This window comes from Euprymna scolopes, chromosome 17 (assembly GCF_053919585.1).
Source record: "Euprymna scolopes isolate OS-2025 chromosome 17, ASM5391958v1, whole genome shotgun sequence".
In the NCBI taxonomy this organism is placed as follows: domain Eukaryota; kingdom Metazoa; phylum Mollusca; class Cephalopoda; order Sepiida; family Sepiolidae; genus Euprymna; species Euprymna scolopes.
This window is the reverse complement of record NC_136498.1, coordinates 111761585-111905763: the sequence shown is the minus strand read 5'-3', so window position 1 is coordinate 111905763 and position 144179 is coordinate 111761585. Positions and strand designations below refer to the sequence as shown.

The window sequence follows — 144179 nt, the reverse complement described above, 5'->3', positions numbered from 1 at the left end:
TAGACGGCCATCTTTAGCAAAACAAGTGGCTCCAGTCGGCGGAGATGCAAAGAACTAAAATGACAATAACTAGGAAACGTATTACAAGATAACATTATTCTCGGGAATAAATATTTCTTGTAAACATGATAATTAGGAATTCAGATGATAATAGTGATACACGCACACATCTGAACACGTGCATGTTTTTTTTTTCTTTTTTTTTTAACACACACAATGATGCACGTACGTGTAGTATATGTGTTTTGTATTGAGAGGAAAAGCAAGAAAGGGGACGAGAAAAAGGGTGTGTCTAAGATAAAAAGAGAGTAAGTATGTTAGAAAGAGGGGAGAATAAAAGAAAGCAGGTAGGAAAGAAAGGGTGTGTGTAAGTTACAAAGAGAGAGTAAAAGAAAGACTAAGTGTGTAAGAGAGAGATAGAGGGAGGGCGAAAGAAAGAAGGTGAGAGAGAAAGTGTGTGCGTAAATTACAAAGAGAGAGTGAAAGTAAGAGTAAGTGTGTAAAAGAGGGGGTGAAAAAAGAAGACGAGAGAAAAGGATATGTGTAAATAAAAAAGAGAGAGTGAAAGTAAGAGTAAGTGTGTGTGTGAGAGAGAGGGAGGGTGAAAAAAGAAGGCGAGAGAGAAGGATATATGTAAATTACAAAGAGAGAGTGAAAGTAAGAGTAAGTGTGAGAGAGAGAGGGTGAAAGAAAGAAGGCGAAAGAAAAGGATATGTGTAAATTAAAAAAGAGGGAGTGAAAGTAAGAGTAAGTGTGTAAGAGAGATAAAGGGAGGGTGAAAGAAAGGGGTGAGAGAGAAAGGGTGTTTGTAAGTTAAAAAAGAGTGAAAGTAAGAGTAAGTGTGTAAGAGAGAGATAGAGGGAGGGGGAGTGAGTGGAAGAGAGTGAGAAAGAAAGGACGAGAAAGTAAAAGAGACAATTATGAGAGAGGGGTGAAGTGAGAAGAGAAATCGAATAGAAAGAGAGGGTGCGAAAGGGAGAAAGAGAGGACGAAAGAAAGAGAGAAAGACGGAAAGAAAGAAAAGGAAGGAGATGTAGACAACAATAATTCATCAAAAGTTATCAACTGTCGAGTTAAGTAAAATCTTTCCGGTTTCCGGATGTTCATTTTTATTTATTCAATTTGCTAAGTTAGTATTCGAATTTGCAATTGACTGTGTTAGTATCAGTGTTGGCACGACTAATCGGAATCGAGAATCGGAAAAATCGGAATAGTGGAATTGGTATCGGAATCAGAAAAATTTGTGTCGATTTCCCGATGCCAAAAACGATTCTTTTAATTATGTTTTTTTTATTATTATTTTGTTTAAAACAAAAGCTTTTACTTCTGACATAAGAAAATAATAAATACTAGACTATCCGTGACCCGTTGGGTCAGTATGTTATATTAGCTATGGAATTTATGTATGAGCGTGACACTTGTGACGTAAAAAAATAGTTTGTTTTTGTGACATAACAGAAACATTTCTATGAAAGTATATTAAAATGAAAAAAGAATATAGATAGATTTCTATGAATCCTTCTGTTTATTATAATTGATTATTTTTGAAAAAAAAAAATACAGTTACTGAATTATAAGTGGTTGGCCATTAGGTAAATGTGCACTGAACAGATACCATAATACCTATTATAGTTAAATTCAAATTTTGATATATCTGCTTTTTTGCTTTTTTTTTTTTTTACATCGTTCATTATTTTTATTTTTATTTTTTTTACATAGGCGTCACCACTTATCAAGGCCGATAGGCCACTCAAGGATAAGGGTTAAAGAGTGTAGAGTAGTCAAAAGAACAATATAGTAATCGATAGTAATGGAAGTTCGGTAAATTTGTTAACTTGTGGAACGGCTCATCAGAAACTTGCTCACTTTGGACTTGAAGACAACCATATTATATTTTATTTTATTATATTTATTATAGTATTTCGTTTAAGCTATTTTAAACCTCACTCTTCCCATGTTAAATAATAAATTTGAAATAATAACGTAAATATTCAGCGTCCCAATTGTTCTTTTGTTTTTTGTTTATTTTAAACCTCACTCTTCCCATGTTAAATAATAATTTCGAAATAATAACGTAAATATTCAGCGTCCCAATTGTTCTTTTGTTTTTTGTTTATTTTAAACCCCACTCTTCCCATGTTAAATAATAATTTCAAAATAATAACGTTAATATTTCCGTGCGCAGATTATGCGCGCATGTGCAACCGGATGTCGTAACCCGGAAAGTGGCTTACATACATCGTTACAAGGTCGTTTGAGTTTTAGAATTATATAGATTTACTTATTTAAAACTACAAGTAAAGTTAAAAGCCCCACAAGTGCATTTGTTGCGCTTTCAAATCACCGCCTCCATTTTTCTTTCTCCACTCCCGTTGTTTCTCTTCGCTTTCCCTTCCCTTAAACAAGGGACGCGATAGGCTAATGCAAGCTAAAAGTATGAACATATCCGGGTTCAGCGAACACATTCACCTTCCCTTTTTTTTTTTCGTCCTCAACTCCTATGCACGTCGGAATTCAAATATATCAAACAAAACGCCAATAATTCAGGCAATTGATTTTTTACTTTTTAGACGAAATTAATTTAAATGGAATCATCAAACTCCCAATCTACTTTTAATTGCATAAATTTAGTTCTTAAATTAATTAGAGTCGTTTGTTTGTTTTATTGGGAGCGACGCCTCTAACATCACGCTGGCCAAATGAATACAGCCAGCCCCGGCCCACGTCTGGGCCTTGTGGGGGCTGGGCATGAATCACAAAGACCATAGGTGGGGGCAACCCCACATATAGGACTTTGGTGGTCAATGTAGGGACAACCCTTCATACCAATTGTCACTATCCAGCTCCCCTACTCCCTGGGGAGTTGGTCCCTATTTCCCCTTTCACTTCTCACATTAAAAATCACCCTTGTGCCTAATTTGCTCGGTGGGGGAGCAAATAAATACCAACCCCACATATAAGACCATTGCTCTTGTAGCAATTAGTTATTGGTCAATGTAGGGGAAACCCTTCATACCAATTGTCATTATCCAGCTTCCCTACTCCCTGGGGAGCTGGTCCCCATTTCCTCTTCACTCTCCACATTAAAAAACGGCCTTGTGCCTAATTTGCTAAGTGGGGAAGCGAATAAATCCTGGCCAGTCCCCCTCACCCTGCGAGGCACGGGGGGGGGGGACAAGATCAAAGTGTAGTATCTGTTCCGACAGATGCTGCAAGCAAAGACTAGCTATGACTAGCAAAGACCATATGTGGGGGTAACCCCACATATCTGAACTTGGTCAATGTAGGGATCACCCTACAGACCACAGTTACTAATCCAGCTCCCATTTCCCACCTCTCGGCCTTGTGCCTAATTTGCTCAGTGGGGAAGCAAATAAATCCAACAGTCCCCCTCACCCTGCGAGGCTGGGCACCAAAGTTCAAGCAAAGTCCATTGCCCTTGTGGCAATCAGTTATTGGTCAATGTAGGGGGAAACCCTTCATACCAATTGTCACTATCCAGCTTCCCTACTCCCCGGGGAGCTGGTCCCGTTTCCCCTTAACCCTTCACATTAAAAAACGGCCTTGTGCCTAATTGGCTCAGTGGAGAAGCAAATAAATCCGGCCAGTTTCGGCCGGGCGCCAGACCCAGCTGGGGGAATAGTATTGAATCAACAGAAATATCAGAACCGTCCCATCACTAGTTACTACTGATTAATAAAAATAAGTAAGAGCTGAGGTATTCGTTCTAGGTCATCTTTAGATAATAAGAAAACTAAGTCATACACACATATATATATATATATATATATATATATATATATATATATATATATATACACAGTGTATCACAAAAGTGAGTACACCCCTCACATTTCTTCAAATATTTAAGTATATCTTTTCATAGTGCAACACTGAAAAAATGATTTTTTGACTTTTTGACATAGTGAAAAGTAGTCTGCCTGCAGCATATATAACAGAGTTACTTTATTTTCCCCTCAAAATAACTCAAAATATAGCCATTAAAAGCTAAATCTCTGGCAACAAAAGTGAGTACACCCCTTACGAAAAGTTGTCAATATTAACATACAACATGTCAACTCTCAATATTTTGTGTGGCCACCATCATTATCCAAAACTGCCTTTACTCTCCTGGGCATGGAGTTTTCCAGAGCTCTCACATGTAGCCACTGGAATACTCTCCACTCTTCAATTACAACTTTATGGAGCTGGTAGATATTTGAGATTTTACGCACCTCCACCTTCTGCTTGAGGATGCGCCAAAGATGTTTTATTGAGTTTAAGTCTGGAGACATGCTTGGCCAGTCCATCATCTTTACCCTCAGCCTCTTCAGTAAAGCAGTGATTGTCTTGGATGTGTGTTTTGGGTCATTTTCATGCTGGAACACTGCTCCGCGACCCTGTTTCTGGAGGAGGGGTATCATGCTCTGCTGCAGTATGAAGTATGAAATGTAAATCTCCAATACCTGCAGTACTCGTGCAGCCACAGACCATGACATTCCCACCACCATGCTTGACTGTAGTCATGACACGCTTATCTTTGTACTCCTCACCTGGTCGCCGCCACACATGTTTAAGGCCATCAGACCAAACAAATTAAATTTCGTCTCATCGGACCATAGGACATGGTTCCAGTAATCTATGGACTTTGTTTACAAGTCTTCAGCAAACTGTTTGCAGGCTTTCTCGTGTATTGCCTCCAGAAGAGGCTTCCTCCTGAGGTGACAGCCATGCACACCAATTTGATGTAGTGTGCGGCGTACGGTCTGAACACTAACAGACTGAGCCGCAACCTCTTTAATCTCTGCAGCAATGCTAACAGCACTCCTACGCCGATCTTTCATGCACTCAGCTTCTTTGGATGACATACCCGAGGCCTGTTCTGAGTGGACTCTGCTCTTTTAAAATGCTGGATGATCTTAGCCACTGTGCTGCAGCTCAGTTTCAAAGGTTAGCAATCTTCTTGTAGCCTTGACCATCTTTACGTGGCACAACAATACGTTTTTTAAGATCCCCAGAGAGTACTTTGCCATGTAGTGCCATGTTGGAACTTTCAGTGACTGGTAAGAGAGAGTGTGAGAGCCGCATTACAAATTTGAATACACCTGCTCCCTATGAAAACACGGCATAGCTACACTAATGAGTCACATGACATTTTTGAGGGGCAAAAAGCAGAACTCAATTTAGGTATTTAGGGGTGTAGTTTTTTAGAGGTGTAGTTTTTTAGGATTGTACTCACTTTTATTGTCAGGGATTTAGATTTTATGGCTACATTTTGAGTTATTTTGATCGGAAAGTAAATTAATCCTGTTATGTATGCTGCAGGCAGACTACTTTTCACTATGTCAAAAAGTCAATGAAATCATTTTTTCAGTGTTGTCCCATGAAGAGATATTCTTAAATATTTGAAGAAATGTGAAGGGTGTGCTGACAATTTGATTCGCCTTTTATTCCTCTATAATTTTACCAATTCATAAACGGTGATTTAAAAAAAAAAATGTTCCAGGCAGATGAGCTCATTGCACTTATAACCCCTCAACGTACATATCCCCGGACAAATCCACTTAGCAACAAAATCATACCCCTTCACTGTTGAGGTCCCTAAATGCCAAAAAGCTTTCTACTCTAATAGTTTCTTCCCTTGGACAGCTAGACTTTGGAATTCCCTTCCTGCTACCTGCTTCCCTGACTGTACTGATATGCAGAAGTTTAAATCTAACGTAAACTAGCATCATGTTAATCTTTCTGGACAAGTTAATATTAAGCTTGAGACAGTGGTTCACTGCATGCCAATTGGCAGATAGTAGGGCATGCTAGTTTCTGAAATAAATCATAAATTTTTAACGGAAAATTATTCTGTAGTAGGGTCAATATATGAAAAATACCCCCCTCAACCCCAAAAATTGTAACAAAAAATTTCCCAACTGATTCTGGTAGGTTTTAATGTACTTTTTAACATACTAAAAGTTTACTAAAATGTGACCCCCCCCCCCCCCCCCGGAAAAGTTTTTTTTTTTTTTTTTTCAAGATGGTGCCCGGAATCAGTTGAGAAACCTTTTGTTAGAAATGTTTGGGGGTTAAATTGTATTTTTCTCTGACTACTGTGTTTTTCAAACGGTAAATAAAACAGAAAGAAAACCTTTTTTTATTATTATTACAACCAAATTGTCCGTGTTTTTCTGACTTAGGTGTCTTCTGTGTACGAACAACAACTAAATTGCTATTAATGTTGGTTGGTTGGTTGGTTTTGTTTTACGGCATATCAACCCTTTTCGGGTTATTTAATGCCGAATCCAAAGATTTTGAAGAATTTTGTTTTAATAGAATATATTTGTTGTTTTCACGTCAGTTTCTATTTAACCCATAGTTGGGACCCTAACAGGTACTACCACTCCGGATCAGAGTGGACCTGGGAGCAATGGTAATTAAAGGGTGGCTCCACACTTCCCAAAGCCCACAAGCTGGGGCCTCACCACTGGATATAGTTTAAGGTCATATCCAGGACCCCCATTGAGGGACTTTTACCCTCTGCAGGGGGGCAGTCGGCGTATTCTAATGCCCCACCGACAGGGCCGCTATTAATGTTGGAATGATTAATCATCATCGGAATAAGAAAAATTTTAGGCTGATTTCCGATTCCATAAACAATTCTTTAAAGTATTTCCTTTCTTTTTTCTTTTTTTGTTTGTTTCAACGTAATTTTCCATTGTAGATATTAATAATGAAAGGATAAATATTCAATGATTTTTAACAACCAATAAAACTAAATTCTATAGATCACCCCCCCCCCCACACACACATGCACACGTGTATTTTTTTACGTTTGCTAAAATAGATGTACATATTACATGGACTTTATTAAATTAACTAAAACGTAGATAAAAAAAAAAACAACAACAACTCTATGGCTAACTATTTATAGCTTTAAAAAGAATCGGAATTAGAATCGGTAATTGTATTGGAATTGGAAAAAATATTGGATTCGTCTTATTATTCATTGAAATTAAAATCTCTGTATCCAAATAAAAACTATTGGATTCGTTTCATTAAAAGCACTGTGTGGCATCCGTCAGTCGAAACGACTATGGATCAGCGCCGTATTAAGATGTTGCCTGTTTGCATCCTTTTGTGTGACTGTAGAGACCAATTCTTGATTTGCATAGTCTGCCACAGCCTTGACATACGAAGGTTGTTATGCAATTTGCCGCTTCGTCCGGCTGTTCCGCCTGTACACTCGCTCTTCTCCTAGCTCTCTTTGCAGCATTTTCAACATGGAGGGTCCTCTCGCTGATGATAATCCCCTGGCGTATCATTTTCCTCCAGGCAGTTCTGTCAGCTGCAGAGGATCCCATGTATTCCTGTCCACCGAGAGAGCCTTCATGTCACGCTTGCAGACATCCCTGTAGCGAAGATGGGGTCGCCCCCTCTTTCTTGAGCCTTACTAACATAATAAAGAAAGCGATTGACTATGAAACAACGGCAAATCAACAAACAAACAAATCTGAGAGAAGAAACCATGACAGTAGAAGTCTTTTCGGCATCTAAGTAACTTTAACAGTGAAGGGGTGAGATTTTGCTGCATGTTGAGTTAGACAGGAGTATGTACGTCGAGGGGCACAAGTGTTATGGGTTCATTCGGAGCACATTCCATTAAAGTACTTGTAGAACGAGAGATTAGAAATTGGCTGACAGTGCGGGACCTACTAGATTTGAGGGGGTTTTTTTTTTGGACCTTGTCTAAAAATGGGAGACTAGTGATAGATGCATTGCACCAGTTCAGATGTGGCAGCAATACTCCGTGCATGGATGAATGGCGGCTTTGTAATAATATAGGATACATATTACATTTAAATTTCTGCATCTAAGTACAGGCAGGGAAGCAGGAAACAGAAACGGCATTCCAAAATCTTGCACTCAGAGGGAAGAAACTATCAGAGTAAAAGACTTTCCAAAATCTAAGGACCTCAACAGTGAAGGGGTGGCATTTTGCTGCATCTTGGGTTGGTTGGGTGTATGTATGTAGAGAGGGTACATGTTTTATGAGTTCATCAGAGCACATCTCATTAAAATACTTGTAAAACAGGCAAAGAGATGCAACATTGCGGTGATGGGACAGAGGTTGGAGCTTGGCCGATAGTGCAGGACCTATTAGATTTGAAACTTATTTGAGGGGGGGGAGACCCTTGGGGGGGGGAGACCCTGTTTAAGAGTGAGAAATTAGTGGTAGATGCATCGATCCAGATGTGGCAGCGATACTCCGTGCATGGATGAATGGCGGCTTTATAAAGATATAGGGTATTCTTTCATGTGAATAATGTTTTTTTTTTGTTTCACCATGTTGAACCGGTACTATCAGATCAGGCTGTTTGAAGATATTGGCTTCCTCAGAAGAATGCTTTTTGTTTTTCTACTTCCTTTTGCACAAATTAATCATGTCCTGCAAAACCAAAAACAACAACTCACCTTTTCCCCTTTTTTCTTCTTCCCCCCATTTCCCCCTTCTATCTCCCCCACTTTCTGACTTTGTTTCCTAATTTGAAATGTACCAAACATTAATACCGTAACCCTTTCCCCTTTTTGAGAAGATGGTGATGGTGGCGGTGGCTGTGCTGCTGATTGTTGAAAAGATGGTGACAGTGGCGACGGCGCTGCTGCTGATTGTTACAGAGATGTTGACGATGATGACTGCACTCTTCAAGGCCTGGACACACACTGCTGTTGCTGCTGTCAGTACCAGGTTGAATTTATACTTTGTGCAGGGGACACGAGACCCTTGGGTGGTAGAGAATTGTTTTTTATATCTAAAGTTGTGTTAGTGTCTGTGTTTTGACTCACGGTAAGGAGTTATCTGTCTAGAGGGTATGTTTACTTGTCCATTTCGGATTAATGCTGATAAATTTGTTGATATGTTCGAGTAAAAATTATACCCCACATAGTTTCCCTTGAATTAATTATTCGTGCCAATATACGTCCTGGGAGACCCCTGAACTGTGATATTCACACTTCAGACTTGATTGTTTTTAAGCTGGATAGTCCTTTCTTGCTAAAGTGAATTGTGAATTGTACTGATACCGTGGACACAGAAAAAAGTAGTCTTTGGCATCTTCGTATGTATTAAATATGGCCGATTGGTTTATGTCGACGAACAGGGCTCGTTTCTAACGCCACCATTGCCGTCACTATTTCTGTGTCTGCTAATTCTGTGTTTTGTTGGTGCTGCTATTTACGGTTTGCTTTTGTAGATCTGCGGAGGTGTGCAATATAATAAGTTGAAACTGAGAGCCGAAATGTGAACACTTAGCAGTTTTCCTTTTAATGGAAATCACTCGAGCCAAGGCATGAAGCCACTTGGTGTAAGGAGCAAACAAGAACGAGAATGATTATCGCAAAGACAGGAGATGCCTATTGACCTTAGTCTTGAAATAAAAAACAAGGCTGTAGGCAGAAGGAAAACAGTGAGCAGGAAGAGAGTTCCACAACCTTTGCAGTTCTTGAAAAGAAGCAACTAGATTAAGAAGGTGTATTCGAATGCGGTATTAAAACAGTGAATTGATGGCGTCCACATGATCAACGAGTGAAAAAAGAAAGCGAGGAAAAGTGGTAGTGGTGGTGGGGGGGTGAATCAAAACAACAGTAGGCAGTTTTTTTTTTGTTTTTACATGGAGGTCACCACTTATCAAGGCCCAGAAGCCACTCGGGGATAAGGGTTATTGCATGTACAGTAATTAATGGGATAGTATCGTAGTAATCGTTAGTATTGGAGATTTGATAAAGTGCCTTACTTAAGGTGGCGGTTCATCAGGAATTTGTTTATGTTGGACTTGAAGACATCCAGGTTGTAGTCAGGCGGGAAACAGGCAAACCGAAAGAGAGTTCCACAGCCGTGCACTTCTAAGAAAGAAGCTTTGCTCATGGAATCTACGTTTTGATTTAGACACAGATAAAGAGTGGAGAAAATTAATAACAGTGGTTTCAGCTAGACGGGTGTTTATCATGAAAGATTGGCGAGGGGGGGACCAGAGATTGGAGCTCAGACGAGCACTTCCCATAGAAATAACGATGAAACAAAGACAGGCTCGCAACGTCTCTTCTGTGGGAGAGAGGTTGCAGGGAAGAGAAAAGTGCATCCCCCGCTAAGCCACGAAGTCTATTTTGTACTCTGTCAGTATGGGTGGAGAGAGGTCTTTAAAAAAAGTGATAGTAGGCAGGCAAGCTCGGACCCATAATGCGAATGAGAAAAAAAAAGTGAAGAAAAGCCTAACGTCTTACTAACGTGTCCATCATGCAACTCGAAGTCGAGAGCAGTTGAATTAAGGGTAGTCAACCCAACAGAGACGATGAATTGCAAAAATGTTGACAAAAAAAACCCCGACCCCCTCCTTGTAGAAAACTGCCCAGTTGAGGGTGAAAGAATTAATGCTTTGGGACAATTTTTCGATATTTGTCGCCCGGGAGGCTGAACTTTGTAATGATACCAATTTCATCAGGATCCGTTGTGTGTGTCGAAAGTTTTTAGCATACATACGAACATACATACATACACATAAACAGACGTTTGAGATTTATATAATAAAAAGACTAAGACTAGCAACATCACATCTGTGAGAGAGAAGTTATTACTCGACATGGACTTCTATTATTGTCCCTAAGGAAATAAATTTATTCTATATTTTATATCTATGTATTGTTTTCTATTCAACGGTACAACAGTGACACATAATTATAAGAAACATTGTCACGCATAACCAGTTGAAGAAAAATTACAGACTTCTGAATGTTCCCCCTCCCCTCAAAATGTAATATAGTGTGGACGGCTATATGCAAATGCATGAGAAATGATGTCACTGGTAGGGAAAAATAAAATCTTTAAAAAGTGATCACATTAGAGACGTGGGTAACGTTCAAGATCACATGAGAGGCATGTAGAACGTTCAAGATCACATGAGTGACGTCACGGCCGTAACAATGAGAAAATAAATGTTGTTGTACAAAAAAAAGAAGACGAGTTGAATTATCTTTTCTATTTTTTGACGGGGGGGTGGGGCTAGAGGAAATAAATGTTGTTGTATTAAAAATTAAAAAAAAATTAAAAAAGCGAGTTGAAGCACTTTTTTTATTCTTTGTCTACTTTGCCACTGAGGCTACAAAGTGTGGGTTTCTGGACAACGTTACAAAAAGGATTAGTTAGAGTTTTAGTAAGGGGTTACGCTTAACGATGATACAGTATTATACATTAGTTTTTTTTTTTTTTTTTTTTTTTCTACTTGAAGCTTAAAGAAATGTTTAAAATGAAGATAAACATAGTAATGTGAGGTCCAGGGCCTGGAGCAGTTGTACGCGAAGTTCTTCATTCGTCCTCAGGCAATGCTGGGGTGAGTGTGCTAGTTGATTATGAAGATCCTCTCCTGTCTGCAATAGTGTTTTAGTCTTTATGTATAAAATATGTCTTTTCCATTGATTTTCGTTTTCATTCTTGATCAGAAAGTATTTTCCATTGAATAATATCAATAATTACTTTGCCTAACCCCCTCCCCTCCCCTCCTCTCCCTCCTCCCCCCTCCTCTCCCCTCCTCTCCCTTCCCCTCCCCTCCTCTCCCTCCTCCCCCCTCCTCTCCCCTCCTCTCCCCTCCTCCCCCCTCGCCGGACAGTTTATTGTTGTTCATCTTCACAATTTCGTAATTGGGGGGAAAAAATAAATAAAATAAAATAAAATAAAATAAAAAATAAAAAAAAAACTCATCAATTATGAAATTATGTCTTAATTGGATTTCACCAAAGTCTCAACTTGATAAAACAAACTCAGACTTGTGTCTTCGGAAAATATTATGAACTAGAAGATGTACCCGGCGTTGCCCCGTATTAAACGTAGCGTTAAATTCCTTAAAAAAAAAAAAAAAAAATGAAAAAATAAATAAACTGAGACATGTGCATGCGAGTATTATGTTCTTTCTAAACAATTCACTTCTTGTAAGTAAAAAAAAAAAAAAAAAAAATACTCAAACTGAGATCGAAACCGAAACCGGAACACTGAGTCACGTACGATAACCATTAGGCCAGCTTGTCACGGTCCTTAAAAAGTGTTTTCACACCTATTCATACTTAACATAAAGAAGTTGTCATGTTTCACTGCCACCCATTCAAATTGTAACCTCTTAGCAGCCCTTTTTTTCAGGATGAAAACCGATTAAAAAGTTTTTCACATGTCTGAATATCCTATATACCAAATTTCAAGTCTGTAAATCAAAAATTCGTTGAGTATATAGGCTGAGAAGTGTCTTCACACACACACACACACATTCTTATTTTTATAGATGTATAAATAATAACAACGGGGAATAGATGTAAATAGATTTCTGTTGATAGCACTTCGGTTACTCTTTTAGCTCTAACCAGCAGGATCACGGGCGTTGCCTGTTTTTTTGTTTGTTTGTTTTTTTGTTTTTTTTGTTTTTGTTTTTTGTTTTTTTGCATATTTCTTAAATCACAGGCTGCAAAAAAACATCTCAGTTTAATATTAAAGGGCTTTGTAGTGAGTACATTGCTTTTCATATCTATCTTAGAAACATTGTCCAGAGAGTTTCATCTGAAATAGATGCTTTATGCTGGTGCTTTAACACTTGCCTGTGAAGCAATGGAATGTCTGTTTGTTAAGTTAAAGACTTCAAGGAAGACTATAGAACGTAAAGAATTACCGGCCCTTTCTCAACACAATTACACAGACTTTCACGAGAGGGCGTTTTTCAGCATTCAAATTATCTCCTTTTTTTTTTGTGCTCTCTTTGTCATCCACGACTGGCTGCAAAAGAAAACATTAGCGGGAGACTCTCACTATTCCGCCAGTCTAATGACCGCTATGAAAATGTTTCCAACAGCAAAACACACTATTTGATATGTAAGACTTAACTCTCAACTTAAATGCGTATCTATATATTAATACGATAGCGTGTATGCTATTTTCTGTGTCACCCTTACATCCGAGTCGTTTGATTGTTATTGACTTCTATCTCTTGTAATAAATAATTTTACTAAGAATTCTTCATAAGTTTTGTTTCCGTTTCGATTATAGCTGATGGCACTCAAGTTTTATATATATATATATATGTGTGTGTGTGTGTGTGTGTGTGTCAAAACATCATTAATTCATTACCCACACAACATCAGCCGTACTTTTTTTCCCCCCTTTCACATATATCCCACACAAGGGGCATTTCAGGTGGTCACAAATGGTTATATAATAACAGAGAAGAAATGCAACATTTTAACGTAATTATGTTGCCAATCGGTCGTGCTGATATTCCTCCACTTTCAAGTTTCTTGTCACTGCATCTTTGAGTTTTAACCTTGACCTTCTCTTTGCAGAATCAGTAATTGTAATGTTATAAAATGCTTCAGCTCAAGGGTGTCAACAAGAAAATTGAACAGAACAAAGACGAATAATTAACAACAGCACGCTCCCAGAGTAAACTGATTCACACACTTTATATATAAATATATATATATATATATATATATATATATATATATATATATATGTCAAAACATCATTAATTTATTACCCACACAACATCAGCCGTATAGAGCAATGGCGAGAAGCCTTGACTGTCAGGTTTCGATCCTGGCTTGAGGCAGTTGCCTGTCCAGCCGCACTGATGACCTGCGAAACAGTACTGTATGTGGATGACTATATATATATATATAACTACTTCATTTACTCACATAAAATTAATATACGAAAGTATAGATTTATGCGTAAACTTTAAGTATTTACTTCAAAAGTGCTCAATATGTAGGTAGAGCTAGTTAGTAATTTATAAAATATATATGGCGATTAAGCTACACTGAATATTCGGCGTTTCATCCACTCTAGGATTCGTCAGGCTTATATATATGTATATACATATATTTTTTTTTTTTTCATATATTTTTTGTTTCGCTTTCAATTAAAGCTAATGCACCTAAGTCATATGGATATTTTTTTTTTTTTACAAAGGAGTCACCACTTATCAAGGCCCAGAAGCCACTTGAAGATAAGGATTAATGGGTATACATGGATTGATCATAAGTAGTGGAGATTTTGTAAATTGGATTACTTAGGGGGACGGTTCATCAAGAATTTGTTTACATTGGACTTGAAGACAATCAAACTGTAGTCAGCTGGAAAGCAGGCAAACGGAAGAGAGTTCCACAGGCGTGCTGTTCTAAAAAAGGAGCTTTGTTCATGAAATCTACATTTAGGTTTAGGCACAGATAAAAAATGGAGGAAATTATTCATAGTGGTTTTGGCTAGACGAGCATGTTTCGTGAAAGTTTGGCGAGGGGGGGACCGTAGCTTAAAGCTCAGATGAGCGCTTGCCATGAAAATAAAATAAAGCAGAGACGTGCTCGCAAGTCTCTTCTGTGGGAAAGAGGTTGCAGGGAAGAGAAAAGGGAATCCCCCACCAAGCTATGAAGTCTATTATGAACTATGTAAAGGCAGGATAAGTTGCTTCTAATAGCTCCTGCCCAGATGTGGCAACATTACTCCATCGTTGGCCGTACCTGGCTTTTATATAGGTAGAGAATTGTATCAGGAGTGAGATATCCACTGGAGCAGTAGAAGGATCCCACCATTTTTCCAGCAGCCTTGGCAACGGATTTGATGTATGCGTTCCATTTTAGATCAGGAGTAAAGGTCAAGCCCAGACGTTGTCAAAACATGGAGCCTCCCCAAGATGACAGCCATTCATTCCAATTGATGCCAGATGCGGATCAGAGCAGTGATGATGTAAAGATAGGAGCTTGGATATATATTTTTTTGAAAATCACAACTTTATAATGCATAAAAATCGATAGAACATTAACTTTATAATAATATATACGAAATCTGCAAGAATTAAAATATCATATTTAAGCGTACTTTACGACCCCGGCGTCCCTGCTAGCTTAGATAAGTATTTTTGCAGTTTTAACAAAAGAGCTACAATAATATCAGAGCATCTCTATTTACGCTGAACATCTACAGAATGCCAACAGCAATATATTACGTATTAATGAGTCCCACAGGTCCCGCTAGTTAAACATTATTTGCAGACTATCCTGAACACATCGTCATGGATACAATTTCATAGCAAATCCAATCGAGTTCATCAACTGTTCCAATATTTTTTTCTATAAATGAGGGTAGAGATTTAAATGCTGCCCACCTTTCTCTTTGTCTTTTTTTTTTACAAAGGAGTCACCATCAAGGCCTTGAGGCCAGTCGAGGATAAGGGTTAAAGAGTGTACAGTAGTCAATTGGAAAATATTGTAGTAATCGTTAGTAGTGGAAATTTGGTAAATTGGATTACTTAAGGGGAACGGCTCATCAAGAATTTGTTCGCGTTGGACTTGAAGACGACCATATTGTGACACAAGTTTGGTAAAGTGAGAATGTCAAGCATGCTCCCCTAAGGGAGTGCCACTCTTGCCTAGAGAAAATTGTCTGAGCATTCTGTCATCGTTCCCCAGTCGGGGTGCCTCAGGCAACAAGCAATAAACTTACCTCACTCGAACGCTGGGTGGCAAAGTCTGGGAGGGTGGATCTCCTAGGTGTTATCCAGGTAGTGTACCTCAGTCCGACAGGTATAGGGCCAGTTCCTGGCCCCGCACCTGTTGGGCTGATTGTCAAAAATTAATTTTTGACTGATACTTTCTATCCAAGTCTCCAAGCAACTGAAGCAGCAAGGAGACTCATCTTCACAATCCAAAGGTTCTGCTCATAAACACTGGTGATAGGAACTGACTAATCAAATGGAGCCCTGTTCTGCTAGCAACCAATCAGAAACCAGATTTGCTCCATAAAAATATTAAATCTTTTAGAATTCCCATACATAATTTTTCGTGTCCACATGCGAAATTTTTTTCCTCTTTGCCTGCAAAATTTTAAAGTCTAGGACTTATACAGATCAGCTACCCACTGAAAACACCTTTTCATCTACAGGACTTATACAGATTGGCTATGCATCAGAAACTTCCAAAATTAAACATAGCTTTCAATTCAAAATGAACCATAAAAGTTTTTTTTATTATTGATATACTTCATTATTTTTCGAGTTATTACTTTGTTTTCGTTGATACACGCTTGTATTTGGACAGATAAATAAAAAGTGACACTGCCCAACTGTTGACCATATTGTTCCCTAAAACCCCTAAATTACCAAAACCAAAGTGATGATCAGTGTTTGTAGCGTTAGAAATCCCTCAGAAAGAAGAAAGTTCTGCTTAGTTTGTGGAAATGAGATTTTTTTTTGTAAGGGTTCACTACTTATCAAGGCCCAAATGCCACTAGAGCAAAAGAGTTAATGAGTATACAATGGTCCTCAGGACAACGGCATAGTAATCATTAGTCATGGGTATAGTTTGATTATTTAAGGGGATAGCTCAACAAGAACTTGCTTACATTGGACTTGAAGACGACCATATTGTAGTCAGCTGGAAAGCAGTCCAGTGGAACAGAGTTCCACAGGTGAGCAGTTCAAGGAAAGAAACTTTGTTCATGGAATCTGCGTTTAGATTTAGACACAGATAGAGAATGGGAGAAATTGTTGATAGTGGTTGTAGCTAGTTGAGTGTTTTTGTAAAAGTTTGGCAAGGGGGACCATAGATTGGAGCTCAGGCGAGAATTTGCCATGAAAATAACGATAGAGCAGGGACAGGCTCGCAACATTTCTTCTGTGGGAGAGAGACTTCAGGGAAGAGAAAAGCCAATTTTTGAACTCTGATGTGGCAACAGTACTCCATCCTAGAACGTACTTGGCTCTTATATAGGTAGAGAATTGCATCGGCAGTGAGAGATACCATTTTTCCGACGATTTTGACAACGGATTTGATGTACGTGTTCCATTTCAGATTAGGAGTGAAGGTCAGTCCCAGAAGCTTGTCTAAACATGGTGCTTCCCCAAAAGGGGAGCTATTTGTTTCAGTCAGATGGGGGTCAGAGCGTTGATGATGGAAAAATAGAAGCTTGGTTTTAGATGCATTAAAATTAACCAGCCACCCACCCCCTCTATTGCACCACGTACTGAAGATCAAAAGAGAGAGAATCAGAAAGATCTTTTTTCATTGCCAACCTTTGAAGTGTTGCCATAAATTGTGGTGTTGTCTGCATAAATGTCTACGAATGATCTAAGAATGTTATTTGGGAGATTATTGATGAAGATTAGGAAGAGAGTTGAGAGCAATTCAATTTTGGGGGTACTTTTAAGCATTTAGTATACGAAAAATGCAGTGGAGTCGCATGTAGGTTGAGAAAGAATAACCAGCTTATATGCAAAAATTGTAAGAAAATGAAGATGAAGGAGGACTCGGATGCATAGAAAATATATCTGAATGGCAAAGTTAGGTTATTCAGAACTTTTGATTATCTTAGTAATATCATTGAAGCACATGGTATTGGAGGGTTAAGAATAGATGGAGTAAGTTTGGAAAATTGTTGCTATTACTAACCAGCAGAGAATTACCAATGTCGATCAAGGGAAGAGTCTATCAGACGTGTGTGTAGTATGACGATATATTAAAATGACACCTGGCCAGTAAGGGTTGAGTATATATGTTGCATGGAGAGAAATGAAATGAAGATGATATGATGGATGTGTAATGTGAATCTCAAAGACAGATTTAGTTATATCTGATGACTTCGGAAGAAGATTAAATTTGTACATTATTAGGAGATGTGTACGGAACAGGACATCATTGGTTTGGTCACATTGAGAGAAAGAAAGTTTTTGGATTAGTAGATGCATAACAGTCAAAGTGTAACGTTACATTTGTTTACACACATGTACAACCAACACATAACAGAGTACGTCGCAAGGAACATAGCACAAGTAATAACTCAACTTTTTTTTATAACAACGTCATTTATTTCCTCATTCTTCCGCCGCATGTGACTTCTTATTATGGCTGTGACGTCTCTCACATGATCGTCTTCTCTAACGTGCTCGCTCTCCTTTTATATTGTCTCTATATAGTGGCGTCATTTTGTGCTCTGCTACAAAGGTAGCGAGATCAGTTCGCAGTAGAAGACCAAGAAACTAAAGTGGTAAGAATGGAGTTAAGTGAAAGAGGGATAAATAAAGACCTGGCCACAGAGAGGTTTAGTTTGGAAATCAATTTCTAAAAGCCTGGTTAGTAGATGGAGGACAGTTAAAGTAGTAGTGTTAGTATTGCATATTATTCTGGTTGTACACGCACGCATATGGAGATATGTTGACAAATCTTCAAAACAAGAAATGTCATCAGAGATTATAAAATTGGAATGAATGTACAAAAGCTTTGGAATTCAACTGACCAATGTTTCGAAATTGTAAGCAACCACTTGGAATGTGGCTTTGATTTGACAATCGTGAAGATGTGTCAATATAAACAAATGAATGCGGGTTAATCAGATAGAGGGAGACAAAACAGCAGAGGAAGCCAACCGGGTCATCAGTCGTCAACAAACCACCTACCACTTCACCTCTCTCTCTCTCTCTCTCTCTCTCTCTCTCTCTCTCTCTCTCTCTGGAATAATGTGAAAATATTGTTGAGAGAATAAATTGTCACGTTTTTTTTTATATCCAAAAATTCAAAGCGCACTTTGGTACACGATTTATGAAGTAAATAGACGATACGGTAAAAAGAATAGAAGTACTGCATAGCGTAACATTTGGTGACAAAGGAAGGTCAAGGAAAACATGGGAGGAAGTGATAAGGCGTTCAATACATTGCATGTAAACGTGATTTACTATCCTAGTCATGATGATGATGATCATCATCATCAAGTGGTGTCCTGCCGAATACATGCATTGACAGCTATAGCTCTCCATCCATCTATCTTTCTTCTCTCTCAAGGCATTCATGAATTCATTGTTGCTCCTTTGCTTCTTCTACCCACAATCTTTCCCATCAAACCAATCTGTTCAATTCCGCTTTTTCTGTAGACATGGCCCATGAATCTTATTTGTCTTTTTTGTACTGTTTTTATTAGAGACCTTTCTGTGTTTGCCATTTCTAATACCTCCTGGGTTTTTTTTTTGGTTTTTTTTTTGGTTTTGCTTTTTTCTTAAAAAAAAAAAAAAAGAATCAACGGAGTGGAGGGTGGGGGGCTCTGTAACTAAAAAAGAAAGACGAAACAATTTTTTTTTATATATAAATGTATTTTCTTTAATCTTTTGGCGCTACGCATTCTTCAGTTTATTTTAACTTTAAAACATTTTGTGAAAAGCATTTTTTTTTTAACAAGTTGTATCGATAGTTAATTTTTCTCGCAAAGAAATGAATACACAAAGTATTAAACAATTACTTTTGTTATATTCGGTCAAATGTTCAAAAGTTGATTGTTGAATGCCCCCCTCCCTCTCTCCCTCGTGTGTGTGTGTGTGTGTGTGTGTGTGTCCAAATAAAGACTGAATAGTTCTATTTCTATAGTTTTGGTCATTTGCAGCTAAAAATTTGTCTGACATCACTTTCGCCGAATGGCTTTGTAAATAAAGAAGTGGAGAAACTTTAACTAACACCGTATATTTTTACATGCTTTCCACCTTATCCTCATCAAGTGGTGTTCTACCTGGTACATGCGATCCTGGATATGACCTAAAACTATATCCGATGGTGAGGCCCCACCTTGCGGGCCTTGGAGTGTAGAGCCACCCTTTAATTGCCATTGCTTCCAGGTCCACTCTGACCCGGAGTGGTAGTACCTGTTAGGGTCCCAACTATGGGTGTAATAGAATCTGACTTTAAAAAAAATATATATATATATATATATATATATATATATATATACTCTATTAAATATTGTTCCTCAAAATAACTAGATTCGGCATTAAATAACCTGAAAAAGGTTGATATGCCATAAAACAATCAACCAACCAACCTGGTACATGCATTGACGTCTATGGCTCTTCATCTATCTCAAAGCATTCATGAATTCATTGTTGCTCATTTTTGATGTTGCCAAGGTATTCAGATTGTCAATGTATGTTTCTTGCTATCGTCCTGTGCTTCTTCTACCCACGATCTTTCCCGTCAAACCAATCTGTTCAATTCTGCTTTTTCTGTAGACATGGCCCATGAATCTTATTTGTCTTTTTCATACTGTTCTTATTAGAGACCTTTCTGCTAGGAATTCAATTACGCATCTCTGCTTCTGACCCACTGACTGATCTTATCCCAATAAGCACTATATAATCATATTTGCTTTAACGTTCGAGCTCATCACCGTTTAATATTGTAAGTTTTTTTCTTATATTATTCCAAAAGTAATGCCTCCTAGTTTTTTTTTTTTATTCTTTTTTTTTTGTTGTCATATGCTGGTGCATCTGCTTCTAGTCTTTCACTCCTGGATAGGGTTCAAAAGAGAGTCACCAATCTGATAGGTCCTGGACTGTTATCTAAGCTTGAACCTTTGTCCCATTGACGAAAATATTGCATTCCTCTGCCTTTTTTTTTTTTTTGTTGTTGTTTTTTACATAGGCATCACCACTTATCAAGGCCAAGAGACCACTTGAGGATAAGGGTTAAAGAGTGTACAGAGTGGGGGAAACTAGTGATAGCGTTTTCTGCTAGACGGGTGTTTCTTGTGAAAGTTTGGCGAGGGGGAACCATAGAATGGAGCTCAGCCAAGCACCTGCCATCAAAATAACGATAAATAAACTCGCAACATCTCTTCTGTGAGAAAGAGGTTGCAGGGAAGAGAAAAGGACATCCCCCCACAAAGCTACGAAGTCTATTTTTGAACTCTATCAAGGCAGGATAAGACTTTTCTAGCAGCTCCTGCCTAGATGTAGCAACAGTACTCCATCCTTGGACGTTCTTGGCTCTTATATAGATAGAGAATTGCATCAGCAGTGAGATATTTACTGGATCGATAGAAGGATCCCACCATTTTTCCAGCGCCCTTGGCCACGGATTTAATGTATGTGTTCCATTTAAGATCGGGAGTAAAGTTCAAGCCCAGAAGCTTGTCAAAACATGAGACCTCCCCAAGACGAGAGCCATTCATTTCAATTGATGCCAGATGGGGATCAGAGCGTTGATGATGTAAAGATAAAAGCTTGGTTTTAGATGCATTAAAAGTAACAAGCCACCTCTTTCCCCATTGTGCCACTTGCTCAAGATCAGAGGAGAGAGAATCAAAGAGAACTTGGTCGTTTACAGTCTTAGATGTGCTACCATAGATAGTAGTGTCATCAGCATAGATGTCTACGAATGATGTAAGGATGCGATTTAGAAGATCATTAATATAGATCAGGAAGAGAGTTGGGTCCATGATGGACCCCTGAGGGACTCCAGCATTAATACTAAGAGCTTCTGATTTTTGCCCATCAACCACTACTCTTATGAACCTATAAGAGAAATGATTTAATAATTGAGAAGACATTTCCAGTTATACCGTAGCTGGAGATCTTGTGAAGTAAACATTTATGCCATACTCTATCAAAGGCCTTTGATATGTCAAGAGCAATTGCCCTGGAAAGGTAGTCTCCATCGAGAGATTCGCTAATCCTATGAGATATAACTGTAAGCACATCTGCTGTAGATCTAGCGGAACGGAAACCATATTGCGTGTCACTAAGAAGGTTATTTTTGCTAAGATGGTTGATTACTTCTCTATTTAACACAGATTCCAGCAACTTACTCATGACGCACAGGAGACTTATTGGCCTGTACTGTGAAGGAGATGAGCGAACACCTGAATTCTTAAATATGGGGCATACTGATGAGATTTTCCAGAGTGACAGGAAGCAATTCTCTTTAAGACAGCGTTTAAACAGTTTTGTAAGGACGGGCGCAAGTTCTGGTTGAAGTCTTTTGAGTACTATAATTGGAATACCATCAGGGCCGGTTGCTTTACTGGAATCAAGGTTTTTGATTAGCTTGCCAACATCACGTACAGATATTTGTATATCACGTAGCATGCTTTCTGATACAGGAGAAAATATTGGAGGTTGGCAGCCTTGGTCGCAAAGGGTAGAATTAGCTGCAAAGTTCTTGGCAAAGAGTTTGGCTTTGTCTGATGCTGACGAGATTAAGGTCCATTTATGAAAGTTGGGATAGAGCACACGCTTCTGTTCAGGATTCTGTTTGCTATTTGCCAAAACTGATGGGAACCAAGCCGCTGCTCAGCTACTTTGGACTTGACAGACTGAGCATACAACTCTCTTGCTTTCTTTATTACTTTTTTACAGTGGTTGCTGGCAGTTCTAAAAGCGGCTTTAGTCTCAGTACATCTGAAAAATAAATTGTGCAGCATAAAAGGTCGCTCGTTTTAATGGTAACACTTCCGTCTTTGTAGTTCTTCAACTTTCTGAGTTAAAAAAATAGTTTTTACTTTTGGAACGACCCTCGTACTTGTGACACAGAATAGATACTAAACTACATGTTAGTTTTGGGATTGAGTTATGTTGTTTAAAAAAATCCATTTTAATTCTCCTAGTTAGTCATAAATAGTAATTAACTGAACAAGTCATTCATGTCACGATTGAGCTATCTATGTATTACTCTCACCCTCTCTCACCACCACCACCACCACCACCACCACCACTCTAATATTTCTTAATGGCTCTGCGAGCATTTAGAGAAAGAGGGACTCTCTTTTTTTTTTTTTAAATAATTTATATCATGCGTTTGCACATACCATAAACACATATATAAATTAGATAACAAGATAATAGTTTTACTTTTATATTATTGATGCGATGCCTCCATTCAGCCTCAAGAGACAATGAATACCCCTTTGTAAGGTTAATTGCACATGTAATTGTGAGGTAAGGGTTGCGCAATATCCAACCACACCTCTCCTGAATCGGTACTGCTTAAGTCCAGTGGCAAGTAGACGAACTAAATGACTGGAAACAATGCAGAGATAAGCGGAAAGCACATACAGCACCTAGTATTCCCAAATGGTCACCCATCTTAGTACTGGCCAGACTCAAGATTGCTTAACTTCGGTGACCAAATGGGAACCGGTGTACCAAGGTGATTTTGCCGTATATTATTGATAGCGACATTAAATTAATGTTGATGATGATTGTTGTTGCTGTTTTTGGTGTGTTCACCCTACAGATAATAATGAACTGTTCCACTTCTTATTATAAATTTTCCTATTGTGTGTGTGTGTGTGTGTGTGATGTGGTTTATCTCAGCCTACAGGCAACCCACCCAGGCAAGTTAGGTACCTAAATGAAGTTTATGACCCAGTGGATGTTTTAGTGATATTTATATCCATGTTTGGTGTATGGAAATGCAAAAAAAAAAAAAAATGCAAAAGATAACGATTTACTAAACAACGTTTTATTTACTGGATATTTTTCCAGTACAAGAACCCAAGTTTGCCCAGCTGGCCAAACTTGGGTTCTTGTATTATAAATTATTATAAAGGCCAGGAAAATATGTCCCTCGGCGTTAACACAAGGATTATGATCGAGACTTTCACTCATGGCAGTCGGACTGACGTATATCCACGCTCTTCATGTGCTGCATTCTTTCTGTTGAATATATTTTGTTTCCACTAATTCCAGACTCTCATGCGACCATAGCAGTTGTCAGTGAGAAACCAATGGTAAACGGCTGTTGCAATAATGCAAAATGATTAATAATTTTCAAATATATGTCATCTATTTGATATTTATTGTTGCAGTGTGTCCACCCTAAAGATAATAATGAATCCTTCCACTGATGATAAAGATTGGGAGAATATGTCTCTTGCTGTTAAAGTTAGGCATGATTTTTTGCAGTCGGGCTGACGTATACCCACATTCTTCATGTGTTGGATTTGCTTTTCTGTTCAATATATTTTTGTTACTATTCATTACAAACTGTGTTTTTTTTTTCAGATCATTACAGAACTACAACAACAACAACAAGGAGGAGGAGGAGGAGGAGGGGGGTCTATTAAATTCATTATTATTTTGGCTGATACCGGCAGTGAATGAAGCCATTTTTCTTTTCTCCAAAAAAAAAAAAAAAAATTTTAAATCTCTATTTTTGTTTTTATCTTTAGTGATTCCCCGAAGAAGCGATCGTCAATCTTCTGAAATCTTTTCAAAGGAAGAATTAAAAAAAAAAAACTCCCATGATGCTTCATTTGTAAGAAAATTGGAATTATAAACGAATATCAATGTTAATACTTACGTTACTTATGCTAATTGAAATCTGTGCGGCTTCAGCATGATTGGTCGATAAGTGTAATTAGATATTTTTCCCCAATTAAAAATAATTAAATCTTATTAACATCATTTATTTATTTATTTATTTATTTTTGTGTGTGCGCTTCTTCGTTCTTTTTTTGTTTTGTTTTGTTTGTTTTTTTTAGGTTTTAATCTGGACAAGATGGAGGACACGTTCCTATTATTTCATGACAAGATATGTGTCAAGAAATTGTCAGATATTTTTGTCAGGCTAACAATGATTCTTTTTATCTTTTTTCACTCCAAACAAGGCATATTGCCACATTAGGGCAGGTCGGTTTGCAACTTTTTTCAGAAAATCAACATGGCGCTGGTGATGATAGTTGAGATTTGATGTGATAAGAACATATACCAAAAATTAGATTCCTATCTTGAACAGAAAATTGAGCATTTAATTTTAAAAATCGTGTAGAAAAATGCTGAAAAATCCTTCATTTTAATAGCATTTTTCACAACACTGACTTTGAAATTTCACTATTTTTATAAAACATCCAATTAAAATATTTATATGAAATACACTGAAAGAAAAATAAATACATGAATTATAATTTTAATTATGAATCACAATTAGCAAAATATCTAAACTTTTACTGCATTGATTAAACAAAAATTGTAAAAAAAGCTAATTAGCAACTAAGTCTTTTAAATTTCACAATTCAAAAAGATATGTGGAGATGTATTACACAATATAACAACTTGATACAAGTTACAAAACCATGTATTTCAATTTTTTTTATTAGAGGCAATAATATAAACTTATAATAGAACTAAATTGTTCTGTATAATTTCCTTTTGAGGAAAATGAAAGTCCAATTTGCTGACACAATGACTTGTAATGTAATAATGTGTCTATGTCTTGCTTGCTGCCCATATACAACTTTTTGAGAAAAAAATCAATCAAATTTGACCAGTGTGTGGCTGCAAAATTGATAGCAGTAATCTTTTACATTTTTGAGTTGTTCACTATTTCTGGAAAAAACAACACACACACACACACACAAAAAAAAAAACAATTTGAAAACACTTATTTTTTTATATTTTTGCGATGTAAAACTAACTATTGTTTGAGTAAATTAAGTAAACTAATAAAATTTAATGGATAAATATTTATTTACCTAATGGACAGAATGCCCTCTTCTCTCACATCCAATTCAGCTGAGTTTATCATTGATATTATATTTTCCGGAAGTAGTGCAAAAGGACTATATTTTGAACAGTTTAAAACAGTGATTTGGATTTCAGTTAACTGTTTTGTTCTCTGAATCATATTAAAATATACTGTTGTTGGTTAAAAAAAATATTATTGGTTTGGATCTCAACTGCATACACTTGGATGATAAATTTAACCAAAATGTTTAATTTATCATAGTGTTCGAGGATAGACACCTCTGGTCCATAAACACGTTAACCTTGTGACTTATGTTAGCCATCTTTCTTGATTCAATTGCATGTTTAATAATAGAGCCAGATTACATAATAAACACCGATCTATTATTTTATTTTCCACAAAAAAGAAACATAATTGCAGGTGAATCTATAGAATTAATTTTACCTCCTTGTTAGGAGGACAAGTGCAGACTATGTGCCTTATTTGACAATTTTCAGTGCTGCACTTTACTGCAAAGTCATCACATCTCAAGACAGAAAATTTACAGCTACAAGAAGATATATCAAACAGTCTGCCTAACTGTTCCTTCATTTTTTCAGTTTGACTGCAAGAGGAAATAATTAAACTGGACAGCTTGTTGTGAAGTTGGGGTGCTGTTTCATCCAAATGACAAGGTGGACCAGCAAATTTTGTGAACCACAGGTTAAAACTAAACGTTGTGCTTTTACTGACATTCTAATCTGAAAAGTAAAATAAATAAATGGATTATAACTGAAGGAAACTGTATTAGGCTATCTTCCAGTTTCATACGTAAAAAAAGAAGTGCTAGTTATAAGAAATAATGACAGACTTTGTAGAGTTGAATTAGATGTATTGAAGAGAGAGGACCAAACCAAATCAGAGGCATAGTAGTGTTTAGTTTAGACAATTTTAGCAGATTTTAGCTCCTCCTTCGATAACATGAATTTACTCATAAATAGATTCATTCTTGATGTAGCTGTGCCATTTTAAACGAACGTTTAGTGTTTAGAGTTTGAAAAACCAGTGCTTGTCCATCTATGTTACTATGCTATTTTTAATAGTATTTTCAAGTTAAATTTAATTTTTATTAAATTTCTGTTTAAATTTTTAGGTGAAAGTAAATAATAGTTACTATACAACGTCCTCCTCATATTAAGAATGGCTTTCTAAATAACAAAGTTATTTTAACACAATAACATAAATGTTTTTATTTTTCGATGCCAAAACGATTCCTTTAATTATCTCTCTTTTTTTATTTGATTTTGTTTGAAACAAAATCTTCCCCTGCTGGTAGTAATAATAAAATAATACATTTTTATTGATTTTAAACAACCGGTCAAACTAGATCACCCCCCACAAGTATATTTTCACGTTTGAGCAAAATATATGCATACCGACGATGTGTTTTTACGATAATCGGATAAAAATAACAACTTTATAGTAAAATATTTAGAGATTTATAAAGAATCAGAATCGGGGAAAAATATTGGAATCGCCCCATCACTAATAGCAACTGAGATAGCTGACCTACTTACTAGTGGTTTGCCTCCAACTCCATCTGAGACACCCTCAAACCACTCCCCCTAAATTTCCTTTTGTGAATAGAAGTCACATTTGTAAATTTAAAAATCAACCCTTCTCATGTCCATGATATCATAAAAAAAAAAAAAAATGAACACCTGGAAGGCATGTGGGCCTGATCTCATCTCTGCCATACTGTCCTCTCTATACTTTCAGCAAACGTCTAGCAGAGTCTTGCTTTCCTGGTAGCTAGAAAAATTGCCTCCATTGTACCAGTATTCAAGAATTCTGGTGAAAGAACTGACCTGCTCAGTTATCGCCCCATCAGTCTTTGCTCGACAAATGAGTTTATGAACATTTCTATGAAAATAGTGTCCATTGTTTTGGGAGTTGCACACAACAGTGCATATACAGACGTGCTCTTCATGCGCATCAGCGCATCACATGCACTTCTTGTTGCATAAGAGAGGGGACTCATATTGCAGGGACTCAGAACAGCGATAACAACGAAAATGAAAATACTGAGGGAGAGACATTTACATTCTTCGTACATCATAACAACTGTGATAATTCTTTTTATCAAATTACTAGCATTTCAGTCCGGTGTTGCCCGTGTGTTTAGAGGTGTATGTTGAGCAAAAAAAAAAAATGCGGTCAATTTTTTTTAACTTTGATCCCTATTATGACCCCTTAACATTTGTTTGGGGCTCAAATCAAGTTATTAAGTTAGATCCATGTCCAAGGAACCTATATCTAAAATTTCAAGTGTGTAGACCCAAAATTGGCGGAGGAGTTTGGTAGAGTTCTCAAAGGTCAAATCGTTGAACTTTGACCCCTTAATAGCCAAATTTCTAGCCGAAAACCGATTACAAAGATTTTCCCATATGTATATAAAATTTCGAGTCTGTAGACTTAAAATTGACGGAGTTATTGCATAGGGAAATGTACACAGACACACACACAGACAGACAGACACATTCACTTTTATAGAGAATACAGAGCTAAGCCATTTATACAACAGTTTTTATAACACATATAGAGGGAAGGATTACAGCATCATCCCGTTTGACACACCGGTTCCCATCAGATCACCGAAGTTGCTTAACGATAAGCCTGGCCAGTATCAGATGGGTGACCATGTGGGACTTCCAGGTGCTGTATGTGCTTTCCGCTTATCTCGGCATTGTTTCCAGTCGTCCCGGACTTCTCCTTGCAACTGGACTCAAGCAGCGCCGATTCAGGAGAGGTGTGGTTGAGGATTGTGCAAGCTTTGCCTCACAATTACACGCGCAGCTGCCCCTAAAGAGGGTATACTTTGCTTTTCGAGACTGAATAGAGGCATCGATTTATAGAGGGGAGGAGATACATTATTGATGATGGCAGAGACACATTGCTTGGAGGGGGTCACACAATGTTCAGTTTAAGATGTTGATCAAAACACATTTACCTTTCAGTTGATGGAATGATGACACGAAGACAAACAGTTACAAAACATAGACGGTGATTTCTTTATTCAGCAGCCAGCTGATTGATGACGTCAGGGATTCAAGCCTTTATGATTACATGGCCTTCTCTCCTCCTTCGCTTCTAAGGGCATCAGCTCTCTCTCACTCCAACTCCCTCTCTTCTCTAACTTTCTAACTAACTTCGAACCCCATCTCAATATATTGAGAAATCTCCTTTATGACGTCAGAAGTGTGTTGTCAACCAACGTGGATTTTACTTATGTCTGTCCAAACACAGTTTTGGCAAACAAAGAATTCCAAACTTTAATTGTTCAATATCTAACTTATTTTTAATCATTATTTCTAAACTCGTATTGTCCATTCTTTTAACTGACATATTTAATGTCCAGTTATTTCGAAAAGAATGAACAATCGACTGCATTCCTAAGATTTCAATTATCCATCATCTTTAACACTTGCCTACAGGGTTCGATTCTAGCCTTTCTCACTCACAACAGTGCGTCAATCAAAAATCAGTCAATCAAAAAGGAGATGACTTTTGAAAATATTGTGGAAAAAAAGCAATCTCTCCCTGTAGAAAAGTGCCTGGTTGAGGGTGAAGGAATTAATGTTTTTCACTAATTTTTCGATATTTGTCATCCGAAGGATCGAGCTTCAAAACGATACTGATCCTAAGATTTTAATTATCTTTAACACTTGCCTACAGGGTTCGATTCTAGCCTTTTCCTAATATCATTTTCGCTTATCTAGTCTGCCTTCTTACTTATATGGGAAGGGGACAGCCCTTCTTATCTAACATTCTCACTCGCAACAGTGCATCAACACCCATGCACTTCCCTTCACATGCAGCAATAGAGACTGACCTTTACTCCCCATTTACAATAATGCATAATCACATGTATTACTGACTTCAAACTTTGAACCACTCTCCCATAACCAATCTTCATTATCACAAATATCCCTACTCTAGCTTGCTTTAGATGTAGAGCATTAAATTTTTAATCCATTTAATTTCTAGGAAATATAATTTATCCTGCTCATAATATTTTTGTAGAGAATCCATCTTTCTTCTCAGCAGCAAATGTAAATTATAACTGGAAGCCATTTTTGTTATCAGCAGCAACTTTCGCTAAGAATTATTAACGCTTCTACATCTACTGACCCAAAAACATCATCTTTTAAATTTTGCTAATAATAATAATAATAACTAGTAATACTAAAACATTCTTTCGTTTATTACAACTAAATAATTGTTAAATTAAATTATACTAGCATGCAGACTCGACGTTGCCCGGGAATGAATGAGGAAAAACGAATGTTTCACCCTTTAATATTTTATTGTCATTGAAATCGGTAAAATCGACCATTTTCCAATCTTCCCCAACAGTTACTTACTCTACAATACATTGTAGCCTACATTGCACTGTAGAGAACCTACTGTTGATCTTATAAAATTATTTTTATATAACTTGAATCAAAGTTTGATATGCCAAAGTTAAGTAACTTCTCAAATGCACTTGTGATGTTAAGCTGTATAAGGCGTTAACGTTAGTCAAACTCGCTTGTTCCTTCTTTAATTGGATTTTTTGGATTATCAATTATCAATACTAATCAAGCTTCTTTCTTAGAACTGCATGCCTGTGGAATTGTCTTCTGTTTTCCTGCTTTCCGGCTGAGTACAATATGGTTGTCTTCAAGTCTAACATAAATAAGTTCTTGATGAGCCGTTCCATATAAGTTAACAAATTTACCGAATTTTCATTACTAATGATTACTATATTGTCCAATTTCTACTGTACACTCTTTAACCCTTATCCTTGAGTGGCCTCTTGGCCTTGATAATGTGGTGATGCCTGTGTAAAAAAAAAAAAAAAAAAATGAAAGACATTCTGATACAAAACCTATCTAAGAACACTGCCAGGCAGATAAACTACGTTTGTATGAAATTTCGAAAAAATCGGCCCAGTCGTTTAGGAAACTATAGGGAACTCTCTCTCTCTCTCTCTCTCTCTCACACACACACACACAAAGTTCCTTTCATATAATAGAGATTTTAATTAAAATAGAAACTGATATAAAAACTTTTAAATGTCAATATTGCAATTTTGTAAATGATATCTACAGAAAAAATATCTTATAGTTAACAATATTCAATGTTTTCTTTAGCTATATACTAGCCTGGATGCCCGGTGTTGTCCGGGTGTTTGGGGGTGTGTGTTGAGAAAAAAAAAAAAAAAAAAATATGGTAGTAGGCAGGCGGGCTCGAACCCGTAACGCGAAGGAGGAAAAAAATGTGAAAATAAAACGTGACATCTTTGCCAACGTGCCCATCACCAAACCGGATGTGATGGAAGTTTAAATTAGGGCTAATCAATCAAAAAGAGGGGATGACTTTTGAAAATATTGGTGAAAAAAGCTATCTCTCCCTGTAGAAAAGTGCCCGGTTGAGGGTGAAGGAATTAATTTTTTTAGCCAATTTTTTTTCGATATTTGTCGTCCAAAGGGTGGAGCTTCTAAACGATACCGATCTCGTGAAAATCCGTCACTTCTGTCAAAAGTTTTAGGCAAACATACATACAATACATACATACATACATACATTTAAACAGACAGGTGAGATTTATATTATAGACTAGTCTGGGTGCCTGGCGTTACCCGAGTGTTTGGAGGTGTGTGTTGAAAAAAAAGTGGTAGTAGGCAGGCAGACTTGAACCCGTGATGTGAAGACAGAAAAGAAAGGGAAAGAAAATCCAACGTTTTACCACTACTCCATGACGCAACCGGAAGTTCAGAACGTTAAAATTAGGCAAAGTCAATCAAACTAATGACTTGCAAAAATAGTTTGTAAAAAATTGACCCCTCCTTGTAGAAAAGTGCCCAGTTGAGGGTGAAGAAATTAATGTTTTTGGCCAATTTTTCGATATTTGTCGTCTGAAGGGATGAGCTTCAAAACGATACCAATCTTATGAAAATCCGTCGCCTCTGTTTAAAATTTTAGGCAGACATACATACATACATACATAGATTTAAACAGACAGGTGAGATTTATATTATAGATTAGCGGGGGGGGGGGTTGCCCGAGTGTTTGTGTAAATAAAAAAAACGTTAAAAGAAAAATAAAGTTTTAGTATGAAGGTAGGATTGGACCCTGAAGCCTTGACGCGAAGTTGGAAACGAAAGGGGAAAAAAGCCAGTCACCTAACCATCTCAGCCACGAGGGAGAGGAACTGATAAAGGCATTATATGAAGGTTTATGAAGCGAAATAAACAGGTGCGAGGAAGTGGCGTGGTGTCTGACCTAGTTTTGCGCTGCAAGCCAGATCATTCGCTTTCACTTTTCGAAGATGCGGCGAGCTGATAAAATTTGGGTTGATTAAATAAACATGCGACCCCCATTGTTAAGTCATAGTTATTATGATTTAGACGCGATGTAAAAAGTTTCAAGTATGAGCGAGCCTACCCAGAAGGCCAAGGAAAAATCCCTTTTGTGGACATACACGAAAACGCACACACACACACAAAGATTTTCGCTTTTATATATATATACTAGCGGGGGTACCCAGCGTTGCCCGGGTGTTTGTAGGTGTGTGTGCTGTTAAATAAAAAGAAACCGGGGGGGGGGGTAGGATCGAACCCGAAGCCCTGAGGCGAAGTTTGAAAATAAAATCGGCCAGCCAGAATGAGTTAGTGAAAGATGTTTGAATTTATTTAAGTAAGAACCAGATTGACAGGTGCATGCCCGGAAGTCGTCGAGCGTTACGACGACGACGTCAATGACCAGGTTTGTTTGTTATAAGCGAAGTAAAAAAAGAAAACAACATTAACACTTAAGCGGGGTAAAAAAACACAAAAAAAATAACGTAAGGCAAACGAACGATGAAAACATAAAAACGAACACGTGAAAAATGGCTTAAATAAGCCTGTTTCGATATTAAAATTTAAAAAATCGGTGGGTACCCGGGTGTTTTTGGGTGTGTGGTTGGGGATGGATAAGCGAAGTAAAAAAAAAGCCCAGAAAAACGAACATTACCTGAAAAATGGCTTAAATAACACTGGTTCAATATTTAAATTTTAAAAAACGAAAAAAAAAGAAGACATCTCACACTACGATTTGAACCCAAAATGTTTAGATAATGAACCAACATGCTAATCGACTGACTTAACGCGACGTATATGAAATTTGTTCAGTTTTCAACTATTTAAAGTAAATTAGGTCATGACGTCATCTGCCGCATGCGTAGAACCGGTCGAGAGGGCCGTTTTTGTTGAACCCCCCTGTCAAAAATTGTCGATTTTGGGGTGAAAAATGAACGTTTTTGGCCAATTTTTCGATATTTTTTGAGCGAAGGATGGAGCTTCAATATGATACCGAGGTTGTGAATTTTTGTTGTGTCTGTCGAAAGTTTTTAGCAGACACACAAACATACACACACACATACATATATACATACCTGGTGTTTGGAGATGTGTGTGGAAACTCCGGAAGTGGGGGGGTTAAAAAAAAAAAGTAAGTATGAGGATTGAACCCGAACCGTTGAGGCAAAGTTGTAAATTAAAGTGTGAAAAGCAAAAAACGTGCGACGTTAACGATTGCCCCACCGCGACATGCTAACAAAAACACGTTTGAATTTATTTAATTACTTGGATTTAGCAGGTGCCCGTTTTAATGAGTTAATGAGGTCAAGTTTGACTGCGGGATTTCATTTACTGCGGAACACTTTTTTTATTCTTATTTTCCCAAGATGTTATAGGAAAAAGACTAACCCACATGCGGCGAGCGACGAATGTTGAATATTTATCTTCCCGAAATCGAGCAAATTAAATAGACAGGCGAGCTTCGTTGTTAACTGTGAGATATTACGATTTACATGTGATATAAAAAGTTTTAAAAAGCTGTGAAGCGAGCAACCGCTTCTCTGAAAGAAGCCTTTTGTAGACACATAGAAAAAGTGAACACACATACATACATACATATATACATTTTCGCTTTCATATTTATAGATATATAGACTAGCGGGGGTGCCCGGCGTTGCACGGATGTTTGGAGGTGTGTATAGGGGGGGGTGACCCTATTTAAATATTATAAAAAAACACGATGTTAAAAAATTGGAAAAACCAAACCAAAACAAAACAGCAAACGAACGTAAAAAAAGGAAAAAAAAAAAAACTGTAACGGCGAAACGTAGAAAAGGTGGCATAACTAACCCTGTTTCCACCTGCAATCTTATAATAACAACTGATGACCGCGTGTTTGGAGGTGTGTGTGTAGGGCGGGTAAACTAAAGAATAAGCGAAGTAATAATGTTTAAATAAAATTTTAAAAAACGTTACCCGGGTGTTGGAAGGTGTAAAAGAGAAAAATAAGTTTGGCTCGAACCCGAAGCGGAAAAAAAAAAAAGTCTGACACGTTACACCTACGTCAAAGAGACATACAACTGAGAACGGTTAAAATTAAACCTTTAAAAACACTTGCAGGTGGTTTAAACTAACGTCAACATTTTCTAGGTCAAACATGACGTCATTGTCGTAGAGAAAATGAAGGAATGATATTTTTGCAACCCCCACCTTGTAGAAAGAAGGATCCAGGTTAGAGTGAAGGAAATAATGTTTTTGGCCAATTTTTTTTTATATTTGTCGTCCAAGATGTCGAGCTTCAAAATCATACCAAACTCGTGAAAATCCGTCGCCTCTGTCAAAAGTTTTTACGAGGCATATAAACACACACATTTTCGCTTTTATATTCATAGACTAGCAGGGATACCCGGCATTGCCAGGGTGTTTAGAGGTGTGTGTGTGTGTGTGTGTGTGTGTGTGTGTGTGTGTGTGTGTGTGCGCTCAGGTGTGTGTGGAGGGGTGGGGAGTAAATCAAAACAAAAGAATAAGCGAAGTAATCACCCTGTTTAAATATTATAAGAAAATGTTAAAACTTAAAATAATCGAAAAAACAAACAAACGAAAAAAACTAACGTAAGGCAATCGATGTTAAAATTTCTTAAAATCGGAAAAACAAAAACAAAAAAAGAAAACACGAATGCGATGGAAAAAAACCCAGAAAAACGAACGTTAAAACTTCTTTAAAAAATCTGGAAAATAAAAAACAAAAAAAAAACAGACCGTGAAAAATGGCTTAAATAACCCTGTTTCAATATTAAAACTTTAAAAATCGAAAAAGAAAAGAGAAAAACATCTCACACAACGATTCGAACTTACAACCTTTAGATAATGACGCCACACTCTAATCAAGTGAGTTAAGAGGACGTTGACGAAATTGGGTCGTTTTTTTTTTTTAAATATTTAAACTAAATCATGTTCCGACGTCATTTGCACATGCGTAGAAGCCATCTTGTCATGAGAGGACGGTTTTTTGCTACCCCTTCCCTATACAAAAATTGTTTAGGGTGAAGAAATTAATGTTTTTGGCCAATTTTTCGATATTTGGCGTCCAAGATGTCAGGCTTCAAAATGATATCAATCTCGTGAAAATCCGTCGCCTCTGTCAAAAGGTTTTGTGAGACATACAAACACACATGCATACATACATACACACACACACATTTTCTCTTTTATATATATAGATGACCTGTCAGTTTTATTTCGGGTAAAACATTGCCATTCTTCTAGAATCTTAAAAAACATTTTATCATCCCAGTAATTCTAGGAGAAATTGGACTCATGAAAAAAATTTCAAAAACTAAATTGCAACTATACCCGGTGAACCAAGTGCAAGAGAGATTCAAACAAATGCACTTAAAGGGACGGTTAGAATCTTAAAAAGATCTCTTGGTTGGAATGTATGAGATAGTGGGTGAATGTCTGACATCTTGTAGGATGCACCATCGCCAATTAGAACCAAATAATAATAATAAAAAAAAAGGTGTACTTACTTGGTATTGCATGGGGATTTTATTTCTGTCTTCTTCCTAATATGTTGTTCTTGAGTGTAGAGGTATTCTTGTAATACAAAATAATCTCAAAAGAAAAGTGAAGACGAAAAACTATGACTGAAGAATTCAAAGAGTTTCAGTATAATTTATGCAGAAATTCTGGTATTTGATTGGTTCGTTATCACCCAAGGTTCTAAGGAAAGTAGAAAGTGGATCTTGGGTTTACTTTTGGAAGCCGCGTAACCCTCGCTTTCCTTATTTTAGTCCTTTAGTCCTCACATTCCAGGATTGATGTTTCTGAGAAAGAGGGAAGGTTTTAAAATAGAGTAAATATAATTCATACTATGTTTGTATCGTCTCTTCCGGTCTGCCAATGGATGCAATTCAAAACAGAGCCCTACACCAAGAAATCTGACAGTTCTATTAATTTTTTCCTTGAACATTTTACGATATTATCATGGGAGGAGGAGGAGGAGGGGGAGGGGGAGAGGGATACACATTCACGCCAGACATACATAAAGAGCAAAGTCAATGTTTTACTTTATTTTATTTTATTCATAACAAAGCCCTGTAACAAGATTAACAATAACTTCTCCAGGGTTTTTGGATTTTACAAGAAATCCAATTGTAGAGATTATTATTCGATCCGATCTCTCAAGTTTCAAGAATTTGCGATAAAATCTGACAAGAAGAAAAGTTTGTTTTTGTGTAAAAAAAAAAATAATTGAATAAAACAGGTTTTTAGCTTTTATGATTTTAAATAATAAAGTTCTATATTACATATTTTGCTTGTGTTTTCTAACATCTAAGGATCATTTCCATTCTCAGGCAATACTTGTGCCTCTTGTATTTTGTGTGTGTGTGTGTGTGTATATATATATATATATATATAGTAGAAATGGTAATTAATAAAAACCTGAAGAAAGTGCTCAATACTGTTGTAGAGCAAATATGCGTTTTATTTTTTATTACCATAACTTTCTGTTAAGTTACATTATTGTTTCAGCTACCCGACCGTTTTTTTGGCCGTCTGTAGCTTCCTCAGACTTTTACATTATATATATATACACACACACACATATATATATATAAAATAAAAATTACAATTAAATTTACCAAAATGATCCAAGATGGTAAAACTAAAGTATATTATAAATATTAAAGAATTAATATTTATACAGTAATCTCAACCAGATGTAAAAGCTCGATAAAACCAAATAGGAGATAGAGCTTATATATATATATATATATGATTAATCGGAATCAGAAAAATCGGAACATTTGGGGATATCTTAATCAGAAAATTTGTGCCTATATTCCGAATCCAAAACGATTCTTTTTTCTTTTTTTATTTGATTTTGTTTAAAGCAAAATCGTCCATTGCGAGTAATTGTGATAAAATAGTAAATGTTTATTGATTTGAAACAACCAGTAAAACTAAAATCGATAGATCATCCCCACAAGTGTATTTTTACGTTTAGGAAAATATCTGCCCATTTACTACGAGTTTTTATGGCAATGGGGGTTAAAAAAATTAACTCTATAGTTAGATATTTGAAGATTTATAAAGAATCAGAATCGGTAATTGTATCGGAATTGGAAATTTAGTATGGAATCGGTAATTATATCGGAATTGAGATTTAGTATGGAATCGGTAATTGTATCGGAATTGGGATTTAGTATGGAATCGGTAATTGTATGAGAATCAGGGAAAATATTGAAATCGTCCCATCACTAATATATATATATATATATATATATATATATATATATATATATATATATATATATACAAAACTGAAAATTCAAGCTTTTGCAGTATATCATTTAGTTTATTCCTACGTCTTACAGCCGCTTCTTCTTACAAAAGAATTCTAACAGATTAATTTTCTATTATACAGTTCTCCCAATAAGCTCCTGAAAGCAAACGGGAGGTGACTATGATCAAGTGGTTTCAAGTTTTAATCCGGTACGTTTCACAGAAATGCTTTCACTTAGGATATTAGCCACCTTCTTGTGGTCTATCCTGTGAGTACGTAATATCTTTCTAGGAGGAATTCTGACTTGAAAAATATCAGGGAAACCAATGCCAACAACACAATCTTCAGATTGATATGACAATGTCAGAGCAAACAAGGGAAGCATGCATGGTCCCCTGTGAGTGCACAGTAAATAAAGCATAAAAAAATGACTAAGTTCAGCATTTGCGCCCTCCCCCTTCCCCATTTAGCCCAAAAAGTCCGTAAGGGACATCAAATCCTAGTGAAAATGAACAAACGGTACAGTTTTAGGCCTTAACATATGTAAATTTGACTTCTGCACCATACAAAAAAAAAAGAAATAACTAAGTCTCCCCCCCCCCCATTTAACCCCAAAAGTCCCCAAGGCCTTAACATATTTAAATTTGAGTTCAGCACCATGCAAAACTGCTAAATAGACATACACAGAAAATTTTGGACAAATATGGTAAAATAGTCCCAAAAATGGAGTGTTTTTTATTAGCCCTAAAAGAGCTCCTGGGGCACACCCAAGAGTTATCGCGAAATATAGACAAACAAAATTATATAGAAGTCAGTTAGTTACAACTTTTCAGAAAGTTTTATAAAAATCCAAGGCATCAATTTTTTTTAATAAGCACAAAAGTGTCATTTTTAGTAATTTTAACCCGAAAGGCACCCCTAGCGGGGCAACTGGAGTTTTCCCGGATAATCTGTTCTATTACATTTTTACTCATATCATGTTTTATGTTTGTGCAAAATTTCAAAAAATTACAAGATGTAGTTATTGAGAAAAGTGCGGACAGACGAACAAACAAGGGTGAATTTGCAGGTTCACCCTTCTTTTGTCGGGAGACCAATAAATCAGTTTGAATTCCAATAAAATTCACTTTTTGTGGAATCTCAACTACAGTGAGTTTTTGTTCTTCGAGTGCATTTCTCACCATTATTCATTTTTTTTATTTTCACTAAACTTATTATAGAGCTATTTACTTCCCATTAAATTTTATAACGTTATTAATTGTAAATTAATCTACATGATATTCTGCTGATTCCTTCCTTTGTTAGTCTCTACGTTAGATTTTGAAAACGACCAAATACAATTTTTGAAGGACAAACTGGTTCAAAAAAGTCCACATTTGCGAAATTTGACTAAAAAAAAAAAAAAAAAAAAGAAAGCTAGTCAGCAACCCTGGACAAGAATGTGAAAGTGGCCTCCCTTTAATGTAGCCTCGTTTTCAAATATCATAATATAAGATCAGTGTTGTAATGGCACGAAAAAATAAATTTTTAATAATTTTGATGTGCAGCGGTTCTTCACTGAAGAAAGAAGTCAGAGTTATGTAAAAAAAGGAAGAGTAAATAAAAGATGATCTCTTACAATGTGATTTTTTATTTGTATTGAACTATGTAGCACAATATTACTTTCTGGATATTTATTAATACTTATTATCTCATTGGGATTAGTTCTATATTTGAAATACAACTGACTATTTTCATTTTTTTTTTTTTTTTTGCACTATCCAGAAAAATATCAGCTTTATCAAAACATATTTGTTGATTAAATATATTTCTCATTCAATGAAATTTTCACGGGTCCAGCTAGGTCCTTAATACTTTGATACATATGACAAGGGAGGCCACGCTTGTTTTTCCATAGCATAAATTGTCTCTCTTAAATCTGATAATATCATTTTAACTCGGCTTGGGATTTTTATCCTGGGCCCCCAAATTCAACAGAAATTAGACCATTTCTGTAATGATCCAGTCCTTGTTGATTTTGCAGTGGGTTGGTTGGTTGTTTTTGTTTTACGGCACATATCAACCCTTTTCAGGTTATTTAATGCCAAATCCAGTGATTTTGAAGAAAAGGTTTTTAATAGAATATTTTTTTTTTCAAGTTGGTTTCTATTTAACCCATAGTTGGGACCCTAACAGGTACTACCACTCCAGGTCAGAGTGGACCTGGGAGCAATGGCAAGGGTGGCTCCACACTCCCCAAAGCCCGCAAGCTAGGGACTCATCACTGGATATAGTTTAAGGTCATATCCAGGACCTTTGCAGTGGGAGTGAAGTTCTGTGCAATTCTAAGCGGTCCACCCTCCAGGCTTTGCCTCCTCTCTTTAAGAAGGGGAGGGGCCCTCATCGGGGAATACCGATAGGGCTGCCCAGGCACATTTTGCAGGCCAGAGTGCCCCTACTTTGGGGCGCTGACTTCTCAATCTCACTTTCTGACCCTGATGTCTAAGTTCTTGCAGTCAGAGAGAACTAAATACCCTTTTTTATAAATAATTTATTGCTTTTTATTTTTGACGTTGGTGTTGAGTTGATTTTTTCAATCTTCAGAAATATTTTACCTACTCATCTGTTGTATTGGTATTCTATGCTAAGTCGAAACATCTGTAAGATATACAAAAAAAAAAAAATAATAATAATAATAAAAAAAAAAAATAATAATAATAAAAAAAATAATAATAATAATAATAAAAAATAATAATAATAATAAAAAAAAATAATAATAATAATAAAAAAAAAATAATAATAATAATAAAAAAAAATAATAATAATAATAAAAAAATAATAATAATAATAAAAAATAATAATAATAAAAAAATAATAATAATAATAATAAAAAATAATAATAAAAAAAATTATAATAAAAAAAATAATAATAAAAAAAATAATAATAATAAAAAAATAATAATAATAATAAAAAATAATAATAATAATAATAATAATAAATAATAATAATAATAATAATAATAAAAAAATAATAATAATAATAAAAAAAATAATAATAATAATAATAAAAAATAATAATAATAATAAAAAAAATAATAATAATAATAAAAAAATAATAATAATAATAAAAAAAATAATAATAATAATAAAAAATAATAATAATAATAAAAAAATAATAATAATAATAAAAAAAATAATAATAATAATAAAAAAAATAATAATATAAAAAAAAAATAATAATAATAAAAAAAATAATAATATAACTTCAAAAAGGTTAAATTTTCAGTTATATTTTGCTCTCGTTGAAGAATTTGTACTACAAATTATTTTGAATATTAAAAAATATTGAACTGATTTATTAAGACTTCCAAGTCGCAAAAAAGTCGTTATCATTACAAAAAATGAATCCACCCAAGATGAAAGTGTTATAAACATTGAATAAATTGTGCATTTCTTTTGAATTCATTATTTAAAAAAAAAAAAACTTATCACCAGGTATTTCACACCTTCAGCGACCATTAGGTGACCTAAAATTCATGACATTGTGGATTTTTTGCTTACTTCTGGTTTTATACAATTATCCAACAGAAATTTTGGTGCTTGTGCACAACAATGATGTTTTAAACCAACGCATTTCAGGTGAAAACAACATTACGTACTTACGTGTCATGTCAGAATTACTATGAATCTCAAAAGTTACGAAAAATGATCCAGTAGATGTGCTAGATTTATTCTGAACAAATAAATCAGCCACAATTAGGTTCCACACATTTTGCATTTAACAACAGGGATTGTAATTATTTAGTTAAAAATGAACGATAGCAGTTACTTCCCTTGGATCTTGCCAGCTCTTAAATGTCAAAAACATACAACAAAACTCTATAATAATTGTCTGTATTTTTGAGAACTGACATATGGCTGAGCGGTCCTAGACGTTGTATCAAAGTTTATAGTTACCCAAAGGTGCTGAGTTCAATCCTGAACGAAGGCAGTGAAAAGTAACATTCAAAACAGAGAATCAGCAACTATGTCCCAGAGCCTAGCTGGAGTCCGAACACGGTACCCCCGTAATAATAATAAAGGGTTGGGTTCGAGACTCTATACAAACGGTTCCCCAGTTCGATACAAAACACCTGATGAAGGCCGGAGGGCAAAACGGCCGAAACGTTGTGACTATAACAACCAAGATGAGGAAGTCAGTCCGACAATCTCAATAAATGAAAACTCGCTAAATTATAAATTTTCTTTTTACTTGTCATTATTTTTGTACTGGATCAGTTTTGGAATTTATACTAATTTCGACATGACATGTAAGTATGTAATGTTTCAACCTGAAATGCGTTGCTTTAAAACATCACTATTCTGTTCATTTATTTACTGCGGACTATTATCCTTATTTTTCTTAGAGGTTGTTTCACAGTGTCTCGGCAAATTATTCCTCTGGCCTTCGTCAAGTGGTAACCGTGACGGGATAATCTTCAGAGCCCATGGCGCAGTGGATAGAGACATTAAATCTCTATGGTTCCAGGTGAGAATTGAAATAGCGGTTTCAATCTTACCTAAAGCCGGCCAAAGACTTAGTTGGCCAAAACGTGGTGATACGACAACAACTATGGAAGGCAGTAATTGCTGAGAATGCAGTTAGGAGATTCGAAGTTCCTATCCCGTCCAGGTTACCACCTGGCGAAAGCCAGAAGAATAGTTGGCCGAAACGTTGTGAAACAACAACTAATAAAGATGAAGATAATAGTCCGCAATAAATAAATTAATAAATTGGACAATTGTATTTTTTTTTTTTTTAAATAGAAGTACATCTGTGTCTTTCTGCGTGTCTGTACAGGGATGCAATTGAAAAAGTCCCATACAAAGATCAAAACAGAAATCCAGTGGTAGGATAATTATTTTGTACTTTGAGCAGAGGCGGTCACACTGATATTGTAAAGTTTGCCTTCTTGATGTTAATTTTATTTACAACTTGAAAACTACAAAAACTTGAAAATAAAAAATTGGTAAATTAATTTATTTATTGCGGACTATTATCCTCATCTTTATTAATTGTTGTTTCGCGACGCTTCGACCAACTATTCCTCTGGCCTTTATCAGGTGGTAGGAATAGTTGGCCGAAACGTTGTGAAACAACAACTAAGAAAGATGAGGATAATAGTCCGCAATAAATAAATTAATAAATAATACTCATCTCAATAATGAATTCAAATTAAAAATATATAGGATGAGACAAGTTGTATCAATTACTTCATTACTATAAATGCGGCAAATAAATTTAGACATGCCAAATATTAGAGATTCATAACATTCACATATCTTGAAATAATTCATTTGTTACAGAAAAAAAAAGCAAATTAAAACGAAAACATCAATGTTCGTCTTAGTTGTTTGTTGCACAAAGTTTTGGCCAGTGTAAGCTCTGATCTTCTTTAGGCGCAATAAATGAATAAATAAATAACTCGTCTCACTAAACATTTCAATTAATTAAATAATATATCACTATTCTGCACAAGCACTTAAATTTAATGCCATACATTTGAGATGTTCCGTCTTGTCACCAAGAGTTTGATATGTTTTCATTCTAAAAAACAAAATAAAAAACTCTACTTTTTACTCAAATATTTTGCTTTTTATTTATTATTTTTGCATACGAATTACGTGGTTAATTTTTTAATTGATTATTACTGATTTAATTTCTAGTTTTACTTAACAAAGGGGAATAACTGTTACTTTATTATTATTATTTTTTTTTATGTGTTGTAGAGTTCATTGAAGTTAAAAGATACTTTCTTGGAAAATATATTTAATTTACTTTACCAAAATATATCTGCAGATAATTAGTTAAGTCCTATTCCAGTCACATAAATTACTTCAAGTTGACAGAACACACACTCGAGCCGGATTATTTTGTTCTTTTCACTAACAACAACCATGTCCGTTCTGTACATAAGCAGCAGCAGTCCTTTTGTCGCCAACAACAAAACACAAGCAAACAACATAGCATCTAAAAAACAAACATCTCTTGAACTTTTCTGCTCCATCTCCTTTTATTCTGTCATTTGTCATTTCAAACTCCTAACAGCATCTAAATTTGCATAATCGCCCTCGTATGGTTCCAGGCTTGCATGTCACTATTTCTTTACATTGTGTACATGTTACGACAAGATGGACATTTTGTAGTAGTGTCACTGCGTCTGCATTCATCTGATTCGCCATATCTGATAAGACGAAAATAATCAGCACACTTCGGTTAGAAAGGCCACCTTCTTCTCTACGATTTCGATTCAGGAGTTTCACAAACATAAAACCATGGCTTGAAAAGAGTTAAAGAAACAGGTAAAATGGTGGGACCCTTCTACCGTTCCAGTAGATATCTCATTGCTGATGCAATTCTCAACCTATATAAGAGCCAATTACGTCCAATGATGGAGTACTGTTGCCACATCTAGGCAGGAGCTACTAGAAAGACCTTATCTTGCCTTGACAGAGTTCAAAATAGACCGTAGCCTAGTGGGGGGGGGGGATACCCTTTTCTCTTCTCTGCGACCTCTTTCCAACAGAAAAGATGTTGCAGGCCTGTCTCTGCTTTATTATTTTCATGGCAAGTGTTCGTCTGAGCTCTAATCTATGGCCCCCCCCCCAAACTTTCACGAAAAACACACGTCTAGCTGAAAATACTATCAATAATTTCCCACACTCATTATCTATGTCTAAACCTAAACGTAGATTCCGTGAACAAAGCTTCTTTCTTAGAACTGCACACCTGTGGAACTCTCTTCCGTTTACCTGCTTTCCAGCTGACTAAAATTCAAGTCCAACATAAACAAATTCTTTATGAACCGTCCCTTTAAGTGGTCTATCTAGTTTATAAAATTTCCACTACTAACGATTACTACAGTATTATCCCATTGACTACTGTATACCCATTAACCCTTATCCTCAATTAGCCTCTGGGCCTTGATAAGTGGTGACTCCTTTGTAAAATAAAAAAAAAAAAAAAAATTATTAAACAGGTTGATTCCATCGATGCAGATGTGACATTTAAAAATGTAATAGAGTCGGTCTGTAGTCTCACCCTAACCCTAACCCCACATCAAAAGAATGATGAGAGACGAACAAGGAAATATGACGTCTGTTCATGTTGACCTCTTGACGGAAACTGTTTATAATCAGGGGTCACATGCTTTGGGTGGAAATGGGAAAACGTGTGTATGCACAGTTTTCCCATTTTTCCACCCAATGTATCACTACGCAAGTCTGAACATGTCTGTGTTATCCAACCAAACCATGTACGAATCGCTACGTAAGAGATTAGATACAAGTTCAAAAAAACAGTATGTCTTAACTATGTAACTGTTTTTTTAATATTCTACATGCATTATTAATTGCCTCTTCTACTATTATTTCTATTTATTTTATTATTTAATTTGAGTTTAGCTTACTGTTAGGTCATCTGATGATAGTTTAATGCTTGAAACCAATGGTTATGACAAATTAAATCAAACACACACATAAACACACACACACACACACACACACACACACACACAAATAAACAATAATTAATCTTTTATACCTACAGACAGTAGTGTTCCATGCTTACTCAATCATTATTGTAGAGGGTGACAATTCCTCTCGGTCTTGAGATTCGAACCCAGCCACAAAACTATCTTTTGCTCCATTTGCTAAGCCTTTACCCCAGGGCCACCAAAGAATTGCCATGGGAATGAAAAGAATTGAGAACTATTAATTAAATGCCGAATTCGTGCGAAAATATTAAACAATCTATAGTGTTTGAATGAGTGGAAGTTGTGAACATATATATATATATATATATATATATATATATATATATATATATATATATAATGAAAGTTACAATAAGTTTACCAAGGTAATCAAAATGGTAAACTTAAAATATATGATAAATATTAAAGAGTTAATATTTACAAGTAAAATAAACTCAGCCAGATGTAAAAAGCTCAATAAAACCGAAAAGGAAATAGAGCTTATAATATGAACAAATGATTAATAAAACATGTTAAAAGATATCTTGAAAAAGAGTTAAAAACATATTTAATTTTAAAAAAGGAAGCACAAGAAGGACTATCCACTTGTCTTGTGCTTCCTTTTTTAAAATTAAATATGTTTTTAACTCTTTTTCAAGATGTCTTTTAACATGTTTTATTAATCATTTGTTCGTATATATATATATATATATATATATATATATGTATATAAAAGCAAAGATGTGTGTCTGTTGGTCCATACATTATTTTTCAATGGTTCATCTCAGAGCAGAACCAATTTGAATCCGTTAAGAGATATTAATTATTAAATCTACATCATTCATAATTTCTTCTTTAAGAATAAATATTGCATTGTTTAACGTGAGGAATATTTCATTTAGTTTGCGTTGGACTCAGATATCTATGTGATGTTATTTTGGGAGACAGGTAAGAGGCATTTCTGTAAAAATAGATATTTAGAATCGGCAGCTTTTGATGAAATTAAAAATAATAGAATACATAAATTTTGTGAATCACTGTTTTATCGATTTGTCTTGATTGGATACACAGAATATACAAATGCATAATTATAAATGTTATATTGGAGGGGGGGGGCTGACAATTAGTCAGTTTCATCAGGGATTTTTTTTTTCCCTTTACACCAAAATGAACAAATTCTAGATCATTCCTGTAACAAACTTTTCCATGTTGATTGCGGTATGAAACTGATCTTGCGCAGTTCTAGGAGGTCCACGCTCCCAGGCTCTGCCTTGTTTCTTTGAGAAAAGTTAGTTTATTGCTAATTACCTAATGCACCTGTATTGGGGAATGCTGACGGGGCTGTCCAAGCAAGTTTTAACCAATCTTTGTCAATTTCATTATTCTGACCCTTGTGTCTAATCTTCCGACAGAAAGAGGGAAATAAATTCACCTTCAGTGAAGATGGAAATGAAATCAAAGTCGTAGTTAGCTGCCTTCAGACTATTTTTAGTATTTGTAGAAACATGTTCGTTGACTCCATACATGATTCGGGCTAAGATCAAAATGTAGTATCTGTTCTGATACTACATTTTGATTTTTTTGTTCTCGGTTAGTGGAGGAGAAATCTTTCACGACTGTGACAATTTTTAATTTTGTACCTTTCTCCACATTAAAAAACGATCCTGGTGTTTAACTCTGCCCTCGTGGAGAAGCAAAGTACATAGGAACTCTAAACATGTTTTGTTTTAAATATGCCTGTTGGTTCAAAATTACGGCACGTCTTTCAACAAACCAATTGGCTCAAAATTTGTTGGTTGAACAAAAAAAAAATTGTACTTGTGTCGTATTTCTATATAAAAATCAAGACTTTCCTCACTCCCTACCAACAAAACTTTGTCGTCATATTTATACATTTATTAATCAAAATGGTTACATAGTGGGTATAACAGACATAACAATGGTTTCTTTACTGACACAATTCTTCAATGTTTTGCCAGAGTTTTTGGAATTACAAATCCCTCCTTCAACTAGACTTTAGAAAAATACTGACATGTCTGTTACACCAAGTATAAATCTATTTTAATTAATAAATAAATATGTTAGACTCTGAATCCTGTTATTGAGCACTCTGGTTAATTTTTTGTTTAAAAGATTGTGTATACATAAGTAATGAAATATATATACACTGATTTTTCGCAGATACACAGGTTTGCTTAGGAAATACCATTATCAAATGAAATGATTTTATAGTTATTTATAGAGCCAAGAAAATTGACCAAGAGAAAAATAAGATCCAAAGAATTCTGTGTTTAGATCAGAGGTTCCCAACTAGTGGATTTCATATATATATATATATATATATATATATATATTTCAAGATACCATGTTAATAAAGATAGATGCACTCATTTTTGGAAAGTTTTATTGGTCACAACACATTGCGTACAATTGTTTCGGACCCTTATTAATGTGGTATCTTGAAAAAAAAAATATTTATAGCTCTAGTATTGCACTATTGAGCTACTTAAATGAGAACTTTATGCCATTCATTCATATGTAATCACTGCCAAAGTAGTTAAATTACATATAAACATATTAGCTACATATATGAAATACTTTTGAAATAAAACTCTTTGTATTCAAATATAAATAATAACACAAAGTATATATATATATATATATATATATATATATATATATATATGTGTGTGTGTGTGTGTGTTTGTATTATGAAATGTTTTAAAAGACTATTTTATAAAAAAAAACAGAACTTTCAGAATGCTCAATTGCAAAAAAGAAGTGCTAGTGTGTGTGTGTGTGTGTGTGTGTGTGTGTGTGTGTGTGTGTGTGAAAATTCATACTATTTATACAAGCAAAAAACAAACCATTGGTTTCATACAGTCATTACAATCTCCAAATGCTACGACAGATTGATAATCGTTGGTGACATCTCCTACATTAGGCAGTTTCTCTTATGGTCAAATAATCGGTGCAAATTTATATTATTGTGTCGTCTGACCCAATCGTGTATTTTCGAACAAAGACATTTCAGGGAAAAACATTATTACATACTTACATGTCATGTTAAAATTAGTACAAATTCCAAAAATGATGAAAAATGGTCCAGTAGAAGATGTGCTAGAGCTGATTTTCAGAAAAAAGTATGCAGTAGATGGAGAAAAAGCAAGAAATCTGACCTGAAACATAGTGTAATCGGAATTTATGCAAAGCAACTTAAACGGTCGAATGCAGTCATCTCCCTTTGTTTTCGATCTTCTAAAAGGTTAATTTACAGTGAAAAATTGCAATTTCCAAAAATTCTGTTTCTACTTAGAGCTATTTTTCTACTGAACCATTTTTTGTAATTTTAGGAATTTATACTAATTTCAGCCTGACAAATAAGTACGTAATAATGTTTTTCTCTGAAATGAATTTTTCAAAGTAATAGTAAAGTTGCACTAAATAATCATATGAATTCATATATATATATATATATATATATATATATATATATATATGAATTCATATATAGATACATATATATATATATATATATATATATATATGAATTCATATATATATATATATATATATTAGTGTTGGGACGATTAATCGGAATCAGGAATTGCAAAAATCGGAGCTTTTTGGGGTATCAGAATCGGTATCGGAAAAATTTGAGCGTATTTTCCAATGCCAAAACCGATTCCTTTAATTATCTATTTTAGTTGATTTTGTCTTCCACTGCTTCTAGTAATAATAAAATAAATGTTTACTGATTTAAACTTCCAGTATGACTAAAATCTCTAGATCATCCCCTCACGAGTACGTTTTTATGCTTGAGAAAATACATACGCATTTAAGATGTTTTCTTACAGTAATCGGGACAAAATAACAATTTTATAGTAAAATATTTAGAGATTTATAAAGAATCGGAATCGGTAATTGTATCGGAATTTAGTATGGAATTGATAATTGTATCAGAATCGAGAAAAATACTGGAATCGTCTCATCACTAATATATGTATGTGTGTGTATATATATATATATATATATATATATATAGAGAAATAAAATGCACTTGTAGGAATGCATGTTTTAACTAACATTGCTAAATGAGGCGAGCACATGAACACAATTTGAAAAAGAAGAACAAGCAATTGTCTGCCCTTCGGCCTCGGTGATTAACAGATGTGGCCCCATGAGCTTCCGGTATGACACTTGACTTCCTTTCTTTTTCACCAAGTGGTCATGGTAGACGCACGCATAAAGACTTTTTCAATGTCCAATCTCACAGCATGTCGACACTTCCAACAATGACTTACATGGACTAACAAAAAAAAAAAATCTGTTTACTGTACAAACGAGCAAATTCTTTTCTTCTCTGTTAAATAAATTCTACGGATTGTAAATATGTAAACTTGATCCTTATTGTTGATTGTTTTTTTTTTTGGAACACAATAAATGCATACCGCAACATATTTAGTTAAATGTTTTACTGCAGTTCCATGGTTTTATCCAATCAGCAACAGCGTAACAAGGTAAAACATGAGGTAAGAATTATCTACGAATATTTTTTTTTTATTTATATATTTATTTACTTTTTTAAATTTTTATTCATATATTCATTCACTTTTTTAAATTTTTTTTATATATTTATTTACATTTTAAATTTTTATTTATATATTTATTTACTTTTTAAAATTTTTATTTATATATTTATTTACTTTTTAAAAATTTTATTTATATATTTATTTACTTTTTTAATTTTTATTTATATATTTATTTACTTTTTTAATTATTTATATATTTAATATACTTTTTTAAATTATTTATATATTTATTTACTTTTTTAATCTTTATTTATATATTTATTTACTTTTTTAAATTTTTATTTATATATTTACTTTTTTTAAATTTTTATTTACTTTTTTAAATTTTTATTTATATATTTATTTACTTTTTTAAATTTTTATTTATATATTTATTTACTTTTTTAAATTTTTATTTATATATTTATTTACTTTTTAAAATTTATTATTTATATATTTATTTACTTTTTTAAATTTTTATTTATATATTTAATATACTTTTTTAAATTTTTATTACTATATTTATTTACTTTTTAAAATTTTTATTTATATATTTACTTTTTTAAATTTTTATTTATATATTTACTTTTTTAAATTTTTATTTATATATTTATTTACTTTTTTAAATTTTTATTTATATATTTATTTACTTTTTTAAATTTTTATTTATATATTTATTTACTTTTTAAAATTTTTATTTATATATTTATTTACTTTATAAATTTTTTATTTATATATTTATTTACTTTATAAAATTTTCATTTATATATTTAATATACTTTTTTAAATTTTTATTTATATATTTATTTACTTTTTAAAATTTTTATTTATATATTTATTTACTTTTTAAAATTTTTATTTATATATTTATTTACTTTTTAAAATTTTTATTTATATATTTATTTACTTTTAAAAATTTTTATTTATATATTTATTGTTTTAAATGTTTATTTATATATTTATTTACTTTTTTAACTTTTGCTTTTTCATCATTAACAGAAATCTTGTTTTTTATTCTCCCATTCAGATTTAATTTTGTTTTTTAAACCTTATAATTTTATGTTTTTCCTCGATGCATAATTTAATTTCTGCTATTTATATTGTAAGAAGGTGCTAAATTCTTAATTGATTTTATTATATATTTTTCCCACAATATATATTTAGATAAATGTCATCTTATGATCCATGTAACAATCACTAACTTTAATGCTATCTCTGTTGATAACTTTTAGCTGGTCTCAGGTTTTAACTGAAACATGTATGCACATATGTAGCCAGAAATGATTTTATGAATAAAAAATTAAATATGTGTGTTTGTGTGTGTGTGCGCATTCACTTGTTTTAATTTTCCGATCAAGAACCCCCCCTCCCCGTCCATGTATTTTTAAATGGAAGACTTTACTATTTATGATGTAAGAATAAAAACAAATTCTTCAAACACAGCGCTGATGGATTCCAGATTTTCCCCCCGATTTTAAATCTAATTTTAAATTAAAATTTGAATAAAAAGAGAAACAATTTGCGATCAAATTTTTGCAAAAATGTTTTTACAAAAAAATCATTGAAGGAAGGAAAGAAAAAAAGGTCAAGGAAAAAAAAGAGAACAGAGAGAGAGAAGAAGATAATAGAAATAAAGGAAAAAGAAAAGATCAAAGTAAAAAATAGAAATAAAAGGAAGGAAGGAAAAAGAAAAGGAAAGAAAAAAGAAAAGACAAAAAAGGAAGGAAAACGGATGGAAGAAAAAGAAAAGATAAAAAAGGAAGGAAAGGAAACAAAAAAAAGGAAGGAAAACGGATGGAAGAAAAAGGGAAAGAAAAAAGAAAAGGCAAAAGGAAGTAAAAAATAAAAGGAAAAAGAAAGGAGGAAAAGGAAAAGAAAAGTAAAGAAAAAGAAAAAGGAAAGAAAAAAGAGAAAGGTAAAAGAAAAGAAAAAGAAAAAGAAAATCTAAACAGTAAAAAAAAGAAAGAAAAAAATAGAGAGAAACAAAGAAAGAAAGCAAACCCAGTGTGCATGTTTCATTGAATGTCCAAGCTCCACGAGTGTTGCAACTAGTTATTTGGTCGGAAACCATTCCGTCACAATCAGAATATTTGCAGTTTCATTTCATTGAAATAAAAGTTGCAGAAGATAAAAAATGGATTTACAGCAAATTCATAAAATTAACACAGTTGTAATAACCAGACATTCATGATTATGTCTGGCGTGAAATAATATTTTGTTTTTTTTTTGTTAGTTTTTTTTAAAGAGTTCTGTAGAAAAAGTACACGTGCTGGCAACAATGGTGATGATGATCATAGTACTCATCATCATCATTGCACACTGATTATTTGTAAAATGTTCTCGTTAGGTCGAAGGTCATTTATTTACAATAATCATTTGGAGCAGTTGTTCAGTTATTCCCAACTTTCCCAGTCTTCCTCCTGAAAAAAAAAAATTAAATAATTCAATTAATTAAACAAACTACAATGTAGACTAATAAGCATTAAATACAATTCAGATAAATTATATAAAGCGTGTTTTAGTAGTGAACTGTAAATTAAAATAAATCACAGAAAAATATTTTAATCATATATTGATATATATATAAACACATAATTTTTATATAAGATATACAAAAAAAATAGAACTTTAAAAGGTTAAATTTTTATACTTTGTTCTCGTTGAAGAATTTATAGTACAAATTATTTTGAATATTAAAAAATATTGAACTGATTTATTAAGAATTTCAAGTCGAAAAAAGTCGTTATTATTAAAAAATGATGCGTTTTATTCGAAAGATTAATTTTTGGCATTTATAATTTAAATGGAGTAATCTACTTCACCGTAGAAATCCTTAGATGCTGGAAAGCCTTCGACTCTAATAGTTTTTTGGGTTTTTTTCACACAGGCATCACCACATTATCAAGGCCAAGAGGCCACTCAAGGATAAGGGTTAAAGAGTGTACAGTAGAAATTGGGCAATATAGTAATCATTAGTAATGAAAATTTGGTAAATTTGATAATTTATATGGAACGGCTCATCAAGAACTTATTTACGTTAGACTTGAACACAACCATATTGTGGCCAGCCGGAAGCAGGAAAACGGAAGACAATTCCACTGGCGTGCAGTTCTAAGAAAGAAGCTTTGTTCATGGAATCTACGTTTAGGTTTAGGCACAGATAAAGAGTGGGGGGAATTATTGATAGTGTTTTCAGCTAGATGAGTGTTTCTTGTGAAAGTTAGGCGAGGGGGGACCATAGACTGAAGCTCAGTTGAACACTTTCCATGAAAATAACGATACATCAGAGACAAACTCGCAACATCTCTTCTGTGAGATAAAGGTTGCAGGGAAGAGTAAAGGACATCTCCTACGAGGGTACAAAGTCTATTTTGAACTCTATCAAGGCAGGCCAAGTCCTTTCTAGCAGCTCCTGCCCAGATGTGGCAACAGTATTCCATCCTTGGACGTACCTGGCTTTTATATAGATAGAGAATTGCATCAGCAGTGAGATATCTACCGAATCGATAGAAAGATCCCACCATTTTTCCAGCGGCCTTGGCAACAGATTTGATGTACGTGTTCCATTTAAGTTTCTTCCTTTCGATTTAGACTTTATAATTCTTTTCCAGTTTCCTGTTTCCTTGACTGTACTAACCCGCAGAAGTTTAAATGTAATGTAAACAGACATCTTGTTGCTCAACTCCCCACAATCCGCTTTTTACCACACGATCCTAAATAATAGCCCCTTACGTTCCAAGTGGCAATATGCTTTATTTGGGGGTGAAATATAGTATATATAAGTAGGGCTTGGACAACAGCATATTCTTTTCATTGTTTTGTTTCTCGAGTGTGTATCCGTCGATATCTTATATGCTTTTATATAGAGTGATGTGGTTCTCAGTTGATTAATTGTGTCTAACTGTGTCGGATATATACTCGAGAGTCAAAACAATGAAAAGAATATTCTGCTGTCATAGTCCTAGTTATATAAGTAATCAAAATTTTATTAATTTATAATTTTCAATCCTTTCGTAGTGTTCTACATCATTTAACTAACAATCAAGTCATCTCATAAACACTAATCCTCAAGTGGCTTTTAATACGATTTTCTTATGTGTTTTTTTTGTTTTTTTTTTACTCTCATACAAGCCACATTGAACGTAAAGGGCTACTATTTAAAAAAAAAAAAAAATTGGGGGATCATGTCTAACAAGAGACTGTGGGGAGTTGAGCAGCCAGATATCTATTCACATTGCATTTAAACTTTTGCAAGATAAAACAGTCAGTGAAGCAGGAAACAGAAAGTGGTTTTCCGCATCCTTCCACCATTCCTTATAGACATCCTGCAGAATATGTCTACAATGTCGTCAAAACCATTAGTCTCTATTTTGTCTAACTAATCTAGAAGTTCAAAAATACTTCATAATGCCATCTTCTTAGTCATCTACCTTCTGTTTCTGCATCTTTCTACCATTTCTCTTAGACATATCTTGCTCATTTTGTTGATCTTTTTGCGTTTCTGTACAGTTTTAACATAATTTGCGATAAATAAATAATAACAGTAAAAATATACTTTTAATCAATTCATCTAATGATGGTTTCAATTATTTTGGGATATTTATTAAAATGTTCATTTTTGAATGGTAATGGACTTGTTACCGTACTGAAGTGACACCAACCCTAGGTGGATCGAATCAGCTTTTTCCGAAGGATGAAGTTTCATGGGAATATGAAATTCACAAGTGGTTTCCAGTCACATGTATATTCACGGCAGGGGAGATAATAGCATTAGGTTTTGGAAGCTCTTGCAAGGAGGTGTCAACATCCTCTCACACACAGCACCTGGTATTCCCAAATGGTCACCTATCTGGCACTGACCAGGCTTAATGCTGCTAACCTTGGTGATCTAATGAGAACCGGTGTCTCAACGTGATTATGCGGTATCATATTATGGACTTGTTGCATAATGGTTAAAGGTGTTGGTTAACAGTCTTCTAGCGGTTGAAGGTTCAATCTTTACTATAAGTGATAATAACTAAAAATAACATAAAAATCAACACTTCTACTCAGTTATGGCTGACGGTACAAGAACAATCTATCCCTGTGGATTAAATGATGGGTTTGGTTTGAAATTCCATATAGGTTCCAGAGTCTGACAAAGATTCCCAAGTTCAAACATATGCAACTGAAGAAGATTGGAGGCTATATTACTTAAAATGTTTTGAAAATAACAACCAAGATTAGAATAGTAGTCCGAATAATAAAAAAACAAAGACTGTTGAACATTTGTCTTAAAATTGGTGGTCAAATCGGGCTAAAGTGTGAAAATGTTTTGTAAAAATTAACAAAGAATTTTAAACAGTAATTAAACATTAATTCAATATTGAATTAATATTATGATAGATTTTTTTTTATCTTCAAAAAGTAAGTCTCTTTTCATTTTTATTATAGACTATATCTCTGATACAAAATTTTTTAAATCAAACTAATCAATTGGGTAATATTTTATTTTACTTATCATAGCTGCATTTACCAAACATTGTCCGGTCGAAGGCAGCTGGTGCCACCAGATTAAGATGTCTTAAAATATGGGGTTCTTGCCTTAAATTCCACCTAACATTGATGTTATTGTTTTTTTTTCCCCTTTGCAAAACTCAATCATGTTCTGCAAAGTCAAAAACAAAACAATTTTTTTTCTACAAAACAACCAAACCAAACTCCATGAATAAATATTTGAAGATATAAAGAACTTGAAGCATAAAAACTTTCTCCAAAAATTACTGGATCTTGCATTAAATAACTCAAAAAGGGCTGATATGTAAAAAAAAAAATAATAATAAATAAAAAATAAGTCCAAACTTTCTAAAGATTTTTTTCATGAAAACAAAAGCTGTAAATATGATTCGATTTTGAATTATTTGTATTTCATCCCTCCACCCGGGCAATGCCTCATAAATACAGCTAATATGTAATAAATCTATGTTTAGTACATATTGCCAGCTGGATGGCTTTTAGAAAAATAAGAATGAATATATGAAGGTAGTAGGTGAAAAATAGAACATGCTCTTAAAAAATATAGCATCAAAGGGAAGTAATCAAATCATTATAATCAGAAGAAATAACTCCAGATGCCTTATAGCTAGTTGGATCTTGTAATTTTAAATTCAAATTATCAAAAATATTTTAAAATATTGACAAATTTTTAATGAAACACTTCGGTAACACGCCAGACACTCGTCTAGATATAACAACTATCATCAATTTCCTTTACTCTCTATCTAGGCCTAAAACTAAATGAATATTCCAAAAGAACTGCTCATCCATGGAACACAATACTGCAGAACTACTTCCCCGCTGACTATAAACATTGTCGTTTTCAAGTCTAACATAAACAAGTTCTTTATGAGCAGTCCTCCAAAATAAGTCAACTCCTATTAATTCTCACCAATTTCCACCATCACTGATCATCACAGCATTTAAAAAAAAAAAGTCAAATCTTTTTTTTTTTAAAAAGCCAAAACTAAAAACAAAAGCCAAAACTTAAAAAAAAAAACAAAAAAAAAAACAAATCAATAATATTAATAATACTATAATAATATTAAAATGTCTTAAAATCGTTCACAGAAGAAAAGCTGTGAATATGATTCGATTTTGAATTATTTGTATTTCATCCCTCACACCCGGGCAATGCCTCATAAATACAGCTAATATATAATAAATCTATGTTTAGTACATATTGCCAGCTGGATGGCTTTTAGCAAAATAAGAATGAATATATGAAGGTAGTAGGTGAAAAATAGAACATGCTCTTAAAAAATATAGCATCAAATGGAAGTAATCAAATCATTATAATCAAGGGAAGTAACTCCAGCTGCCTTATAGCTAGTTGGATCTTGTAATTTTAAATTCAAATTAGCCAAAATATTATGAAGCCTATGAATTAATGTTAAAAGAATGCAGCTATTATGAAATAAAACATGTACATTATTATTTGTTCTGTATTATTAATTGATGAGTACTGTCAAGTACTGAAATAATTTTATAAAAGTTCCTGCTTCATAAAATAATTTGATTATGAAATTAAAAGCACCAAAATTAATTACCGTTTCTTCGTAAACACATGAGTCATTTTTTTCTTTCACTCTTGGGCAATGCCAGGAAGGTACAGCTCGTGCAATAAAAAATAGAAAATAAAAAGAATACTTACTTCACGATCATCCACGGTTTTGTAAAGATCCGTCATGGGAGATTTATTTGCCAGAGTTTTCACAGCTTCTTGTGCTTTCTTCAGGTCTTCTTCCGTAATATCAACGTCAAAATCTTGCTCCCAATCATCATCATGGCAGCCGCCAACAACATCTGATTTCACAAACAAAATCTTTCAAACAAAATGGCAATAACAAAACAAAACAGCAAATCACATTTTAAAGTGTTCGTTGTAATGAAGCCGATGACGCATATGCAGCAGCAGCAGCATAGTACATATGCAAATGACCAAGCCCTGGTGCAAGGAAAAATAGAAAAAGAAAAGTGGAGAAAAAAAAGGCACCACGTGGCGAGCGACCAGCAAGTGAGTGTTAGTGAGATGGACGTGTGGCACGTAGGCGGTGAGAGCGTTTTTGAAGAAGCACGTGTGAGTGCAAAACAAACTTTTAAAATAAGATATAATCCAAACTTTGAAGAAAAAAAAATGGTCAGATGACCGTGTGCTGTGGAGTGAGCTGCAGACATAGCAGCAGAAAAAAAAAACAGAGATGGCAGCAACTTGAATAGAGCAGACATGTAAACATGGGAGATGAAAAAACACATGTTCAACATGGCAGAGTTTTGTTTACTACATAGTGAACTAAAAGACTTTTAAAACAAGATGTAATGCATTGTTTGGAAAGTACCGTTAATAAATGCCTTTTATTAAAAAAAAAAAACAAGTGAAGCATGCATGGTCCTCCATGAGTGCACAGTGAACGAGGTATAAACAAAATGACAAAGTTCAGCATTTGCCCCTCCTCCCCGCCATTTAATCCCAAAAGTCCTCAGGGGACGTCAAATCCTGATGAAAATGAACAAACAGTGCAGTTTTAGGCCTTAACATAGGTAAATTTGAATTCTGCACCATGCAACAAAAGAAATGACTAAATCCATCATTTGCCTCACCCCCCAATTTAGCGCCAAAAGTCCCAAAAACCTTAACATATTTAAATTTGAGTCCAGCACCATGCGAAACTGCTAAATAGACATACACAGAAAATTTTGGACAAATATGGTAAAATAGTCCCAAAAATAGAGTGTTTTTATTAGCCTTAAAAGAGCCCCGGGGGCACACCCAAGAGTTATCTCAAAATATAGACAAACAAAATTATATAGAAATCAGTTAGTTACAACTTTTCAGAAAGTTTTATAAAAATCCAAGGCATCAATTTTTTTTTTTTAATAAGCACAAAAGTGTCAATTTTAGCCATTTTAACCCGAAAAACACCCCCGGGGGGTATGGGGGGGACAACCAGAGTTTTTCTGGAAAATCCGTTCTGTTACTTTTTTTACTCATATCATGTTTAATGTTTGTGCGAAATTTTTAAAAATTCCAAGACGTAGATATTGAGAAAAGTGCGAATGGATGAATGGGCAAGGGTAAATTTCCTGTTTTGTTCCTTTGCGACTGTCTCTGCATGTAACGTGTGGGTCTGAGTGAAAATGTAATGATCACGTTACATATTTATAAGTCTCTTTATCATCTAGATCATTATCATTGGTTTAATATTTGTTTTACATCCTGACATGCATTGGAAGGTGACTATTAAACTTTATCATTTCTTTGATCAGGCATCCATCCCTCTTGGAACTTGTAGATGTTAGAAAGCAGTGGCTGAGGGTCAATCATACCAAAGAAACGAAAGATCACTTCATCACTGCTTCATGTTAATAAATATTAATTTTTGAGTATTAAATGTGAAACCAGAAGTGACTCCAAACTGTATTTGGTGAAAATATATTGATTTTGTATTCAGCAAGGTGATTGGTATATTCCTATCTCAACCAAGGTGAATAAAATAAGTTGGGACTCCATGGTTGGTGACAGAGCATAGAACCAGTGAGTAATTCTACTTTCATTATATAACATTTATATTTTAGAAATAGAGACCGCAAAGGTCAAATCTTTTGAACTTTGACCCCTTAGCAGCCAAATTTTCGGCCAAAAATCGACTAAAAGGCTTGCCCTATGTCTGAATACACTTTACGTAAAATTTCAAATATTTAGACCAAAAATTGGCTAAGTAATTTGGTAGAGACTGCAGAGGTACAAATTTTTTAAACTTTGACCCCAATTTTAACCTCTTAGTATTTGTTTTGGGCTCAAATCAAATTACAAAGTTTGACCCATATCCAAGTAACCTACATCTAAAATTTCGAGTGTTTAAACCCAAAATTAACGGAGGAGTTTGGTAGAGTTTTCAAAAGTCAAATCGTTGACCTTTAACCGCTTGACAGTCAAATTTCTGTCCGAAAACCGATTAAAAAGATTTTCCCAAATCTCAATATCTCTTATGTCAAATCTCGAGTCTGTAGACTGAAAATTGACAGAGTAGTTTGGTAGGGAAATGTAGACACACAGAGAATTTTACTTTCATAGATATATAGATTTGTCATTCAGTTAAAATAAAAGCAACCAGTTCAGTGGTACAAGTTGGTGCAAAATATTCCGGTTCTTCTTTGTTAACTCATGTCCAGGTAACCTACATCTAAAATTTCACGTGTTTAGACCCAAAATAGGCTGAAATGTTGCAAAGAAGAAAAAAGGGTCCTTGTAGAGTAAACACAGACAAAAATTTCTTTTATTTTTAAAAGTGCTCTATCTTTGAACAGATCTTATTTTAGTGATGACTAATGTAAAATAGATCAAGTTACAGATGAATACCTATGAAATAACATTTGTGTTACGAAACGCTGAGACGAAATGAATATGAATACATCTTATCATCATGTGTTGTTCCGTTTGAAAAAAACAAAACAAAACAAAAACACAAAAAAAATGTCAAATCAAACGTACCTTTGAGTATGTCACTTGCATCCGAGCTCGGAGATCCGGCTAAAGAGCCTACGACTATCATGTCTCCCTTGCACGTCGTTTTCAGTTCTCTCGGCTTACAGATGTCACTAATGGAAGATGAGAGTGGACTCTCGGAAAGGCTCTTCCATTCTATATTTGTGCATGTGCCGTTGTCAGCATCATCATCATGGTCATCGACGTGATCGTCATTCTCAATCGTCAATGACTCTTCATTTAAGCAGATACTTTCGGATGTGTTTACTGTCAAAGCGTTCAGAGGTTCTTCGGTTTTTTCTTCTGTCTCGAGAGGAATCGTCTTGGTTTCAGTGTTAGGACTTACAGATGGCGTTACCTTCGTAAGCAATTCTGCTGGTTGCTCTTCAAAAACTGTCACAGGTTCAGACTTTGGTGAATCTGTAAATGGTGTTAAAAAATTTTTTTTAAATATATACAAATTTATATATAAGCTAGTTGTACTAACAACTAGTGTTGGGACGATTCCTAAATTTTCCGATTCCAGGTTGATTAACGATTCCGATATCGAAGTACGAGTCTAATTCCCATGGAATTGTTGTTTTGAAATATACCATTATATAATCGAAAGTTTTTGTGTAGCGAAAAAATTGGTACAGCGAAAACATCGAAATACAATGAAGGGAATTTTGAAAACCATTTGATTTTTTTCATAAAATTTCTTTCATTGAAGATAAAAGTCCAAACAAATATTTCAACCATGAATTAAACCTGCACCATGAAATTAATAACAATCAATTTCAGGAGTTATTTTATATATTAAAAAATATAAAGAAAAAGTAAGTCATGATTAATTCAACAAAAATACAATAACATCAAATTTCAATGTTTTATCTTTTGATATTCATTTTTTTGTTTTATTTTTTGTTTATCTTCGATAAATCTTTAAAATTTAACTTTTTTTTGCAGCTTCAATCGCTAACTGATTTTTACTCCACATTCTAGAATATTCTTATTTCTAAATGAAATTTTAAAATAACTAAATCTTTGATTAAATTTTTAGCCTTTTAAATTCGATCGTCTCAAATTATTCCTATTTATTTATTTGACTTTTTTAAAAATATTTTTAACAATAATGTTATTTTTTAAATCTAAATAAATCAGTTTATTTCTATATTTATTTTTATTATATAATTATTTATTTTTATTATATAATTATTTATTTTTATTATATAATTTTATACTTATCGTCCTTTAATGTTTATTCTTATTTAATGTCTTATTTTACCTCTTTATTTCTATATAAAAAAAGTAAATTTTTGGTAATTGTTTATTTCTATTGTTAAATAAAAGTCATTTGTTGAACTTTCAAAATCGCCTCCGCCTTCATACTGTTTCTAACAGCCTTTTTTTTTTTTTTTAATTTTTTGTTAAGGGTTAGTAAACAATCACCTATACTCACATCACGACTGTGATACCAGGCATTAGTGAATATCGACCAAGCCCCTATAGTCCTTTAGTTGAACAGCTTTGAGTGACTAGTTAGTTTGCAAAGTTAGGGGTCAAAGTATTTTTTTTTTTTTAAAGTTAAACTTTTTTTCTTTAATAAATTTTTCCCATTTTTTTTTTTGTTTTTGTTGTGCAATGGAGGTCCAAAAGAAATGTTTAATTGCTTCATTCGTAGAATATTTTAATGAAATGTAAATTTCTAAAAGAAAAAAAATTAAATTCACTTACTGCATTTATTTAACAGATAGAAAAATTATTGTTTTCTTTTGTAGTTTTCGAAAGACATTAAGCGGAACCGTCAGTCAGCATAATATGTAGTTCTAACGTTTTTGTTTTGGGATACTTCAAAAAAGCCGACCGACTGTTAAAGTTTTGCAAACTGATACCACGTGGTCAGTTTCACTTTAGTTTTAAAAATATTTCCTGAAACAGGTTTCGTTCAGAAAATACAAAGTACATATATTTGTTCTATCAAACCTTTTATTGTTTAAATAATTTGACTTTGCTTGTTTTTTAAAAGATATAAAGGTTGACAAGACATTTTTCATTCATTTACTAATGGAAGAGTGTCGGTAAAAAAAAAAAAAAAAATTGCCAAAAGATAAGCCCCCCCCCTTTTTTTTGGTCGCCAGTTGAAAAAAAACATTGATTTTTAACATGATTTACTCGCAATGAGAGCACTGTAAAATCTTTTCTCTCTAAGGGTTAAGTATTCATCAACTTTTTCATGGACTTGACGTAGTTAGGCCGTTTTATACATAACTAAACATCACTCACAAATGAAAACAATGTTACCTCGCGGCCCGTAAAGTTTTGCAACAGTGCAAGCAGATAACTAATAATGGGCTTGGAAGTTTCGAAACAGACAGACAGCACCTATGTATGTGACGGAATAAGAAAACTCATTACCTTTAATAGTAGTTAATAAAATTCTTGTATATGATATTAAATATATTATGGAAAGTTCTATGACGTTTTTATCATAAATTTTTGAGAGCATTAATCTCATTTAAAACAACAGTTCAACTTAAAAATATAAGAGAATCGTAATGAAAGAATCATAAATCTAAGGTATTTTTTAACGATGCGATTCCGATCCCCCCGTCCCCCAAATACACGATTCTTACGATTAATGATTCCGGTTAATCGTCCCACCACTACTTACAACAATATAGAAATTTATATATAAACTAGTTCTACTTACCAGCATTGCCCAGGATGCAGCAAAGTAATTTTAGTTTTTAATTTTAAAATCCCAGCCATGCTTTGTTATTGAAAAGAAGGTACTGTTTTGCTACCACTACTCAAAGTTTGAAAAATGGAGCAAAACAGCAAATAAAATACTGACCGAGAAAATAAAAGAGACTGACCTCTCTGAAGATAAAAAGAGCACACTGGTAAGATCTCTGGTCTCTCAAATGGGAGTATAGCAGTTGCTATACTCCCATTTGGGAGACTCATGAAAACGAATTTCAAAAACTACCTGGCAAATATACCTGGTGAACCAAGTGCAAGAGAGATTCAAACTATTGCGCTCAAAGAGATGGTCAGAATCTTAAAAAGATCTCTTGGTTGGAATATCAAAGTTAGCAAATGAATGTTTGGTATCTGGTAGGATGCTCCAGCTTGAACAAACTGATGAGAAAATAAAAAAAAATATAAAATAAAATTTTAATTGTAAAGTAGACAACTCGTATTATATTTTTAATTTAAAAATAAGAGTTGTCCGTATTATTTGAATTCTTTGGACTATTGTTCTCATTTTCAGTGTTATTTTTCACAATGTTTTAATCAATATAACCTCTGACGTTCTTCAGGTGTATCATGTTAAACTCGGGAATCTTTCAGACTCGGGAATCTGCATAGAATTTTGAACAGAATTCTTTATTCAATCGTCAGGGTAACATGTTCTCCTTCCAGCAGCCATGATTGGATAAAAGTGCTAAATAATTTGCAATCATATTTTGAGCGTCACCTGCACGAAGGATTGAACTCTCAATGTAAAGTATAAATTTACAACTGAATTTTACCAACTGCTTTATCCACTACACTACGGGTCTTTGCGCAAGGACCCACAGCGTAGCGGATAAAATACTTGGTAAAATTTAGGTGTATCTTGTTAAACTCTTCTGGAGTTAAACAAGATACACCTGAAGAAGGTCGGAGGTTACATCGACCGAAACATTGTGAAAATAACAAAGATGAAAACAGTAATCCGAAGGATTCAAATAATAAGAATAATCAATCCTCATCTCAAAAATAGAGAAATGTAAGAGTTATTCTGTAGCACTACATCGTAAGTGCCACTGTGTTATCCCCCCCTCCTCCCCCCACTATAGCCGGCAGGGTGAATTTAGTCGCTTGCGGAGCAATGCAAGGGAAAAAGGGACCACAATGCAATTCGACAGAATTCTTTCTTTTTTTTGCCGGAGCAACCATGGGGTAAGTATGCATATTTTACTGTCTCTGTAAAAGGGAGGGGGGGGCCCTCTCTTCCCCTGAGTAATTAGTTTTTAAAGAGTTAATCATTAAAGTTAATTGTTATGAGCTGTTAATTGTTTCTATAGCAAAATATTGTGAATGTTTCTTGTTAAAATAGATAGATTAAAATATTGTGAATGTTTCTTGTTAAAATAGATTAAAATATTGTGAATGTTTCTTGTTAAAATAGACAGATTAAAATATTGTGAATGTTTCTTGTTAAAATAGATTAAAATATTGTGAATGTTTCTTGTTAAAATAGATTAAAATATTGTGAATGTTTCTTGTTAAAATAGATTAAAATATTGTGAATGTTTCTTGTTAAAATAGATTAAAATATTGTGAATGTTTCTTGTTAAAATAGATTAAAATATTGTGAATGTTTCTTGTTAAAATAGATTAAAATATTGTGAATGTTTCTTGTTAAAATAGATTAAAATATTGTGAATGTTTCTTGTTAAAATAGATAGATTAAAATATTGTGAATGTTTCTTGTTAAAATAGATTAAAATATTGTGAATGTTTCTTGCTAAAATAGATAGATTAAAATATTGTGAATGTTTCTTGTTAAAATAGATAGATTAAAATATTGTGAATGTTTCTTGTTAAAATAGATAGATTAAAATATTGTGAATGTTTCTTGTTAAAATAGATAGATTAAAATATTGTGAATGTTTCTTGTTAAAGTAGATAGATTTGAATATTGTGAATGTTTCTTGTTAAAATAGATTAAAATATTGTGAATGTTTCTTGTTAAAATAGATTAAAATATTGTGAATGTTTCTTGTTAAAATAGATAGATTAAAATATTGTGAATGTTTCTTGTTAAAGTAGATAGATTTGAATATTGTGAATGTTTTTTGTTAAAATAGATAGATTTAAATATTGTGAATGTTTCTTGTTAAAATAGATAGATTAAAATATTGTGAATGTTTCTTGTTAAAATAGATAGATTAAAATATTGTGAATGTTTCTTATTAAAATAGATAGATTAAAATATTGTGAATGTTTCTTGTTAAAATAGATAGATTAAAATATTGTGAATGTTTCTTGTTAAAATAGATAGATTAAAATATTGTAAATGTTTCGGGTTAAAATAGATAGATTAAAATATTGTGAATGTTTCTTGTTAAAATAGATAGATTAAAATATTGTGAATGTTTCTTGTTAAAATAGATAGATTAAAATATTGTGAATGTTTTTTGTTAAAATAGATTGATTAAAATATTGTGAATGTTTCTTGTTAAAATAGATAGATTTAAATATTGTGAATGTTTCTTGTTAAAATAGATTGATTAAAATATTGTGAATGTTTCTTGTTAAAATAGATAGATTAAAATATTGTGAATGTTTCGGGTTAAAATAGATAGTTAAGATTTTTTATGCGTTACAACTTGTGTTGCATGTTGTTTAACCTGTCTTGAAAACCAAGATCAGGTCGTCACTCTTCACAGCCAGAACACAACTTCCAGTCATCATCATCGACGAATGGACAGCCTAACAAAAAAGATACGTCACCATTTGATTTTCCAGAGCATTACAGATGGGAACTGGTAGAAAAAAAAAGGCCAAGAAACTCTCCTATCCTCCTCAGAACTATTGCCGCATGACCTCAGATGAACAATAATGAAAAGAAGAAACCCTACAAACTGAGGTATATTTTATTATTCTCTGGAATACTCTTTGTTAACACCAGCAGGGCCTAGAATTGTCCACCAGGGGAACAGAAGGGTCCTAAATGATGACCAGGTAACTCCCAGCCGGCAAACGTACTTTGGTTGCCGTTCCTAGGAGACTTGTGTAATACTTAGGCAGTCACGCTAGTGGCCGACACATAGTGTTACAATTCCAATTACATTATTTTAGGTGATTATTTAAAAATACTTTGTATCAGCAAAATTATTAGGTGTTAATAACAGGGTTTGACCCCAAGGTCAGTTATGGTTTCATATATCTGAAACTGTCTGATTGGTTAGTTTAATCATGTAATTAGACATAGGAGGATTTGAAATGAGATAGTTGACGAAGCAGATACAATTTTTATCTGAGATTATTAGTGACAGGCATCACTTAGGGTCAGTTAGAACCCCATATGAAAAATAGTTGATTACATTCCAATAAGAGCCACTATCTATACTCCTACAATTTTTATTTTTTTGTGTATTGATATTCATATTAAAAACCCTTTTTTCTATTTATTTAAAAAGAAAATACAACTTTTGTTATAAATGGGTCATGGAATTGCATTCACTAGTAAAAGATGCAATTTGTATATTCTTTTAAACATTCATTTTAATTAATTCCGTACTAGTTTTCTTGGTTTTCTTATAGGATAATCATATTTAGTTAACTATTACGTGTAATTTTATTCATGCAGACATTTTACATGATTTATACTTGCGTAATATTTGCATAAAAAGCTTATAGTAAACAGGAACCTTTTTCTATATATAGTTATGTATGTGTATTTGTTTAAAACTTAATAGAGTATTCGAACTGATGCAAAACTTTATGTTTGGGTTTTAGCTGGAGGAAAATCGATGCAAAAGTGTGAAAATTTTAAAAATGGAATTTACCAGGTGAATGGCAGCATGATGAATATGCATGCGTAATGTAATAGCTATTGGTTCATGTTTTAATTTTTAGCTTTGCAGCAAACACGTCTTCATAGCTCAGGCATTAACGTCAAAGGAAAAAGTAAATCGTAATTTAAACGTATTAGTTTTGATTCTCCATGGTGGCACACGAGTCAATGTTTTTTTTAACTATTAACTATTTTAGGGCCGGGCAATGCTGGGCGGCCTGCTAGTAGAATGAAAATTTGAGATTGCTAGGTATACAAAATAGAGTGACGAATTTAAGAAGAAAAATGAAGATTAACTACTCTGGAAAGTTTTTTTTGTTTTTAACTATTTTTCCTCAATCTTAAAGGTTATTATTAAGGCAGATTTCAAAAACTAGATTTATTAACGGATTGATTTTTTCATTACCTATCTACCTATTTACTATTATATAAAAAGAACTTTGTGTGTGTAAGTTCTTTTCCTATGGACTCCGAAATGGCAGAGTCGATTTTCATGAAATTTCACAACGATGTACTTTATATCTGGCAGTGTTCTTAGATAGGTTTTGTATCAGAATGTCTTGATAAGTATTGATAATTGAAAAAATCAAATGAAAGTAATAACAAACGATTTTGACCAAAGTTAACACCTTATACAGCCTAACATTACAAGTGCATTTGCGAAATTTTATTACCATAGAAGCTGAAAGGCCCGGCCTACAAAATCAATAGTAGGTTCTTTGATATGACAGGGACATGTTTGAAATGAATGTTAGAGCACAACTGAACCATGATACTTGACTTTTGCATTTTAAACTTTAATTCAAGCCATTATATATAAAAATAATTTTATAAAATCAACCGTAGGTTCTTTACAGTGCAATGTACACTACAATGTATTGTGGGCAAAGTCACTGCAGAGAGGCATGTGAAGCTTCCTCCTCATGCACCACAGTGGGGATGAGTGCATGACTAGAGCAGGCAATCAATCAATTTGACTGAAATATGGGCGGTTTCACCGATTTCAATGACAATAATAATATGGGAGTGTGAAACATTCATTGATTATCATTCAGTCCCGGGCAACGTCGGATCTCCCTGCTAATATAGTTATATACATTTTAAATAATTTGCCAGATTAATTGCATCATCATATTCAGTATAACATCTTACTGATATGCATTTTACATTTTTATAAAGCTAACTCCCATAGTGATTTATCTCTGGCCAGGTCATTATCTCTCTTTTCCTCAGGTCCAATTTTATCACTGTCTCCCATGTTTTTCTTGACCTTTTCTTGTGATCTGAACCTGCTACTTCAACTGTTCTATATCTACTATGCCAAGAACTCTCATCCATTCTTTCAATGTGACCATACCATTGAAATCTCCTGTTCTGAACACATTTTCCTATTATATTATCCAGATTTAATCTTCCTCGATTATCTCCACAATTATATAAATGCAACTTTGTGTGTGTGTGTGTGTGTGTGTGTGTGTGTGTGTGTGTGTGTGTGTGCGTGCGTGAGTTCGTTCCTTATAGACTCTGAAACGGCTGGACAGATTTTCTTTAAAATTTACAGAACTTTACTGTATAAGTCTGGGAGTGAACGGGGGGGGGGGGTATGCTGAGACAGAACTTAACTAAGTTCTGTCTCAGAATACCCCCGATAATTACCGATAATCTAAACCGTTATTTTAATTTATCTATCATCTATCAATCATTTTTTCCATGTCGTTGCTTAGCAACAACTATAGAACAACAGGCCGTGAAAATTCTACTGTTGGTAAGCTACAAGTGCGTTTTTTTTTTTTTTGCATGCCATGGTCTGTAAGTTCAAACTCCGCACGTAAATTTCTTAAAGAAGTCGATGCAGTTGATGTCAGCACAGTTAGGAGATGGGTTCATTGATTTCAGAGTGATGACAGACGTGAGTGACAAAGCTTGCTCCAGACATTTATGACTGAGGCATCAAAATAGGCTGACAAAAATGTATCGAGAATGGTAGTGACTATGTAGAAAATTAATTCGGGAGCACAGACGGTCGATCGTTTTAATGGTGCCACACCTGTCTTTGTAGCTCTTTAGTATTTTAGGTTTTTTAGTTAAAATAAATAGGAGGCCTTACTTTTGGAACGACCATTATAGGGTCTTCCATTGTTTTAACGGCACCTCATCTGGATAGCCCATACAAAACTCTCTTTTAAGACGAAAATGAAAAGTTATGCACTCAACACTAATGCATTTTTTTTTAATCGCTTGAGACAAGGCATGAAGCCACTTTATGAAAGAAGCTAACAAGAACAAAAGATGATTATTGTAAAGACAGAAGATGCTTACTGAGCTTAGTCTTGAAAGACCAAGACTCTAGGTAGAAGGAAACAGTGAGCAGGAAGAGAGTTCCACAACCTTACAATTCTTAGAAAGAAGCTACTGGAATAGAAAGCTGTATTACAATGAGATATTAAAACAGCAAATTGATGAAGACCACTAGACCAACGAGTCAAACGAGCTGGAACAAAGGAAGCAGGTAATACTTTAACATTTAAAGCCGTCACTGAATGTACCTTTAATTCTAACATGACTTTGAGCATTTCTGTACATTGCTTGAACAATCTTCACCAACCACTAGTTTTCCAAAGCTCACCAGAAAACTTCTCTTGGTACTTTGTCAAAAGTGTTTACCAGATCCACAAAATCAAGGTACAGGTTCTTCTGCTTACCAAGGTACTTCTCTTGCATTTGTCTGGATACAGATGAGACCAGTGATACTTTGCCCAGGTATAAAACCAATTCTGCTTATTTGACTTCTTATTTGCAGGATACAACTTTTTGTAATTGGCTTGATTCTATTGTTGACATTGATTTCCCAAATTTTTTTTCTAGAATCAGGTACTTATGAGAAAGACCACATGAAGGTTGCCAACATTCATAGTGAAAGTGGTGTTATGGAAGAGACAGCATTCAAATGCAGCATACCCAGGTTGTCAGTCCGCATCCTTCGTTATCCACTTCACTAGGTTAAACATGATGACTCACCTGAATTTACAAAGTTGCTTGTGGCTGGAATATCTTGAAGCTCATCCACTGCTGGTTCTGAACTCGACTGTGAATGTGGTTCGCTATCATTACTATCGACTTGAAGTTCGGCAACGTTTTGTTCATTCAACGGACACATATCAGCTTGTTCGTCTACAAAGGCAGTCGAGCCAATTTCCTGCTCGACTGTTACCGCCTTCCGAAAGTGGGTCTCTTCTTCTGCTCTTTCCGGAACTTTTGGTGCCTGCGTAAAAGTGTTGTCATTCACATCTGGCTTGTCTGTAGCCGATTCCTCGGGTTCGTCTAATTTGTCTACTAACTCGGCCAATGTCGTCTGGTCAATGATTTCTATCTCCTCATCCACACTCCAATCTTCATCTGCGAAAAGAAAGGAAAAAAAATATTAACGGCTTAGAAAAGGCGAAAACAAGATGTGGACTGACAAGCTTGTTTAGTTTACATATTTCGAGTGGATGGTATTTGTATATTTATTATATGGTATTTGTATATTTATTATATGGTATTTGTATATTTATTATATGGTATTTGTATATTTATTATATGGTATTTGTTTATTTATTATATGGTATTTGCATATTTATTATATGGTATTTGTATATTTATTATATGGTATTTGTATATTTATTATATTAGCAATACACATGAAAAAATTGAAATAGCTTGAAATATTTCAATATTGGTATGCATAGAAAGAGCTTGATGAGCTAAGAAAGAATCCTTTTAAATTTTTAAAATCTGATTAAAATTAAGGAAGTTATGGCTATTTTTGTGCCTCACACGTTTGGATATTTTCCCCTCTTTAAGACCATATGCGTTTCGTCACATTTTTTACACTACTTTTTCAGTAAAAATGTCATATCTTTGTTAAAACACAAGACTAAGAAATGAAATTGTACTGTATAAGTGTATTTTTGTACAAGGAATCAGAATATGCAACTGAAAATCTCCCAAAGATTATGGTTTCCAAATAATCTGCAGTAAATGTGCATAAATATGCAGCAATTCCTTAAAAATGCCATGTATCCATAAACAGAAAAGAAGTTGGAGAACTCAAAGTTGAATTGTAATGTGCTTTATGTACAAAAAACTTAAATCTAAACATAAGACTATTTAAAAATGAATATATTGCAATATTTCTTTGGTATTATTGTAGATTAACACCTTCTGTTTAACCCCACTCAACTCCTTCTGACCACCCCTCCAAAATGTGATTCTACCTTTTTAGGAAATTATGTATAAAATGCCATGAAAAACTTTAATGAAAGATAAACAAATTATTTTAGAATTGAATGTAAAATAATTTCCTATTACAGATCATTTTAGGGCAGTTAACTGTTTTTTTTCTATGGGAAAATATGCATGCTTTTTTTTTTTTAAGATGATTATGTGTAGTTTTAAGAGGGTTTCTATGCAATGAGAATATGGGGAGGGTTGCCATTCGGACTTTGAATTAATTGTAGGGCTAAGGAAAATTATGTGTGAACATACTGAAAACTTGACAGAGACAAAGCTAAAAAAAGCAATATTAGAGGGGGTTGCGGTTAGTTTCACAAAAATTTAATGTAAAATAATTCACCATTTCCTGGCCATTCTAGCATTTTAGGACGGTTAACCAATTTATTTTTATGTGTATTTTTCTTTAAGGAAGGATCTATTTTTTGTTTGTTTGTTTTAGATGCTTGTATGTGGCTTACAGAGGTATTTTGTTGGGGGGGGGGCTTGCCACTCGAACTTAGTGTTATTGTTAGGGTTAAAGAGTGTTTTAGGAGGAGACTTGCCACACATAATTTGGATTAGAGGTGAAGTTAAGAGAGCTTTTTTTTCAAAGAGAGCGTTCATCATCACTTATATTTACTGTTAGCGGTTCATAATTATTGGCTTTATATTATATATTTAGTTTTAATTTAATAAGAAACTGCGTTGCGAAATTTCAAAGAAAATTCCATAAATTTGTTGATTTCTATTTTCGAGGTTGAAGGTGTTAATTCCATAGGCCGTTTATACTACGCTGGAGCAGGTTGTAAAAATATCTTTCGCTTAATAAGTAGAAAAAAAAATTAACGAAATAAAAAGCTTCCTAATTGTGATTTGATGTGTTTTCTAACTGCTTTTAAAATTTCAAGAATATTGATATAGATTTTGAGGGTTTGTATTACTATACACATAGATTCGAAAAAGTTGTCAAAAAAACAAATATATAACAAATAAATGTTATCAAAAGCAAGTTACTTTTCTACCTAATTGGATAATTTTTTAGTGTTTTTATTTAATGTAACATGTTTATTCAGCTTGAAAACAGTGTTTACCGATGTTTTGGAAAATTTTAAATGGCGCCCGACTCTCTTGAAACGGTAAGTTTGGGGAAAAGAGTTAAAAATAAAAAAGTAGACAAAATACTGCTAGAAACTCGCTCAATATATGTTACCGTGACATAGGCTGACATATATTCGGTGAGTTTTTAACAGTATTTTGTATAGTTTTTTTTTTTTAATTTTTAACTCCTTTTCTCAAACTTACCGTGTTAAAGAGAGTCGGGCCGGGCGCCATTTTTAATTTTCCAATACATCAGTAAACACTGTACGTTTTTCGAGCTGAATAAACATGTTACATTAAATAAAAACACTAGAAAATTATCCAGTTAGGTAGAAAAGTAACTTATGTTGCCTTTGATAACATTTATTTGTTATATATTTGTTTTTTGACAACTTTTTCGAATCTATGTATAAACGAGATTTTGATACTTATTTTGATTTTGAAAAAAAACATTTGTGGTTGTTCGCAGTAAAACATTGTTTTAATTCGCTGTTCAAAACTAATTTAAAGAATAAAAGTGCATGCAAGCTATATATCTACAAAAGTTTATTTTGTTTTTTTTAACCATGTTTTTAAATTTGACGAAAAATGTGAGAAATTGCAACAGATTCATAATGCTGAATTGGTTGGGATTGTTGTTATTATACATTCTGAAAACCGAATAGTTCTAAACTAATGTTATTCTGATAACAAAATAGCTCTAATTAAACATAAGAACATTTATATTCATATTTTCATGTTTTTCTTAATTCGTTCTTGAATAAAAATTAAAGAACGCGTGTTTGTTTATATACTGTGCTATCGCTGATTCTACAGGCTGGAGCTGCTGCTGCTGCTTCTAGTAATACTAACTTCATTTGACCAAATTCGAGAAATAGAAACAATTTTTTTTTTTCGGGTAGGTCCTTTTAAATTATCAATTACCGCAGTCCTACTCAACATAAAATAATACTTTTAATTGATAAAGATAGTAAAAAGATTGATTTACTTACTACTGAGTGTCCGAAGAATTTTTTTTTCAAAATGTTCGATACTCGGCATATTAAAGTCTTATTTTTAACACGACAAAAAAAGAAATGGTCAAAAATATTTCGGACACTTGACAGTATTAAGATTAACACCTCTTCTTATTGATTCCCAAATTTCATGACGAAATTCTTCATACAATCACGGTACGGACCTTTAGAAAACAGGGGGGGTCATTACAAAACCTTACCGAAAACGCCATTTTATGACGTTCACATTTTTATCACTTTATTTGCTTAAAACTCTTAAAATATATAATGTACATTCATATTTATTAATTCATTTGAAAGTATATTCATTTCCGAACAAAACAGTAGTAATTTGAAGACTTGAAGTGCTTTGGTTTAAAAAATATGGCTATTTTAGTAGAACTACCTTGAAATCTGTGATTATCCAAAGCGTTTTTTCGTCCGTGTGTATTACTTATTATATGGTATTTGTCTACAATTTATATCGGCTAATTTTATGCATATTATTTTCAATACTTTTGTGGTTCCTTTTTTTTTTTTCTTCAGTTATCTTTAAAATGACTGCTTTCACCTCACTTCCGGTTGCCTTTCCCCATGTTAAGAATGGTTTTTCTAAATAATAACGTTATTATTCTGCACTTTCACCTAGCAATTTAATAAAAAGATTTTTAAAAAGTCAATTAAAAATGAAGAAACAACCTTTTTTCCTTTCAGAATACTTGATTGTGCAAACGCAACATGAAAGCATGTGATATTGACTCTACGAGCTGGGAGCCCAAAGATAAAGTTTGGAAACAAATGGTAACCAAAAGCCTGACCACTAGTGAAAGAGCCATCACAGAAAGGGCAGAAACCAAAAGACTATTCAGGAAGGCTAGTCAACAAAATTCAACAGACCATCAATATGATGCACCGATTTATACCTGTGATGCCTGCAACTGACAGTGTAGATCGAAGATGGGCTTATTCAGCCACAGAAGACGGTGTTCAACCACTTATGCAGGCGCAACCCCATAGTTTTCTAGACTGACGGAGGCCAACATAACTTGATTATGTACGATGTTTGTGAAAATGTGAAACCCACATGGACCCCGCTTGACAATGATCACCAACTCCAATGTTGTGTGCTGTTGATTTTTCTTTCATCTTCTCTCTGGTTTCCACTTCACGTCCAGTTATCCTTTTTTTCTAAATAATAATGTTATCTATATATCTATAAAAGTGAACATGTTTGTGTGTGTGTGTACATTTCCCTATGCAATAACTCTGTCAATTTTCAGTCTACAGACTCGAAATTTGATATACAGGGAACTGAGATTTGGGAAAATCTTTGTGATCAGTTTTCGGTCAGATATTTTGCTGTTAAGGGGTCAACATTCAACGATTTGACCTTTGAGAACTCTACCAAACTCTTCCGACAATTTTGGGTCTAAACACTTGAAATTTTAGATATAGGTTCCTTGGACATGGATCTAACTTAATAACTTGATTTGAGCCCAAAACAATAAATGTTAAGGGGTCATAATAGGGGTCAAACTTAAAAAATTGACCGCCTTTTTTTTTTTTTTGCTCAACATACATCTACAAACATCCGGGCAACGCCGCGCTGAAATGCTAGTTATTTAGAAAAGCCCTTCTTGGCATGAGGGAGGAGCTTCTTTTATCTATTCTGCATTTTCACCTAGCAATTTAATAAACAAGAAATAAAAAAAACTCAATTAAAAACGAAGAAACAACCTTTTTTCCTTTCAGAATACTTGATTATGTACAATGTTTGTGGAAATGTGAGACCCACATGGTCCCTGCTTGACAATGATCACCAACTGTTGGGGATTTTTCTTTCATCTTCTCCTCTCATTCTGGTTCTGGCTGTGTAGTCATCTCTCACACATTAGCGATTACCAACAGTAGTGCACTAACTCACAATTAAAGAATAAAATAAAACAACTCAAAAGGCAAACACAGACTCCGACACTTTCAGCAGATATTCATTGCACTCTGAGTGCGTGTGCAACACCATTGTAGGAAACTACCTTCTAAGCGTTAACATGCATATGTTAGTTTTGTCTGTCGAAGCAGAGTTTGTCAGTTGATGTCAGTTTATCTCGATCTCCCAAAGCTCTCCAAACTGTCATCAACCAGATACTGTCGTTGAACATTGCAAACCCCAGCCATTGTAACCTTAAGACTGTCCGTAAACTGCTCTTATTGTCATAAACCCATAGCCACTCCCCAAAGTAGCCACAAACCAACTCTAAATATATCTACATGCATTGTATTGTTTGATCCTTTTGTTACCGTCATTGCCACACTTTGACCAACAATCCCATGTCAGCTTCTTTATGTCTATCCCGGTGAACAACTTCCTCTCAATTGTTCTGGTGATAAACCCTATTTACTATTCCTTGTTCACCTGGTAAACTTTGTTTTCTCTTTTTTTTGTTATACTTTTTCCTTTTTTCTTCTTAACACTTGGGGGGGTGCGACGCTGATAGTATCACAAAAAGGAGATGCAGAGTTCTTAGAATCTTAGAATCTGGAAAGACAAGTAAGATTTCACGTATCCTCAGTGTTACCAGGGAGATGTTAGAAAAGCTCAAAAAGGAATTTGACTATCAGATAGCATAAAAGAAAGAAACATTAATGATGCGATGCCGTCAGAACACTGTAGTTCGTTGCTGAAGTTTAGAAGATTATTGACAATGAAGCCTCACTGTTTTGCGGAGTCTATATATATATATATATATATATATATATATATATATATATATATTAGATTAGATTTTATAAACAATATATTTTAAAAACAATATATATATATATATTAGATTATATTTTAAAAACAATATCTATATATATTAGATTAAATTTTAAAAACAATATCTATATATATTAGATTAAATTTTAAAAACAATATCTATATATATTAGATTAAATTTTAAAAACAATATCTATATATATTAGATTAAATTTTAAAAACAATATCTATATTAGATTAAATTTTAAAAACAATATCTATATATATTAGATTAAATTTTAAAAACAATATCTATATATATTAGATTAAATTTTAAAAACAATATATATATATATATATATATATATATATATATTAGATTTAAAAAACTATATGTGTGTGTGTTTGTGTGTGTTTTTATTTAATTTCAAGTACACAATTTACGACAATAACATTACTACTGTTTCAGTCAGGTGACTTCATCAGGTAACCTAATCTTCTGGTTCACATCTAAACATAATCCTTTAATAAAGACATAAAGAAACCATCAAGTTTTTCAATTTAGGGGCATGGGGTCACATGTTAAGAACCCAAGTAACCAGAGAAAGGAGGAAAGGAAAACCAATGGATATAGATGGGGTGGTAGAAAAAAAGGGAAAGAAACAGACAATTATATTCAGTCATGAACAATTAGGTTAAATGGCCCCTTGTCATGGCAGCAGACAGCTTTCACCAGATAATTTCTACTATAAAGAACATTAATTTTAGCTGTCTGGAAGTTAATGTTAAGATCAGAATAAAATATAAAATCTATTGTTGTAATTTTTAATATTTATTTTTATTTTATAAATATAATCGAATAAAAAAAAATTTAAAAATTAAAGAGTTACATAAAAATTATAAATTAATTAAAGATTGAATCATTAAAACTTCAAAGTTTAAAAAAATCTGAATAGATATAAAAACTAAGGAACAAAAATAAAGACATATATATATATATATATATATATATATATATATCACTAAGGGTGATTTAATAAGTTTGAAAATATGAATATTATAATATTTTAGAAAATTTTATATGTGTGTGTGTGTGTACTCGCTACTTAAAAATAAAAAACACTTTATGTGTGTGTGTGCGCGAGATGTGTGAGTTTATTTCCTATCAACTGTACTTTATGTGTTTGGAAGTGTTCTCAGAAAAGTTTTGTATCAGAATGCCTCTGATAAGTATCAAAAAGTGACAAAAAAAAAATCCAATTAAAGAAGGAACAGTCTGATTTATACCAAAGTTAACACCTGTATATAGCCTAACATCACAAGTGCATTTGAGAAGTTTTATCACTGCACAAGCAACCAGGCCTGGTGTATAAAATCAACAGTAGGTTTTTTGATAAAACAGGGGCATGTTCGAAATGAATGTTTCTATTTGGAGCACAACTGAACCATGATATTTGACATTTACATTTTAAACTTTAATTCACGCCATTATATAAAAATAATTTTATAAAATCAACCACACAACAGTAGATTTTCTACAGTGCAATGTAGACTACAATGTATTGCAAACAGGGAGAGAGACATGTGAAGTTTGAAGTTTCCTCCCAGTGAACCGCAGTGGGCCCCCAACTAGAGCAATCAATCAATCGATGACAAGAAAAATATTGGAAGTGTGGAACATTTGCCGATCCTCATTTAATCCCGGGCAATGTCAGGGTTTCCCTGCTCATATATCTCCATACACACACATACATTTATATGAACATACATACATTTACATCCACATACATACGCATTACATACAGAGAATTATGTACAATCTCCCAGAATATATAAAAAGGAATATACAGATCAAATTTTCTAAAATATATTTCATTAGACCACTAAATAAAAGAAGAGAAACAGTTTAAGCAGAACGTAACAACGAAAATGATAAAAGAACTAAAAAATCTGCTGACCATCATCCCAAGAAAAGGCATCTTCTTTGCATTCATCAGCACGTTTCATCAACGCCAACTTTCGAGCTTCGTCTTGTTGTAGTTGGTGAACTTTGTAGAAATACCGCTGCCAAAATTCTGTGTGTGAAACCATTGTCGGCACCTGCAAAAGTGGAAATGACAAATCATAGTGACTATGTTTAATACATTTAATACATTTAATGTAATTAAAACGGCGGTTAACTTGAACAATACACCTTCTAGTTGTCGATGATATTCTTTGTTCTTTGTCATGTTTTACTGTCATCCGTTTGCAGAGGAATTATTACCATCTGTAAACAATACAGGATTTTCTTTTATCATTGTTAGTTGGTCCCCCTAACAAAAGGAGGGAGGACCTGTAAATTCACCCTTTGTCCGTTTGTCTGTCCGCACTTTTCTCAATAACTACACCTTCAAATTTTTTTTTAATTTTGCACAAACATTAAATATGATATGAGTAAAAAATATTCAGGAAAACTCTTGTGTGCCCCCCTAGGGGTGCCTTTCGGGTTAAAATGGCTAAAAATGACACTTTTGTGCTTATTAAGAAAAAAAATTAATACCTTGGATTTTTATAAAACTTTCTGAAAAGTTGTAACTAACTGATTTCTATATAATTTTGTTTGTCTATACTTCATGATAACTCTTGCGTGTGCCAAAGGGGCTTTTTTAGGGTTAATAAAAACACTCCATTTTTGGGACTATTTTACCATATTTGTCCAAAATTTTCTGTGTATGTCTATTTAGCAGTTTTGCATGGTGCAGAACTCAAATTTTAATATGCTAAGGCCTTAGGGACTTTTGGGGCTAAATGGGGGGGGGGGACAAATGATGGACTTAGTCATTGTTTTTATGCCTCATTCACTGTGCACTCATGGGGGACCATGCATGCTTAAATCTGCCATGTTCCGTTTATGCCCATAACCTTATGAATTATATGAAATTTCACCAGACACGGACAGTCATCTATATCCTATACAAACTTGAGCTTTTCATCGCACTGATATTAAAAGCCTAATTTTTTTATTTAAAAATTATTAACTTTTTAATATACTCAGTCATGGATATGCAAGCAACTAAATAAAGGTAAACTAATTTGCATATTCTTTGAAAATCGGACTTAATTAATAATTCATAGTTTCTAATAGAATAATTGATTTCATTTAACTATTATGCTCAGATCTATTTATGCATAGTTTCTACATTGTGCATAATTGAGTAGCATTTAGGATGCAAACGTTCTAGCGCATAATGTTGCGCGCGCGTGTGTGTGTGTGTATATATACAGTGATGATCATATTTATTGGCACGGTAAAATAAAAGTTAAATTTTGTCTAATAAATTCTAAAAAAGGGATTAAATTAAAGAAAATAACAAAGTATATTATGTATTTTTAACTGGCCTTTCCGATGCAGCAATCGGATTTTAGAAAAAATAAATAACAAAGGAACAACAAACATAATTGCAAAAAACTCTTGTTCAAAATTATTGGCACGGCTTTGTTTTTCTTTTAGTATCAGTATAATATCAATCAATTTCCGGTTTACGTGCTTTCTGAACTTTTTTATAGCCATATTATGCTTGTTTAACGCTAATTCAGTGAATAATTTTTTTCAGATAATTTTTAGATAGCGATTTATTTAAACTATTATAAGTGACTAAATTATAATTTTCAATCGCCATGGTTAAAACTAAGGAACACAGCGAAGACGTCAGGAAGCTTGTTGTAGCATGCCATACCAATGGGGAGGGCTATGATAAGATTTCAAAGAAGCTAAACCTTCCCAAATCCACTGTTAGAGCCATAATAAACAAGTTCAAATCGCAAGGCCACATTATGAGTTTAGAGGGTAGAGGGAGAAAAAGGATTCTTTCCCCAAGAGATGAACGGAAAATTGTTCGACAAGTAAAACAAAACCCAAGGATCTCTGTTGGGGAGATTGTTGATGAACAGAGCACCTCTGGAGTGAATGTATCTCGACATACAGTTGGTAGAGTTTTGAAGAGAGCTGGTTTAAAAGCATGTCGTCCGAGAAAGACTCCCTTATTGAAGCCTATGCACCTGAAAGCAAGGCTAGCCTTTGCAAAACGTCATATTGATAAAGATGTTGCATTCTGGAAACGTGTTCTATGGACTGACGAAACGAAAATAGAGTTATTTGGCCATAATAAAGTGTCTTATATTTACAGAAAATCTGGCGAAGCTTTCCTGCCTAAGAACACCATACCCACAGTGAAGCACGGTGGAGGCAGTTTGATGTTTTGGGGATCCTTTGCTGCCTCTGGACCAGGGCGACTTGTTAAGGTCACAGGTAGCATAAAAAATGAAGATTATGTTAAAATATTGGATGAAAACCTGAAAGACTCTGCTAAAGAGCTCTCACTTGGTCGTCGTTGGTGGTTCATGCAAGATAATGACCCAAAGCATTCGGCTAAACTGACTAAGAAATGGCTTGAGGACAATCATATTAATGTTTTGGAGTGGCCATCACAAAACCCAGACCTTAATCCAATTGAAAATTTATGGAGAACATTAAAATTGAGGGTAATGCAAAGGAAGCCTAAGAATCTTATTCAATTGGAGGATTATTGTCAGGAAGAGTGGGCTAAAATTACTACTGAAGAGTGCAACAACTTGGTTGTAAACTATGAAAAGCGACTGAGGAAGGTAATCAAGGCCAAAGGCTATACAATTGATTATTAAATAAATCGTGCCAATAATTTTGAACAAGGGTTTTTTGCAATTATGTTTGTTGTTCCTTTGTTATTTATTTTTTCTAAAATCCGATTGCTGCATCGGAAAGGCCAGTTAAAAATACATAATATACTTTGTTATTTTCTTTAATTTAATCCCTTTTTTAGAATTTATTAGACAAAATTTAACTTTTATTTTACCGTGCCAATAAATATGATCATCACTGCATATATATATATATATATATATATATATATATATATATATATATACTACCTGTGACCCGTTGGGTCAGTATGTTATATTAGCTATGGAATTAATGTATGAGCATGACACTTGTGAGGTAAAGAAAATAGTTTTTTGTGACATAACAGAAACATTTCTATGAAAGTATATTAAAATCAAAAAAAGAATATAGATAGATTTCTATGAGTCGTTCTGTTTATAGTTATTTATTCTTGAAAAAAAAAAACTTACAGCCATTGAATTATAAGTGGTTTGCGATACTTACAGGTAAATGTGTACTGAACAGTTACCATAATACTTAAAGTTAAATTCAAATTTTTATACATCTTTTTTAAATGAAATTGTTAGTTGAATAATAGAATAGTTAAAAGCACTCTCCCCATGTTAAGAATGGCTTTTTAAATAGAAAATGAAAATAAAATGTAACTTTTTCATTTATTTTAAACAAACATTCATGACCTATTGGGTCAAATATTTAATTTATATGTTAATAATAGGGTAAATAAAACTAATTAAGACAATGCGGAAATGAATGATGTAAAAAAAAAGCAGAAAGTATTAACAATTGTTTATTTGGATAATTTAAATGCGAAAAAAAAAACAATTAGGACACTGAAAACGTACACAGTAAAACAATATGTTTTATTGTCGCGTTGATCATTTATTTATAACGCAATTAAAAAAAAAAACATTTTCGGGGTTATTTATTTATGTTGGTAGTGTAGAAGAAAATGTATGAATGTTTTTTAAGAAAGGTGTATTACAAAATGAAGAATAAATTTAAAAAAAAAGGAAGGCGGTGTTTATGTATGTCAACATTTTGGGTTCAACGCATGTCAGCATTTTTGGTTTAACGCATGTCAGCATTTTTGGTTCAACGCATGTCAACATTTTTGGTTCAACGCATGTCAGCATTTTTGGTTCAACGCATGTCAGCATTTTTGGTTCAACGCATGTCAGCATGTAAAATAAATGTTAAACTGAATATATTGATTATATTCACAATATTTCAGATGGTTTAATCTCAGATCTCCAAGAGCACCTTTTTGAATTTCGGAACCTTTTTATTCAAAAAGAGGGAACCCAGACAGAATCTTATTTAATCCACAAGGGGTAGATCATTCTTGTTCTGTCAGCCATGACCAGATAAAGGTGTTCATTTTTATTATTCTTATTAATTAAGAATTGAATTCTCAACCTCCAGAAGATTGTCACTTAGAACTGATTGTTAAAGAATGTTTTTAACTGTTATGCCATGTGGAGAATTCTAGCATGAATTTGCATGCATGCATGCAACGGCCCTGCTCGGTGATCACGGCTCTCCAAATTGCAGAGCATTAATAGGGTTTTATGGGTATCAGAATCTGTATAAAAATCAGAAAAATTTGTGCCTATTTGTTACATGAATGACCTGGTCTAAGCCGGGTTGACATGCTAGTATATATATGTGTATAGGTGTATATACATATATGTATGTTCATGAATTAAAATGTGGCACGCGTCTGCGGATGAAATGTCAGAAATTGACAAGTTAAACGGGAATTGTTTAAATATTTCTCACAAATATAAAAAAACCTTGTTATTGTTATGAAAAATGTAACAGAAAGGAATCTGGTTATGTGGATGTTTTGAAAAAATTGACAGGAAAAAGTGACAGAAGGAAAAAGATTGCAGTTGGAGATTTGATTGTCAACCGAGTGGACGCCACGATAATTCTCTCTGTCGCTCCCCCACTCTCTATCTACCATAAGCAAGAACAACAGGAGAAATAAAAAACGGACTGTTGCCTACACCAATGGTTGTTGTGTTTTGAATTCTTAAAAAGGGTTTATAATATAACATATTTTCTAAGGTTAAAATCTCGGGAAAACAAGTAAAGATGGGAGTTTCCTGTTGCCTTCTGTCCTGATTCGGGGGTATATCCCCTCCCACCGACGCCCGTGAGTTAAACGCACCCCCAAATACCAACCTGGAAATTTCTACGACTCAGCACAGTACATACAGCGCCTAGACTTCCCAAATGGTCACCCATCTGATACTGGCAAGGCTCATCGTTGCTTAACTTCAGTGATCTGGCAAGAACTGGTGTGTCAACGTGAGTGTGCTGTATATGAACTTTGGGAGCCTTGAAACCTAATCTTGTTGACATATGTTGCATTACTGCTTTTTTATACCACCATTTCTATTATAATCTTCCTCCTGGTGTTCTAATTTACCATTGACAATTATTGGTTCCCATATTGAATACAGTTCTTTACTACGTCTACTTAGAAGATCATTGTCTTGCAATGTATGCATTGCTTCTTTTCTGCTGTTTAGAATTTTTACTTCATCCGACAAAAGAAGAACTAGTGTTGTGACGAGTAATTGTGAATCGGAAAAATCAGGAGGTTTTGCGGGTATCGGAATCGGTATCAAAAGCAGAAAAATTTGTGCCTCTTTTCCGATGCCAAAAACGATTGCTTAATTTTTTGTTTATGTTTGTTTAAAACTTAATTTTCTATTGTCGGTATTAATGATAAAATGATAAATATTTATAGATTTTAAATTATCAGAGAAACTAAAATCTATAGACCAACAGCCATGAGTGTATTTTTTATGTCTGTGAAAATATGTGCACATATTAAATGGGTTTTTGCAGTAATTAGAAATTTTTTATAAAATTAAAAAGTAACTTTGTAACTAAATATTTGGAAGTTTTAACACAATCAGAATCAGTATCGGAATCAGAAGTTTAAAACAGAATTGGTAATTATTAGGGATGGGACAACTCCAGTATTTTTACCGATTCTGATATAATTACCGATTCCATATTAATTTCCAGATCCCAATTCTAATTCTTTATAAATCTCTACATATTTAACTGTAAAGTTGTTATTTTTCACAATTACCATAAAAACATGTGTTAAATGTGCAGATATTTTCTCAAACATAAGTATAAACTTATGAGGGATGATCTATCGATTTTAGTTTTACTAATCATTTAAAATCAATAGATATTCATCATTTTACTATTACTATCAGCGGTAGAATATTTTTCTTTAAAGAACAATCAAATAAAAAGCCTATTTAAATAATTGCTATTGGCATCAGAAAATATGCAAAATTTTTCCGATTCCGATACCGATTCCAATACCCCAAAAAAATACCAATTTTTCCGATTCCAATTAATCAACCCAACACTAGTAATTATATCGGAATCGGAAGTTCATAACAGAATCAGTAATTGCATTGGAATCGGAAGTTTAGAACAGAATCAGTAATTGTATTGGAATAAAGAAAAATATTAGAATCGTTCCATCACTAACAACCAAGATGAGATTAATAACCAGTATAATGTGAATAATCATGACGGTCAAAAACAAGTTGGTGTCTTACCAAGTTCGTATACAAAGCTCGAATTTCAGCATTCGAAACAAGCAGTTCAGATATATCACCCTTATGTTTCTCCATGTCAAATGTTTTTAGCCACTCAGCACATTTCTCCGAAGAAATTGGATGGTTACAGTAAGTGCCAGGATCAACTTGAACAGCATGAAGTCTTGCCTAAAAGAAGGAAAACAAAGGAAGAAATTTATATAAAGGAAAAGAATGCAAAACAAGAACGAAGACATTATTTTCAGTACATGTTTCTCACTTTTGTTTCATTTTACCTCAGTCGAAGCTCTCAGAAATCAAGACTGACAGACACGACAAAAATTCACAAACTCAGTATCATATTGAAGCTCCATCCTTCGCCCGAAAAATATTGAAAAATTGGCCAAAAACGTTCATTTTTTCACCCCGAAACCGACAATTTTCGACAGGGGGGGAGGTCAACAAAAACGGTCCTCTCATCACGACGACTGGTTCTACGCATGCGTCAGATCACGTAATGACCTGATTTACTTTAAATAGTTGAAAAACTGACTAAATTTCATGTACGTCGCGTTAGCTCAGTTGGTTAGCACGTTGGTTTATTATCTAAACATTTTGGGTTTGAATCGTGGTGCGAGATGTCTTTTTCTTTTTTTTTTTTCGATTTTTTAAATTCAAATATTGAACCAGTGTTATTTAAGCCATTTTTCACATAACGTTAATTTTTCTGGGGGTTTTTTACTTCACTTATCCACCCCCGACCACACACCCCAAAACACCCGGGTACCCACCGATTTTTTTAAATTTTAATATAGAAACAGGCTTATTTAAACCATTTTTCATGTGTTCGTTTTTCTGTTTTGTTTTTTCGATTTTTACATTTAACATCGTTCATTTACCTTACGTTAGCTTTTTTTGTGTTTTTTTTTATGTTTTGATTACCCCCCCCACCCGCTTAAGTTTTAACGTTCGTTTTTATGTTTTCTTTTTTACTTCGCTTATAACAAACAAACCTGATCATTGAACTCATTTGCTGAATTAGCTTCCGTCGTTGTCGTAACGCTCGACGACTTCCGTGCGCGCACCTGTCAATTTGGTTCTTACTTAAATAAATTCAAGCATCTTTCAGTAACTCATTCTGGCTGGCCGATTTTATTTTCAAACTTCGCCTCAGGGCTTCGGGTTCGATCCTACCCCCCCCCCCCCATTTTTTTTATTAAACACCACACACACTTCCAAACACCCGGGCAACGCCAGGTACCCCTCGCTAGTCTATATATAGAAAAGGCAAAAGTAGCGCGCACGATTTTGTATGTCCATGAAAGGCTGGGGGAGCTCTTGACCACAACTTTTTACAACTTTTTATATACTTCCTAGATTATAATATCTACGATTTGCGAACGGACGTCCTCTCTACATTTATTTTGATTGACTTTTAAAAATTTCCCTCTAATCCGTCCTTTCGCGTGTTTGTTCGTCTTTTCTGTATAAAACCGAAACTAACTGGAGCGAAGTAGGCCGCCTTGGCTCTCCAGCCGGGACCTCCAGAAACGCAGTCAGACAATTGCTATTCATTTGAGAGTTCTCCTTTTTTCGGGGGAGCTTGGTTTCCCCAACATCGTAAGGAAACAAATAAATGAAACGACGGAAAGCTGAACTGGCCTTCAGCCAACGTTCATTTCTGCGCTTGTGTGAACTCATTCAGTTAACTGCAAGTCAACTTTTTGATTGACATTACTAAATGTGAACGCTTTTCACTTCTTGTCGCGTCTTAACGTAGCAGTAAGATCTCAGATTTTCATTCACTTTCTTTTCCACTTTCGCGTCATGGGTTCTAGCCGCCTGCCTACTACCACATTTTTTTTTTGCTTCAAACACCTGGGCAACACCAAGCACCCCCGCTAGTATTTATATATAACATATTTAAATATGTTATAGTATACCTTTCTTGTGGTCTCTTACTGGATCCCAGAACAAGAATTCATCTTGTCTGGTGGAGTATCCAACTTTGTTCTGTTACTTAAGGTAACATCACTTGGAAAAGATGCACCATTCCTTGTGGAAACCAGTGTGGGCTAGCCATACCAAGGAGATCTTATTTGGGCTTTGAATAGTATGTGATTTTGAATATTTAGTCAGGGTTTACTTGTAAGGAAAAGTATTCTTATGCCAGGTTGTCCTGATAAACCCCTGCACAGAGAGATCTTAAACACTCGAGTATAGTGTCTAGTAGGCATTCAAGTTCTCTTCTATAGGCATTCAAATTCTGTTTCTACTCTATAAAATAAACTGCAAAAAGGAAGTCGTTATGATGCCAACTATATCCAGGTTCAAAGTGACCTTTGACAAACATTCAAACTATATATAAACGTGTCTTTATTTTTATATGAATTGTTCTATTTTGCTATTGTTTTCTATGTTATATTTCGCTTTGTTTGTATGTCTGTTCTACTTTTTCTCACAAACTACTGGGCCGATCTGGCTGAAATTTTGTATGGACCTTTGTTATGATAAGGTGCAGCAAACTAAGTATTATGGTATCCATTTGATGTACAATTAAAGATTAATAGAAATTAGTATTAAAGTTCCAATTTTTCTTGAGAACTACTAGGCCAATCTGCCTGAAATTTTGTATGAACCTTTGTTATGATAAGGTGCAGCGGACTAAGTATTATGGTACTCATTCGATGCACAGTTAGGGATTAACAGGTTAGGTATTAAATGAAAAATGAGCACAGATTTAACCAATTTAAGAAAAAGCATTCATACTAAGTCAACAGGCTAACTTTTGTACATTTTTATTTATTTATTTATTTTTTATTGTAAAAGGTCAGTATTTCATTGAAAATAAAAGAATCCACCTTAAAGTTCTTTGAGATTCTGTATGGTTTCCAAGACAGATTAAGAATGACAAAATGTTATCTTTATATGGTAAAATATTGTATTAAGTCAAGTGTCAAGACTGGTATACAGAATGCCCCAATAAAATGTATACACTCTTTAAATGACCATAAAACCAACATTTATTATAAGAAAGAAAAGTTACATATATCAAAATACTGTGAAGAAATATAGAAACCAGTTAATTATTGAAAGTGTTCAAACTGTTGGCTGTGGTCCATGAACAGCTGACAATGCTCACTGATTGAATCAAAAACGTTCCTAATCAGTTCAATTGGTATGTTGACACATCTTCTTTCAATAGTTGCTTTCAACTCATTCATTGTAGCTTGTTTGCTGGCGTGAATCCTGTGTTTAACATGCCTCTCCACATCACCCCAAAAAAGAGAAAAATCCAGGGAGGCTAAAATTTGGTGAACGTGGACAGTATTCAATACTTCCTCTTCGTCCTAACTATCTGTTTCGCAGGTGACTATCAAGATATACTCTTACGTCATAATGTTAGTGGTAAAAAGTGCTCCACCCTGCTGGAAGTGTCATTCTTTATTCCTGAACGTCTCTTGGGAACGTGTCCTAGCATATTCATGTAGCAAGTTGAGATCATTTAAAGAGTATACATTTTATTGGGACACCCTGTATTATATATGGGTACATAATAATAATGTAAAAAATATTATTCTTCACATCAGTATCACATACGTAGATTGCGTTAGAGGTTAAAAAAATAAGAATTACGACTATTTCTAGTTAATAAAAGTTAAATTGTTTGCAATAACTTAAATATATTTTAAAATTAAGATTTCTACTAATTAGAAACAAATGTGATGATTGGTCAATACTAGGAGGGATGTTCAATAAGTAATGTCCCTGACTAACTTCTCATAACAGTAGAACAATGAAACTTGGCACAGAGTCGCCAATCTGATAGGCCCTGAACTGGCATCTAAGCTTCAGCCTCTGTCCCATCAACGAAACATTGCATCCCTCTGCCTGTTCTACAAGTATTTTAATGGTGAATGCTCTGACGAACTGCAGAGACTTGTGCCCCCACAGCGTAGACACCCTCGACAAACCCGACAGGCAGCTAAATCCCACCCTACACAGTAGAGATCCCTAGATGTAGAAGATCTTTCTACTCCAGTAGTTTCTCCCCCAGAACCGCTAGACTCTGGAATTCCATTCCAGGTCCCTGCTTCCCCAACTGTACTGACATGCAGAAGTTCAAGTGTAACGTGAACCGACATCTTGCTGCCCAAATCCCAACATAGTGCCCCAGTAGCTGCTGCCCCTGATAGTAGCCCCCGACACCACAATGGCAATGTGCCTTGTTTGGGATGAAAACGTAATAAAAAAAAAACAAACTTGGCACAGTTATTAGTCTTTCTTTAGATAAGAACCACCCAGAGCTGCATATTTCTCACATCATTTAATTTAGAGACCATTTTTGTAGAACACTTCGATGTGATAGAGTTTGTACAGATTTCCAATGTTCATTTTCAATAACCATTTTCAAGAACTTTACAAAGTTTTTCAAGGCCTTCTCCAGACAAAATTCAAGTTTGCTAAACAAAATTTGCAGTTTATTTTATAATTTACAGCAATTTGAAAAAAGTGATCAAGAATCATTCATAGCTGTAATTTGCCACATACTCCATAGAGATATAAATCATTGTACATGAAAAATTTCGGCTAGATCAGACAACTGGAAGTGAGTCAGGCACATTACTTATTGAATGACCCTCACATAAATGATTATGCCAATTAGTCAATCAAAATGCATTTGATGGAGAACCCAAGACAGACCAAATGTATATAAAAATGTCTTATTAAATAAAATCCAGTTGATAATGAGTGACAGTGAGATGAGTTATGATTGTGAGAGAAAATTTTCTCCTCTCTCTGAAATATAACTAAACAAAATTAAAATATTCATAGGATCAATATTTAATTGATAAAATTAATTTTATTCTATAAGAACATGGCCCATTATTTCTCATAAATAACTGGCATAACAAAATTAACCATATACAATACATGAGAAAAACTATTAAGTGTTTACATCTGAATATCAAATATTGTAGAGTTCAGTGCTGTACTTACTTGAGCTCTGTCATAAACAGGTGTTTTGGTTTGGTTTGGGTCACTGGTCGTTTCCTCGATGTCAATGACTTCCAATGCCTTGGAAATTCCCTGCAGAAAATGGGTAAAACCCTGTTGAACCTTGTTTTTGGCCACGGCTGCATTCTCTGCCTAGAATGAAAAATACAAATGAATCAATATTAGAAATTGTGAGTTGTGGTAACTCCTTTCAGAGTATGGGGAGACAAATCAAGAAGATCCTAAACTTTCTTCCCCCTTAATCTCCACAGATGAAGGTGGTGCGTTTAAATATTTTGAAACCAGTTTACTCAGCAGTGGTAAGGTCTCCTGTGTCTTCTTCCTCTACTGAAATGGATCATCACCTCTGGCAAGTAGTTGTAAAGCTACGTAATGGTCAAGTTCTTTTGTGCACTTAACCATAAGGGATTCACTCCTTTTGAGTTTAGATTGTGATTCTTCTATTTCTATTGTAGTTGCAGTCTCCAGGATTAACTCAGCTTCTACCTGCTATAAGTTTTGATTTGTTGGTTTATTTGATGATAATTCATCAAACGAGCTTGAAAGAGATAAAGTTTCACTTTGATCTTCTTGACTCTCAACAAAGCTTGAAGAAATGTATCGTGTTGATTCTGCTTCATTATCATCAGCAGAAGATGTAGAATCCGATTCTTACTAGTGTTTTCTATGTCATTCTTTTTTAAATTTAGATTTGAATCTTGGATCAAGGAAAGTCGACACAAGTTTTCATCGTTTGGATAGGGTGAAAATCTGGTTTCCATTGATTCATTCAATTGTTCAACAATGGTAAGAAGGATTCCACTAAAGTCAGATATACTAGACTCGGACAGTTTTTGAAAGAAATAAACTCAAATTAAAATTGTAGGCATTATCATCGATATGGTTGAAGGTCTATGACTTGCTTGTTTGGTGATTTCTTCAAATAGACTCAGTAACTGGAAAATCTTTTGAATAAGTCCCCAATGGTAAGTTGTTAAGGTAAGAATCTTGTTATGACATTACAAGAGCTTTTTTTAAATTGCATTTTCACTCCAAACAAGGCACAGTTCCACTTTGATGTAGGAAGTTATTATCTGGGACATAATCTGCAGGAATACTATGTAGGGAGTTGAGCAGCAAGATGTCTGTTTACATTACACTTGAACTTCTACATGTCAGTACAGTCAGGGAAGCAGGAACCTAGAAGAGAATTCCAAAGTCTAGCAGTTTTAGAGAAGAAACTATTAGAGTAGAAGACTTTCTTACATCTGTCGATTTCTATTGTGTAGGGGTGGGATTTTGCTGCTTGTTGAGTTTGTCAGGGCATTTACGTCGAGGTGGGATAAGAGCTTGTAGTTAGTCGGAGCACCTACCATTAAAATGCTTGTAAAACAGGCAGAGGGATGCAACATTTTGTCAATGGGACAGTAGTTGAAGCCTAGCTAACAATGCGAGACCCATTAGGTTAGCGACTCTCTTTCGAACCCTGTCTAAGAAGAGTGAGAGACTAGTAGCTGATGCACCAGCCCAACTGTAGCAACAATACTCCATACATAAGCAAATAGTGGCCTTGTAGAGGTACAAAATACTCTCAGGCGTAAGTAACTTTCTAGCATGATAAAGAGAGCCCACCTTCTTTGCAGCAGCCTTGGCAGTGCCCTCAATGTATCTGTTCTAACTCATGTTCCCCATGAACATTAAACTGAGGAGTTTGAACAAAGTACTTTCAGGTAATGTATCATTAGTCATAGCTATTAGTGGTTGAAAAAGTTTTTTATAATTATTAAAGGAAAGAAGCTTAGTCTTGGCAGCATTGAATGTTACCATCCATTTTTATCCCTCCTTCCACTACAGACTAGGGTTTCCACCATTGCCTTGGATACATGTTCATTCGTTTTTTCCCTCGTGCCTGTTATAGAACATGATGTCGTCAGCAAATATACCTATCTCTGAGACAATTTTATCAGGGTGGTCATTTATGGATATCAGGAATAATAAACATCCAAGGAACAGCCCCCAAAGTACACCCGCATTTATATAGTATTGTTTTGATGTACGACCATCGAGGACAACCTGGATTCTTTTTTTATTTAAGAAGGATTTAAATATGTTAAGTATTCATCCAGTAATACCATAGGATCTGATTTTCATGACCATCGTGCTATACCCTGTCAAAAGCCTTAGATATATCTAGGGCTACTGCCCTACCCTCTCCTACTTTATCCAGTGTATGGTATATATATTCAGAGATTACATTAAGATATCTGCAGTAGAACGAGCTTGCCTAAACCCATACTGTTGGTCAGACAGAAGTTTAGCAGCTGTGAAGTGGTGAACTAGAACTTGATGAATTATCGATTCAAATATTTTGGCGATAAGAGGGAGGAGGGTAATGGGGTGATAATTTGATGGGTCAGTTCTTTTGCCAGAATTCTTGTAAACTGGCACCAATGAAGCAGTCTCCCAGCAGTCAGGAAAGCAAGATTCATTAAGGTATTTGTTGAAAAGTTTGGAGAAAACTGAAGCAACCTCAGCAGAGTATTTTTTTTAACAGTACAGCTGGGATGAGACCAGGTCTACATGTTTTTGAGGTGTCTAGATTTTTTATGATATCATGTGCTGTAGAAGGGGCGATTTTCAGATCATCTACTGTGGCATGGATTGATAGCTGTTACAACAATAAGGGAGAGTGTAATATTTCAATAATAAAAGAGAGAAGTGCTCAATAAAGTTTAACGGACAATGCTAAATGGAGAGACATAAGAATGCAGGGTTTTTTCACACACGCGTCTGTTGCTGCTTGATCAATAAACACGTACCCACTGCATCTGTATACATACGTTTGCTGTTCATTTTTTGAGCATCATTTCGCATGTGTCTGTGTCCACCAATCTCGTTTGTTCACTTTAAAGGTTTTATTTTGAGAGAAGTTCTTTCAAAAGAGGAGAGAGACAGAAATATTATACCTTACAAAAAGATAGTCTAAAATTATTTCTCAACTTATAATATACAACTACCATGAATTGTTTCTTATCCAACTGAAAGTCTGTTGACGGTTGTGCTTGTAAGTGGTATGCCCAGATTTCTACATTGTTCGTACACATTTATTATGTGGCTCCCCTTGGCATAAACTGCTCAAAAACACTATTTCAAACTTGAATCGGGTGTAACACGTGATCTAATTTCCTACATCATCAACACTTGCGTCTAGCTTGTTTGTTAACCCGTGACTTTTATCACCTGACTCACAACTACACTGAGAATATATATTTCACTTGCTGTAAGGTGAAACTGAAAAAACATCAAAATAACACGTTCTCAAAATTCATACTAGCGGACTCAGTTTCTGCCTTTTGTTGGAGGAGCACAATATATAACAAGAGGACTCACCTTTAGATTTTCTGAGATTGTAGATCGAGTCATAGAGACTGCCTGTGTGGTATCTGATTGGATAACAGTAGTAAACTCCAGCAGATCACGTTTTACAAAGTCAAAAGCATCTGTAGACTGAAAGAAAAAAAAAGGTATTTTTAATTAAAATTGCATTTTATTTTAATTGAAAGAAGAAAAAAAAGGTATTTTTAATTAAAATTGCATTTTTTTTAATTGGAAGAAAAAAAAGAAGGTATTTTTAATTAAAATTGCATTTTTTTTAATTGGAAGAAAAAAAGGTATTTTTAATTAAAATTGCAATTTTTTTAATTGAAAGAAAAAAAAAAGAAGGTATTTTTAATTAAAATTGCATTTTTTTTAATTGGAAGAAAAAAAGGTATTTTTAATTAAAATTGCAATTTTTTAATTGAAAGAAAAAAAAGGTATTTTTAATTAAAATTGCATTTTTTTTAATTGAAAGAAAAAAAAGGTATTTTTAATTAAAATTGCATTTTTTTAATTGAAAGAAAAAAAAGGTATTTTTAATTAAAATTGCATTTTTTTTAATTGGAAGAGAAAAAAAAAAGTCAAAATTTATTTGGATATAAAAAAAAAAACTTGTTTTTTTACACAAGTTCTTCAAAAACCAATTACATTCCAACTGTGGAAAGTGCAACACCATTATCACAGCCAATGATGAGTAAAACTCTTAGAAAATATCACCTTCCTTCTCTAGTAGTCACATGTAACATCCAATGACTTTCAACAGACCTACCATTGGAACGTATGAGACAGCAGGTTAATGTCTGTTATTCAGTAGAATGCCCCTATCTCCAGTATGAATAAAATAAGTAAAATTTTTTAAAAAAGAGAAAATAAAAGTAAAAGGTGTCAGGCTGGCTTGCCCACCCACTTGCTTGCTCATTTTCTCCCTCTCATCCATTTGTGATGCCTATTTTCTTCTTCTGATTTTGAAATTCAATTATTGTTTTGATCCCATAGGCAAAACGTTTAAATGTTCTTTTGCAAAGAAACAGTCAACAACGGTCATAGGAAATGTAATCTACATCCGCAAAAGGGCAATGCCATGATGCTACGTAGTTGGTCCGGGCTGAACAATTATTATTATGATCGTTATTCATATTTGTAAAATAATAAACATGAAGAATGTGAAAAAGAAGGTGAAAGATATTTTTTTAGAATAAAATTATTTTAAAATAGTTCTCAAAATTGTTAATTTGGTGAAAAGAACGCTAACTTACATATGTGAAAGGTGAATCATCCGATTTGTGTCTTTGCTCACGTGGAGTTAATAATGTAACGAGATAGTTTGGGAGACACGTAGAAATGAGTCAAGAGTTGGCGGTCAGAGAGGAAAGTCGACAGTCATCTATAATATAAATCTCACCTGTCGACAGTCATCTATAATATAAATCTCACCTGTCGACAGTCATCTATAATATAAATCTCACCTTACTTATAAAGAATTCTTGGTAAAATTATTTATTACAAGAAATGGAAGTCCATAACAATTAAACGAAAGTCCCACGGATGTAAGCATGACACACAAAATATATAACACACACACGCTATTCTATTAATATATAAATACATTATTATAATTGGTTGGTTGTTTTTGTTTTACGGCATATCAACCTTTTTCAGGTTATTTAATACTGAATCTAGTGATTTTGAGGAACGATTTTTTAATGGAGTATATTTTTTTTTTAAGTCGGATTCTATTTAACCCATAGTTGGGACCCTAACAGGTACTACCACTCCGGGTCAGAGTGGACCTGGGAGCAATGGTAATTAAAGGGTGGCTCCACACTCCCCAAAGCCTGCAAGCTGGGGCCTCACCACCGGATATAGTTTAAGGTCATATCCAGGACCACATTATTATGAATCCACAGGTTAATAAGTGACCTTGTATGTCTGTGTTTTCTCAACTCTGTCAATTTTATTGTCTACAGACTTGAAACTTGATATATAGGGGATTTAGACCTGTGGAATAAATTTGATTTGGTTTTTAGCCGATAAAAGTAGTTGCTAAGAGGTTAACACTGAAAAATTGAAACTTGCCAAGTATAAGTTGACTTAATGTGTATCTTGTGCAAATATACATTTATATGCTTAACTATGGTTCATATTTAAAGTTTTTATATGCATATGGACTTAGCTCAGATGGTAACAAATAGAGCCAGAGAGATGTATGTTTTAGTTTCGATTCTAGCTGATGGCACCCAAATCATGTTTTTTTTATAACTTTTGAAATCACTACTACGATATAATCTATATATTTATAAAATTGAGAATGTGTGTGTGAAAATACTTCTCAACCTATATACTCAACTAATTTTTGATCTACAGACGTGAAATTTTGTATATAGGATATTCAGACATGTGGAAAACCTTTTAATCCATTTTGAAAAATTAGTACGTGGGAGAACACCAAATTTTTATCTGCTTTTAACTGTATCATGACCGTGCTTGCGGATTCATGAAATATGACATAAGTTTCCTTACGTTAAGTATGAGTTGGTTTGAAAACGCTTTTTGAAAGGCATGGCAAGCTGGTCTAATGGTTATCGTATTTGACTCACTGTGTTTAGGTTTTCATCTCAGCCCGAGTATTTTTTTTTTTACTTACATAATATGAACTGTTTAGAAAAAATATAATACTCGCATGCACATGTTTCAGTTTGTGTCGGGTTTTTTTTTTCAACTTTTTTAAAGGAATTTAACGTTACGTTTAATACCTGCAGTATTTCTGTTTATAATAATATATAAATAAAAATACTGCATTAATTAAAATATAAAATTCATGCTTCTAGTAATCAATATAATAATCAATAAAGAATTCGCTCTACAATAATAAATACGACACACTAAAAATAAACAAAGAAACTCAATCATTTGACAAAATCCTACAGTTATCTGGCAAAAGGCTCTATACAATATATGACATAATCACGTTTGACACACCGGTTCCTATCAGATCACTGAAGTTAAGTGACGATGGGCCTGGCCAATACCAGATGGGTGACCATTTGGAACTTCCAGGTGCTGTATGTGCTCTCTGCTTATCTCAGCATTGTTTCCAGTCGTCCTGGACTTACCACTGGACTCAAGCAGTGCTGATTCAGGAGAGGTGATGTTGGGGATTGTGCAACCCTTTTCACACAATTAAATGCGCAACTACCCCTACTCGGGATATCCCTTGTCTTTTGAGACTGAAAGGAGGTATCAGAATGAATACGAAATCTGTAGAAATTAAAATATCATATTTAAGCGTATTTAACAATTGGAAAATCTGCTAGTAAAAAAAATAAAACGAGGAAAAATCAGCGCCGTCTCTTATAAGGTGTGCGACCGACTGAACCGGAAGAATGCTGTAACAGCTGGTATGTGAAGTAAAAAATAGGTCAGAAACTCAGAACAATCAAAAAAAAGAAAACAAACTACACAAAAATATTGCTTTGTTAACAAAAAAAAAAGATCAAACTATTTATACGATAAAACACTGCATATTTGTGCACTATGTATGATGGAAAAATAAACAGAGTTTTGATCATTTGAAAAAATCCTATATTTATCTGGCACAAGGGTCTCTACCCATGGAGTCGGAGTGAAGTATAGTTCTATTCGGTCCTAGAATACTGCCCTCGTAGGTATTACCTTCCTCTTTGAGAAGTGAGATTGATTTATCGAGTCACCTGAGACACCCCCACCAAGGAATGCCAATGTGTCCAGAATGTTCCTATTTGAGAGAGCTGCATTCCCCACTATAGGAGATGTGGATGATAGTTATTCGCATGATTACTATCTAGGAAAAAAATAACACAGTAGTTTTCTTTTCTTTTTTAATTTATTCACCAAATGTGAGGCGATTTGTTTTCATGACTTGTTCTGTCAATCTCACTCGATGAGCCCGCCTTTGGTTTTGATGGTAGCCTCGAAGTGGCTTCAGAACCAGCCATACACCTTTGTCACTGTTTCCCCGATTTAAACTCTCAAAGGATCTGCTGATCCTGGCCTTTACTTCATCCTTTAGATTGTAACTGGATTTGTTAGCGTCTCATTTCACAGTGCCCCACTCAAAGTCCAGGGGCTTGCAGTCAACCGAGCTGGGAGACTAGATGTCAGTTAAAGTGCAAATGACAAAGTTCTCCGATAACCAGGCCTAGTTCTTCAGGCTGGTATGCCAGGAAACAGAGTCTTGGTGCCACACATGGCCTATCTGCAGCTACCTGGTTGATCCAAGATTTCGCTACCTTGCAAAGAACACATTTATAGCCTGAGAACTCGGGGGGGAAAAAGTGGTCGATGATCTCCTGAACCTCAGCGAGAAAATCTGGTATTCAGAAGTAGTCAAATCCTGAATCTTTCAATTTCTTTCTGAACTTTCTAGCAATGATGCTGAGGAAATCTGAAATCTTATTTGTTCTTCTCATACCGATTCCAAGAACATGTCTCTTCCACAAAACTGTTCATAATCAATTATTTTGTAAAAATCAAATATTGCCAATTTTTATTTTCTTTGCTTCTGACAAGCCAATTTTCATCTATTCTTATTGGACCATGTTATTGGCAATATAATAACATTTTGTTATAATTGATTTCAAAGCACTACTTAGTCTGCCCTAGACAACTATATTTCATATATTAATGAAACATTTTTAAATAATCACCTGGAAATAAAATCAACAACTCATGTTTTAACTGAGGATGATAATAAGAGTTGTCTTCCTTACTTACAACTAAAATTTTATCTTTTTTTCTGTATAAGTTTAAAAAGATGTGCAAACAAATTAAAATTAACTAAAATGACTTTACTACATTCTGGGCAACGCCGGGTAAGTACAGTTAGTTCTTATGTTTTACCTATGATTTTAATCCATAGTCTATCAGGAAACGCTGGATAATCTTTATATTAGAATGTCAGTGCAGTTAGTTGGTTTTCTCCTGTCTCAAGAGACAATGGATACTCTCTGAATTGGGTTTGTTATGGCATATCAACCTTTTTTTTCGGGTTATTTAATACTGAATGTAGTCATTTTTCTAAAAGCTAGGTTCCATGTTCTTTAGATGTTCAAATATTTAATAGATTTCATTTTGTATATGAGAACTTTTGTTGATTCATTTGTTTTGTGAAAAAGTATTGTGATTAATAAATTCTATTTAACCCATAAATGGGATTATTTCATGTTAGAATGGACCTGGGAGTAGTGGTGGGACGATTAATTAGAATCGGCATTGTTAATCGTAAGAATCGTGTACTTTGGGGGGAAATCGGAATCGCATCATTAAAAAATACCTTAGATTTACGATTCTTTCATATTTTTAAGTTGAACTGTTTGTTTGAAGTGAGATTAATGCTGTCAAAAATTTATGATAAAAACGTCATAGAACTTTTCATAAGAATTTTATTAACTACTTTAAAGGTAATCTTTATTTAAATGAGTTTTCTTATTTCGTCACATACATAGGCGCTGTCTGTTTCGAAACGTTGAGGCCCATGATTAGTTATCTGTTTGCACTATTACAAAGGTTAGGGGCTGCATTGTTTTCATTTGTGAGCGAAGTTTAATTATGTATAAAACAGCCTAACTACGTCAAGTCCATGAAAAAGTTGAGGAATACTTAACCCTTATAGAAAAAAGATTTTACAGTGCTATCATTGCGAGTAAATCATGTTAAAAATCAATGTTTTTAGTCTGTTGACTAAAAAAAAACGGGGGGGGGGGCGGCTTATCTTTTGGCAAGTTATTTATTTTTTTTTTGACACTCTTCCATTCAAAGATTCAGTTATTTTTAAATTTCATTTAGAAATAAGAATATTCTAGAACGTGGAATAAAAATCAGTTAGCGATTGAAGCTGCAAAAAAAAAAAATGTTAAATTTTAAAGAGTTATCGAAGATAAACAAAAAATAAAACAAAAAAATGAATATCAAAAGATAAACAAAACATGTTATTCCCCTTGAAATTTGATGTTATTGTATTTTTGTTGAATTAATCATGACTTTTTCTTTATATTTTTTAATATATAAAATAACTCCTGAAATTGATTGTTATTAATTTCGTGGTGCATGTTTAATTCATGGTTAAAATATTTGTTTGGACTTTTATCTTTGATGAAAGAAATTTTACAAAAAAAAATCAAATCGTTTTCGAAATCCCCTTAATTATATTTCCACTTTTCTGCTGTACCAAATTTTTTCGCTACACAAAAACTTTCAATTATATAATGGTATATTTGAAAACAACAATTCTGCGGGAATCAGAATCGTACTTGGTATCGGAATCATTAATCAACATTTTCCTGGAATCAGAATCGGATAAAATTTAGGAATCGTCCCAACACTACCTGGGAGTAATAGTAATTAAGGGATTAAAAAATTCTGTATAGCTTAATTGCCATATATTTTCAGAACTTACTACCTAGCTCTATTCACGTATTGAGCACTATTAAAGCAAATACTGAAAGTAGATACATAAAATTTTATTTTATTCGCATAAACAAATCGATCATCAGTCAGGCTCAATATGAGGGGGAGGGTATGCTTAAATGATTTTAATTGACTTTTTCAATAAATTCACTGAATACAATTTTTTTAATTCAGCACTCGCCTGAAGACATCTCATAGAAGTTGAAAACGTTCACAACTATAGCAAATTTCTTTTTTACACTCAAACAAAATGTTTGAACATTGGCCCGCCAAATGGAAAAGATGAATCACAAGAGAAACAAATAGGAATTATCTCTGCTGTTCAATAAAACATGTGCAAAATTTTATATAGATATATGAAATAATAATATATACATTTGTTGAGGACTATAATAAGAGTTGTCTATCTTACAAATGCGTTTTTTTTTTTGTTTTTTTGTCTGTATAATTAAAAAAAAAAAAATGTGCAAAACAAAAACAAATTAAAAATTAAAATAACTTCACTGTGTGCCGGGCAACACCAGGTAGCAACAGCTAGTTCTAACGTTAGACATATGATGTTTATCCCTAGTTTATCAGGAAATGTTGGATAATCTTTATATTAGAATATCAGTTCAGTCAGTTGGTTGCCTCCTGTCTTAAGAGACAATGCATACTCTCTGAATTGGGATTTTTTTATGGCATATCAACTCTTTTAAGGGCTATTTAAAGTTAAATTTAGTCATTTTTGTAAAAATTATTACATCTGACATTCTTCATATCATCAAGTATTTAACAGATTTTATTTTATATATGTTGTGGTCCTGGGTTAGGAGTGACAATATTATGGTGAAAGAGTCCTGATCTTAATTATGAGCGGTTAAACTGCGTGTGTGCTCTTCACTTGACGGCAAAAATGTCTGTCTTACCTAGTGCCAGACGGATCCATACTATCATGAATATAGGGGTGCTAACTACCCCAGAACACCCTCCCTCCGAAGATATTTTTTCTCCAAATATAGTTTTTCTTTCTCGGGTTGACCTTCAAGGGGTTCATCAGTTTCCTTTTTTTGCCGGAATGACATATTCTGGCACTAGTTTGAGATGAGGGTTCCAGGTCAAATGAGTCATACAGTAGGCCCAACGTCTCTTCTTCTGGTGGAGTTTCACTTAACTCGTTCAAAGTGCATTCATGTATCTGGTTCAAGTGTTTCTTACGCGTGGAATATGGTGTTTCCATCATGTACCCCATACGGCCAATCCTATTCTTGATTGTTCCTCGCTCCCAGAAAGTATTATCTTTGTGCATCTGGAAGAATATTTTTCTCCCAGCACATGATTCTTCTTGGGAACAGTTGTCTCTGCAGGTTTTACTTGTTTTGGCAATAATTTGTTAAAGACTGGCTGCATTTTTCTCACAAACATCACTTTCGCCGGAGACATCTGAGATGGTGTATTCTCATTCGCAACGCTTTTTAGGATGGAGTGTCCTTTGCCTTCTTCAAAGCCCTTTTCAAGATGTCCACAAATTATGATTTCTACCCAGTCATGGCCGACTTTACGAGAACATGCTACTCTCATGGATTACATAAAAGGTTCTGTTCGAAATTCTGTGCAGATTCCCAAATTCAACAGAAAGATTCTTGAGTTCGACAAGATACGCCTGAAGATGATCAGAGGTTACATCGACCGAAACGTTATGAAAATAATATTTAAGATGATAATAGTAGTTCAAAGAATCCAAATAATATGAGTAAAGATACTGTTGCGTAATCCCCAACCCAGTTTCTTCTGTGTCACCATCTATAATATAAAAGCGAAAATGTATGTATGTGTGTTCGCTTTTTCTGTATGTCTACAAAAGGCTTTTTTCAGAGAAGCAGTCGGTCGGTTCACAACTTTTTAAAACTTTTTATATCACATATAAATCGTAACATCTCACAGTTAACAACGAAGCTTGCCTGTCTATTTAATTTGCTCGATTTCGGGAAGATAAATATTCAACATTTGTCACTCGCTGCATGTGGGTTAGTCTTTTACCTTTAACATCTTGGGGGGAAAAAAAAAAAAAAAAGCGTTCTGCAGTAAATGAAATACTATCCCGCAGTCAAACTTGACCTCATTAACTCATTAAAACGGGCACCTGCCAAATCCAAGTAATTAAATAAATTCAAACGTGTTTCCGTTAGCATCTCGCGGTGGGGCAATCGTTAACGTCGCACGTTTTTTTTTTTTTTCACACTTTAATTTACAACTTTGCCTCAACGGTTCGGGTTCGATCCTCATACTGACTTTTTTTTTTTAAACCCCCCCCCCCCACCGGAGTTTCCACACACACCTCCAAACACCCGGGCAACGCCGGGTACCCCTCGCTAGTTTATAATATAAATCTCACCTGTCTGTTGAAATGTATGTATGTATGTTTGCCTAAAACTTTTGACAGAGGTGACGGATTTTCACGAGATTGGTATCGTTTTGAAGCTCGACACTTCGGACGACAAATATCGAAAAATTGGCTAAAAACATTAACACCTTCGCCCTCAACTGGGCACTTTTCTACAGGGAGGGGTCGCATTTTTCGCCAATATTTTCGAACGTCATCGCCTCTTTTCGATTGTCTAGCCTGAATTTAAAACTTTGCCACTTCCAGTTTAGCAACGGACGCAACGGCAAAGACGTCATGTTTTTTTTTCACGTTCTTTTTCTCCTTTGCAGTATGGGTTCAAGCGTGCCTGCTTACTAAAACTTTTTTTTTTGTTCAACACACACGGCCAAACACCTGGGTAACACCGGGCACTCAGGCTAGTCTTTTTTATACAAGTCCAATAAAGAAAAACTGAAGACTTCTAGAAATATCCCAGAATAGAGGATTGATGGATGTTATTTGCAAAGTTTTCTTTTTCTTATAGACTATTGCTGTTGTAATATTTTTTATACAATGAGGTGGGTGAGTATGATTAAACAAAATTGGAATGTTCTACTTATAGCCTCAGGCGACAGAAACTGGCCAAATGGAGCCATATTCTGCTATCAATCTGTCTGAAACCGGAATTGCTCGATAAAAATGTTGGATCTTTTAGAATTCCGCACATAATTTTTCGTATCCACATGAAAAAGATTTTTGCTCTTGGTCTGCAAACTTTTAAAGTTCAAGACTTCTACAGATCAGCTACCCACCGAAAGCTCTTTTTCATCTCCAGGACTTATACAGATTCTGGATCCCCATCAGAAACTCTTCTGGAATTAAACATGGCTTTCAATTAAAAAATTGCTCTACCAAGGTTTGGGAAAGCAGTCTACCCTACTACTAAACAGTCATAATAGTAAACTTTTTAACAGCACAGGTTAATAAAACATTCAAAATATCTTTCAAATTCCCAACTAAGTCAATAGTTGGTCATTCAGTTCATGTTTTCATAAATATTTTTATATTACTTAGGATAGTCAGGTCAGAATAACTTGCTTTTTTTCTTTGTTTTTTTGCAAATAACTTTATAATTTCTGTTATTAAAATTCCTTGATACAACATTTTAAATGCAATCTTCTGTGAAGGTTATACAGGCTGCATCTGAACGATATTTGTTTATGCTTTTCAACTACTAATTTTATTTCTTTTTTTTTTAAATTATTTTCGTTGTCAGTCTTGTCTTTATAAAAACAAAAACTATATTTAAACCATATATTGAACTCTGGTGGGCAAAACTACTGACTAAACAGCAACTAGATTTCTTTTTTTTACTTGTTTTTTTTTTTTTTTTTTTTTTTTTGCTAAATAAAAGGACTATGGACAATTTTGGAACTTTCATCCGTGGAAGAGACATGGAGTTATCTTTGCAATCCATAATGGACCATTTCTGTAATAACCTGGTCTCTGCTGATTGCGATGTAATGCTGTTCCTGTGCAGTTCTAGAAGGTCCATCCTCTCAGGCTTTACATTCTCTCTTTGAGAAGGGGTTAGTTTATTGTTTATCACCAGAGTCGCCCTTACTGGGAAATGTTGATAGAGCCGTTTAGGCACTTTTTGCAGGTCAGATAGCCCCTTTTTGGTGGTGCCGATTTCTCAATCCCACTTTCCGACCCTGGTATCACAGTTAGTGGGAGAGAATAAAATATCTACTATATGGAAAGACAAATTAGATCAACTTCTTCAGTGTCAGCAGGAGGATAGTAGAAAAGATCACAAAAGGAATGGATCCAGAATTTGACTACGAGGCCTTCTCACTAGGAACAAAATGTAGTATCTGTTCTGTACACTTCATCTTTTCTGTCTTCACTCAGTGATGGAGAAATCTTTATTAAGTGAAGCAGTATTTACTTTTGTCCCAATCCAGAATGTCTCTTTTTGAACAGTCGGATTTTCCTCACATTAAAAACTGACCTTGTGTCTAACTCTGCTGTTGTGGGACATCAGGTATATAGGGACATCAGGTATATAGGGGCATCAGGTATATACGGACATCAGGTATATAGGGACATCAGGTATATACGGACATCAGGTATATAGGGACATCAGGTATATAGGGGCATCAGGTATATAGGGGCATCAGGTATATAGGGGCATCAGGTATATAGGGACATCAGGTATATAGGGACATCAGAGCAAAACGCATGATCAACACAATATGATCATATCAGAATCCAAAAACATCACTGAAATTCAAATCATCGACAATTAAGCCAGAAATTCGATGCATGCCATTGCAAGGAAGAAAGATGTAGATGAAAAACTCATTAGGCTGCTGTTGCAGAAGGAGGACATCTACTATGTTTCATACAAGATGAGCAAAGGACACTTTCGATGCACAAAAAATTTGATCCACAAGTTGAAATACCCACACAAGTCAGACATGCTTTAATTCTGTGATGAAAAAAACTTCTGCCAAAAACTAGAAGATCAAGCCGACCAGAATAGCAGGTAGCTCGCTAATACACTAAGAGACATGCATACAAACTTTCCAGTGACAACCATAGTCTTCAGTGTTGTCAACAGCGTAAATGACATCAGGTCATCCAATTTCTTCTGCAAGAGTCTGATAGCTACATCCACATCTATAATATAAATCTCACCTGTCTGTTTAAATGTATGTATGTATGTATGTTTCTATGTCTGCCTAAAACTTTTGACAAATGCGTCAGAACGTGAGGAAAACGGTATTGTTTTAAACCTCGAACTTTCAGACCGCAAATATCGAAAAATTGGCCAAAAACATTACTTCCTTCACCAACAACAGGGCAGTTTTCTACAAGGAGGGGTCGCTTTTTTTTTTTTTTTTTTTTCAAATATTTTCGAAAGTTATCCACTCTTTTTGATTGACTAGCCTAATTTTGATGTTTGTCACTTCCGGTTTTGCAATGGACATAACAGCAAAGACATCACGTTTTTTTTTTCACATTCTTTTCTTCCTTTGCAGTACGAGTTTGAGCCTGCCTATTACCATTTTTTTTTTTTTTTTTTTTTTTTTGCTCAACATACACCTCCAAACACCACGGCAATGCCAGACACCCAGGCTAGTTCAAAATAAATGAACTGAGTAAGCTGCCGATTGTTTGTCTGTGTGTAGCAGGAAGACTGGATGTTGGAAAGATTCATTGACCACACTTTGCTCACTTTGACTTCTTTAACACAACAACAATTCCAGCAGATCTTTTGGCGCCTAAGTTGGAAGACAGCAACGGAGCCTTGTAGCCAGTTTTGAGTCTGTTTCACGGTAATCATCAAAGTCAAAAGAAGATCCATTGAATAAAATCGGTAAAACAAGTTACGAAGATTAAAATTTTAAGAATAAATATATTACAAAAAAAAAAAAAAAAAATTTATTTTCTAGACTATAATCTTGCAGCAAACAAGTCATGAAGACAAACTGACTCCACTAATGTGTTATATTTTTACTAGACAATAACTTTGTAGCAAACAAATATCGCCTACGCCCTTTAAAATATTATATTTCTATGCCAAACACGATTTAACTTTCTGTCATTTTTTATTTTCTTTTTGTTCAGATCAAAGATTCAAATACGCCCCCTGGTGGTTTTAATGTCTCTTGCCTTTTGTAATTGGTCAGCCATGAAAAGAGAGTACTTGTTTGTGCTGAGAGTTCAAATGACAGGAGGTAGACATGTATACACATATCACATTTTTTTTTTGTTATTTTCTTAATTTTTTTTTTTCTTTTTGCTGCATCCTTGCATCTCTATGAGACACTGTCTGTTGGTCCATCTATCTGAAATGCTTGAATTCAAAACATCACTTTTTTAGTCTGTTATGCTAAAATTTGAAAACGTATTTTAAATGCAGTCACATATATCTCTATATGATGCCTTGTCTGGAGCGATTTCCATAAAACAAAAAAATCTTAAAAAGTGAAACTACTGCCTGAAGAACAAATAAGGAGATTTCAGATTTCTTCAGCATCAGCAGCAGGGGAGGGGAGATGGTAGAAAAAGTTAGAGAGGAATTGACAGGTTCAGGAGTTGGCATAAGAAATAAAAACTCATGATTGAAAATTTGACTCCATCTGAACACTGTCATCAGCTGTGAATATGATGTCACGCTACACCACTTCTTTCTGAGGGTTTCAAGCTGAATACTGAGAGCTATGTTCTGAATAAGGTAGGGAAACCTTAGATCAACCAAATAACTGCAAGTAAGCCATGAGGCAGCAAGGTTCGGTGCCCTGCCATACACGAGGCAACAAGACTCAGTGCCCTGCCATACACGAGGCAACAAGACTGCTTTTTGTTTTGTGTTTTTTTTTTATAGCAAAATTGTATTATTTGTTTTTGACTTTGTGGAACATGATTGAGTTTTCCAAAGGGAATGGAAAAAAAAAACAATAACATCAATGTTTGGTGCATTTTTATTCAGTAAGCCAGTATCTTCAGACAGCCTGATCTGGCAGCACAAGATACCCTAACAAGTATTACCACTCTAGGCCAAAGTGGACCTAGGACCACTGATAACTAAGGCGCAACTCCACATTGTTGGTAAGTTAACTTTTTACTTCTTTAAATTGTTTTTCTATTTCACGTCGAATTCTATTTGAAGTTTTTATTAAAATATTTTAATATTCCAGTTTTATATATAAAAAAAAAAAATACCCGATACAATTTTATTCTACACATTCTTTACGAAACATCACCACATAATTTTTCAAGTTTTTCTAGTTAATAAAAAATTACTTTGCAGAAAATTACTGCCGAATTTTTATTTCTTTTATTCTTAGGGTGCAATTGTTTTTAAGCAGTATTTTCTTCTAAAATTATAATTTTAAAATCAGATAACCCACAAAGATTAATACGAGTAAATAAGGAAACTGCTTTAAAGGTTTTTCAGTACCTGTGCATCTATGTTATTGTGCTGAAATAACTTTTTTTTATTATTTAGAAAGCTATTCTTAACACGGGGAGGCGAAGAAAGTGTGTTGTAACTAATCTGTACTTTCACCTAACAATCTAATAAAGAAAAGTATTGTAAAAATTAAATTTAGCTTGAAAATACTATTAAAAATAGCATGGTAACAAATGTGCAAGCACTGTTTTTTCAAACTCTAAACACTCATTTAGAATGGCACAGCTACAACAAGAATGAATCTCTTTATGGCTAAATTCATGTTATCAAAGGAAGAGCTAAAGTCTGTTTAAAAAAATGTCTAAACTAAACACTATTATGCTTCTGGTTTGGTCTGGTTATGTCTCTTGAATAAATTTAATTTAACTCTACAAAGGTTTTCATTACTTCTTATCATAAATATCACTTATTTTTTTATTTTTTATTTTTTTTTACATATGAAACTGGAAGATAGCCTGCAACAGTCTCTTTCAGTTATCATCCATTTATTTATTTTACTTTTCAGATTAAAATCTCAGTAAAAACACAACGTTCAGTTTTAACCCGTGGTTCACAAAGACTTGCTGGTCCATCTTGTCATTTGGATGAAACAGCACCACCAACTTTACAAGTCATCCAGTTTAGTTATTTCCTAGAAAAAAGTTATCCCCACTTAAAAAATAGTGAAATTTCTAAGTTAATTGGCAAGGAATTAATTAGTATTTGGCAAGCAGTTAATCCACAATTTCCCTTGTTAAGAGAACTTTATATAGGACAGAAGGCCAATATATTTTGCTATAATAGAGCCAAACAGATTAACAGGAAATCTCTTGCAGCAACTAAAATGAAAAGAATGAAGGAATAGCTAGACTGACTATTTGATATATATTCTTATAGTTGTAAACTTCCTGTCTTGAGATGTAAATATATTCTTATAGCTGTAAACTTCCTGTCTTGAGATGTAAATATATTCTTATAGCTGTAAACTTCCTGTCTTGAGATGTAAATATATTCTTATAGCTGTAAACTTCCTGTCTTGAGATGTAAATATATTCTTATAGCTGTAAACTTCCTGTCTTGAGATGTAAATATATTCTTATAGCTGTAAACTTCCTGTCTTTAGATGTAAATATATTCTTATAGCTGTAAACTTCCTGTCTTGAGATGTAAATATATTCTTATAGCTGTAAACTTCCTGTCTTGAGATGTAAATATATTCTTATAGCTGTAAACTTCCTGTCTTGAGATGTAAATATATTCTTATAGCTGTAAACTTCCTGTCTTGAGATGTAAATATATTCTTATAGCTGTAAACTTCCTGTCTTGAGATGTAAATATATTCTTATAGCTGTAAACTTCCTGTCTTGAGATGTAAATATATTCTTATAGCTGTAAACTTCCTGTCTTTAGATGCAAGTGCAAGATAGAAAAGTATCAAACAATGCACTTGTCTTTCTAACAAGAAGGTAAGATTAACTCTATAGATTCACCTGCAATTACGTTCCTTTTTTTACGGAAAATGATATATTGGTATTTATTATGGATTCTGGTTCTATTATCAAACATGCAAATTTTGCAATTTTCAGGTTCCACGAGAAGACAGAATACTTAAAAGACCAAAGGGAAAAACAGGGCTAAAGGGGTAGTTATCAACTTGGACTTATCGACAAAGGTGCTATAAAAAAATACAAAAGAAAGTCCTCTAAAGTGAGTGGACTAGAGAGGCAGAGTTAAAGGCAGTAACACGCTTTCCTAATTTTTTCAATACAGTCATCTTCTAATTAAGGAACAACAGATGACATTTTTTATCCCGGAAGACAGCCGAAGGGACCTTACAGTCTTTTAAAACTCCCAAGATATTCTTTGGAACTCATCAGGTGATGTATCTTCCAATCTTGGTGCTTGTCTAACTAATGCCTTTCTGCTGGACCTAAAACATATGGGGCTTCTTTACCCAAACTTAAATTTAAAAAACATAATTTTAGATAAATCAAAAATCGACAGAGAAAAAGCTAGAATAAAACTATCCAGCAATGAACAGAATGTCCATAAAAATGATAAAATACTTTATCTACTTTGTGTTGGAATTGATAGCAAAGAGTGATGCCAAACCTGGGTGCAACCAGTGTTCTCTTAGCTGAAAATGTTGCTGCAGTTTTAACAGAATATAAGTGTAAATACTGTTACAGCAATTTTGGTGGATAATACCAGTACAAATGCTGGCTGTGAAGCGGGACTTATTAGAGTTCTTGAAAAAAATTAACAAAAAATATTAAGGGCACTAAGATCTTGGTTATATTAACTGTTTACTTCATCAACATGAACTGCCGTTTAGAGCAATTTTTAAATTAATTTATGAAACAAGAAGTTCAACAACATTTACTGGTCCATTGGGGAAACTTTGTATCAATAATTATCAAGATTTGCCTAAAGTAGAATTTTTAAAAATTAGTGGCCCTCTAGATTATCATTACCAGACAGCAGAAAAAACGAATAATTTTAGTGGAGACTAGAGGCTACTTTTTGAGTATGCTGTTGGCACTTCCCGAGGAGAAGTTAACCTAAGATATGCAGCTTCGAAAATTGGGCCCTTGAATCAAGCAAGATGGCTAACATAAGCCACAAGGTTAATGCTTATGAACCAGAGGTGTCTATCCTCAAACACTATGATAAATTAAATATTCTGGTCAAATTTATCATCCAAGTGTATGCAGTTAGTTGGTTCAAGATCAAAACCGACAATAATTTTTTTGACCAACAACAGTAAATCTTTAATATGGTTCATAGGATAAAACAACAGTCAACTAAAATCCAAACAGTTTGAAATATAGTGCTTTTGCACTACTTCTGGAAAATATCATACTGATAATAAACTCAGATGAAATGAAAGAGGCTATCCAAAAGATTTTGTTCATTAGGTAAGTAAATATTTATCTATTAAATTTTATTAGTTTTCTCAATTAACTCAAATAGTCAGTTTTATTCATATTGCATCACAAAAATATATGTAAAAAAATTTTTTTTAAATAATTGTTTTTGTTTTGTTGTTGTTTTTTTTTTAATAGTGAACAACCAAAGGAAAAAAAAAAACTGAAAAAGATTACTGCTATCAATTTTGCAGCTACACACTGGTTAAATTTGACCTTTCTCAGAAACTAAACTAGAACTTCCTAAATTACCTGCCCATTAACAAGGAGTGTAAAAGGTTGTACAATTAACAACAGACGCTTCACGAGTTGTATATGGACAGGAATCAAGATATAGACACATTATGAATTAATTATTATGAAGTAATTGTGCCATCAAATTAGGCCTTCATTTTCTTTGGAAGGAAATTATACAAAACAATTTAGTTCTATTATAACCTAGTTTTTATTATTGCGTTTCATAAAAATAAAAAAAGTACATGATTCTCTAACTTATATCAAGTTACTATATTGTATAATTCATGTTCACATATCTTTTTGAATTGTGAAATTTAAGACTTTGTTGCTAATTAACCTTTTTTTTTTTTTACAATTTTTGTTTAATCAATTCAATAAAAGTTGACATATTTTGGTAGTTGTGATTCATAATTTAAATTATAATTCACATATTTATTTTTATTCCAATCTATTTCATAATAAATATATCAATTTTAATTCAATTTATTACTAAAATAGTGAAATTTCAAAGTCAGTTTTGTGTAAAATGCTATGAAAATGAAGGATTTCTCAGCATTTTTTTTGACACGATTTTTAAAATTAAATGCTCAATTTTCTTTTCAAGATAGAAATGTAATTTTTGGTATTTGTTCTTATCACATCAAATCCCAACTATCACCACCTGTGCCATGTTGATTTTCTGAAAAAAGCTGCAAATCCACCTGCCCTAATGAGTGACCTATTTTTACTTTTTTTTTTTTTTTTTTTTATTTATTAAGTATTATTTTATGCACATTATCAATGTTGATTTAAAGGAATTGACTTTGATAGGACAGATTCTAAGGACATGTTAAAAATTGCTGTACAGAATGACAAAAAAAGAAAAAGAAAAAAGAGAAAAAGTGCCACCCACGGAATTGTTATTATAATAAAATCAACAATCCTTTCTACAATTCAATCATATTTTGTGCAAATAAACTTTAATCTATGCTAGACTTGTCCACCAAGTTTCAGTTAGGATTCTCCAACAGTCTTTGTTTTATCACCGTTCAATGACATGCAGGAACACTTTGGTGACTGTATCATCAAAAGAAGGTGAGATTTCGTATGGACTTCATAATCACAGGACCATAATCCCCCAATTTTTTTGTGTGGTTGTTTAAAAAAAAAAAAAAAAAAATGTCTATCAAATCAATCTTCAGATAATTCCTGAACTGAAGAGGGCCATCATAGCCAAAATCAAGACAGTACTAACAGAGGAGAGTTCCAGAGTTATTGATAATTTTACAAATTGCATCCAGGTGTGCTTATCATTAAATGATAGAAAAAAGACTGTTCGATATTCATGGCAGAAAGTTGGTGAACAAGTCAAGCATAGATTGAAATTTATTTGTAACAACTAGGCTGGGTGCCCGGGTGTTTGGAGGTGTAAAAAAAAAAAAAAAAAAAAAAAAAAAAGAAAAAAAAAAGTGGTATTAAACAGGCAGTCTTGAACCCGTGACACGAATGCAGAAAAGAAAGTGAAAGAAAATCTGACGTCTTACCCCTACTCCATGACGCGACCGGAAGTGTAAAGCGTTCAAATTTAATGTAGTCAATCCAAAAAATGACTTGCAGAAACGGCGTTGCTTTTAAACTTCCCACGAAAAAGGGAGCACTCTGGTAGTATTCAAATAAATAGTAATTTTCTCAGTGTGAAGGTTTCCCTTCCATTGACCAAGGACCAATTACAGAACAGATACTACCCGGCCGGAAAACCAGGTGGTTTTGTTTGTGTTCGAATAGTTTTGCTTTATTTATACGAAAAAGACAAACAAACAGTCGACACAACGAGACAGTGGGAATTTTTTAAAACTCGATCAAAAAAAATGAAAGAAACCATGTTCATTTGCAAATCTGAGATTATGATCCAGAAAGTATAAAAAAACTTTTCCCAGAATTTAACCAACGTGAGAACCCCGACGCAAAAGGCCTTTTGTGGACATACACAAATGCGCGCACCCATTTTGCCTTTTATATAATAGACTAGCGGGGGTGCCTGGTGTTGCCCGGGTGTTTGTCAGTGTGTGTGTGTGTGTGTGTGTGTAGGAAAAAAAAAGTTTTGGTAGGCAGGTAGGCTCGAACCCGAAGCCTTGAGGTGAAGTCGAAAAAGAAAACGTGACATGTTACCGCTACGCTAAGAGGGCAGAGGAAGTGAGAATCGTTGAAATTAAACGCTTAAAAAACACAGGTGCATAAATGAACGTCTGCTTTTCTAGGTCAAACATCATACCATAGAGAAACGAAATCATGTAGTTAATTCTGGCTTCAAGCCAGTTAAGCCCTATTTGTTTGTTTTCCCAAGATGTTTGGGAAAATGAGCTCCCCACAAAAAGAGGAGTGTCCAAATGAATAGCAATTGTCTGATGATATGCTGCTGCTCTACTTCCTCTTTATTCTTGCTGCCTGCCTCCTCTGCTCTCATAGTTTCCTCAGTATTTAAAGTTGAATTTTTAAGTTGTAATGTAGACACATTAGATTTACTCTATTCTTAGGACACAATCTATTCCTCATAGGTTCATACACATTACCACCTGTACTAAAGAGCCTCTTACTCTCCACAGATGAAGGTGGTGCACTTAAATATTTTGAAGTCAGTTTACTCAGCAGTGGTAAGGTCTCCTTCTTCCACCGCTGAAATGGATCATCACCTCTTGCAAGTAATTGTAAAACTATGTAATAGTCAAGCTCTTTTGTGCACTTAACCGTAAGGGAGTTACTCCTTTTGAGTTTAGATTATGATTCTTGTATTTCTGTTGTAGTTGCAGTTTCCAAGATTAACTCAGCTTCTACTTGTTCTAAGTTTTCATTTGTTACTGTAGGCTTATTCGAACTTAATTCATCAAACATGCTTGAAAGAGAAATGTATCCTGCTGATTCTGCTTCATTATCATCAGTATAAGATGTAGAATCCAATTCTTAGTGTTTTTCATGTCATTCTCTTGAAATTTAAATTTGAATTTTGGATCTAGGAAAGTCGACACACACAAATTTTATTATTTAGATAGGATGAAAATCTTGTTTCCATTGATTCATTGAATTGTTCAACAGTGGTAAGGATTACATTTAAGTCAAAAATATCAGAATTAGATTGGACAGCTTTTGAAAGAAATAATCTCAAAGCTAAAATTGTAGTTATTATCATTGATATGGTTGAAGTTCTGTGACTTGCTTCTTTGGTGATTTCTTCAAATGGACTCAGTAACTGGATATTTTTTTTTTAACAAGTCCCCATTGGTAAGTTGTTAGGGTAGGAATCTTATAGTGTCCCAAATTCTCATACGAAAAAAAAAAAATTAATGAATCTTTTATCCAAAAATTCTGGTTTGTGCAAATTATTTTATTTCACATATACACCATGAAAAAGTCCTTTCTGATTAGTGTTTACCAATTAAAAAAATATTTTGTTATTCTGAAAAACAGCCAAGTTCGTTTGTTTATTTTAAAACTGGAAAACATTAATCAGAAGGGACTTTTTCTGGACATTAAATCTAAAGCAGAACGGTCCACACAAACTGAAAATAAACTAGCATTCATTTAAACAAAGCTAATACAAAAATAAAATATAGATGTTACAACAAAAACAATTATTACTTATGCAGAGAACTTTTTGGAAACCCATTCTTAACACGTGGAGGAGAGGGTGTTTTTTTCTAACTAGTTCGTACTTTCACCTAACAATTTGATAAACAATACAAAACAAGTGATTTGTGCCACAAGCTTTGAAGAAGAACAACTGAAGTTTTTTTTTTCTGACTAGGGAAGGGGTTGAAGGAATCACTTCAAAATGGACGAATGTGATCTGTGCCAAGTGAAGAATTCAACAGAATCGCAAAGAAATACCAATTGTATAAAGAACTCTATCATTGCAACATGCAGTTCTTACTTTTATCAAATTTAAATTGATGTTGAACATGTACGTTTTCTTCACCATGATAAAAAAAAAAAGTGAAAAACACTACATAAAATTATTACATTTTCTTGAGGATATTATTTTAGAAGTACATGGTGTAAAGAGATGATATTTGGTTGGTTGGTTGGTTGGTTGGTTGTTTTGTTTTACGGCATATCAACCCTTTTCAGGTTATTTAATGCCGAATCTGGTGATTTTGAAGAACGAGTTTTGGGTTTGTATTACTGTACACATAGATTCGAAAAAGTTGTCAAAAAACAAATATATAACAAATAAATGTTATCAAAGGCAAGATAAGTTACTTTTCTACCTAACTGGATATATTTTTTGTGTTTTTATTCAGTGTAACATGTTTATTCAGCTCGAAAAACATGCAGTGTTTACCGATGTATTGGAAAATTCAAAATGGCGCCCGACTCTCTCTCGGAGAGGGTAAGTTTGGGAAAAGGTATTATAAATAATAAACTAGACAAAATATTGTTAGAAATTCGCTCAATATATGTTACCGTGACATAAGTTGACATATATTTGGTTGTTTTTTAATAGTATTTTGTCTACACATCCCATATTTTTAAAACCTCCTGACCAACAAACAATATGGATTTAGGCAAGCCCGTTCAACAGCAGATATCTTAACTGTAGTCTCTGAACGTATATACTGTTCATTGGACAAAACAGGGGAGGGTAGAGCGGTAGCTCTTGATATATCTAAGGCTTTTGACAGGGTATGGCATGATGATCTTCTAAGGAAAATTAGATCATATGGTATCACTGGAAGAATACATAATGTAATTAAATCCTTCTTAAGTAAGAGAAAAATCCAAGTTGTCCTCGACGGTCATACATCTAAACAATATGATATAAATGCGGGAGCACCCCAGGGGTCTATCCTTGGACCTTTATTATTCCTGATATTCATAAATGACCTCCCTGATAAAATTGTTTCGGAGATGGGTATATTTGCCTATGACACCACTCTCTATAACAGGCATGAGGGGAAAACAAATGAACACATATCTAAGGAAATAGCAGAAACACTAGAGGATGACCTCCAATCTGTAGTGGAATGGGGACAAAAATGGATGGTCACATTCAATGCTGCCAAGACTAAGCTTGTTTCCTTCAATAACTACAAGAAACTTTCTCTACCACCAAGGCCAAGAACACATTATCTGAAAGTACTTCTTTTAAACTCTTCGGCCTAACATTTACAGGGAACATGAACTGGAATAGATACATTGAGAGCATTGCCAAGGCTGCTGCAAAGAAGGTAGACTCGCTCTACCATGCTAGAAAATTATTTACGCCTGAAAGTATCCTGTACCTCTATAAGGCCACCATTCACCCATGTATGGAGTACTGTTGTCACATTTGGGCTGGTGCATCTGCTGCTTGTTTCTCGCTCTTGGACAGGGTTCAAAAGAGAGTCGCCAACCTGATAGGTCCTTAACTGTCATCTAGGCTTCAGCCTCTGTCCCATCGACGAAATGCTGCATCCCTCTGCCTGTTCTACAAATACTTTAATGGTGAATGCTCTGACGAACTACAAGCACTCTTACCTCCTCGACGTGACTATCCCTGACAAAACCGACAAGCAACTAAGTCCCACCCCTTTACAGTAGAGATCCCTAGGTGTAAGAAAGCCTTTTACTCTAATAGTTTCTTTCCCAGAACTGCAAGTCTTTGGAACTCCCTTCTGGGATTCTGCTTTCCCAACCATACTGATATGCAGAAGTTCAAGTGTAATGTGAACAAACATCTTGCTGCTCATTTCCCTTCATAATGCCCCTGCAACTTATGTCCCTGATAGTAGCCCCCTACTTCAAAGTGGCACTGTGCCTTGTTTGGGGTGAAGATTAAAAAAAAAAAACGTTTTTATTTTATTATCCATGTGTCCTGGCAACGTCTGCTAACCCTGTTATTACTAAATAAATAAAATAAATAAGTAACAGATACATACTTTCTCTTTGGCTGTTTGGAGCCAACCGCCAATCCAACTGCTCAGGCCTTGTTCGCTGTAACAAAAAAATAAATAAAATAAAAAATAATAATAATAACAACACAGTTAATATAAAAAGATAAGAATTAACAAAATATATTTTTTTAAAATAGGTGCTTATATAGATTAACATCCATTCCATGACTGCCCATATTTGGGGAGGGGGGTGAGGATAACGAAAGGAGACCAAGCAAAACTAAATTCAGCTTTCTGAAACAGAAAACGACAACAAAATAGACGCTTTCTGCTCTAACGACATCACCTCCAAAAGAAACACGAGATTCTACTTTATGGAGCCGACTGTAAACAGCTTGAAAAAATTGTCAATAAAAACAAACAAGCTGTTTTTGCATATTGGAACGAAATTTCGGAAATCTAAATTTCACATGAAAACAATGGTATCTACGTATTCCTCGTATTTTTAAGATGATTATATCCAAAAATTACGTACGGTAGAAAATTATTTATTAAAGAAAATAAAAAATACAATTTGAAGAAATGATCGAAAGGGAGGTAATTTTTCGTTTCGATTTAAGCAAGATGGTGGCAATTTTTCACCTGCTACCAAGATTAAAGTTTTTTTTTTTTTTTAATAATTCAGTAATATTCGGGTAATTCTGGTTGCATAATTTGGAAGATAACATTGTAATTTATTAGCACTGACAAAAAAAAAAAAAAAAAATCAGTAGAAACCACTGTTTTTTTTTTAATCTGAAAACTCCATTAATCGACTACAAAATTTTGTCCTAATAATGTAGAAGCGCCTTTATATATATATATATTTGCATGTTAACGTTCTCAGCAACAAAATGCTTAAGATTTGTCCCTCTCCCTCTCTCTCACAAAAAACACGCACACAAAATAATTTTTAGGTACTTATGCTAGGTACCGTGCTATTTAAAATAAACAGTTACGGTATCTTTTGTTGATTAAATTGTTAGATGAAAACAAAACACCCTCCTCTCCCCATGTTCAGAACAGGTTTCTAAATAATAACGTCATTCAGCACGGTACCTTCTCTATAAGTATCAACTTTTGGTTATAGGGTATTTAGTTCTCTCCCACTGCAATAACTGACACCAAAGTCGGAAAGTGGGATTGAGACGACCAGCGCCCTCGAGGCATTCCTCGGTGAGGACGCTTCAGGCGCAACTAGCAATAAACTAACCGCTTCTCAAAGAGAGAAGGCAAAGCCTGGGAGGGTGGACCTCCTAGAACTGCACAGAACCCACCGCAAGATCAACAGGGACCAGCTCATTACAGAAATGGTCTAAACTTTGTTGGGTCAATTTTTACGACGTGCCCCAGCGTAAGCACCCCAACCTCCCCATGTTAAGAACGGCTTTCGGAATAAACACCCCCAACCTCAAAAGCCGTTCTTAACATGGGGATGTTGGGGTGTCACGTCGTAAAAAAAATAAAAAATTACCCTTTGTTGATTTGGGGGTCCCGGGATAAAATCCTTGGTCGTCAATTTTTGGTTATATGTTCTTAAAAATACTATCAGATCAGGAAGTGGATGATCATTATTACTGGCTGGTGGCCCCAACACGGATGATACTTTTACGTTAAATTTATCTACGAAACTAACCCTGACCCTCTACTATAAACTCTATTTTTTGGAGTACTAGTGCACTTTGCACTTATTGATCCGTGCTGAAATAATAACGTTATTATTTTAAAAAGCCATTCTTATTCTTAACATGGGGGAGGGTGTTTTGTACCTATTCTTACTTTAACCTTACAATTGAATAAGAAAAACATATAAAACTTTAATTAAACTTGGAAATACGATTTTAAAAAATAGCGCACCTTTTTTTTGTTTAGCGTTAGGTTTTCCAGTCTATTTACATGTAATCGCTTAAAAAAGTAGAATCTTATTTCTATGCAGGAGCGCACAGGGGTAGAATTGTACCAAACAGTTTATCCGATTCATTTATTGCATTCTTGGTGCTTTTTATTTTTTGTAATTATTGTTATCTAGTGTGATTTTTTTGTTTTTATTTGATGAAAATACAGTAATGTAAATATATTAGTAAATAAATCAATAAAATATAAATAAATCGGTACGATTTTTATTGATTTCTAGAACATGCGTTTCATTTTGTGTGGTCGTCTTTCGGGTGTTATAATTCATTAACGGATTTTATCGAGCCAATTTCGTCGGCCACAGAAACTGATCTGTACAAGAAACAAAACATTTAGAAAAAAAATCGAGAAAGAATAAAGAATATTTTATTTAAAACAAAAACTCACCCTTCCGCCATCTTGGTTGTTTACAAAAATCAGAAATGATAGCAGTTGACAGAAACTGCACAGAGAAAAAATTGAAATTATTTCGTTTTCAAAATCGATTTTTGACTTCTGGCCGCATCTTTGGGGGCTTCATATTATCACTCGATATTCTTTAATATATATATATGTAAAGATATATTGTTTATTTTTCTCACAGGACTCTCAGACACGCTGCAGGAGAAAACATATGATGATTTCCGAAGCCTATGTGGCGATGGCGAGCTACTTAACAGGGGAGATAATCAATGCGTGCAATAGTTACTTCCCTTGAATTAACTTTTCTTTTCCTACTTACTTCGTCAATCTTTGAGTCAAGATCAAAGTGTAGTATCTGTTCTTCAGATGCTGCACTTTAATTTCTTGTTCTCTGTCAGTGGAGGAGAAATCCTTCCCGACTGAGACAATTTTTAATTTTTTGTTCCTTTTCTCCACGTAAAAAAACGACCCTGTCCCGTGGGGAGGCATTTGTACTGTACACTGCGAAAAATTATGTCTCGCTATTGTTCACATTTATTAATCTATCTATATTTAAATAATTCCCATGAAATCATAGAATTAAGTTAGTAATTTACTTTTTTCAATATTTGTGGCAGACCAAATTAAGATTTAGCATTTAAAAGTTACTTTTTAGGGGTATTTTCAGGTCTGTTTTGCACGAATATCACATTTGAAAATGTCGTCGGCAAGTAGCTCTTTTAAGACCTTTATTTTCCGATGTTTTCGTGCACGCTAGTGGAACTCTCTGCCGCTTGCCTGTTTCCCACCTGACTACAACTTGGACGTCTTCAAGTCCAACATAAACAAACTCCTTACAAACCGTCCCCTTAAGTAAGACACTCTATCAAAACCCCCAATACTAATGATTACTACAATACTATCTCACTGATTACTGTACACGCAATAACCCTTATCCCTGAGTGGCCTTCCGGCCTTGATAAGAGGTGACCCCCATGTAAAAAAAAAAAGATGTCATAGCCATACCGAGAAGTCATGCATAGCGGGAAGTAGAAGAAATAAATGTCGTTGTATTAAAAAAAAAAAAGCGAGTTGAAGTTCTTTTCTATTCTTTTTTTTATATCCCATATCCCTCCATATTTACATTAAACCAGTAATCAGCAGCAGCTGCGACAATAATGGCGACGCTAAGACACATCCGTTCGTCCATAAAATGTAAATGAACTCACTAAATACATACAAAAACTTCAAAGACCATTTTTTCATGTACACACATCATTAGAATAGTTCGCACATCACTTCAACCAAGAAAACCGCCAGAGAAGGCCGCACATCAAAAGAAAAACCAAAATACAACACAAACATCGCAGTAAACGCAACTCATGCCACATATAAACACGAATATTTATTTCACGAAACACTCCAACAATATAACACCGACTAGATTACATTCACAACTTTCTTAGCTTTAAATCGATATAACACATGCATGCATACACCAAACAGAGGATTCCCTATAACGTGTTAAAACACAAAAAACAAACATATTTAAAAAGCAAAACTCAAGCCAACAATTAAAACTCTCTTTGCTCACAACTACGTCCGCACCACCACTATAAAAGCGTCAACTTTCTCGCCAAACTTCACCAGCAACCAGTAGCCGCCACCATCGCCAAAACTATCCTGACACGCCAGCAGTTTTGTTTCATGATCGTTTTAAACTTTAAATAAACGTTTGAACTTAACCCCTTTTGTTTGTCAATTTCTTGCTTTCCATACGCTCAGTTATGTTTATAACATTTGTCTACTTTGTGACTGAGGCTACAACGTGCTGGTTCCCAGACAACATTACATGGAGTAGCGGCTTCTACTCTCCTCCCTCGTGACCTCCCCACTAAAATTTTTGCAACTCGAAAACGAAGCCAAGAAGGAATTAATTTTAGCATTTCTTTTAGTCTCTCCCTTCACAAACGAACTTTCTCTCCCCAATAAAACCTCAATGTATTTGTTCCAATTCATGTTGCCTCTGAATGTAAGGTCGAGGATTTTGAAAGATGGCCTCTTATGTAGGGTGGTATTTGTCATGACTATCGTTGTCTGAAAAGGTGTTTTTGTAGTTAAAGAAGTTTTTTTTTTTTTTTGTAAATTCTGTTGTGGTTCCTAGCTCCTAGCATCATAGCATGGTGTAGTGAATGTTTGATTCAAAAATGCCTTATTTTCTAACTCCTTGAATAGAGAATCCAATGACAGATCAATTTCAGGTTTGATAAACCCCATAACGTTGCTTGACTAACTTGGTGGAGCATGCGCAAATGCTCTAATGTAGGAGCAAATTTCTCATGTTCTGTAGGGAGACTATCATAGTGTCTAGTATAATTATTGATGCTTAACAGGGAAGTTATCTCTGGAATAAATCTTCTGGATGTTCGTCTAGTTTGAATTTTATGAAGTCAGAGTTCAGGAAGTGAAAGCAACTCGTCTAGAAGCCATAATGCTGCCTAATAGTCATTAAGGGGGCCTTTTTAAGGGACTTCATTTAGGGAGGAATATTTTAGGAAATAGCCAATTTCAGGCAAACATTTTTTTTGGTGAAAACTGTTTTCATGGTGAGAAAGTGATAGAAATGTTAGATGATAAACGCAAAGAAAATAGTGAATGCAAAAGCATAAATTCACAAAAGTGATATTTTATATATATTTTAAACTAGCCTGGGTGCCCGGCATTTCCTAGGTGTTTGTAGATGTGTGTTGAGCAAAAAAAAAAGTTATAGTAGGCAGGCAGGCAGGCAGGCTCGAACCCGTGACTCAAAGGTGGAAAAGAAAGTGGTGTTTGTAAGGGTGTTGGTTTAGCAAAAAAAAAAAAAAAAAAAAAAAAAAAAAAAAAAAAAAAAAAAAGAAAGAAAATTCCAAGCACAAAAAATAAAAAAATTGGTTGCAGACAGGCAGGCTCGAACCTATGCTGCAAAGGAGGAAAAGAAAGTGAAAAAAAAAAAGTGATGCGTTAGATGTTGCACCCATCGCTAAACCAGAAGTAGCATAGGTTTTAATTAAAAAGAGGCGATGAATTTCAAAAATATCAACAAAAAAAAGCGACCTTCCCCCCCCCCCCACCCACCCCCCGTAGAAAAGTGCACAATTGAGGTTTAAGGAATTAATGTTTTGGGCCACTTTTTCGATATTTGTCGTCTAAAGGTTCGAGCTTCAAAATGATACCAATTTCATGAAAATCCGTCGCCGCTGTCAAAAGTTTTTGCAAGATATACATACATACAAATATGCATACATACATACATTTAAACAGGTGAGATTTATATTATAGATGGAAGTTTACATTGGAAAACAGTATATTTTTCGTCATATTTTTATCGTCATAGAACAAGAGGGATTCATTAACTAAAATATCGAAGAAATCTGAATCGATAATTTCAGGGCCATAAATTACCCACATGTTTGAAAAATCTTAATCAAAGCTTCCATACACAATTCACACAAATTATATTTGATTAAAAGTTATCTATATAATTCAATGTTTATTTGTTTACATTGTCGAAAGAAGGTTCAGTGAGAAAAGTTAAGTTGAGATAGCAACCCCAAACCCGACAGAGGGGCAAGGGAGAAGGTTGAAGCAAAATAGATGCTAACTCTGTCGTGGATTTTGGCTCAACTATTTATTGAGGAAAAAATGTCTTTTTATGCATTAAAGTTGGATCAAAATGTCAATTTTTATAAATTCAGAGAACTGCATCTGATTGGCTTAGAATGTTTTTATTCGTTTTTATTAATTTAGGCAAGTATGTGTGTAGAAACCATTTTAAGCATTTTCTTTTTTAAATCCAAGAATAAATTTCACTTGCTACAAGTCTGCTAAACACTTGCTAAGACTGTTGATGACAACACAATGGCACTTCATATATGACAAGGCAGTAACACTGTACAACAAATTTCAGGTAAAAAAAAAAAAAAAATGCCACATAAGACCTGTTTCAGGATAAGAATAAATCTAACCTTTATTTCTCGAGATTAGGCATTGTTTTCATATTTTTTTTTTATTATTGGTTATGAATGAAAAACACAGAACGGTCAGTTTAAACCATATTCGTCCATTTAACCCTTTTATGTTAAGTGTCATACTCCCTTTTTATATTCCAGCAATAGTCTGCCACTATGCCAGGGTTCCATTTTCTTTTAAAATGTTTCTCCATCACTAAAATATTCCAATGGAATCTCTCGCCATTTTTATCACTCACATCAGTAAGATTCTTCACAAAATTCTTGTATGTGACAATTTTGCAAAAAACTGTACCTAATTCGACAGAAAGAAGGCCAGAAATTAATTTTCCATGGTCCTATGCATATAAAAATGGTCATAAATGTTCTGTATATTTTTTAACCCTAACCCTAACCTGATCATATAAAAATGATCATAAATTTTCTGCATATTTTTTAACCCTAACCTGTACATATAAAAATGATCATAAATTTTCTGGATATTTTTTAACCCTAACCCTAACCTGTGCATATAAAAATGGTCATAAATATTCTGTATATTTTTTTAACCCTAACCTGTGCATATACAAATGGTCATAAATGTTCTGTATATTTTTTTAACCCTAACCTGATCATATAAAAATGATCATAAATTTTCTGGATATTTTTTAACCCTAGCCCTAACCTGTGCATATAAAAATGGTCATAAATATTCTGTATATTTTTTTAACCCTAACCCTAATCTGTGCATATAAAAATGGTCATAAATTTTGGTCTGTCTGTCAAAAGTTTTTAGCGGACACACAAACACACATACACACATACATACATACATACATACACACATTTTCGCTTTTATATATATAGACTAGCGTGTATATATATAGACTAGTGTGTACCCGGCGTTGCCCGAGTGTTTAGAGGTGTGTGTGGTTGTTAATGAAAACCTAAAAATAAGCAAAGTAAAAAAAGAAAACAGAAAAACGAAGTTAAAACTTAAACGGTGGGGGGGGGGGTAATCAAAACATCGAAAAGAAACACAAAAAAACTAACGTAAAGCAAACGAACGATGTTAAATGTAAAAATCGAAAAAACAAAAACAAAAAAGAAAACAGAAAAACGAACGTTAAAACTTCTGAAAAATAAAAACCAAAAAAAAAAAGCACATGTGAAAAATGGCTTAAATAAGCCTGTTTCGATATTACAATTTAAAAAATCAGTGGGCACCCGGGTGTTTTTGGGTGTGTGTGGTCGGTCGGGGGTGGAGGTGTTAATGAAAACCTAAGAATAAGCGAAGTAAAAAAAAAAACCAGAAAAACGAACGTCACGTGAAAAATGGCTTACATAACCCTGCTTTAATATTTAAATTTAAAAAATCGAAAAAAAACCATCTCAAACCATGATTCGAACCCAAAACGTTTAGATAATGCACCAACGCTCTAACCCTAACTAACACGACGTACATGAAATTTAGTCAGTTCTTCAACGATTTAAACTAAATCAGGTCATGACGTCATCTGACGCATGCGTAGAACCGATCTCGTCATGAGAGGATGGTTTTTGTTGACCCCTCCCTGAAGAAAATTGTCGATTTCAGGGTGAAAAAATGAACGTTTTTGGCTAATTTTTTGATGTTTTTCGGGCGAAGGACGGAGCTTCCATATGATAACAAGTTTGTGAATTTTTGTTCTGTCTGTCGAAAGTTTTTAGTAGACACACAAACACATATGCATCCATACATACACACATTTTCGCTTTTATATATATAGATAGACTAGCGATGGGTACCCGGCGTTACCCGGTTGTTTGGAGGTGTGTGTGTTAAAAAAAATGTTTTAGTAGGAAGGTAGGATTGAACCCCAAAGCCTTGACGTTGAGGTGGAAACGAAAGCGAAAAAAAGCTAACCACCTAACCATCTGGGCCATGACAGGGAAGGAATTGGTAAGTGGGTTAAGTTAAGGGTTATAAAGCGAGTCAAAGAGGTTTGATTGACAGGTTGCCGCTTAATGAGATCATCACAGGAGTGTTACGATGACGTGGCAGTATTTTATTTACTGCGGGTCAGCTTTTTGACTTCTCCAAGATGATGGTGGGAGGAGAGCAGCTCCCCATTTAAAGGGGATTGTCCAAATTGAATAGCAATTGTCTGATATAAGGAGAAACTCCACATTGATCAAAAGCTGATTGCTTTCTGGATGTTGCGCAAAAGCCGAGAACACAAACTGTTTGAATTTAGTTCCACTTTATTTATACTAAAAACCCGAGCAAACAGGCGACACAGCGAAATAGCACGAATCTTATAAAAGTCAAAGTAAATAAATCTAGACGCAACGTGCGTTCGCAAATCCTAGATATTATTATCTAGGGGGTATACAAAAAGTTCTAAGAAATAGTAAACCCCTGAGAAAAAAAGCCTTTGCGAGACATATATAAAATGTGCACACACATTTTGCCTTTTATATATATAGACTAGCAGGGGGTACCCGGCATTTCCCGGGTGTTTGGAGGAATGTTGGCCGGGTGTTTGGAGGTGTAAAAGAAAAAAAAAGTTTTAGTAGGAAGGTAGGATTGAACCCCGAAGCCTTGATGCGAAGGTGGAAACGAAAGGGAAAAAAAGCCAGACACCTAATCACCTCGGCTACGATGGAGGCGGAATTGATAAGTATGTTAAAATAATGTTTATAAAGTAAAATATACAGGTGCGAGGAAGTAGTGTGACGTTTGACCTAGTTTTGCGCTGCAAGCCAGTTACTGTTTCCCCCGCTTTTTGCTTTTTGAAGACGCTGCGAGCTGGTAAAAGTCAGGCAAATTAAATAGAAAGGCAACCCCTGTTGTTAAGTCGTAGATATTATCATTTAGACGTGATATAAAAAGTTTTAAGAATGAGCGACCCCCCCTCCCTCCCCGAGAAGGCCAACGAAAAAAGTCTTTTGCAAACATACATAAAAAGTGAACATACATACATACATAGACACACACATCTTCGCTTTTATATAGATATATAGATAGATTATATGGCACCCAACATTAGTAGTGATTTCAAAAGTTTTTAAAAAATATGACTTGGGTGCCATCAGCTAGAATATGAAACCAAAACGTATAGCTCTCCAGCCTTAATTATGACAAGCTTTACTATGATCTTGCGCATAGAAAAACTTCAACATATAAATTATTATCTCATGCATGCAAGAGCACTTTAAATTGACTTACATCTGCCAAGTTCCATTTTTTTTTCAATTTTGACTTCTTAGCAGCTATTTTTACCGGCTAAAGAGCAAGTCGAATTTATTCCACAGGTCCAAATTCCCTACATATCAAGTTTCAAATCTGTAGACTAAAGATTGAATGAAGAGTTTGATAGAGACCGTTCCTCATACAGACAAACAAACAGACAATATCAATTTTATATATATACTAGCGTTGCCCGGGTGTTTGGAGGTTTGTGTGGAAACTCCGGGGGTGGGGGTGGGGTTAAAAAAATGTTTTGGTAGGTAAGCATGAGGATCGAACCCGAACCCTTGAGGCAAAGTTGTAAATTAAAGTACAAAAAAAAAAAACGTGCGATGTTAACCATTGCCCCACCGCGAGATGCTAACGGAAACACGTTTGAATTTATTTAATTACTTGGATTTGGCAAGTGCCCGTTTTAATGACTTAATGAAGTCAAGTTTGACTGCGGGATAGTATTTAATTTACTGCGGGAATGCTTCCCAAGATGTTATAGGAAAAAGACTAACCCACATGCGGCGAGCGACAAATGTTGAATAATTATCTTCCCAAAGTCGAGCAAATTAAATAGGCAGGCGAGCTTCATTGTTAACTCTGAGATATTACAATTTATATGTGAAATAAAAAGTTTTAAAAAGTTGTTAGGCGACCGACCACTTCTCTGAAAAAAGCCTTTTGTAGACATACAGAAAAAGCGAACACACATACAAACATTTTCGCTTTTATATTTATTCCTGCACGTCACCAATTGAAAACGAATAAAGAAAAGTTATAAGCTTTTATACTTTTCGTATTCTTTTTTATTCATATATATATATGAAGAATAAAACATGTATAAATACATTTGAAGCCAAAACTGCAACGCAAAATTTTTTTATAAATAAACGGGTGTTTATTTTTAAAGAAATATATTTTGGAGTAAGACTCCTTTGTCAATCTTTTTTTTCTTTTCCTCTTCTTCCTCGACATAATGTAGTGGAAGGTAGTTCGATGAAGAGTGCACGTGATGTTGTTAACTGCAGTTTTGGCTTCAAATGTATTTATACATGTTTTATTCTTCAAATTTCACTCAGCGCTTCCAGTGGATAAAAACAAAAAAAACTACCCAGATATATATATATATATATATATATATATATATATATATATATATATATATATATATATATATATATATAATGAATGAATAACAAAAGGCTATATTCCAAAGTTCATGAATGTTGACCATCTTACGATTTATTCCTTTCAGCTGACATTTCTAATTCTTGACAGTATCTGTTTCGTAGCACAAAATCAATCACTTAATTATTATATCAATCAGTGAATCTATTCTGCCCTTAACACATCAGAAGAAATAGCAACAATCAATCCATCAAAAGGAGATAAAGTGCGTTTTGACATGATTAAAATCCGAAAATTGGGAGAGAAGCTGCAAATACCTTATAATATGTTTACATTACGCCATTTTGAATTTAGAATATAGGCATAGATAGATAGTTATGAACAAATAGGTATGTGAACCTTTTTTTCTCTATTTTGAATAAATTTTTGATTTAGTAATATATAAGCTAACTTAAATTTTATTTTTATGGGAATCGCTCCAGACAAAACATAAAGCCACTTAATGTAAGGAGTCAACAAAAATGAAAGATGATTATCACAGACAGGTGCTTATTAACCTTAGTTTTGAAAAGACTTGGGGAAGGGGGATAAGCTTTTTACTTTAGAGAATCTTCAGTTTTTAGAGGGTTTCTTTAGGTGTTTTGTAATGGGAGGAGTATTTTTGGCATGAGTTCATTTTGAAGAAAAAAACCTTCATTGAAAAAGGTTCACAGGGGTTATAATTAGATGTGAGAAAACAAGAGATAATGTCATGCGATAAACAAAAACAAAATAATGAGTTCAAAAAGCATATATTCGCAAAAGTTTATATCTACCTTCTATAAATATAAAAGCGAAAATGTATGTATGTATGTATGTGTGTTCGCTTTTTCTGTGTGTCTACAAAAGGCTTCTTTCAGAGAAGCGGTCGGTCGGTTCACAACTTTTTAAAACTTTTTATTTCACATACAAATCGTAATCTCACAGTTAACAACGAAGCTCGCCTGTCTATTTAATTTGCTCGATTTCGGGAAGATAAATATTCAATATTTGTCGCTCGCCGCATGTGGGTTAGTCTTTTTCCTATAACATCTTGGGGGTGGGGAAAAAAAAGCGTTCAGCAGTAAATGAAAACCATCCCACAGTTGACCTCATTAACTCATTAAAACGGGCACCTGCTAAATCCAAATAATTAAATAAATTAAAACGTGTTTCTGTTGTTAGCATCTCGCGGTGTGGCAATCGTTAACATCGCACTTTTTTTTCCCCACTTTAATTTACAACTTTGCCTCAAGGGTTCGGGTTCGATCCTCATACTTACTTTTTTTTTTAACTCCCCCCCCCCAAACACCCGGGCAACGCCGGGTACCCTTCGATAGTATTTTATATATGTTTAAAATGGAATTTACAGCAGTGGGAAAAACATAGAATGCTTGTGGATATTTTTAGAGTTCTTGTAAAAACAAGAGGGATCCATTAGCTGAGATATCAAAGAAGCCTGAATCGATTAATTAAAAACCGTGCATTACACAAGTCAGAAAATCGTAATCAAAACTTCTCTTCTCAATTATATAAATTTTATTTCATTAAAAGTTATTAATAAGAGTCAATGTTCCTTGTTTTTTTTTATATTAGAAAGTAAGTTCAGTGAGTAAGGTTAGTGATTAAGTTGTTTTAAATGAGCAGACAACAATGAAGGGATTCAAGTAGTCAGTGTGTGTGTGTGTGTGTGTGTGTGTGTGGTGCTTTGCAAGTGGGAGTATACATGAGTTGACATATCAGCAGGCACAAAATATAATGGAGGGTCATCAGAGATGTCAGTTTCTGGATTTTGGCTCAAATGGGCTCCGCTGGTTTATTGAAAAAAAAATCTGGCTTTTTAAGCGATCAAAGTGACCCCCAGAAAGACCACTTTGAATAAATTCAGAAAATTCTCCGATTGGTCCGAAATATAATTCTTTATTTTCATTCAAGATAGTGTACATGCAGACGATGTGTGCACAAACAAGTTTATGCATTTTGATTTTTTGTGTTCTACAGTTGGAGGTGTATATAGTAGGGGTATATTCATTTGTGTATCTGTGATCGTCTAGTGATATTCGTGGTGCTTATCTACAGTTCTGTAAGTGGTTCTGTATGCAAGAGTCTTTAGTGTCTGTGATCGTCTCATCCATAATGTTTCTCTATTTTGTGATCGTCTAGTTGATGTGCAAATAACATGTTTAACAGGACATATAAACAAACACGGACAATACAAAGGGACGAAACACAGTTCTGTGGGGTTTTACATCTGACCAGTAGACAAAACATATTTCGTCCATATTTGGGTCTTTTTTGACAGATCTTGGAAGCTGTAGATGAAGATTCATCCCAAGGAAACGACCAGAAGTCTTGGATGTATTTTCAGCAACTTTTATTCCCAGAATATTTCCACTTGGAAAGTTGCACGCTTATTTCAGTCGACAGATTTGTCGACATACAGAGGCTACAGCTATTACCCCCCCCCCCGCGTTCGCTAGCTGATCCCCTCCTCTGTTCAGCTTGACTTTGTCTCACTAACTCTGACTCCTAACTCTAAACTCTATGTGTATATAAAAAACTATCTTCCTTCTAATTACGTCATCAATACACATAGCCAAAGAATCAAATCAGATGATCCATTTTTGTCACATAATTTTGTTTATCTAGCTAACATTCCTTTTTGTTCTAACATTCCAACTTAACATTCCAACTTAACATTCCTGATACATTTCTAACATAAATATTTTATCTTTAAAATACCTGATTCGTCTCGATACATATTTTCTAACATTTTATTTTCCAAGCAGCAACAACAATCATAATAATAATTGTTCTGGCCACTCAGCGCTTTCACAGAGCATTTGGATGCCAAGGTGTAAACATCGCCTGCTACAAGACCAAATCCATAGGCAGAAATAAAACAGTCAATCGGACGAGAGTACCACAAATCTGTAGTTTTTGGAATAGAAACATGTATTACAATAAAGTATCAAAGCAGCAAATTGATGAAGACCACTAGATCAACGAATCAAATGAGCAGGAATAAAGGGAGCAGGGAATAGATTAGATAATTGTGAAGAACACATGTCATAATAGTGTAGAGGAGAATTTGGGCAAAAACACCGGTTTAGATAGACACCGGAGAGTAACTTCCCTTGACACAGACCTAGCGGGACATCGAGTTTTAGCATTGAGAAGGGGAGCGGTGTTAATACCCCGTGGCGCTATGCCCACAGGAGAGACACAGAGATGTTACGGATTGGTTTTATTCATGCGAACAAAAGTTTTTTATATCCCTTGGGTGGCTCCAGTGAGGCTGTCAGAAAAGATTTGAGAAATGTGTTTTTCTTTGAGCGCTGATTGAACATGTAGGGGAATTAAGGCAAAGAACACTGGTTTATGACTTCCCTTACATATGCAGGAGAACGAGTTTGAGCATCGAGAAGGGAAGCCACGTTAACATCCTGTGGGCATAACGCCCACAGGAGAGACACAGTTTTTTCGGTCTTCACAGAAAATGTAAGTTTTTACTCGGGTGAGGATATTGTCCCACTATGAAACAAAGTAGAACTTTAACCACTTCTAAATGAGTACCAAATTATTGTTGTTCTGTATTTGTGATATTACATGACTTTTGTGTTTGTCAATTTGTAATAAAATGTGTATTTATGTACTTGCAAACTATCTGTGTTTGTTAAGTATTTATGTTTGTAAGCATTTTTAGTTTCAGTGATTCAACCATGAAACCCCCTAATGCTTACAACAATAATATTTATAGAAACACACTGAAACTAGTAACATTATGTCTGTGAGAACGCGGGTGCAGAGAATAAAGGGTTGAGATAATCAAATTACAAATTGTTTCTTTCATTTATTTATTTTATTGTCAACAGAGAAAATGTTTCGACCAGACACTTAGGACTCAGACGAAAAAGAAACACGAATATACAAGTCGGAGAACAATAAAAGTGTATTTAACTTCAAATAAATACAAATATAAAATAAGCAGGTTGCAAAACAATTGCGGCTTTTTAAGAAGTCCAAAAAGTTCTTATTTTAACGTCTTCAGTTTGACTGCTCAATTCAAGTTCGGAAAGAAGAGAGATGAAATAATAAGTCTTTCTTCCACAGAGGTTTGAACGAAAAAGAGAGTTTAAAGAGAATCTCTAGTCCAGCTTAATAAGTAGGTTGCCGTGATTGATCGATGAGCAGCACCTTTGGCCAATGAGACGGGGCCTTATTTAAAGTGTAAGGAAAGGAAATGAGAAGACGAAAAGGGAGGTAACTCTAGTTTTTTTTTAATAAAAAAAGAGCGCATTAACGAAAGCGTTTAGTGCATTTAAGGTAATGCCACAGAGAAAGGCCTTCTTAGGACCGAACAAAACCATAACTCCACTCTGATATAAGTTTGACTGTCTTCACAGTTCTTCTAAGTGAGTTTCCTCTCCACGAGAGCAGAGTTTTTAAAAAAAAATTTGATGAAAATCGCTTGAGACAGGCATGATGCTATTTGATCTAAGGAGCTAACAAAGACAGGATATACCTATTGACCTTAGTTTTGAAAAGATCAAGGCTAGAGGTAGAAAAAAAAACCAGGAGCAGGAAGAGAGTTCCACAACCTTGCAGTCCTTGGAAAGAAGCTGCTGGAATACGAAGCTGTATTACAATGATGAGGTATTAAAACAACGAATTGATGGAGACCTCTAGGCCAACAAGTCAAACGAGTTGGAACAAAGGAAGCAGGGAATAGATCAGACAATTCTGATGAACACATGCCATAATATCATTTATAGAAAAGACTGAGACTAGCAACATCACGTCTGTGAGAGAGAGGTTGTAGTGAAGGAGAAAGTGTGGGGGTTGCCAAGCAAATTACAAATACTTTTCTACAATTTATCAAGAACCTTGAAATGGGACAGTATTCACCAGCCTAAATATGAAACCAGTACTCCATACATGGTTTGATTTTAAAGTGAAGGAAAATCCAACTCCCCCACAAGAGGTACTTCGGATTGAAATAAAAAATAAAAACTGCCTTCGTCAAGAAGGATCTTTGTATCACCGACTGAGGACAGAAAAGATACCCCATGTCGATACCACCACATCTGTTGAGATAATCTCCCAAGTAACCGGAAATTGAACCATAATGATAGACGTCACTTCCGGTGGCTGGAGACGCCATAAACAAAATCCCATTTGCGTTTTATCTTTTTCTTCGCTAAGAATCGTTGAAAAAGAAGATAAATTATTTCCAAAAGAAGAAGTAGCGACAGAATCGTAAAAAGAATTTCTCATTTCATTTACACGGTGAGTCATTTTATTAATCATAATAATAATAAAAGATTTATTTCTGTTTGTTTTTGTTGTGAACAGATTTTTTGTTTTTTACCTTGCTTCATATTAGAAAATTTGCTTAATTTTAAATCCAATTTTCCATATTTTTTTTAATAAAAACTGATATTTATTTAAAATAATTTAAACAAGAAATATAAAACGATAGAATCACAAGAAAATAAAAAATATACGTCAAATTTCGTTATTCAACAAAGATATGACTTCTTGCGTTTTTGTTTTGATTCTATAGCTTCTTGATTCTTTCATTTTAGTTATTTTTATAATTTTTTGGTTTGTATTACTGTACACATGGATTCAAAAAGTTGTCAAAAAACGAATATATAACAAATAAATGTTATCAAAGGCAAGATAAGTTACTTTTCTACCTAACTGGATATATTTTTTGTGTTTTTATTCAATGTAACATGTTTATTCAGCTCGAAAAACATGCAGTGTTTACCGATGTATTGGAAAATTCAAAATGGCGCCCAACACTCTCTTTAACATGGTAAGTTTGGGAAAAGGTGTCATAAATAATAAACTAGACAAAATACTATTTAAAAAACACCGAATATATGTCAACTTATGTCACGGTAACATATATTGAGCGAATTTCTAACAGTATTTTGTCTAGTTTATTATTTATAACATCTTTTCCTGAACTTACCGTGTTAAAGAGAGTGTCGGCCGCCATTTTGAATTTTCCAATACATCGGTAAACACTGTATGCTTTTCGAGCTGAATAAACATGTTACATTGAATAAAAACACGAAAAATATATCCAGTTAGGTAGAAAAGTAACTTATCTTGCATTTGATAACATTTATTTGTTATATATTTGTTTTTTTGACAACTTTTTCGAATCTATGTGTACAGTAATACAAACCCCTCTCTTTGACATATTAAGTTTGGGAAAAGAAGTTAAAAATATAAAAATTAGACAAAATACTGTTAGAAACTCTCTCAATATATGTTACCGTGACATAGGCTGACATATATTCGGTGGGTTTTTAACAGTACTGTGTATATTTTCTTTATTTTTAACTCCTTTTCCCAAACTTACCGTGTCAAAGAGAGAGTCGGTCCGGGCGTCATTTTTAATTTTTCAATACATCGGTAAACACTGTATGTTTTTCGAGCTGAATAAACATGTTATATTAAATATAAACACTAAAAACATATCCAGTTAGGTAGAAAAGTAACTTATCTTGCCTTTGATAAAATTTATTTGTTATATATTTGTTTTGTGACAACTTTTGGTAATCGTGAAGAAAGAGAGAGCCTGTTTCCTCCGTTTGACTATAGGTGGCGTTACTGTCTGTCCACCCAGTTACGGAAGCACAAAATCTATATAATGGCACCCTTGAAATAAAAATGTTTTTGTTATATTTTAATTTTAAACATGTTTTTTTTGTTTTTTCCAAACATATTTACGTTTTTTTTTATTTTGTTTTTGCAAACATATTTAAGTTTTATTTTTCCAAACATTTACGTGTTGTTGCTTATTTATTTCAAACATTTACGGGTTTTTTTTTTTTTTTTTTGCAAGCATAAACTAAATGTTTTTGCTATATTTTTCTTCTAAACATATTTATGGGTACAACCGTTTTTCCGCGACTATTTTTTTACGCTCGTACAATAAAAAAAAAAAATCAACGTTTTTTCTTTTATGTTTTTTTTTTATGGACCCCCCTCCTTTCTCTTAATTTTTCTACACTTATTTTACCTTTTCCGCCAGTATATATATATATATATATATATATATATATATATATATATATATATATATATATATATATATATATATTTGAAAAAGGATATTGTAAAACCTGAATCTTATTTGAAACTACTATTAAAAAATAGCACGGTACAATAAGTGCATAAGCAAACTTTTCAAAAAGAAAAATATTTCAAAAATATTTAGTTCATGCTTGCCAAAAAAAAACAAAAACGTAAAAACAAAAAAAAAAACACGTAAATGTTTGAAAATAAACAAACAACAACACGTAAATGTTTGGAAAAATAAAACTTAAATATGCTTGCAACCCCCCCCCCCCCAAAAAAAACCGTAAATATGTTTGCAAAAACAAACAAACAAAAAACGTAAATATGTTTGGAACAAAAATAAAACTTAAATATGTTTGCAAAAAAACAAAACAAAAAAAATGTTTAAAATTAAAATATAACAAAAACATCTATTTTTATTTCAAGGGTGCCATTATATAGATTTTGTGCTTCCGTAACTGGGTGGACAGACAGTAACGCCACCTATAGTCGAACGGAGGAAACAGGCTCTCTCTTTCTTCACGATTACCCAACTTTTTCGAATACAGTAAAACAAACAAATATATATCGTAAAACTTGAATTTAATTTGAAAATACTTCAAATTAAATTCAAGTTTTACGATATATATTTTTTTAATTGTTATAGGTGAAAATACAGAAGTTTCAAAACAGTAAACACCTTCCCCTCCCCCATGTTAAGAATGGCTTTCTGTTTAACACTATATAATAATTACTTTTTCTTCTCCATCACTTAAAAAAGTAGGCATTATTCCTGCCAAAAAACATTTTACCAGAAACTGAAAAATTTTAAGTATATTTCATTTTTATCTTAAACAAGACAAGTTAGGCACATGGACAAAAAAAAAAAAAATGGCTGATTGAAAACTTCCGGATTAAACTTTAGTGTTTGAAAAAAAAAAAAAAAAAAAAAAAGGGTATTTGTACAGTTTAATCAAGACATTAAAAAATGAAACTATCGAAAAAAAAGTTGGTATTCCGGCATAAAGCTCGAGACAATAGTCTCTAACCCCCTTTCACAACAAAAGGAACTAATTTCCCTATACACCGCTTTTGGTTACTATGGGAACAGCTAATTTTTGTGATGATTCGATTTTTAATAATAAACACATTTTATTATTTTAAATATTAATATTTATTTTTAATAATAAACACATTTTATTTTATTTTAAATATTAATATTTATTTTTAATAATAAACTACACTGATTAATATCCCAAAAACTACTTTTTTTGTGACAAATTTAAATGCGCTTGCTTGCATGTATAGAAATGGCCACCACCACCACCGATAACAAAGAATTACATTGCTTAATATGAATACTGAGAATACTCCAAAAAACACAGGTCAGCTGCTGCAGGTATAACATCATCAACAATTTTCTCCATAAGTGCAGCACTGCAGCAGAACGCGTACGATTTTTCGATTAATTAGCGGCAGTACTAATAATTTGTGCGGGTTTTCAGATCAAATAATAATTAAAAAAAAAATCAACAATAATAATAAAAAAAAATCGACAATAATAAAAAAAAATCAACAATAATAAAAAAACAAAATAGATTTTATTGGTTTATTCCTCGAATCACAAAAATTAATAAATAAAAAATCCTGTATATTGTAGGCTACAATAAATGTTTGAAGCCAAATCTTTCAGCAAAAAAGGCCAAATTCAAAGACAAAACCACATTTTTTAGATAAAAAAAGGCCAAAAAAGTCAAATTTTAACTTTTTCTTTAATAATTACTATTAAACAAATATTGTTTTACTTTTAAAATGTCCTGTATATTGTTTATTATTAAAAATCGAATCATCATTATTATCATTCATCATTATTATTAAAAATCGAATCATCACAAAAATTAGCTGTTCCCATAGTAACCAAAAGCGGTGTATATGGAAATTAGTTTCTTTTGTTGTGAAAGGGGGTTAGAGACTATTGTCTCGAGCTTTATGCCGGAATACCAAAAAGTTTATATTGTACGTACCCGTTTTGGACTGAAGATCTCTGAAAAAGATTTCATTTAATTTGATAGAGTATTTTTTTTTTACAGCGGAAAACATGAGAGAGCGCGTTGAAGTCAGCCATTATGGAATTTGTTGAACAAGCCACAGGGAGATAACTCCATGTAAAGCGCAGATACTCCCTCCCCATCTTTATTGCTAGCTTTTCTTCCTAAAAATCAAACCTTTTGCTCGGTATCATAGCAAATTGTTTTTTCGCTGTAATGAAACTACTTGATGAAATTAAGTGAAATTTTGTTTTCGGAGAACTTCGTTCTGTAACGTATACATACAATATAACCTTTTTTCGATATTTTCATTTTTTAATGTGTTGATTAAACTGTACAAGTACCAAAAATAAAAAATAGTTGTAAGTCCACTATTTAACCTACAAACAAAAATACAGAAAAAAATCTTTATGATGACTTACCACTCATGGAACGAAGATGTCATATTCCAAAACTCATGTAAATTGATCAAGTAGTTTTATTTGTAATCAAGAAATTCGAATTTTATCGGTAAGCCAAAAGAGACTGCCTCACGTCGCGATCTTGAAAAAACAAGGGAAGATAAATCCACGATAATTCGAACTTGTGAGATCAACTTAGTAAAGTGAACGATTTCATATTAATCGCTTGCAACCGTTTAAAAATGATTTTCTTCCAATTTATGTGATTTTTGGAATATGACCTTTTCGTTCCATGTATCATAAAGATTTTTCCGTATTTTTCTTTATTTTTTTAGTTTTATCTAGGTTGAACTGTGGACTTATACAAACACAAATGTCAATATTAAAAGTAATTAAAAAAAGAAAAACATATGCCTTTCCTTAACTCTACAACTAACCCTAAATCTGCGTAGCCATATAAGAAAAAAAATAGAAGAATAAAAAAAACAAAACAAAGAAAACAAATATGGTACACGCGACATGAGTATAACGAAATCTTTTAACAATCAATTTAATCTATGGGACTGCTAAAGGTCAATTTCACACCCAGACAATAAGTAATTATGTCATTTAAAACATTAATTTAATATATACTATCAGGGTGTCCTGACGTTACCCAGTATTGAATGATGATCAGCGAATGTTTCGCATTCCTATATTTTTATTGTCATTGAAATCGGTAAAATCGTCCATTTTTCAATCACATCAATAGATTGCCTGCACTAGTTGGGTACCTGTTGTACCTATTTACAATGCCTCCCCACGGGACAGAGTTAGACACTAGGGTCGTTTTTTACGTGGAGAAAAGGAACAAAAATAAAAATTGTCTCAGCCGTGAAGGATTTCTCCTCCATTGACAGAGAACAAGAAATTGAAGTGCAGCATCTGAAGAACAGATACTACACTTTGATCTTGCCCTGACCTGTTGTAGTGAATCAGGAGAAAGTGCACATGCCCCTTGCAGTGACTTAGTTCACAATACATTGTAGTCCACATTGCACTGTAGAAAATGTACTGTTGATTTTATAATCATATCAAACAACCTACTGTTGATTTTATGTGCCTAGCCTTACTGCTTGTGTGGTGACAATGGTTTGAATTTAAGTTTAAAATAAAAAAGGTCAAGTATCATGTTGAAATTGTGCTTTAAATAGAAACATTTATTTCGAACGCACCCCTCTCATCAAAGAACCTACTGTTGATTTTATATGTCAAGCCTTACAGCTTGTGCGATAATAACACTTCTCAGATGCACTTGTGATGTTAGGCTGTATAAGGTGTTAACTTTGGTCAAAATCGCCTGTTCCTTCTTGGATCAGATTATTACAGTTATTGATTACTGATACTTAGCAAAGACATTCTGATACAAAACCTAAGAATACTGCCAGGCACATAAAATACCTTCATGTGCAATTTCATAAAAATGGACCCCACCATTTTTGAGTCCATAGGAAACTCACACACACACACATACACACAAAGTTCCTTTTATATCATAGTAGATAGAGATTTGTAGTAGAACAACTGCGCTATTTTTAAATATTTTTTTTCAGGTTAAATTCAAGCTTCACAATATCTTTTTTTTTTTATTAAATTGTTAGGTGGAAGTACAGAATAGTTACAAAGCACCCTCTCCTCCCCATGTTAAGAATGGCTTTCAAAATAATAACATTATTTTAGCATGGTGGCAAAAGTGCACCAATACCATAATTAAATTAAGAAAAAAAAAAGTGGTTACATGTCTTTGAAAACGCTATATGTTCTAGAAGCAGGTAATCATTTTATGCTACATTAAATTTATATCGAAAACTCATCCTTTCATAAATCAAATTGAAAATACAGGGTGTCCCACTTAAAAGTAGCCCGATCTAGCTAATCTTTCTCTTACTGACCAACTGACACCACCAGACAAAATGCAATTCTTTTTCCAACAAGATGGCACTACATGCCATAACGTCTCACAGATCACTGACATGAGTTCATGACATCTTTACGGAAGAGAGAACAATAAGCAAAAGGTTATGGCCACCGCATTTCCCGGACTTGTCATCATGTTAATTTTATCTTTGGGAGACTTTAAAACAAAAAGTTTATGCAAATAATCCTCACAGTCTAAACCAACTAAAGGAGAACATTAACAACGCTATTAGGAGAATCATCAAAGAAGATCTACCGGCAGTATCTGCAAACATTGTTCAACGTGCTCAAAAATGCATAGATGTTAACAGGGAGCACTTAACGCTACAGATAATCTAAACAATGCTAGAGGTAATCTATATATATAAAAGGCAAAATGTGTGTGACCATTTCGTGTATGTCTTCAACAGGCTTTTCTCGCACACGCTCCCGGGGTCGTTACTATCGCTTAAAACTGTGTATATAGGTCCTATATAATAATATCTAGGAATTAGGAAACCGCGTAGCGTATAGATTTATTTACGTCGATTTTTACAAAATTATTTCTATTTTGGCTTCTCGCGTGTTGATTGGGCTTTTTAGTATAAATAAAGTAAAACTAAACTCGAACGACGTCTTCTCGGCATTGCGCCGGGAAAAACGTCCAGAAGCAATCAGCTTTGATCAGACAGTTCTGGACAATTGGGAGATGCTTCCCCCCCCCCAACATCTGTTGGGGGAAGAAACAGTTAAATTTGGGTAAACAAACCCAAACGCTGCGTGACTTCTATTTGACCTTCTTAATTAGGTCAAATGGAAGCAGCAGAGTTAACTTTTATCACGCACGCCTGTTTTTATAGTTAAATAACCTATTTAATGTTGTTTGTCGCCGTGGCTCAATGGGTAACGTAGTACGGTTTTTTTCACACATTAATTTCCAACTCAAGGGGTACGGGTTCGATTCTCATACTTACCTACCAAAACATTTTTTTTTTATTATTTAACCCCCCCCTCCCCCCGAGTTTTGATTTACCTCAAGACACCCGGGCATCGCCGGGTACCCCCCGCTAGTCTCTATATATATAAAAGCGAAAATGTATGTTCGCTTTTTGTGTATGTCCAAGAAAGGCTTTTTTCAGAGAAGCGGTCAGTCGGTTCACAACTTTTTAAAACTTTTTATATCACATGTAAATCGTAATATCTCAGTTAACAACGGAGCTCGCCTGTCTATTTAATTTGCTCGACTTCGGGAAGATAAATATTCAACAGTTTTCACTCGCCGCATGTAGGTTAGGCCTTTTCCTATAATGTTTCCCCTTACCCCCAACGTCTTGGGGGGGGGGGAGCATTCCCGCACTAAATGAAATGCTATCCCGCAGTGAAACTTGACCTCATTAAGTCATTAAAACGTGCACCTGCCAAATCCAAGTAATTAAATAAATTCAAACGTGTTTCCGTTAGCATCTCACGGTGGCCCAATGGTTAAAACTGTCACACTCTTTTTTTTTTTTTCACACTTTAATTTACAACTTTGCCTCAAGGGTTCGGGTTCGGTCCTCATACTTACCTACCAAAACATTTTTTTTTTATTTTATCCCCCCCCCCCTCACCCTGGAGTTTTGATTTACCCAAAACCACACACACCTCCAAACACCCGGGCAACGCCGGGTACCCCTTGCTAGTTTAAACAATAAAAGAAAGTTCCTCTTCTCTACTACATTTTTCTCAGCTACTTTTAAGTACATGTGAAAAAGAAAAAAATGGAAGAAGAAACCCATGGAACTGATACAAATTTGACTGAAATACAAAATGGATTATTTGGAAAATTAAAAACAATAAACAAGTCTCATCAAACAAAGACTTCGGACTATTGTTCTCATCTTGAGTGTCATTTTTCGCAACATTTCTGTCGATTTAACCTCCAACCTTCTTCAAGTGTATCTTGTCAAACTTGAGAATTTGGATGGAATTTTGAACATTACCCTCAATTCACTTCACAATAAGATGAGGACAGTAGTCCAAAGAATCCAATTAATATAAATAACTGATCCTCATTTAAAAAATTCAGAAACGTAGAAAACTATTCTTTCATAGCAGTTGCCTACATGAAATCATGCTGCCTAAATGCACACACTTTTTTTTCACCCCAAACAAGACCTTTAGACTTCATAGACTATCATTTTGTATCATGTCTAACATGTAATTGTGGAAAGTCGAGCATCAAGATGCCTGTTCACATTACATTTAAACTTCTGCAGGTTAGTATAGTCAGGAAATCAGAAAACAGGGAGATAATTGCACAGTCTAGCAGTCTGAAGGAAAAAAACCTATTAGAGTAGAAAGCTTTCTGGTATCTAGTAACCTTAACAGTGAAGAGGTGGGATTTTGTTGTTTGTTGGATATGGACATCGAGGGGGCTATGAGTTCATTTGATTTTGGACCTTATCTAAGAATGAGAGACTTATGATAGATGACCTCCCAGATGTAGTAACAATATTCCATGAGTGGGCAAATTGTAACCTTGTACAGATATAGGATATTCTAGTATGATTAATTTTCTAGCATGGTAGAGGGAGCCCATTTTCTTTGTAGCAGCATTAGCAATGTCCTCAATCTTAATGTATTTGTTCCAATTCATGTTGCCTGTGAATGTTAAATCAAGAAGTTTGAAGAATAGGCTCCCAGGCAGGGTGTTATTTATGGCAATCAATGGTTGAGAAGGGTTTTTTTTTTTTAAGGAAAAAAAGCTTGATCTTAACATTAAATGTGACAATAATTTAGGGTTTATTCTACTACCAACTGAAGATTGTTTTCTATGGTTTTTATCATTGCTTTGGATATGTGTACATTTGTTTTCTATGGTTTTTATCATTGCTTTGTGTTATATTCCTAAATACTTAGGAAATAAAGACAAACGTGAGTTACACCGAGTGGTATGTGTAATGGGGTTTATTTATAATACAGAAACGTAAGGCTGCTCGCCTAAGGTAAATAGAAGTACATAGTAACAAGTATGGGGAAGAAAGTCTGATAATCAACACGTAAGACTATCCGTCTTACTGCGACTGCTTGTCTGCCGCTGTCTGCCAAACAGTCCAATATATATATACAGTTTGTAACCGGTGTATAGCCAGTTATGTTCCTTCACAACACCTCCCCCTGAAGCTGAAATCTTCCTGATTTTAGCTTAAATACCTCTTCCTTTTAGGGTCAGGGCTTAATCTCCTGGTAACTTTTCTCTTTCTTGCGCTTTTCCTTCTGGTCAGCGTTACCCGGGGTAAAGGTTTCTGTCCAGCCCGTATGGTCGGTTCAGGCGAAATATTCATTGTTTGCGGTACACACGCTGGTTTTGGTATATCAAAAATATCGCACAATGTTTCCATTGGTGTCTCTTCCACATTTGGAGACAGTCTGGGACGTATTTGATTTGTGTCTTTTGCAGACAAAACTTAATCCTTGGATGGTATAGACCATGCTCCCAATCCTTTTTTTGATAATACCTTCAACCCACTGATTTCGTCCATTTTGAAAATTTTTGAAATATACATTTTCACCTGGGGAGAAGCACTTGGTATTAAGGTTTTCTTTTTTGAAAACTTTCTTTTTCTCTGGTAGCAGCCTATCGAAGACAGATCTTATCTTTCTTGCAAACATTAGCTCAGCCGGGGAAGAATTGACATTATTATTAGGATTTGGTGTCACCCTGTAAATTGCTAAAAATGTTTGAATACATTGTTCGTCTGTGTCCGTAGTAAGATTTTTCTTAAGTGCCCTTTTAAACGTATCTACAAATTTTTCGGCCAACCCATTCGATCGTGGATGGTACACAGGTGTTGTCATATGTAGAATATTTAGTGAGTCACAGAATTCTTTGAATTCATGAGCAGTAAATGCTGTTCCATTATCGCTCACTAAGGTTTTTGGCACTCCAAAACGGCTAAAAATTTCATTAAGCGCACTCACAGTGTTTTTTGCTGTTGGATGTCTAAACTTAAATATTTCTGGCCATTTTGAAAAAGAATCTACAATAATCAAGTAAAAATAACCATTTATAGGTCCCGCATAATCAATATGCAGACGTGACCAGGGTAGGTCCGTCTTTGGCCATGGCGTCGTTTTTACTGGAGGATCTCGAGCTGCTAATTGACATCCTCTGCATGTCTTGACACATTTTTCAACTTCCTTGTCCATACCAGGCCAGTACACATATCCTCTCATAAGGGATTTCATTCTCGAAATGCCCGGATGACCTGTATGAAATTCCTTCAGAATTTTCCTCTGTAACGTTAGTGGAATTACGATCCTCTCACCATACATGAGCACATCTTCACAGATGGAAAAAGGCGTTGTTTGATCTACCTTTTTATTTTTTTTTATCCATCCCAATTGATTTTTCATTTTCTTAATGAAAATGTCATTTACTGCCTCTTTTTTTATTTTTTCGAAAGTTACCGGAAGTTCACGTATCATATTACACATTGAACTTGTACATTCACTTTCGTCTTTAAGCGCAGCAATTACCGTTTCTTCGAAACTTTCGCTTCTTTTAGGGATCAACCGTGATAATGCATCTGCGTGTCCTAACTTTTTTGAGGATACATGTTCCATCTTAAACTGATAGTTTAAGAGGGTTACAGCCCATCGCTGTAATCGATTCGCAGTATGTGTGGGAATGCCTTTCTTTGATCCAAATATGGTAAGTAGAGGTTTATGGTCGGTTTGCAAAATAAAAGATCGTCCATGGAGAAATCGATTGTACTTTGTAATTCCAAATATTATCGACAGCGCCTCTTTTTCAATTTGGCTGTAATTTTTCTCCGCTGCAACCAACGTTCTTGAAGCATGGGCGATAGCTTTTGTCCTACCATCCTCATACTTGTGAAGTAATACAGCGCCAACACCGTAATCACTGGCGTCCGTTGCTAGTATTAGTTCCTTTTCTGGATTGAAATGTGCCAATGCTAAGTCTGACAGTAGACATCTTTTGATATTTTGGAAAGCAGATTCACATTCCTTATTCCAGTTCCATTTAACACCCTTTTTCAGTAACTCGTTAAGAGGAGCTCTTAAATTATGTATGTTAGGGATGTAAATTGCATAGTATTGAACTAATCCCAAAAACGATTTTAATTTTGTCACTGAATCTGGAGCAGGCATCTTTTCAATTGCTTCAGTCCTTTGTGGATCCGGTCTTCGACCCTCTTTGTCGATTATTTGACCTAGATATTTAATTTTTTTCATAAAAAAATCGCATTTTTCTGGGCTCAATTTAAAACCAAATTCCTGTATTCTTTTGAATACTTCTTTTACATGCTTCTTATGATCTTGCAAATTTTCACTTTTAATTAGGATATCGTCAAGGTAGGCCATTGAAAATTCCAACCCTGCCAGCATCGTGTCCATAATTTGCTGGAAAATAGCAGGAGCAACCTTTAATCCAAAAGGAAGCCTCTTTAGCTTAAAAATGCCCTTATGAGTATTTATGCCTAAGTATTTGGAGCATTCATCGCTGATCTTAATTTGCAAGTAAGCATCTGAGAGGTCTATCTTAGAAAAAATTTTTCCTCCGTTAAGCTTAGAGAACAGATCTTCTGCGGACGGAAGGGGATAATTATGGTCCAATAGACAGTCATTTAAACCCGTTGAAAAATCTCCACAGACCCTTATTCTGTTATTTTTTTTCTTTACATACACGGTTGGACTTGCCCAATCTGTGTGGTTAACTTTTTCAATGACTTCCAGTTGTTGAAGTCTATCCAACTCTTTTTCGATTGCGTCCATCGCTGAAAAAGGCACATTCCTTTTAGGTTTGAATACTGGAGTGGCATTTTTCTTTAATTCAAATTTTGCCTCTGTCTTAATACAGAGTCCTAGTCCTTCGGCAAAAACATTGGGAAATTCAGTTTTCAAATCCTTCAGGAAGTCTTCCCTTTGGTTTGCTTTTTCTGCAGTTAAAACGTTACAAAACGAATTTATGGGTTTCTCCCATAAATTAAACAGGACAATCCAATCTACCCCAAACAGGCATGTATTCTTTCCTGGTACGACGTACACTTTGGATTTATGAGTCTGGTTAGCGAATGTCACTTTGCATTTTAATTCTCCCTTGAACTCTAATCTTTTGCCGCACACACTTCTCGCCGTCTTTCTGGTTTTCGTTAATTCAGGTCGACCTATCCTTTTCCATATATCTTCATTTATAATACTAATATCTGCACCGCTATCCAGAAGCAATGTAACCAGATGTCCATTTATCCGAACATCAACATATTTCCGTCTTTCGCAGCTTTTTTCTTTATTCATGCGAAGCGTATTTACATTATCGGTCCCTTGTCTTTTCTTCTGGGCACAGTATGTTCCCTTGTGACCTCTGAGACCACATTCATAACATATTTTGTTCCTAAACCAGCAGGTCTTATTGTTGTGTCTTAAACTACCACAACATTTACACTTTAGCTTTGGGTCTTTGTATCCTTTAAGGATCCTGTGTTCTTGGAACCTGGACTTTCTTGTGGTCCCTTGCCTTTTTACTTGCTGCACCTTAAAAATATTTTTCTCTTCAATGCGAGTGTTGTCTTTCTTTATGTTAATCAGACGTTGACACTCTTCAGTGACTTTTTGCAATGTTATGTTAGGATGCGCCTCCATAATTGTTAGGATCCGTGAACGTATATCTTTGTCCCTTGGTGCTGTGAGACCTTGTACAAAGATTAAACATTTAAATTGGTCTGCGGAAATTTCATTCAATTTAAATGATTCGCATAAACAGTTCACAGTGCAAGCATATTCTAGATAGTCTTCAGCTTCTGCCTTCTGAATGTTCAAACATTTGTATCTAGAGTGAAATAGGCTATCCCTTTTATCAAATATTTTCGACAAGGTACTAATTGTTTCCTCGAACGAAACCTCCTCCAGTTTTTTTGGTAGAATTAGATTTGCATACTTGGTGTTTTCATCAGTACCCAGTTTTTGTAGTAGCAGGGTAACTTTTTCCTCATCGGTCCAGTCTAAACATCTTTTCGTAAAAATTGTTTCGTATCTTCTGTAGTATGCAGGGAAAGTAACACCAGTATCCGGGGAGTAACGAAATTCCGTTAGTGAATTTGAAATACCCTCGGCAGAAAAATTAGTCTTCTTCCCGGTCGACGTTAGAATTAGCTTTTCTAAATTCTTTTGCTGTGTCGACATTTGTCGTTGTAGTATGTTTGTTTGTTCTTGTTGTGCCTCTAAAGTTTTTTGTGTTCTTTCTTGTTGTTGTTGCAGCTGTTGCTGTAGCTGTTGTTGTTGAATTTGTTGTTGTTGTTGTTGTTGCGCTAAAAATTGTTGAGTCATTTTTGTCTGTTCCTGGATGCTAAGGGCTAGAGCCTTAGTTAACTCTGCTAATTGTTCCATGTTAGCTTCTAGTACAAAAATGTCTTTTCGAATTCTACACAATAATTCCAAAGAAAAATCGTAAATTTACGTATATCGTAAATTAGTAGCAATATGCAGACACAACACGTTTCAACAAAGTTCATCCATAGTAATTCAACAGGCTTTGTAAAATAATTCTTTTTTTTTTTTTTTTTTTTTTTTTTTTTTTTCAACAACGTAAGTTCATACACAAAATATTTCTTACTTCCCACGACAAATAGTTCCAATTATTTATATAAAGGCAATAACAAACAATTAATTTTCCAAAAAAAAAAAAATATATGGCTGCCGTTCCCACGTGGCATAAAATGGTACAATAGTCGTTGTATTTATATTTTTTCTTTCGAAACTCGTAATCCTTTAGTGTAGTTTCGAATTCAACTTGCGACCATTTTTTTTTTTTTTTTTTTTTTTTTTACTTGTCAAAATAAATATAAATTCCACTTTACCTTGAACATGTTTCTATAATTTCTTGTGAGTTCTTTACGAAGAAAAATCCGTACTTTTCGCTACTTTAGGTAGGAAAAAT

The 144179-nt window shown here is 34.1% G+C and overlaps 2 protein-coding genes and 1 pseudogene across 2 annotated transcripts in view; 1 reads left to right on the top strand and 2 right to left on the bottom strand.

Moving 5' to 3' along the window:
• Window positions 1–22876: 22876 nt before the first annotated feature.
• On the bottom strand, window positions 22877–22994 carry LOC145297122 (5S ribosomal RNA; annotated as a pseudogene).
• A 27543-nt stretch (window positions 22995–50537) lies between these two features.
• Window positions 50538–116716, bottom strand: LOC145296888 (uncharacterized). The gene is made up of 10 exons (XM_080143033.1): window positions 116425–116716; window positions 114130–114184; window positions 91336–91452; window positions 87949–88098; window positions 82969–83136; window positions 76629–76770; window positions 68605–68982; window positions 59040–59453; window positions 56202–56353; window positions 50538–51432 (listed from the first exon to the last, which is right to left on the bottom strand). Exons 1-10 carry the CDS (start codon window positions 116433–116435, stop codon window positions 51406–51408), a joined length of 1614 nt encoding a protein of 537 aa, XP_079999159.1. The 5' UTR covers window positions 116436–116716; the 3' UTR covers window positions 50538–51405.
• Window positions 116717–129064: 12348 nt separating this feature from the next.
• LOC145296886 (pleckstrin homology domain-containing family B member 2-like) overlaps window positions 129065–144179 on the top strand; it is a 61599-nt gene continuing 46484 nt past the window's right edge. Inside the window, exon 1 of the mRNA XM_080143032.1 lies at window positions 129065–130062. The gene's annotated coding sequence lies outside the window, so the exon portion shown is untranslated. The remainder of the gene's footprint in view (window positions 130063–144179) is intronic.

Excerpts from the sequence above, each read along its gene's own strand:
- LOC145296888 (XM_080143033.1), bottom strand. Across the intron at positions 91,453-114,129 it reads TCCAAACAGCCAAAGAGAAA|TCTACAGATGCTTTTGACTT; the intron begins GTATGTATCTGT and ends TTTTTCTTTCAG. Across the intron at positions 68,983-76,628 it reads TGCCTTTTCTTGGGATGATG|ATGAAGATTGGAGTGTGGAT; the intron begins GTCAGCAGATTT and ends TTCTTTTCGCAG.